This window comes from Pristis pectinata, chromosome 4 (genome assembly GCF_009764475.1).
Source record: "Pristis pectinata isolate sPriPec2 chromosome 4, sPriPec2.1.pri, whole genome shotgun sequence".
Lineage (NCBI taxonomy): Eukaryota > Metazoa > Chordata > Chondrichthyes > Rhinopristiformes > Pristidae > Pristis > Pristis pectinata.
In genome coordinates this window covers 27,714,111-27,858,289 of record NC_067408.1, presented here as the reverse complement: position 1 = coordinate 27,858,289, position 144,179 = coordinate 27,714,111, and the positions used below count along the sequence as shown (strand labels likewise).

Here is a 144,179-nt window from a genome sequence, read left to right as displayed (position 1 = left end):
TGTTTCTGTCATAGGTTCTACAACATCAGAAAATGCTGCTGGGTTTGTAGCACCTATTTTAGAAATTACTAAAACCTATTCTCATACTTGCAGTTAAAACTCCTCTCTTTGAGAAAGCTATATGATAATTTTTTTAAAACCCTCCCACAGTGGCTCAATGTCTACTCCTTTTTCTTGTGTGATGTGCTTTGAGACATTTTTCTATTAAGTCAATTGTTTGTTTCTCCATCTGTAGTGCAGTCCTGCTGAATTGCCAATAGCAATGTATCATGCAAGTGCAATTTATTGTGATAGCTGCAGTAGAAATATTCATTGGTGGAAAAGCTCATTTATTCATTTAATAATTGTCTTGAACAATTCATCTGTGAAAATTGTTAGCTGGCATGAATGAAAGATAGAATTCAATAATACGTATTTAAACATCTTTTATAACTGTATAATTACAGAAGAGCACTTATAGAATGAGAACCTAGGATAGTTCTCCTAGAGAGAGGGAATATTGTCTGAAATTTTTTTTTGCAGTAATTTAATCTATTGGTTTCAGGCTACTCCACTAGCTTCTGAGTTCTGAGTTATAATTACTAAACAGGAGACACTTCAGTTTCTCCTAAGAACATGAGAACTATGCCTGCCAAATATAACATATTTTTATTTCAAGCATTATTATTTTTCTGATGCCAAGCCTGTTGATATGAGGATGATATGAGGCTTCCCAGATCTATGGTCTAATGGTTGAACCACCTATTTCCTCTCATATTGGGTGACCTGGAAGTTAGTGTAGCGGAATCAATTTCCTGTAGCTGCTAGCAACCTGTTGGTTTAATTAAAATGCTGTACATGTAATTAGACAATGTAGGCTAAGATTTATTGCATTTGCATTAGTGTACCAAATTTGAAGAAAGGTCTTTTGTCAAGACACAGAAAAAATTAAATTATTGCTTCTTTTGCTGTGGTATGTATCATTAATGCTCATAAAATATTTGAAGACTGATGAAACGTGGCGTTAATACTGTTAAACTAACAGTTTTGAAAGGAGCTGGTTTTGATGAGGCCAACGTGGTAAGGTTATTTAATTTCCCTTTGTGGCATCGAAATAAATTAACACGTAAATATTTATTTGATATTTTAAATCTAATTCTGTGTTTGTAGCCTATAAGGTATGCACCATAATGTATTTTTCTTCTCTGCATGTCTGGAAACCTGCTCAAAACATGCAGGAGTTTCTTCACAATATGAATAAAATATATTGAAATGTGCCTGATAAAGCTATAAAGTAACCTGGCTTAGAAAAAGAAGAAAGGAAGGAAGAAAGAATAAGACTGAAAGGAGGAGGAAAAGCAGGACAGTGGGAAGGGATGAGAGGGAGGCAGGAAGGAAAAGAGATAAAAGTGCAAAGTGGGGGGTCAACAATGGTAGTCATTTAAGGAGCTACTTCATAGATCTTAGCTAAGTTATATTTTAGTGAGGAAGAAAGGCTCTATCAGAATATCGCAGACATGTGGCTAATTAGAGAGGTTAAGGATGGCAGATGGAAAGAAAAAGTGTACAAAGTTGCAAAGAATTATGGTAACCCAGAGAACTAGGAAGTTTTTAAAAACCAGCAAAAGATGATTAAAAAATTAGAGGAAGAAGATGGAGTATGAAAATAAGCAAATCATATAAAACAGACGGTACGAGCTTTTACAGTCATTTAAAAAGAGAAAATGCTGGGGAAAATACTGGGGAATCCATAAATTAAGGGAGTAATAGCAGGGTATTTAGAAAATAAAAGACAATCAAGTAAAGTCAACAAGGTTTTATGAAAGGGAAATCTTGTTTGACAAATTTTCTGCTGTCCTTTGAGGAAATAACAAACACCATGGACCAAGGATAATTAGTTGATGTTGTGCATTTGGTTTTCCAGCAACCATTTCTTCAGGCACCACATAAAAAGTTACTGCACAACAGCATATGAAGTTGAGTGTAATATATTGGCATGAGCAGGGGACTGGCTAATTAACAGAAAATGGAGAGTGAGTTTAAATGGGTCATTTTCAGTTTGGCAAACAGTTAATAGCAGGATGCCTCGGAGATCAGTGCTGGGATTGAACTAGATACAATCTATATTGATGGCTTAGAAGAAGGGGCTGAGTCAACAGCAGCCAAATTTGCTGGGCACAAAGATTAGTGGGTTAGTAAGTTGTGCGGAGGACACAAAGAGATTGCAAAGGGAGAAAGATTGTTTAAGTAAGAGGGCAAGAAGTTGGCAGATGGAGTATAATGTGGGAAAATGTGAGGTTATGCAATTTGGAAGGAAGAATGAAAAAGCAAGTTTATCAGTTAATTTTAGAGTGCAAGTGAAAAAAAAATATTTTGGGGACAAAGTGATCTGGGGTCCAAGTACATGAAACACAAGAAGTCAGCATGCAGGTACAGCAACTAATTAGGAAGGCTAATAGAATGTTGGCCCTTATTGCAAAGGATATGGAGGATAAAAGTAGGGAATCTTTGATGCAGCTTTATAGGGTGCTAGTGAAAAGCCACCTGCCTCAAACTATATCATGTTTAAACTTGGAAAAAATTAGAAGTGGTACTGTTGATCCTTCGCTTAAATTTGAGGAAGTTTGGAGTCCATTTATTCGATATTTTAACATGATATAGATCCCCTTGTAATAACCTTTCAACTTAGAGAAATGAAGTTGACGACATAATATTGCTCTGTTTCTACTGAGAAATTTTAGTCCAGTTTTTTTTTCCTCTTTTTTTTTGAAATTTATTTTTTTCTCTTTATAGCTTAGTTTGGTTTGATATATTGTTTATAATTTTTCTTATTGTTTTGGGGATTTTTTTCTTTCTTTTATATTTTATAATAAATCTTTTTCTTTCCTTTCTTTTATATTATATTCATTCACTAAGAGATCGTTGGATCTACAGATTTTTTTATACTTTATTGTTCTTTATGATTATCTACACCGTGATTGTTCTCCTGATCTCTTTGTATTACATGTACAAAAATTGACATTATATATTAATCTGTATTAATTTGTAAACTAATAAAAAAATTGAAAAAAAAAGAAAAGCCACCTGGAGTACTGCATATACTTTTGGTCTCTACATTTAAGGAAGAATGTGTTTGCATTGGAGATGGAGTAGAGAAGATTCACCAGGTTGGTTCCTGGGATGAAGCGGTAGACGATGAAGAAAGGTTGAACAGGTTTGGGATTATACTCATTTGAGTTTTGAAGAATGAAAGATGATTCTGAGAACAATGAAGCGATTTAGTGTAGATGCTGAGAGGATGTTTCCCCTAGTGGGGGTATCTAGAACCAGAGGGCATAGCTTCAGAATAAGAGGTTGCCTGCTTCAGGTAGAGATGAGGAATTTCTTCTCTCAGATGGTTGTGAATCTTTCAAATTCTCTATCCCAGAGAGCTGTGGAGGCAGAGTCACAGAATGTATTCAAGGCAGAGACTGACAAGCACTTAAACTACAGGGGAGTCAAAGGGTATGGGGAAAGAGTGGAAAAGTGGTGTTGAAGCCAAGATTGGATCAGCCATGATCTTACAGAATGGCAACTGGGCTCGATGGACTTCAGGTCCTGTATGGAAGTGAGAATAGGAGGGAAGAAAATGAACTAACAGGATTAATAACCATGCTCTGACCATTTATAGATCCTGATCATTTTGATGTTCTGATTCTCTGAATTATTGCACAGCTGGAATTTTCAAACTAAATGGGAGAAGTTTTGTAATAGTTATTAGTATAGCATTCTTTTAAATATCCAGAAAATAGCAGAACCCAAAGCTTTTTGTAAACAGTGATTTAATTGTCACTATGAAATTATCATCCTCATAATCATCATACAGCTTAATCCAGCTTTCCGAGGTGTAGATGAAAGAGTACATTATTCTTCAATTGAAATTAATGATGTTACATTCCTCTGGGCCTACTGACTTTTGTATTTGAATTCCTGGAAGGCAAATTCATAAGATTACCTCTTTAATGTTGTGCACCAGAGTGACTTCAAGCCATCTGTACATGCTGATGCAACTAAGTGTAATTTTGCCTCCAAATGTATTTCATTAAATTTGCCAGTTCAAGTCTAAGGACTCAGGAATAGTGGGCTTAAAAATTAGCTGGAATGCCAATAACATTTCTTAATTTAAAACCTCTGCAAAATTAAATGACATTTTAAATTCAGCAGTAGGGAGGATATCAGTCCTGGAAAATGGAATGTTTTCCACTTCTGGCATCCAGCATTGGTAACAAACACTACTAATTCAGATATAGCTGGTTCAGATGAAGAATGCCGCTTCCTCTAGTTCAACAATGTGTAGATTTTGCATGCAAATTTAACTTAGAAACACATGCGTGGAAATAAAGCAATAGCTTCCAAAGCCAGAAGCAGGGTTCATGGTGCATCATTAGCTGTACCATTGATTGCAATGCAGCAGTGCAACAACTTTTTGCTGTCTACTCATTCCAAGATGGTAAAGTCCAACCAACACTAACAATACTATTCATTGTCTGGCTGCATCAGAGGCTAGCTCCAGTTAAAACTAACTACCTCTCTTTAAGGGGAGGTGCACCACGGCTAAAATGGGGCAAGCAGTTGTGAAACAAACGAATTTTAAATGCAGAATGTTGAAGAATGGAACAAAATTAGAGATTATAGGCCCTATGGTTTTCAGCTGCTGCTGTGAAGATGTAAGATGAGAGATGTCCTCCATCCACAGGGGAATAGGACACCCTCCAGGCATTACTTTAGGTGGCATTGGGAGCAGATGACTCAGAATGAAGTGTTACAAGAGGTTTATTGACATCACATCAATTGTTGAGGACAATGATTGTATCTTCAAATGCAATATGCTATCAATTTAACAATCAGTCTCAGATACCTATCGAAGTACCACAACCATTATTCGCCTTTCAGCATATCTGGCTGCTGTCTGTAAGGAGTTTGTACATTTTCCCTGTGCTGTATGGGTTTCCTCTGGGGGCTCTGGTTTCCTCCCACATTCCAAAGATGTACGGGTTAGGAGCTGTGGGCATGCTATGTTGGTGCCCGAAGCGTGGCAACACTTGCGGGCTGCCCCCAGAACATTCTACGTAAAAGATGCATTTCACTGTGTGTTTTGATGTACACGTGACTGATGAAGATATCTACTTATCATTCATATGCTTCACCTAACCTCACACAATTAGCACTGCTGCAATTGTCACTCTCACATGAGAGTACCTTGCACAGATGGTCAGCTATTCATCCACGACGGCCGTATCACCCTGGCAGACTGCATAATGTTCACTGGAAATCTTTCTCCTCTCTTTCAGGGCAAGGTGGTACTCAAATAGAGGCAGCAAGGGCTAACAGGAGGGTAACAGGTACCCTGCATTTTCTATTCTGCACAAAGAACACAATAATTGCTATGGGAAATGCTGAGGAGCCATCCCAAGAGAGTAGAATAGTTGCATGCAGCAAGCAGGCAGGATTATTCTGTCCATCCCTGTCAGTTGAAGCGGGATGGATTATCTATTTAGCATTTCTGGCTGAACATAGTTACGAATGCTTTATGCTTATCTTTGGCACTGACATGCTGAACCCTGTTGTTTAGGATGTGGATATTCTTGGGACCCTGTCCTCCCGTTAATTGTTTAATTGTCTATCATTATGCATGACTGGAAGTGGTAGGACAGCAGGGCTTTGATCGGAACCATTCATTGTGAGATCGCTCAGTTCTGTCTATTGCATTCTATTAGTGCATTCAATTTGAGATCAGATCTCTGGTATGAAAGGCTGGGGAGGGAAGTTGTGGGGGTTGATTGTCAGGTGAAGGAGTGTAATGAAAGATGTGATGGCAACTCCCAGTAAGTTTGTTATTTCAGTATTTGACTATGCACGTGCAAATATCCGAGATGTATGAGCATTTAATTGAGTGCCTACCAGGCCATTATTTTTGGGTGGCAACCAGGAAACCCTGTAATGAGTGAGGATTATCCTTGTTACAGGCCCAAAAAGCCCACAGGAGTGATTGGATATTTATCCTCATTCCTGATGTAAATTATTCCTGCACTTGATGTATGTTGGGCTTAAAGAAATCCAACCTTTTTTTATGCGGGCGGGGTTCAGGTCCATTCCGACATCTGCACTCCACTGACTTGTGTCTGAGAAGAAACAGGAAGAAAAATGAACGTAGTGTTATGCAAAAATAATCTGTGTTTTTAAAATATGCAACCATTACAGTTGCAGAGTAAGTGACTAGACTCAGAAGTTTTAGTAGAGGACTAAAAGAATCTGTTCTCGAAATATTTCAAATGTAAGTTTATGATTATTACCTGGTTGCCAAATATTTCTTGCAAAAGCAGTTCAGGAAAAAAGGAAGGAAAAAACATACATATTTACTTACAATATCAGAAGCCCAGGCATAGGTAGGATGTTTGAGAGAACCAAGTGAAAAGATGTCGGGGTGTTGGTAAAAATGCTTAGAAATGAACTTTTGCCATTAGTTTTGTGGTTGACCTATTTTAAGATTATATTGCAAATCCATTAAAACAAAAATTTACCGAGAGGTAAGAAAGAGGATGATTATTAAAGACTGGGGCATTAGTTATTTCCAACCCAGAAATCTAATTAAATGGACTAGCCTTTTCTAAATGAAGAATATGCATCTGGTGTAAGCAGTAATATCCTGATGATATTGAGTACATAGCTCTTCCTATTAACTATTTCTACAGAGAATTGCAATCACCGGTTTATCAGGCTAAAATGCATTGAAATTCAAAGCACATAGACTCAATTTATATCAATAGGATGCAGAAATTTCCCCATTGATATACTGAGTGGCAGGTGCACAACTGCTGAATATAGGTAACAACGCATTAAGAAGAGTAAGGGATACTTTCCTCTTTCTTAAACAAGAGAATAATTGAGGATTATCTGCTGTTCCTGGGACTCCAACATGGAAAGTATTTTTAAAGTAGTACCTACATACAAGTGCAGGAAAATGTAAAATCAGCTGGTAATCCACAGAAATAAGAATGAGAGAAGAATAGTCTCAGATCTCATTAATAGGCAAATGAAATTTTAAAGCAAATGTGGAGCCATTTCTGGAGTATTTTGGTTTGTTTAACAGAATATGGAGCCATTAAAACAAAGGTAATTGATTATGACCTTGATCTTGTTAATATTATGCTTGCCAATTTTCTAAAAATTTATCTGGTTGCCTGAGGTGCAGTAACCAAATGGGTGCTTCATGAATGCACACAAATCAGGGTTTTAGATTATAATTCAGATCCTGATGTGTTTTTAATTGGATGGATCAGAATTCCCACCAAGTGGACAATCTGTTGAGTAAAACCTTATGGGATTGGCTTTGGGCAATGAATGACTCACTGAAAGTATTTAAAGGGACACTCAGCTGCAGCAATTCAGATCCGAGATGATTGTTCTCTCCCAAATCAATTCACATCAGTTTTCTCCTTAAAAACCGGTCTCTTTCACCATGATTTTGGGTAACACCTTTTGTTGAGGAATCGGACTGGTATTACATTAATTTAATCCAAATTTATTAACATTAATATGAATGATGGATTCCTTTCTCCAAGATGTTCCTTTTCACATCTGTGCAGACTAAACATTTTGAAATATTGGTTTAGATATGGTGATGAGAATAAATGGGAGATTACCAATGTCCACCATTACTGTGCAGTACAACAGGAAAAATAAATTCTGGTATCTGCAAAAATCCAGATAAACATGGAAATCTGAAAGTCGGTGTGAGGTGCCCTGTTCGTCACTGGATGAGTCCCAATAGCCCTCACAAATAGACATATCATTGAAATTATTGCGGTACTGTGAATTTGAGGTTATCATGGATTCGTACAGAATGGAAACAGGCCATTCTTCCCATCTTATCCACACTAGCTATATTAATCCCATCTGCCAGCACTTGGGCCTTTCCTGCCTTGGTGAGTCAGGTGCTCGTCTAGACACTTATTAAAGTCAGCAGCTCTGCTTTCACCACTCCCTCAGGCAGTGTATTCCAGGTACTCACCAACCTCTCAATTAAAAAGGTTCCCCTCAGTTTCCCTCAATCTCTTGTCCCTTACCCTAAATCTACGTCCTCTAATTTTATCTACCTCTGATGGGAAGACTGCCAGAAACTTTTCTCCATGTCTGTACCTCAATCATCTCCCCTCCTAACTTCCTCCACTCCAGACCCAGCCTCTCCAGTCTCTTCTCAAAACTGAAACACTCCATCCCAGGCAACTTCCTGGTGAATCTCCTCTGCACCCTCTCCAACACTATCGCATATTTTCTTTGGTGTGGTGACCAGGACTATCTGCAGTACTCCGGCTCAAATCTGACCAATGTTTTCTAAAGTTGGAGTATAGCCTTCCTGCTCTTGTTTTCAATGAAGGCCAGTATCCCATATGCCCTTTTAACCTTGTTACCTACCTGTGTTCTTGCCTATTAATTCCTCACTAAAATGACAGAAAATGTTAGTATTAGGAAGTAAGTGAATTTTCAGCAGTTAAATGTGATAATTTCCTATCTGGTCCTGAAAATGTAATTTAAAAATGTGGATTTTTCTGCATTCAAAATTCAGTATATTTGACATTTAAATGATTATTGCTTAGTTATTGATCCCCATCTGGTATCTCTAAATGTAGCACGCATGAAACTGAATTCTGGAAATGCTGTTATACATGTTGCTGCATACCCAGCAGACTGATCAGCGAAGAATTTCTTGGCTTTGTTTTTGTTTCTCATTCCCTCTCTTGTTCTCTCCCTTTCTCAAAAGGTAATTTGCAGCCCTTTTCCCATTAGTACACATTAAACTAAGTAATTTCAGAAATCCTGCTCACCAGCTGAAACTAACCTAGCCTAATTCATGTCATGTCTGGATCATTGAATTGAACCATGGCTGGATGCCATTGTGCAGCTTGGGCAGGACTGTTGCAAGCAATGGTGGCCTAGGCATGGAAATGAGTATAACACTTTGCTGACAAAGTCGTCATGATGTACTGGCTGTGGGATGAAGCATCAGTGGAAGAAAGTACTTTATCAGTTGAGCTGCCCTGAAGACTTAGTCCCAGTGTAGGGAAAAGGTTGAATGATCCTGGTATGGGCAGAAACTGTATGAGTACTGCATTGGGAATTCAGCTTGCTTCCATCTAAGCTCAGACTGATGCCTTCATTGGCCACTGTTGGTTTTGATTGAACAGAATGTAAGGATTGCTGATGTCCAGCAGCATAGTCACAGTATGAACTTGCTGTCAGGATAACTTTCATCATACCACAGTACCCTCATTGTTCTATCAGCCAACTAGCTCAGACTAGGGCAGGCACGGTAGTGTAGCGGTTGGCATAACGCTATTACGGCGCCAGCAACCTGGGTTCAATTCTGGCTGCTGTCCGTAAGGAGTTTGTACGTTCTCCCTGTGACTGTGTGGGTTTGCTCCAGGTGCTTCAGTTTCTTCCCACATTCCAAAGATGTACAGGTTAGGAAGTTGTGGGCATGTTATATTGGCGCTGGAAATGTGGCAACACTTGCGGGCTGCCCCAGAACACTCTACGCAAAAAGATGCATTTCACTGTGTATTTTGATGTACATGTGACTAATAAAGATATCTTATCTTATAATGGCCTCATGGTAGTTTAAGGTGGCCCACCTGATACAGAGCTGCATGTGGCCACTTACATGGCTATATGCAACCTCCTCCAACACATGAGCAACCATCCACCAGCTTGACTGCAGTCACTAGAGAACTGTGTTGAAATATATGGGTGGGCAAGGTCACACAGAAGACTGATACTTGGGGAAACCCCACTGGTGGCTTATCCACAATTCTATGGTAATGGGCTTGACTGCATATAAACAATTGTTTGGTATGTTAATTTACTTGGTTCTGTCTTCATGATTTGTTAGAACATAGAACATAGAAAAACTACAGCACAATTCAGGCCCTTCAGCCTACAAAGCTGTACTGAACATGTCCCTACCTTAGAAATTACTAGGCTTACCCATAGCCCTCTATTTTACTCAGCTCCATGTACCAATCCAACAGTCTCTTGAAAGACCCTATCGTATCCGCCTCCACCACCATTTCCGGCAGCCCATTCCACACACTCACCACTCTCTGAGTAAAAAACTTACCCCTGACACCTCCTCTATATCTACTCCCCAGCACCTTAAACCTATGTCCTCTTGTGGCCACCAATTCAGCCCTGGGGAAAAGCCTCTGACTATCTACCCTATCAATACCTCTCATCATCTTATACACCTCAATCAGGTACCCCCTCATCCTCCGTCTCTCCAAGGAGAAAAGGCCGTGTTCCCTCAACCTGCTTTCATAAGGCATGTTCCGCATTCCAGGCAGCATCCTTGTAAATCTCCTCTGCACCCTCTCTATGTCTTCCACATCTTTCCTGTAGTGAGGCGACAATACTCCAAGTGGGGTCTGACCAGGGACTGATACAGCTGCAACAATACCTCACGGCTTCTAAACTCAATTCCCCGATTGATGAAGGACAACACACCATACGCCCTCCCAACCACAGAGTCAACCTGCGCAGCCGCTTTGAGCATCCTATGGACTTGGACCCCAAGATCCCTCTGATGCTCCACACTGCCAAGAGTCCTACCATTAATACTATTTTCCGCCAACATATTTGACCTACCAAAATGAACCACTTCGCACTTATCTGGTTTGAACTGCATCCACTACTTCTCAGCCCAACTCTGCATCCTATCTATGTCCCTGTGTAACCTCTGACAGCTCTCCAACCTATCCACAACACCCCCAACCTTCGTGTCATCCGCAAACTTACTAACCCACCCCTCGACTTCCTCATACAGGTCGTTTATAAAAATCACAAAGAGTAAGGGTCCCAGTACAAATCCCTGAGGTACACCACTGGTCACCGACCTCCACTCAGAATACGACCCTCCAACAACCACTCTTTGCCTTCTGTAGGCCAGCCAGTTATGGATCCACACTGCAATGTCCCCATGGATCCCATGTCTCCTCATCTTCTCCATAAGCCTCGCATGGGGTACCTTATCAAACGCCTTGCTGAAATCCATATACACTACACAACAAGAACAAGAGACCTTCAAAGAACCAATAACAGAGATGGAATCTGGTATTATTATCAGGATTCAGATTTCTCTTCTCATTCTCACTCGTGGTTGAAGGGTGTTGCTGGAACAATAGCATTTATTATTTATCCCTAATTGGCAGTAGGAATGATGAGGAGTTACATTCCTCTCCCTGCAATCAGTGTGAAGGAAGTTTAATGTTGCTGTCATAAGGACAGCTCCAATATAGTGATTGTTGAAGAATTCAGGAAAGGTGCTAGAGTACCCAAGGAATAATTGCCCTTCTCTTGCTTGATGTTATAGGTAAAGGCATTTCATTGTGATGGGGAGGAAGTTCTGACAATTTTCTGCCTTCCATTTTGTACATGATGCACATTGCAAGCATGGCACCATTGTGGATCAAAATTTCAATGTGGTTAATCAGGTTGCAATTCAGTGGGTTACTCCTACAGCCACCCTAATTAAATGCCTAGATGAGACCAGTTTCAGGTTAATGATATTGTCCAGTGTATTTCTGGTGGGGAATGACCAATGGTAATGCTGTTGAATGTGAAGGAGAAATGCTGGTAATTCCAATTGATGGAAGTGGTCATTGCCAAACTCAAAGTAGGTACTTGGAGCAAAACAACACCAGACACTGGGAATCCATAACAAGAGATGCCGGAAGCACTAGGTAGCATCCGTGGAGAGAGAAAATTGTCAATGATCCTTCAGAACCAGTGAAAAATAAACTATTAAAGCACAATGCTTACTTGCCATTTCCTCTTCTTTTTTCATTGTAGCTTTCCGGGGCTGTTTCCTTCCTGTTGCTCCTGTTCCTTCTGCTTTTGCTGCTGTCCACAGGATTCGGGTCCACAGGATTCTTGAGCGGGAGGGAGAGCAGCCAGAAGTTGTGGTCCATGTTGGCACCAACGACATAGGTAGGAAGGGGGATGAGGTCCTGAAGAGTGAGTTCAGGGAGCTAGGCAGAAAATTGAGGAACAGGACCTCAAGGGTAGCAATCTCGGGATTGCTGCCAGTGCCACACGATAGTGAAGGCAGGAACAGGAGGAGGTGGCAGATAAATGCGTGGCTGAGAAGCTGGTGCAGGAGGGAGGGTTTTAGATTTCTGGATCATTGGGATCTCTTCTCGGGAAGGTGGGACCTGTACAGAGAGGACAGGTTACACCCGAACCAGAATGGGGCCAATATCCTTGCGGCGAGATTTGCTAGGGTGGTTCGGGAGGGTTTAAACTAGTTTGTGAGGGGGAAGGGAACCGGAGGAGTAGGTCAGAGGAAGAAGGGGATGGGGAAAAGTTAGATCAAACAGGTAGAGAGGCTTTGGGGAAGGAGAAGCAGAATACAGGCTATAAAAGTAGTAAGGTAGATGGACTGAAGTGTGTTTACTTAAATGCAAGAAGTGTCAGGAATAAGGGGGATGAACTGAGGGCTTGGATAAGTATGGGGGACTATGATATCGTGGCTATTACTGAGACGTGGCTGACGTCAGGAGAGGAGTGGATATTGAATATTCCTGGTTTTCGGTGTTTTAAGAGGGATGGGGGGGGGGAGAAGAGGAGGAGGGGTGGCGATACTGGTCAGGGACACTGTTACTGCTGTGGAAAAGATGGATGTTGTAGAAGGATCATCTCTAGAGTCCGTATGGGTGGAATTAAGGAACAAGAAAGGAGCAGTTACTCTACTAGGAGTATTCTATAGGCCCCCCGGTAGCAGTAGAGATATAGAGGAGCAGATTGGCAGGCAGTGTTTGGAGAGAAGCAAAAATAACAGGGTTGTTGGAACCTGCTTAGTGCCAAAGGTTTAGATGGAACGGAATTTGTTAAATGTGTCCAGGAGGGATTCCTGAGGCAGTATGTTGACAGGCCGACTAGAGGGAATGCCATGTTAGATCTAGTTTTTTGGATTGGTGGGTGAGCATTTGGGGGACAGTGACCATTGCTCCATAACCTTTAAAATTGTCATGGACAGGGACAGGTGCAGAGAGGACAAGAGGATTTTTAATTGGGGAAGGGCGAACTATAAGGCTATAAGGAGAGAACTTGGGAGTGTAAATTGGGATGTCCTTTTTGAAGGAAAATGTACCATGGAGATGTGGTCGATGTTCAGGGATCTTATGCAGGATGTTAGGGATAAATATGTCCCGGTGAGGCAGAGAAGGAATGGCAGGGTGAAGGAACCGTGGGTGACGAGAGAGGTGGAATGACTTGTTAGGGAGAAGAAGGTAGCGTACATGAGGTATAAGCAGCAAGGTTCAGACAGGGCCCGTGAGGAATATAGGGTAACGAGGAAGGAACTTAAGAAAGGGCTGAGGAGAGCTAGAAGGGGACATGAAAAGGTGTTGGCTAGTAGGGTTAAGGAAAATCCCAAGGCCTTTTTCAAGTACGTGAAGGGTAGGATGATGGCTAGGGTCCGATTAAAGACAAAGGTGGGAGAATTTGCCTGGAGGCGGCGGAAGTGGGAGAAGTTCTGAATGAGTACTTCTCTTCGGTATTCACCAGGGAGAGGGGTCTTGATGACACGGAAGGGAGTGCTGGTAGGGGTAATGTTCTTGAGGTTGTAGATATCAAGAGAGAGGATGTGTTGAAGTTGTTAAATAATATTAAGACAGATAAATCTCTGGGGCCTGATGGGATTTTCCCCAGGCTGCTTCGAGAGGCTAGGGAGGAGATTGTTGAACCGCTGGTAAGGATCTTTGAGTCCTCGTTGTCCACAGGGATGGTGCCAGAGGGTTGGAGGGTTGCGAATGTTGTCCCCTTGTTCAAAAAAGGTAATAGGGATAGGCCAGGGAATTATAGACCGGTGAGTCTCATGTCTGTGGTGGGTAAGCTGTTAGAAAGGATTCTAAGGGATAGGATTTATGAAGACCTAGAGAATCAGAGTCTGATCAGGGACAGCCAGCATGGCTTTGTGAAGGGCAGATCATATCTCACAAGCCTGATAGAGTTCTTTGAGGAGGTGACCAGGAAGATTGATGAGGGCAGTGTGGTGGATGTGGTTTACATGGATTTTAGTAAGGCGTTTGATAAGGTTCCTCATGGTCGGCTTCTTCAGAAGGTCAGAGGCCAAGGGATCCAAGGAAGCTTGGCTGTGTGGATTAGGAATTGGTTTGCATGTAGAAAGCAGAGGGTTGTGGTGGAAGGAGTGCCCTCGGATTGGAGGGATGTGACTAGTGGTGTCCCGCAGGGATCGGTTCTGGGACCTCTATTTTTTGTGATATTTATAGATGACTTAGATGAGGGGGTGGAGGGCTGGGTTAGTAAGTTTGTGGACGACACTAAGATAGGCAGTGTTGTGGATAGTGTGGAGGGCTGTCGGAGCTTACAGAGGGATATTGATAGGATGCAGAGCTGGGCTGACAAGTGGCAGATGGAGTTCAATCTGGAGAAGCGTGAGGTGGTACACTTTGGAAGGACAAACTCCAGGGCAGAGCACTGAGTGAATGGCAAGGTACTTGGCAGTGTGGAGGAGCAGGGGGATCTGGGGGTTCATATTCACAGTTCACTGAATGTTGCCTCACAGGTGGAAAGAGCAGTTAAGAAGGCAAATGGGATGTTGGCTTTCATAAGTCGCGGGATTGAGTTTAAGAGCCGCGGTGATGATGCAGCTTTACAAAACTCTAGTTAGGCCACACTTAGAGTACTGTGTTCAGTTCTGGTCGCCTCATTATAGGAAGGATGTGGAGGCGTTGGAGAGGGTGCAGAGGAGATTTACCAGGATGCTGCCTGGATTAGAGAGTATTGAATATGAGGAGAGGCTTAAGGTGCTAGGGCTTTATTCACTGGAAAGGAGGAGGATGAGAGGAGACATGATAGAGGTATATAAAATATTGAGAGGAATAGATAGACAGTCAGCGCCTCCTTCCCAGGGCACCAATGCTCAAGGCGAGAGGGCATGGCTTTAAGGTTATGGGTGGGAGGTTCAGGGGAGATGTCAGGGGGAGGTTTTTCACCCAGAGAGTGGTTGGTGCATGGAATGCACTGCCTGGGGTGGTGGTGGAGGCAGCTACATTGAACAGGTTCAAGAGTTTGTTGGATAGGCATATGGAGGAGTGTGAGATGGGGGGATATGCGGGAGGAAGGGGTTAGGTAGTGTGAGGGTGGTTTGATGGACGGCACAACATGGTGGGCCGAAGGTCCTGTTTTGTGCTGTATGGTTCTATGGTTCTATGGTACAGTGGGCTTTGGTTGTGCCAGATTTTGTAGTAGGCAGCAGAGGAAGACTAAAGTTGAGACCCTTGTGTGTGGCTCTTGGATTCCTCTGCAGTGGGTGCTGTACTGAGTTAGATAGCAGGCAAAGAAAATCTCCACTTTAAACCCGCAAAAAAAAAACTTATTAGGCAGCTATCAGCAAAGTGAGTGGTGAGCACTGTTTCTTTGCTACATTCAATCTCCATGAGATGATAATCATGTGCTGCACCTAATGTGTGGGTGAGCAATATGAACAACTCAATATTTTGTGACAGCTTACCTAAGTGATATCACTCTCAACTCTCGGCCCTTCACATCTTGCTCCAGGACTTGGTGCACATAATTTAGTTTCAGTGCAGTACTAAGGGAGTACTGCATTGTTGGAGGCACTCATCTAGAAGTTCTATTTTACAGTGCAACGCACACAAAATGGGGGAGGAACTAAACAGGTCAGGAGAGAAATAAACAGTCAACGTTTCGGGTCGAGACCCTTCATCAGGACTGGAAAGGAAGAGGGCAGAAGCCTGAATAAGTAGGTCGGGGGAAGGGGAGGAGTACATGCAGGCAGGTGAAAGGTGAGTACAAGTGAGGGGGGAAGGTAGGGGAGGGAGAGGGGAGAAGTAAGTAAGAAGCTGAGTGGTGATAGGTAGAAGAGGAAAAGGGCTGAAGAAGAATGAATCAGTAGGAGAGGGCAGTGGACCATGGCATAAAGGGAAGGAGGTGGGGAATAGATAGGCAGGTCATGAGGGCAGGGGAAGGGATGGGCAGGTCATGAGGGTGGGGAAGGGGAAGGGGGCCACAGGAATGAGTGAAGACAAAGGAGAAAGGAAAAAAAGGGGGTGGCGGGGGGGTTACCAGAACTTAGAGAAATTGATGTTGAGGCCGTCAGGTTGGAGATTACTAAGGTGAAATATGAGGTATCGTTCCTTCAACCTGCGTCTGGCCTCAACGTGGCAGTAGAGGAGGTCATGGATAGACATGTCAGTATGGGAGTGGGATGTGGAATTGAAGTGGGTCGCCACTGGGAGATCCTTGCTTTTGTGGCGGACGGAGCGAAGGTGCTTGACGAAGCGATCACTCGATCTGTATCGGGTCTCACCAATGTAGAGGAGGCTGCACCAGGAGATGTATTAGGATTTTAACAGAAAAGTGATCTCTGAATAAGATAATTTACCTACCACCAGCCAACATCACACCCTCGAGCTTCCAATTACAATACCCTCTTTAAATGTCCTGACCCCACCCTCGTCGTCCCGATTTTCTTCTCTCCAGTTCTCACCACTATGACTTTCTGCTGATGACCTACTTGTGCTTTCACTTGTTCCACAATGGTAGACCCAGGATGGCAGAGGCTTATGGGCACATTAAATGAGAAAGCTTGTTCTACTGTTCTTGATGTCCTAGCCATAATGTGCAATAGTTTTTTTGCAATGGGAGTTCTTGCATAAAACATGCACCAGACCACTGTGGGTTTCAAGTTTAACATGTCTTTCCTGGCTCAGAAGAAAAAGGCTGTTGTCTTTTGGATTTGACACGAATCCATTGTGCTATCCATAAAGTCTACTCCATGAGAAGGTGTAGTATCTTGGTGAAATAGTAACAGAAAAGACTGAAGTAATATCTGGACAGTCAAAAAGTATGTGTAGGGAGCAAAACGGAGTTTAAGTTTCAGGTCAATGACCCAGATCAGAACTCCTGCTTCAGATTCACTTCTGTTTTTCAGCATCCGCAGTACTTTTTAAAAAAATTTCCTGCTAACAAGCATCATTTAATCAATGTGACCAAAGCAAAATAATTGGATGTTGTCTTGTGTTTTTTTTCCCTCTGGCACCTTGCAGTGTGCAAATTGGCTACAACATTTCCCCCACATTACAACAGTGATTGGCCTTCAGAAGTAACTAAATGGCTTGAAAGAATTTTGGAATGCTGAATTTTTGACACATGGAGCATGAAATGGAACAAGTAGACAAATCTCTCTTCCATGCAAGTGAATCCAGGTATCAAATAATTACCAATTTAAGAGCTGGGTGACCTAAATTCAACTGGATTTATATACTGATTTTTATTTTACTTGTTAAGCTAAACATTAACAATTACATATGGCATTTCGTATATTTTTACTGCCACAAATAAAAACAGAAAAAGATGGTACAAATCTGAAATCCAATTATAAACTGGGAAGTAGAGACTGATTTAGAGGGGATTAGTTAGTGACAATTATCCTCTTTCATGTGGTAGCACAGTATTTTATCAATGCAGAATGTATAGATAGTGGAAAATTGGAGGACATCAAGAGGACAATAACATAGAAACAGGTAGGGAAACTGAATATATGAAGAACAGAACAGTCATAAAGTATGGATAATTGTTCTATTGGCACAGACTGTAGGAAAGCAGAGTTGCCAGAGACATAAAGTTTTCTTGGTAATGAATAGGACGTGAGGTTTGAAGCTTAGCTTCAGGTCTAACAGCTTTAGCATGTACATTCACACTTAAAGGTGTCAATAGACTTGATAATGAGAAACCTAGTCTCTCTGTTAGAATAGGTACAACTAGTGTACACATTTTATAAAAACACTATTCACAGCTTTCAACAAAAATGAATGAATTTCTTAAAAAAGGATTAATCTTTTAAGTGACATGACTTTGAGCTAATCCCAGAATTGATTTTTTTTAAACCATCTTTGACTTTCATGGTTTGATATACAATGAATGATATCTGAGCCTGCAACTTCTCAAAAGATCTTTAATAGTTATTTCAACTCTTATCCAGGTTCATATCTTCCCTATTAGAAGAAGTTAAACAATCTGGAGCAAATATGTTTGTGATTTATGACAAAATAAAATGTACACCCATAATAAATCCAGAAGGACAAGATATGAGAGAACTGAAACAAAACTTCTCAGGAGATATAATGAAATGCTGAAAGTGTTTTGTTTCAGGAGTTAAAAGTTGTCCCATTCCTAAATTGGAAATATGTCAGAACTCCACTACAAATATTCCTGCTGAGAAAAATAGAAATTGTAATCTATTAACTTGACTTCAGGGCAATTCTTTCAGCTTCATGGCAAGGTGAAAGATGGCTCAGCTTCAATTCTATTTTAGTGAAAGAGATGAGAATATAAATTAAAGTCAATGCAAAATATATGCAGAAAACCAAGTATATACTCGAATTGGAGTCAATACGGTGTATATTGAAAAGATTGATTCCTGGGATGTAAATGTCGTCCTATGAAGAGCAATTGAGTTGTTTCTTTTTCCATCTTTTTTCAAATAATTTGGCTAATGCATTAGAGTGAGAGTTATAATATTGAGCAATACAAGATTCTAAGAGGAATCTTGCTGATGTGAGGCTGTATCCCCAATCTGGAAAATCTAGATCTAGGAGCTTATTTCAAGATTTCAGAGTGTTGTGATTCTTTGGAATTCTCTGCTTCAGAGGTCTGTGGATAACAAGTGGGCGAAGGTGTTTGAGGCAGAGATCAGTGGGTTTTTGGATATTAAGAGAATTGGAAGTAATGGATATCGTGTGGGAAAGTGGTCTTGGGACACGAGGTCAACTTAAGGAATGGCAGAGCAAATTTATGGGGGGCATATGACCCATTCTTGTTCTATTTCTCATGTTTTTTTAACAATCTGAGAATGCATCTCTTTCAACCACAGGCCAGTCAGTTTAACTTCAGTGGTGGGAAAGCTTATAGAAACATTGCTCCAATATTGTATTAATAGTCACCTGGAGAAAAATGGTTTAATTTTGCCAAGGCCGGTTGGAGTTATTCCAGGCAAATTGTGTATAACCAGCTTGATAGAGTTTCCTGATAAGGTAATAGATGCCTTTAGATAAGGGTAGCGCAGTCGATGTGGTGTATATAGATTTCCAGAAGGCTTTTGATAAGGTACAGTACAACCAGCTTATCAGCAGAGCTGAAGCACATAACATAAAAGGCATATTGATAGCATGGGTACAAAGCTGGATAAGTAACAAACAACAGAATGTCATGATGAATGGTTGTTTTTCAGACTGAGGAAGATGAATAGTTACCAACACACAAAAAGCACTGGAGGAACTCAACAGGTCAGGTGGTATCTATGGAGGGAAATCTGGACTGATGAAGGGTCTCGACCCAAAATTTCAACTATCCATTTCCCTCTGTGGATGCCGCCTGACCTGCTGAGTTCTTCCAGTGCTTTTTGTGTGTTGCTGCAGATTCCGGCATCTGCAGTCTCTTGTGTCTCTAAAGATGAATAGTAGTTTCCCCCAAGAATCAGCTTGGGAACCCTTGCTTTGTTTGATCTTTATTAATGATCAGAATTTATGGTGCATGCCACAATTTGTAAATTTGCAGATAACACAAAAATTAAGTATTGTGAACCACAAAGAGGATAGTGCCAGATTGCAGCAGTACATAAACTGGTTGTTGGAATGGGCAGGTACATGGCAAATGAAGTTTAATGCAGAAGACTATGAGGTGATGCATTTTGGTCAGAACCATGAGTAGAGACAAAGTAGAAAGGAATGTCAGGGTAGAGGGATCTGAGAATATGTGTGCACAAATTATTAAAAGTAGCAGGACAGGTTGAGAACAGAGCCATGCATAATTTTGGGCATTGTCAATTGAGATATAAAGTAAAAAATGGAAGTTATGCTGAACCTTTATTAAACGCTGGTTTGGCTTCAACAAGTGTAACATGTTCAATTCTGGTCAACACATTTTAGGAAGGATGTGAAGGCATTAGAGAGAGCTCAGAAAAGACTTAAGATGATGTTTTCTGGGTTACAAGAATAGATTAGAGAGACTGGGATTGTTTTCTTTGAAGGCTGCTGAAAGATGTAGACAGAATAGATTGCGGTGGTCTAGTCCCTGTGGTGGAGGAGGTGAGGACTGGAGGTCACAGGAATAAAATAAAGTAGTTCAAGTTTATTTTCATGGGGATATATAGCCAGTGTATGATTGTCATGAAAATTAGCTTTTTGCAGCGGCAGCAGCACAGTACATTACAAATGTGACAAACATAAACTTAAGAGTCGAAGATAATTAAGAGGAAAAACTTTTTTATGCAGCATGGGGTTGGAATCTGGAATGTACTGCCTACAGATATGATGGAAGCAGGTTCCATTATGGCCTTCAGGAGGGAATTGGATAAATATGTGGTGACGAATCACAGTGCTATGGAGAAAAGGCTGATGGGTGGAACTGGGGAGTTACTCTGGTAGAGAACTGGCACAGACATGACGGGTCAAATGGCCTCCTGAGCTGTAACCATTCTATGATATGATTCTATGTCTACTGAATGATAAAGCTTTCCAGATGGATTTGCGATGATCAATAATTGTTTCACTGGGTGATTAGTTAACCAGCAAAAACTTGAATACTTATTTTTTAAAAAAATTGCACATTGAATTAGCTGCCTTTTTCTTTTAAAGAAAATCATAATTGCTTCAGGCGATTTTGAATCGTCTAAGACACATCTGAGCTCCACAGGTTTTCATCCAGCTGTTGTGTTTTTTTAATTTGCTGATCAGACAGTTCTTGCTGAAGGAACTTCCAAGTGAAGGGAGCAAGAATATGAACTAAAGTCGATACTAAATATATGAAAATGCTCCCCTGTTCCTGGAATATGTGACTGATAAAATGGAATTAATCATTAAGTTGCCTCTTTCCACTTTGGAGCTTAGCAATAGAACAATAACTTTGGTGAAGAAATTGTTTTTTTTAGCCCACATGCTTCAAGTACACATTGGCAGCAGGAAGACGAGGTGCACTCAAATTTGGATCTAGGGCTTCACTTAGAGTCAATTCTGCTTATTTTGGTTTACAGGAGAGGCAGTAACATTTTTTCTTTTATTTCTTTGGCAATTCCTAACAGACCCTTCAATGACATTTGCATGGGTTACCACAGAACTGCTCAGAGCATGCTTAGCAGAAGCTTCACTTACTTTTCCAAACAGATCCTGAAACAGACATTTCAGAATTAGTGGCCCAATGCCGATTTCAAGTAACTCACATTAAAGATTGATGAGCCAATTCACTGGCTTGGATTAGTTCAGGAATCTTTTTGAGAAATTAGTATATTTTGTATACATTTAGCAACTGTAAAAGATGCAAAGTGTATACCAATCTCTGCCCCATAGTCTTGGTATTCATTCTAATGTTGCATTGCCTACTTTTGTACCAAAATTGCAATATCTTTACTCCTAATTATAAGCAGTTTTAACAAAGATCCATTTGTGGTATCACGAGCCAGAAGCTTAGCTGCATGCAAATGATAGCTGATTTTTAAATTCTCAGAAGAAATATGTTACAGGTTGCAAAATGACTCTAATAGTTGTGCACCATAGACATGTCCAGAAATTAATAGGCAATTCATATTCAATTTGGATCTGAACAGAAGATTATTTATGTGAAATTGCAACTCTTCATTTCTCGTATGTCAGATTTCTTGCCAGATGTGAGCATGCTGATTTTAAAAAGTACAACCCAGCTTACCACTACAGTGTCACTTAGAACAATGCAATCAGCCACAACTGTGGCAAGAATGTTCAGTGGTCATGCTGATTCACTGGCCAGTCCTTGAAAATAACATGTTATGACATTACCAAACCACTTTCATAAATCACAATTCTCAAAATAACATTTCAAGGATCTTCAGTTTTCTTTCTGCTCAACCCCAGATCCTGGATCCAATCTCTGCAATGCTTCCGATGTCTGAATGTGCACAAAACCCAAAGTTTAAAGTTCCTCAGTGTGATATCAACAAAGATTCATCCTACTCTGATATTGCCACATTAGCACTCATTTTAGGTAAATACAGTCTTACTACTCTAGACTGGGTCAGAGAAAAGATAAAATTCTGTTTTACCTTTCAACATTAAGATCGGGAAAATTGTTTTGTTTTGGAGGGGTTTGCGTATGCCATAACACAAAATCATAGCAAACAATGTATTAGAAAAGAATTGGAATTGGGGCAAGAATTCTGGACTGAATTAGAGCTGAGGATCACCTCAATGAAGGCCTTTCATCAAGACTCTTCATTGGAACTGGTTTCTGACCCAGGATCTTTGACCTTAAACATCAACTCTGTTTCTCTTCCACCAAATGCAGCCCAACCTGACTATTTCCAGCACTTTATGTTTTTATTTTAGATTTCCAGCATCCGTTGTTTTTTGATCTTTGACCACCTTAATGAGGTGTGCAAGAACTTAGCAATGGATGCACTTCAACTTTGAATTGTCGTGCATTGTTTGTAATGAATTAGAGCCAATTGCTGTGCTCTGTGATACATGGTGGCCTTCTTTAATTTACAATAGCATTACCAGTGTCAAGTTGTGCATCATTATCCCCTTTTAACTCCAAGGTTTGTATTTACATCCATGGAGCAGCTTCAGAATTCCCAGTGGCCTCTAAAACATGTGAACTAACATGATTATTTTCTATCAATGTTCAGTGGTATAGTATTACAGTGATAGAGTCATCCAGCACAGAAACGGGCCCTTTGGCCCATCATATCCATGCTGACCTTTTTGCCCACCTGCATAGTAGCTTCCTCAGATGAGTATTTCATGGATTGCCATGACTCCAAGCAGCTACTCACAACATGGCTGGTCCTCTCCTAAAAGTTGTGACCCTGTCGTATCTCTCTGGAAAATGTACAGACTTTTCAACTGTTTTCATGAATTAATCAGTCTTTTGAAATTGCTGTAAAAAAAAAGGCTGTGTCACTGAGGGAGCACAATCCCAGCTTTACGGATTCTCATCTTAATATCTGAGTTGTTGAGTGGTTGAGCTGAAATGGATGAAGCATCTTCTCTCTGGGCGTACTCAAGAGACGATGGCAGCTAAAAGCTGCTGAGGTACATTGCTGGTGTAGATAGTTCTCTTGTATACCAATCCTCTGAGTTCAGCTTGAACCGATCCGGATGGGGTAAAAGTAGCCAATACTCAAAGAGCCACATAATCACTAGAGTTTAGCAACACTATGACCACTTTGATCATTTTGCACTAAAATGGGCTTGTCTGTTTTTGTTCTAATTGTGTTCTTTCTTGTAAAAACTTGTGTCTAATTTATGTTTGTTTTTCTTGAGAATGCTACTTTTCTGATGCTATGCTTGTGATGCTGCTGCAAGTAAGTTTTTCATTGCACCTGTGCATACATGTACTTGTGCATACGACAAACTCAACTTTGACTTTGAACCCAGAACTCATTCTTTAAAAAGTTCATTAAAACTAAGTAAACACTACAACTAATACAATATGACCTGCTTCATAATACTAAATAAAATATTACAAGGAACTAGAAAAGAATTGTATAAAATATTACAAAATACATAATCACTATATTCTAGTGATCTTACATTTAACCATTAACTGTACTTTCAACTCGCATGTGTTTTTTCTCTAGCTCTGACTTTAGAAAGAACTCATCCCAGCGACCACTCAAGCAAGTTTGTTTCCATCTGTGCGGGTGATCACAGATCCCTTGCAATTGCTTGAGATTTGCCCACATTCAATTCTACTAGATAGAAACCCTGTGGAGAAACCAGATAAGTAAACCATACTTGGGTTAGTCTTGTTTGTGTTTTTGTAAGAATAACCCTTCTTGCAGATTCTTCAGCTCACAGTCAGTTTCCTTAGAAAGAGTATAATTGTTCTTCATGGCATGCTACAGTGGAAATTTTGATCAATCTTTAGTCAGTGATGGCTCAAAGCTGGTTTACCAGGAGCTGAGCACGTTTCTTGATGCAGGTTTGGCATTTGGGAAGAAACAACTGAATGATCTAAAAGATATGTCAAAGTTAGTGCTCTTACACTTAGAACTGCACCTCTTGTCTACAGCCTTTGGTGCTCAGCCTTGCTGCTCAGCTTGCACACGGGGCACTTGTTCGATTATTCAGACCCTGTTATATGTTCAGCCTTGATCCTTTACAGCAGCTTGCACAGCTGGAAGTACACATCACATCACACATGGTCACAAAAAATAAAACAATGGCACTCAGCATATTACTTTCCCCCTTTTCAGGGTAAGGATGGTCTAACCTCTTCAATAAAGTGATGATGGAGGTTTTGGAAAGATGGAGAACTGCATGTTGCAATAGTCATTGCACAACCTTTGTCATTAGTTGTCGCATGCGTTGATTGCACTGAAAGATCCCTCTGGCTATGTCGAGAAATTGTCATGAGCACAGCTGCTGCTGTGTAACTATCTCAGCGGTGTCTTTCATTAAATGGTAACCACCAGAGCTAACCCGCTGCTTCATGCAGGGAATCCTTTCCATGGTAATATTATCAGCATATCTTCCCTGGTAATTTGTCACTTTGTCCCTTTAGCTCTGCATAGGCACCTGAGGAATACTCCTGTCCCCTAGCAGAAGTTGAATGTCACAGTTTCCCTGAACTTAACCTTGGACCATTGCTGACAGCAGCAGCTGTTCTAGACCACAACTCACAGTAATGACCTCACTGGTCCATAAATGGAGGTCCTTTATCATGGAGGAGGATTTCATCTACTCAGTAGACAGCAGCTGGTAATGCCAGTCCACATACAGCGGGACTTGCCAACAACTGATAGTGATGATAGGAGGCAAGTTCCCATCATGCCACACTGATGTGTGGCAATGCCCATCTCTAATGAGAGAAATGTTGAATATATCCCTTGGGCTGTGGCATTGCTGTTAGCCACTCCATTAACAGCATCTCAGGGATCAATACTGACCAATGAGTGATCTGGACCAACCACTTAATTACTGTGGTTACTAGAGCACTACCAAAGCTACACATTCTGCCATGAGCTCAACTCCAGCCCTTGCAAAGAGTTTGCAGCATCCATTAGAAAGCACGAAATTGGGTTGCAAAAAAAAATCTTCACTTGCAGCTCCAAAGTTAGTGGCAAAACTTTTAAACCATTCAGTTTAAAGCAGCCCACAGTATTGTCATCTCATCCAACTATTCTGAACATTGCCTGCAATGTGTGCCCTATACGAAACTGATGGCAAGAAACAGTCAAAACTTTCTTGTCAGCACAAGGAAATCTCAACCTGTGCAGCGGAGGCCAGGCTCTGCTGGAACGCCGGCTGCAACGGTTGTCAAATCTCAGTTACTGTCTCCTTTGGAAATTTTTAGCTTCTTGATACATTACTTTGTGGATGTGGAGCTAGGAATATTGCTCCTTGAAGACATTTGTGGAGCAGATCCTCCTGGCCAGACCTCTCCACCCCTCCCCCTTTGGCATGGAAGCCTTGGCTTTGGATCTCAGCCCCTGTTCTGGGAGTTGGCCCAGTAAGACTGATGGAATAACCTCTGTTCAACCAACGAAATCGCAGCCTTCACCTCGTGGAGTGGAGAAAAGTATCAGTGAACCTGGCAGCTCAAAAGTGTACCTCTGTAAAATACAATGTTTTTTTTCAGGTTCAACCTTCAACAAACCTGAATGTTATTACAGATCCCTTTAAATACCACAAAGGCTTCTGACAGCTTTCCTGTCCCTATGCCGTTAATTGTGTCAATGCAGCCTAATTGGACAGGGCCAGAATCAAAAGGGCAAAATGTTAGGATTGACATTATCATTGTCTATTTAGCATTCTTCCACGCAGTTCGATCTTGCAATATGGCAGTTAAGCTCAATCAAAATGGTACATACATCGGAAATCCTAGCAGAGAAAAATATATACTTGCCAACTGAATTTAATTTAAGGAGTTGTCCCTTTAGAAATAAATTACTGACTTTTTTTTTGTTGAGATGCAAAAGTTAATGAGTAAATTAAGCATCTAATTTTCAAAGTGATTATGCTCACCTCTGATGCAGCAGTTGTGCACACCAAAGGAGCAAGAATCTCATAGATCTTGGAACTCTGTTCACCTCTCTTGATTCTGAGGTTTTCTACTCAGTGAAGTAATGATGTTTGTGGAAGGGGAGCAGATGGTAGCACTTCATCAAAGTTGAAACATGTGCTGGTGTAAATGAACCTTCCAATCAACACTGCACTGCTTTCAAATCTGCTTCCTGCTCCCTGTTTTGCCTCCTGGAATGTTACACTCTTGCCAAGAACAACTTCATGCAGAGATATCCTCTTAAAGAAAATACACAGAATTATTTCATTTTGGTTTTTTTAAGTTTTGCTCTGTGGCCTTTCCAAGATAAATGTATTGGCTTCCTCATTTAACTATCCTTCCTTCTATCTCAGTGCTTTATCTCCTTGAACCTTTCTTCAGTTCGGAAGATGTTATCAAAGGCAGATGATAAATGTGATAGAGGAGGGCTATGTTGCTTTTGGCAAGGAATTGTAATCCTGGTGGGTAATAATTATTGTCATAAAGTTACTTCTGTCTCTTTCAGAATTTTTTTCAACACTGTTTGACATTATTTCATGTTTTGACAGAATGGTGTGAAAAGGGTTATTGTGCTTTTAATGAGAGAACTGATGTAAGTCATTTATAATTCATCTTGAATGTTTGCAGGACTTTTATTTGTGTAAAGCATATTTATGATGTCCAGAAAAGAAGTCAAAAATAGATCAAGCCTGTTTCTTCTTGAGCAAGGATGACTTGATTCCATTCTGTTTGTGTGGGTGTTGAGGTGACTAATGAGGGCAGTGTGGGAACTGCAGAGTCTTCCACAGATAGAGCAGCAGGTCAGGTGGGTAGTTTGTGAGGTGATTCACTCCTTTTGTCAATTATGCAGGTCCTCTGTGTTTTCTTGATCAATGTATTCGAGGTTCTCAATACCATCCCCAGTGGAGCTTCTCTACTATGGTGGTCTTAGGCCCAGGAGTCAGTAGGGATTTTGCATTTCTTCAAGGAGGCTTTGAGCACATCCTTGAATATTTTCTCTGCCTGCCTGGTAATTTCTTCCCATGGCAGAGCTCAGAATAGAGTATCTGTTTTGGGTGTCTGGTGTTGGCATGCAAGTGATGTGGCATGCCTAAAGATAGCCAGCTGAGTGTAACTAAAACCACGGTACCTGGGCTGGTGTACCTGAGAGGACCCTGATGTAGGTTCCCTTTCCAGTGAATCTGGAGACACTGTTGGTGGTGTTCTTCCTGTGCCTTGAGATGCCTGCTGTAGATAGTCCAGGTCTCAGAAGCATGTCAGAGGGTGCCCATGGTTGCCCAGTAGATCATGACTTTTGTGCCAGATCTAAGGTCTTGATCTTTAAATATGCTTTTCCTCTGAGAGGTGGCTGCTGAGATATGGGAAATGTGGACCACTTCCCAAGGTGTGAAACTTTGTTATTGGAGGGCAGTGTGGTGGAGCAGGGCTATGTTGTTCAGAGCCTTTGTCTTGAGGATGTTGAGAGCAAGGCCCAAACTCTCATATGACTCAGTGAAAGCACCAACAAATGTGTTGTAGCAAGAAGATCAATATTGATGCTCTCAGACAAGTAACAAAGGCAGCTCTTCTCAGACAGCACATCGCAGACAACCTGCCAACTCCTAGCCTACAGGATCCATAATGTGTCCACAGATTATGTACTGTCCTGAAGTTTTCATAATTGGCACTTTTGAAGAGGTTCTTAGCTACTCTGACAAGAAGAATCAGGACTGATTTGGAGATCAAGCAGCTAATTACCCACAAACACAACAGATCATGCAACATGTCATGAATAGACTTAACTAAATATAAAATGTGTTAAATAATTAATTGGCAAAGGAACAAGGTGAAACAATCCTAATTTTTTGGATGAGCCAGCCCATTGCAGTCACCAAACTATGCAAGATAGCTGAATAAAATGAATATAATTTACGATGACAGAGAAGAACAGATTATCAAGGCAAGGAAAGTCCTGACTAGCTCAGGGAAAGAATCATAGTGGAAGCATCCAGTAAATTTATTAAATCTTTTCTAGTTTTATTTTAATTTGAAATATATCTACAGATATTATGAACTGCAGTTCAAACAATATTTTGTGCAAAATCATGTCGTGTCGCTTTAAAAAAATTGTTTCTTAAAAATATTAGCCAAGAAATTTTGGCCTAGAGAGGGAGCTAATGGGTCTGGTGGACAGCAAGACATTTGAAGAGACAAGTACAGAGGACTGTATGTATAAAAATAATTGCTAGAGGTTCAGGGGAAGGGAGCAAATTGTGACTTAGTGATAAGGTGTTACGGACTCAGTGAAAGTCCCTTTAAGATAGAGAGTGTGTGTGTATGTGTGTGTGGGGCGTGCTTACGTCAATAGAAGATAAAGGACGTAATGACGTTGTTGAAGAAGTTAGAAGAAGAAGAAGGAGAGAGAGAGAGAGAAGGGAGAGAGACACCAGCCTGCTAGTTTTCTCTATCGATGGATGAGAAACAATAACTGTGTCTGCCACTGAAGTCCATGTATGGAAGTTGGAAGTAATCCGGTGGAGTTCACTTTGTTGCTGACCTGTAGAAGGAAACAGGTATTTGTGTGTGGACGACCACGATTCGGATGCTTTTCGGGGTGAGAGAGTCACTACCGAGTAAACACTGAAGTGTCACTGGGGTTCCATCGTGGAACATTTGGATTTCGTATTTACTCTCCCTATGTTCTCTACATCTACGTCTTATCTTCTGACAACGGTGGTTGTTGAAGAAGCCCTTGCTCATGTTTCACCTTATGGCTTGCGGAACTGAACTTTAAGAACCATTCCGGAACTGGGAGTTTTGGACTTTGCCACACACACACACACGAAGAGTTTAGTTTTGGGGTTAACGTTCGAGGTTTAACATTTTTGAATTCTAACATACTAACATTTTTACTTTTATTTTACGTATTATCATAAGTAGTAATTAATAAAATAGTTTTTAACACTGAATTATGCTCAGTGTGTTTCTTTTGTTGCTGGTTCGTGACATAAGGCCACAGTAATCCTGTGACATTTTGGCCAGGGAAGATATGAAAAACATAGCAGGGTTTTTGTGGGGGATGAAAGAGCTGCCATATATAAACCAAGTTTTGTGAAAGCAATGAAATGAGTACAAGTATCCACAAAAAACTAAAGCAAAGCAAGCACCTTGTTCACATCCTAATCAGCACCATCCTGTTTACCCTGTGCTCAATGTTCTTCAATCTCACCCAGGCCACACTGCCTCGAATTTATTATGTCACTATTGCCATAGAGTCATAGAATCATACATCATAGAAACAGGCCCTTCAGCCCATCATGCCCATACCGACCATTGAATACCCATCTTTACTAAACCCATTTACCATCAATTTGTCTGTAGCCTTATGTGCCTTGGCACTTCAAGTGCTTATTCAGATAGCTTTTAAATTTTGTGAGAACACCTTCTGAGGCAATGCATTCTAGACTGTAATCACCTTCTGGGTGAAATTTTTTCTCCTGAGATTCTTCCTAAACTTCTCATTCAAAAAATTAGGATTGTTTCACCTTAAACCTATGCCTTCTTGTTTAGACATCTCTGTGACAGGAAAAAATTCTCATTATCCACCCTATCTATACCTCACATGATTTTGTATACCTTTATCAGGTCCCCCCCTTAGCCTCCACTTCTCGAAGGAAAACAATTCAAGTTTCAGCCTCTCCTCATGACTGAACTGTTCCATCCCAGGAAACATCCTGGTAAATCTCCTTTGCACCTCAGTGCAATCACATCCTTCCTATAGTGTGACAACCCAATACTCCATCTTGTGTTCAAATTCCTCCATTAATTTGTCCCTCTCTGTCTTGGTAATCTTGTCCAATCTTATCAAATCTCTAAGAATGGCATTCTCCTCAAATTCTGACACTTGGGTACAGCCCTGACTTCCTTCATTCCATACTCTGTCTTCACCTCCTTCTGCCTTCACCTGTATCCTGGCTTAAAGTATTTCATAAAACCTATCTCCTTGTCTTAGCTTTTGGTCACCTGTCCTAATGTCCTTGATTATTCATTTGAGGCAACTTGTGATATTTAACTACATTAAAGACACTGCAATTGACAACAGATTAAGTAAAAGAACTATGTCTTTTTTGTTTTATTAATTAGTTTTCATAATTTGCCAAAATTTCTGTCTGTTTTACAATAGCAAAAGCAATGCATCAATCATCTGGTGAAGTAGATTTTAAAACAACAAAAAAGATGATAAAGTTGATAATACCATTTTATTCTTTAAATGTTACTTTTCAGACACTTGGATATTATTGCAAAAAGTGATTTCCATAAACTAAATTTGTGTTCATTTGTTGAAACATTTGGAGCCATTCCAAAGTTTTTATTTCTTTCTGAGCTAGCTCAGAAAATACTTAGGATACACATGGCTTAAATTGTATTCCACATCTATGGTATTTTTTGGGAAGAAATTACTAGAGCATCATAATGGGGAAGATGTGTCATTTTTGGACAGACATGGAAGAAATGAAAATAACTTTGTAAATGACACATAATGGTGGAAAATTTATAAACCTATCATAGTGTACAGTTTGTGCATTGAAGACAGCTGCTTTTGTTCCTTCAGCTTTGCTGTGGAAGTTGATAGCAGCCTCTCACAAAACCACATAATTAATATCACCAACAGATTTCACTTAAATGTCTATCTGTCAATTACAATATTGCTGCAAAGTGAGATTAAAAACAATCTACTTCCTGCAGCACCTTTCTATTATTATACTGCCAGAGAGTGGGTGGATTGCTTTAATATTCATGAAACTGATCTGAAATCCAATGCCATGTGATGTCTGCTGAACTTGTTAGAGAAATCATTGAGTCATAAAATAGGAATTAGTGGTAATGTGACATTCATTCAAGATCATGCAGCTTAGTTTGTTTATCTAATAAAATGCAAGAACATGATGAACATTTTCTTCCTTTTGTTAGCAGGTTGCTGTAACTCTTGATAGCTAGCAGTGAGTGATCCATTACAATATGAGAATCAACCAGACATTATAAAACATAACTTATCTTTTTCTTTTGGTAAATATTATCAGTTTGATAATAAGGACTTTTTCTCTCAATGTTACCTTGAATATTCAGTTAACAACCAGGAATAAAATCACTGCCAGCGAGGCAACTTCCAAAGTTTAAAAAAAATCCATAAGTTTGGAATAAAAATCAATGGACTCGTAAGGCAGAGTAAGACCAAGTCAAAGATGGAATTAGGAGAAGTTGAGAGAGTGCACCAGGATCGAAAGAACTTTCATCAAGGATCCAGAGAAGTTGATGCCTGTACATTGACTTAGAGTCATAGTGTCATACAATCAGGAAAAAGGCCCCTCAGCCCAACTTGTCCATGCCAACTGTGTTGCCCAGTGAGTTAGTCCCATCTGCCTGTGTTTGGCCCATAGCTCTCTAAACTTCTTCTATCCATTTACTTATCTAGATGGCTTTTAAATGTTGCTAATGTGCCAGCCTCAACCTCTATTTCTGGCAGCTCATTCCAAATACACACCACCCTTTGAATGAAGAAGCTGCCCCTGATGTCTCTTTTAAATCTCTCACCTCTGATCTTAAACCTATGCCCTCTTGTTTTTAGCATCTCCTCCCTGGGGACAAAGACTATGTGCTTTCACCTTGTCAATGCTCCTCATGATCTTGTATACCTCTATCAGGTCACCCCTCAATCTCCTACCTTCCAGAGAATAAAGTCCTAGTCTATGAAACCTCTCCTTATAACTCAGGCCCTTAGTCCAGGCAACATCCTAATAAATCTTTTCTGCACTCTCTTTAGTTTAATAACATCTTTCCTGTTATAGTGTGACCAGAACTGTACACAATATTCCACAAGTGGCCTCATCAATGTCTTAAATAACTGCAATATAACTTCCCCACCACTATACTCAATACTCTGACTGTTGAAGGCCAGTGTGCCAAATGTGTTCTTCACCACCCTATTTACCTGTGACACCGCTTTCAGCGATCTATGTACTTGCACTCCTAGATTCCCCTGTTCCATGATGTTCCCCATGGCCCTAAAATACTCTGTATAAGTCCTACCCTGGTTTGATATCGCAAAATACAATACCTCATATTTATCTGGATTGAAAGCCATTTGCTAATTCTCAGCCCACATGCCTAGCTGTCAAGGCCTCCCTGAAATTTTTCATAACCTTCTAGACTGTTTTCAGTACCACCTATTGTAGTATCATTTTAATGATGTATTGGGTCAGTAAAGAACCTTAGAGGTACTGTTCCCAGCATTGAAAGAGAGAAACCAGCTACTAATGTAAATAAGGAATCTTTAATTTGCCCTGTTCCAACAGCAGGGACATTCTGCTTTTCCTATTGGAATTAGTTTATTATTGCCACCTGTACTGAGGTACAGTGAAAAACTTGTCTTGCCTATTGTTCATTCAGATCAATTCATTACACAGTGCATCGAGGTAGTACAAGGTAAAACAATATGGAATGTAGAATACAGTGTCACAGCTACAGAGAAAATGCAGTACAGGTAGACAATCAGGTGTAAAGTCATAACGAGGTAGATTATGAGGTCAAGAGTCCATTTTATCGTACTAGTGAACGGTTCAATAATCTTACAACAGCGCTATAGAAACTGTCCTTGAGCCTAATGGTACGTGCTTTCAGGCTTTTGTAGCTTCTGCCCAGTGGGAGAGGGGAGAAGAGAGAATGTCTGAGCTGGGTGAGGTCTTTGATTATGCTGGCTGCTTTACCGAGGCAATGAGAAGTATAGACAGAGTCTATGGAGGATAGGCTGGTTTCCATGATGTGCTGAGCTGTGTCCACAACTCTCTGCAGTTTCTTGAGGTCCCTGACAGAACAGTTGCCAAACCAAGCTGTGATGCATCCAGATAGGATGTTTTCTATGGTGCATTGATTTAAAAAAAATTGACTGTCAAAGGGGATGTGCCAAATTTCTTTCCCCTTCTGAGGAAGTAGAGGTGCTGGTGAGTTTTCTTGGCCCTGGCATCTACATGATTGAGCGAGGACAGGCTATTGGTGCTGTTCATTCCAAGGAATTTGGAGCTCTCAATTCTCTCAACCTCAGTATCGTTGATGTAGACAGGAGCACGTGCATCACCCCCCCTCCTGAAGTTGATGACCAGTTCTTTTGTTTTGCTGATGTTGAGGGAAAGGTTGTTGTCATGACACCATGTCTTTGGGCTCTCTATTTCCTTCCTGTACTCCAACTCATCTGCAAACTTGTAGATGGAGTTAGAACAGTTTCTGGCCACGCAGTCATGAGTGTTTAGGGAGTAGAGCAGGGAGCTGAGGATGCAGCCTTGTCGGGCACCAGTGTTGAGAATAATCATGCCGGAAGTGTTGCTGCCTCTCCTTACTGATTGCGGTCTGTTGGTCAGCAAGTCAAAGATCCAGTTGCAAAGGGAGGTGTTGAGTCCCAGGTCTTGGAGTTCAGTGATGAGTTTGCTTGGAATTATAGTATTGAAGGTGGAGCTGTAGTCCATAAACAATAGTCTAACATAGGTGTCTTTACTGTCCAGATGCCCCAGAGATGAGTGTAGGGCCAGGGAGATGGCATCCACCGTCGACCCGTTTTGGTAGTAGGCAAATTGCAGTGGGTCAAAGTTTTCTGGGAGGCTGGAGTTAATGTGTGCCATGACCAGTCTCTCAAAGCACTTCATGGTGGCAGACGTCAGAGCCACCAGGCGGTAATCATTAAGGCACGTTACCTAGTTTTTCTTCAATATTGGGATGATAGTGGTCTTCTTAAAGCAGATGGGAATGCATCTGAAATGACTTTTCAATTCATGAGAGGGTGGGACAGTCACACATTCATCTGTATCCTAGTGAATGTATAATCCCATTCCGACCCTTGCATCGTCTTCAGGTTAGTCCATCACATCCCTCCTTGCAACTACTTACTTAGCTATCATGCTCATTCCTTACCTTCTGTGCACAAATTAACATTCCACCTATTCCTTCACCAGTCTCATGCCTCCCCCTGATATTCACCATCACCAAATGCACTCCATCCACTAGCTAAGCACATTTCAATGTAGATGTTCGTAAGCTTGCACTTTCTCATTTTCAAGAAGAGGACAGAATAGGATGGGAATACCTAGAGTGGATGTCCACTGATCCCACTGTAATACCTGCACAGGAGCAAGAGTTTAAGATCAGTGGTGATTCAACCGTCAGAGAAGGGTGGTGCTTGGTGGTGTAATAAATATTAGTTACCCACATACCATACAACACTCTGTCCTGTTGATTTGATTTCAGCAGGGGGTGAAATATGATCATCTTCATCATGATAAGTTACAACATATCAATCCTGCCAATGCTAATTCATGCTCTTTCTTTCCAGGACACTCAGACATAGTCATCCAGAGACCATGAACTTTGGAGTGACTGAATCCTCAGAGTAACTGACTTGTTCTGAGGTGGAAGTATATCAGTATGTATCGGTAGTTATTCACATTTCATTGAATCCGGTAGTACAGATAGTTGAGTGCCTACTTGATCAATAATATTAAAGTCATAGTGTTATGGAGCTATACAGCATAGGAACAGGCCCTTCAGCCATTATGTTGCGCTGAGCATCAAGAACCTGTCTATACTAATCCCATTTTCCAGTACTGGGCCTGTAGCCTTATATGCCATGGTATTTCAGGTACTCATCCACATACCTTCTGAACAGTTTGAAAGCACCAGCCTCTACTACCTCCTCAGGCAGCACATTCCAGACTTCAACCGCTCTGTGTGGAAAAAATTCTTCTCAAATCCTATCTAAATCTCTCACCCGTGATCTTAAATCCATGCCCTCTGGTTATTGACACTTATTTCTATCTGTCCTATCGACTGTATGTCTCCCATAATTTTGTGTACCTTAATCAGGTCCCCCCTCAATTTTCTCCACTCCAAGGAAAACAAACCCAGCCTATTCAGTCTAACATAACTGAAATGCTCCATCCAGGTAACGTCCTGGTGAATCTCTTCTGCACCCTCTCCACTGCAATCACATCCTTCCTATAATGTGGCAACCAGAGCTGCACACAGTACACTGTCTGTGGTTGAACTAATGTTTTATATAGTTGTACCATGACCTCTCTGCTCTTACGCCTTCTTAACCACTTTTTCTACCTGTATTGCTACTTTCAGGGATCTTTGGACATGTACAACAAGGTCCTTCAGTTCCTCCAGCTGAAGGGTCTCAACCTGAAACATCGACTGTTCATTTCACTCCACAGGTGCTGCCTGACCCGCTGAGTTCTTCCAGTATCTTGTTTATTGTTCCTTCTATTCTTCAGTACTTTCTAGGTTCCTACCACTCAGTGTATACGTCCTGGCATTGTTAGTCCTTCCAAATGCGTTACCTCACATTTTCAGGTTTAATTTCCAACTGCCATTTCTCTGCCCATTTTACCAACTGACCAATAATGTCCTGTAGCTGAAGATGACCCTTCTCACTATCAACAATGCCACCAATCTTTGTGTCATCTGTTTTTTATGATTTCCTTACCACTAATATTAGACTAGCTGGCCTATAATACCTGGTTTATCACTTCTGCCTTTTACTTGAATAAAGATACCACATTCACTGTCGCCCAGTCATCTGTCGCCCAGTCATCTGTCACCTCTTCTGGGCCAGAGAAGATTTGAAAATTTCTGTCAGAGCCCCAGCAACCTTGCCTCCTAGAGCAATTAGACCCTGGAAATGTATCCACCTTTAAGCCAGCTGAGACATCTAAGACATCTGATACTTCCTCCAATGGTAATTTACTCTAGAGTTTCACAGTCTCCCTCTTTGAATTCTCCAACTAAAATGTCCTTTTATTTAGTAAATACAAATGAGAAGTACTCATATAAGAACTTGCCTAGGTCCTATGGCTCAACGCACAGATTGCCACCTCAGTTCCTAATGGGCCCTACTCTGTCCCAGGTTACCATCAAGCCCTTAACATACTTGTAAATTGCCTTAGGGTTTCCTTTAACCTTGCTTGCCAGTGCTATTTCAAACTACTTCTTTGCCCTCCTAATTACTTTTTTAAAGAACACACCATCTGCTTTCTATACTCTACTTAAGCTTTGTTGGCACAGAGTAGGAGGTCACAAATGGACAGGTTAGAGTGGGACAGCTAAATGGAAGCTCAGATCACCCATGTGGACTAAATGGAGCTACTCCCCAAAGTGGCCAAGCAATCTGTGCTCAGTATCTCTGATGTAGAGGAAACCGATGTAAGGACTGGTTGGATCTCAAGATGATGGGAAGGGATGAGATAAAAGAGCAAATGTTGCATTTCCTGGGAGAATGGAAAAGAGATCTTACAGGAGGTAGCATGGGAGGAAGTATAGTCGAGGTTGCTGTGGGCTAGTAATGAATGTCTGTCACTAGACCATCCCCTGAGATGGCGACAGAGAGATCATGAAAGATGAAGGATGAATCAAAGGTAGCCTTTGAAGGTGAGAGCAGAGTAGAAGTTGGAACAAAGATTTAAAAAAAATTGAGTTCTGTACTTCCTCAGAACATCTGGTGAAGGGTCTTTGAGTTAAAGCATTAACTCTACTTCTCTTTCAGCAGATGCTGCCTTACCTCCTGTGGGCTTCCAGCATTTTCTGTTTTTATTTCAGATGAATGGATGTGTTGCGGAAGGCAACAAGACTGGGACTTTGTTCAAGGAAGAAGTTGAGGGCCCTCCTCTTATTCTGGTGTAGAATGAAGGAGTAGAGGGATTGTACATCCATGGTAGAGATGAGCCGATTGGGTCCATGAACTTCAAAGCTGTTGGAAGTGGCAGAGGACTCAGAGGTGACACAGATGTAAGTAGAAGAGATTAGAGCGGGGGGAAGGGATGGACATAGTAGGAAGAAATAAGCTCAGTGGGGCAAGAGAAGGATGAAACTATGGGTCTGCTCAGACAATCCTGATGGAGCAACAAACAATCTGCTAGAGCAGAGGTTTTCAACCTGTGGTCTGCGGACCCCTGGGGGTCTGCGACGGGTTTGCCAGGGGATCCGCGAGCAAGCCAAGAAAAAAATGGAAAAGTGACCTGTTACAAGACGTAGCTTACTTGCTTGCTCCAGTTTTCCCACTATTCAGAAAATCGGCCATATTTATTCTATCTGTTATAGGCGACAATCTTAGAGACTTAGACAGCGTTCCCTTCTAGTAAGCTGCCACTTAATATTCAATTTGTGTAGTCAGAGTAGTCAGTAGTGTTCACTACTCATTACTATTCTGTTGTGCACTGTAGTGTTAGCGAGACTGAGTGACATTGTTGGTGTGCCTTAATAATATTGCTTACTTACCATGCATTTACGCCACAGTGACGTCACTGTTAAACGAAAATTGCGCAAGCGTGTAAATTTTAGATTAGTTTTGATAATTTTGTTTATCGGTAATAGTAATTAAACTGTCCAGCGTGTATTGCTGAGTATGGAGAAATTTCTGAAGAGAAAAGCTGACCAGAAACCGGAAGATTCTGATGACGAAGGGGATAATGGTGACCGAAAGAGAAAACAACGCAAGTACGATCCAGAATACATTTCATATGGCTTCATCGCAGTGGGGACAAATGCAGACCAACCTCTCTGTGTTGTGTGTTTGCAAACACTGTCCAATTATGCAATGAAACCAGCGAAATTGAAGTGCCATTTAACAACAGTGCATCCAGATATTGCCAGTAAGCCGAAGGAATATTTTGAGCGGCAAAAGGAGCTGTACCTCAAGCAGAAAGGCAAAATGACAGCCTGCGCTACTGTAAATGAGAAGGCTCTTCGCACATCATATTTGGTAGCATTACGAATAGCACGTTCCAGAAAGCCTCACACAGTTGGAGGAGAGCTTATATTGCCTGCAGCAGTAGATATGTGCGAAGTTGTACTGGGAAAAGAATCTAGTCAAAAACTGAAAGCCATTCCACTGTCTGATAACACAGTAAGCAGAAGAATTGGTGATATGGTGGAAGATATACAGAGCCAGCTGATAGCATGTCTTCAGCAAGTTAGATTTGCGATTCAGCTCGATGAAAGTACTGATGTTGCCAGTGCTGCGCAGTTGTTGGTTTATGTTCGAGATTGCTGGGAAGGAGAGGCTTTGGAAGACTTTTTGTTTTGCAAGGCGGTCCCAGGACGTACAGCCAGTGAAGAACTTTTCCGTGTGCTTGACACTTTTTTTGTACAATCGGCATTGGCGTGGACACAGTGTATTGGAGTATGCACAGATGGTGCTGCCGCAATGATGGGACGGAAGTCGGGTCTAGTCGCACGAGTGCAAGAAGCAGCTCCACATGTAGCAGCAACCCACTGCATGATTGACCGTGAGGCTTTGGCTACAAAGGATATGGATGAAAATCTTGCAGCTGTGTTTTCCACGTGCATTAAAATCATTAACTTTATCAAAGTCAGGCCGCTCAACCATCGTTTGTTTGAAAACATATGCCGTGAAGTGGAAGCCGAGCATAAGCATTTGTTGCTACGTACAGAAGTCAGATGGCTGTCACGAGGCCACATTGTGCAGTGTGTATATGAATTACGAGATGAACCGCTCATTTTTCTAAATGAGCATAACGGATCATTGGCACAGTTCTTGACAGATGAGACGTGGGCTGCCAGATTAGCTTATCTTGCAGATATTTTCAACATTTTGAACAGCTTAAATCTATCATTGCAAGGACCTGGCTCAAATGTTCTGAAAACGCATGACAAAATCAATGCCTTCCAGAAAAAACTCCGTATCTGGAGGGGAAGATGCGAGCAAGGCGTCTATGATATGTTTCTGTTGCTGGCTGACTTTCTGACAGTGAATGAGACTAAGACAGAGGCCATTGCAAGCACCATTTTGAACCATATTCAACAGCTGCCACATTATTTCCACGAGTATTTCGGCGACGATGACACGAGCATGTTTGATTGGATTCGAAATCTGTTTGAATGCATGCTTAATGATTTAACTGGACGCAAACAAGAAGAATTGGCTGAACTGTTATCTGACAGGACTTTGCGCTTGCAGTTCAACCAAGTGTCACTGTTGTCGTTCTGGATAGCATGTTCCCAGGAGTATCCACCCTTGTCCGGCAAAGCTGTCAATGTTCTGTTACCATTTGCAACCACTTACTTGTGTGAAATAGCATTTTCTGCAGTCACTGCCATCAAAACCAAATACAGATCAAGACTGAATATTGAGGATGACATATATGTGTATGTTTGTCGCACATACCACCACATTTGGACAAACTCTGCAGTGCAAAACAGGCACAAACTTCACATTGAACTGAACACTGAAAGACACTGCTGGTAATTATCGGTGATTGAAATAGTCACTATTTCAATAGGGCCTGTGTGCAGTAATTTAATTGTTGTATGCATGAATTATCGATTGTTTGATTTTGTGGGCTTTGGGGGTCTGCCATCTAACAAGGACATGTACTGGGGGTCCGCAGCATGAAAAAGGTTGAAAACCACTGTGCTAGAGGAACTCTGAGTTGAGCAACATCTGCAGGAGGACAGGAATCATCGATGTTTTGGGTCAAGACTCTACATCAGTCCCGACCAGAATGTTTGTTATTCCAGAATCTGCAGTCTCTTGTGTCTCCATTGTACTATTCCATGATGCTGACTTTGAAGAAGATTCCCTCCTCTTTATGACCAGCTCTAATGCAGTGTTTTGAGCTGAAACATCGACAGCGCCTTTCCTCCCACAGATGCTGTTTGACCCACTAAGTTCCTCCAGCAGACTGTTTATTGCTCATATTCCAGCATCTCAAGGAAATGAGGTCCTTGGCTGCTGGGGATACTAAGGCCTGATGTTCAGTGGTGGGATCATGAACCAGAGGGAGGTGTGAGCATGTGCCTCTGCTAATTAGGGATCAGTTTGCCAAATCAGAAGAGCATTACCCTTGTTGGTGGGTTTGAAGACAATATGAGGATTTGATCTTAATGAGCAGAATGCTGCAAGTTCAGAAGGGGGAAGGCTAGAGTTAGTAAGAGGATTGGAAAAGTTGAGTAAACCAACATTGTGATGTAGTTTAGCAATGAATTGGTCTAGAGAGGGCAAGAGGCTTGGGGGGGGGGGGGGCGTTGCAGTCTGGGCTGAAGATTCCTGGTTTATCTTTAAATCTCAGGTACTCAATTATTTAGATAGAATTTGCTCTTCTGTTTAACCTCACATGAATTTCTCCTGAAGTGTTGGTTCAAGAAAGTGCCAAAACTGCAATGTTATAGTGACTTTAACGCCACTATATTATTGTGAATAGTCTCGCCTGACCTTCTTTCAGTAATTTGAATTAACAAGATCTCCAGTGGTACTGGTTTAGTTAGTGATTCTGCAGTTATTCTATCACCTTTCATCTTGTATGGTGCTAGCAGGACTAAAGTGGTAGGCAGATATATTCAAGCCTACCCTGAGAGTAAGTAAACACAGAAAATGTTGGAAACACTCAATAGATGAAGTAGCATCAGAACAGTTATGATGAGGAGTCCTCTATCTGAAACATTAACTCTATTTCTCTTGCCACAGACACCGCCTGTCCTGCTGAGTGTTTCTGGCTTTTTCTGTTTTTAACTTCTGTTTCTGGCATCTACAGCTTTTATTGGTTTTCATTCTCTGACAGTAAGCTTGCTTTCTTATGTTCTCATATTTTGACAGCCACCATTTAGCCCATGGCTTCAATTTCAATCATATCGTTTGTCCTGAAAAGCTTCTCTATCCACTTTGCATCAGACCCCCCATACATTATCACACGCCCCAGGGCTTTTCATGTTGTAGGATTAGGGTTAAGGTGTTATTGTGCACTCTTCCTGCTACAACTGTTACAAGGCTTAACTTGACGATTCCAAAACACTACTTGAATTCTCCTGTGCTTGAGTCTAAATTTAAGTCCTGCAACTTCTAGTCTACATGTTGAAGTAATAATGAATCACCATACCACATGCATATAGCCTTCATGATCGCTTTGACCAGCTTCAATTCTTTCTTAATCTTTCCTTGTCTCCAGAATATTGTTTGTACCCTTATGGGGTTTATAGAGAAGTGAGATGCAGAATAATATGTTAAAAACGTCAAAGTCTGGTTTATTCAATGTTCTCCTTATTCAGCCCAAATGTGCTCAGTGATGCACACGCAGTGATGTCACGTTCATATGCATGTACCACAGCCGGCACAGGCACCACCTGTTGAACCAGCAGAAACTGAAGATGATGATATCACATCACTCCATTTGATGCTGCCAGTCACCAGCTCAAAATAAAGCATTCCTTAGGTAGTAGAGAATTTGAAAACAAGATTAGTATTTTAAAACTGAGTCATTGCTGAATCTGGACCCATATAGCCAGAGGGATGGTGAGTGAATAGGAATTTATGTGGCAGAAGAGTTTGAACGTGTTCACGTTGCAGCTCTGCTCTGAGATGTACAGAAAAAAGCACCCATCTTCTCACCCTCAAATCAGCAACACTATTTATTTCATTTAAGGACATTTCTTCAATTGTGCCTCTGTGATTACCCCTTACACTGCCATGTAACACACCCTCTAAAACCCCATGATATCTCTGAGCTAGAACTTGAGGGAATAGTATGGATAATAATGTGGAATCTAGAGTGTTAGCAAGGTCAGAGAGCTGGACCAAGGTTCTCCATCTTGTTCTGAATGAGTAATTAAATGAATAAGAGAGAAAGAGAGCTTTGGAAGGGTTGTTAAGAAACAGAGTTCTTATTCTGACATGATACAAATTAGAATTTGATGGCTTGTTGATAGGGTTGAGTTTCTTGTTCTATTGAGTTCCAACAGTTAAGGATCAAAGAGATCAGAATGCTTTGACACACCCTAAATAATGTAATTACCTAAACTAAAACATTTTTTTTTCAGACAAACATGTCTTACAACTTCAATCTTGGAAAACAATTCTGAATCAAGCTTGAATCTGAAAAAGCTGTTTTGTCTGCAACGTCTTATCAAATGCAGGCTGCAGTTCCTAAAGTATCTTAAAGCTTCCATTTTTCTTTTTCTTTCCTTTATTCATCACTGGGCAGAATTGATTGTTTTTATTTTTAGGTTTTTTTTGTTTTCATTTCACTTGGTCCAGCAGAACAGCTGTCTTTACCTGTTCTCTTCTTCCATTCTGCTTGCCTCTTACTGTCACAAGAATGACTGTGTTGTTGAGTAAGGCACATCACTCCACTATAGCGCTTTCCTCAGGCAGCTTGAGCATTAACCAGCCTATGATTTTTTTAAATCTTGGCCGCACTAACAGTGTGGCTCTGAAGTTTTTGATCAATTGATGTTTATAAATGACTACTGTGTGGCTTTTGTTTTGACAATAATCTTGCAAGCTAGGATTTGGAAGGAAGCTCATGGACTTACAATATTGACTCTGCTTCAGTCTTCACAGATGCTGTCTGACCAGTTGTGTATTTTCCAATTTGTTTTGTTTTAAGTTGCAGTTTTATTTTGATTGCCATTCGTGGACATCAGTTTCTGTCATTTGCTATTCATAATTTTAAGCCATTTTACTAAGTATTCTTCCTGCTAGTCTAGGATTTCAAATCCATTCCATTCTTCATCTCACAGTCCCCAGACACACAATGTGGAGAGAAAAGACAACATCACCAACTTGCGACTGGAATCCTGCCTTTTTATTTCTTCAGCTTGGACTCCTGTTGCTAATATACTAGGAACTAAAACACTTCAGCCTCATTAAGAGCCGAAGGTCTGGTTCCTTCACTGGCTGTTATGAATTCCGTTTGTTCTGGAAAAGGACCATGGTTTGCATGAGAATGTCATAGAGACAATTTCAAAAGAAATCCGAAAGGCAAATGGGATATTGGGCTTTCCATGAGTCTCTTTCAGAAGAAAACATCAGTACAAATTGGGGTTGGGGGGCAGCTTCAGATGCTTATTAGTCAGACTCATTCTGCATTATGCATACAGTTCATCATAGGGCCCCTCAGGAAGGATAGATTGGATGGGTGCATATTCCCACCCTCCCACACCCCCCCCCCCGCCCCCCACAAATGATACCAAGCCTTTAAATTGTTAAGATATGACAGGTTGTGTAAGAATGTATTCTGTTACTGTCATCTTGGAAGTTTGAAGAGTATATGACTGAGGTAGTGACAATTATTCAAAGATTTGATAGACTTGGTAAAAAGCAAAACCTGGATCAAATTCACAAGGGCAGGGAGGGAAGCAAAATCATCTTGCTGCAGAAGATTACATGTTAACCCAGTGCTCTTACCTACAGCAAAAATTTTTAATAATATCATAAACTTGTATAAGGTATGCTTTCTCTTTGAATTTCATAGCAAAAGGAACCAAAACAAACACATCTAGTTCAAGTAGTCCTGTATTACACATTAACTGTAAATGTTTCTTTTGAACAATGTTCAGTTGTGCAATTTACTTTTCAATTTGCCCTTTTATTTTCTCCCCTTCCAGTCATGAAGCTTTGAGTCATGCTGGAGTAAACTTCCATGGGTATTAAACACAGGTGATTTTATAATCTAAATAGGGATTTTTTCCATGTAAATTCAAGACGTAGACTTGCCAACTTATTTCACTTTAAAATATCACTTCAATGTGCTTATCATTGAGTAGCAATCAGTGAGAAGTCCTTGCCCTGATTTCCATGATATTCATCAAGGACAATTGTGATTCCTTACTGCAGCTTGCCTTGATTTTCTTCCAGGCTCAGTTTTTTTGAAAAGAAGTTTGGAAGTGCTTATATTCCAATTATTGTCCCCTTCAAAATGAAACATTTTGAAATGAAAAGAATTAACACATTCATTCATTAAAAAAGGCAACTACAGCATGAAACAGTAAACTAACCACACATTTGGTATATCTGCAAGATCTACCGAACTGTGTTTTGAAAACTGTGAAATCCTATCCGAAGATTAATGTCTTTTTATCTCCACTAAATATTAAATTTTTCCACTGGGATCAAGCAGCTCACATAATGTTCACCATAGGCAATGTCATCCCCTTTCACTCTATCACTGCATAGATTAGCACTGCAACAGAGATGAAGACAGCTGCAGCTCATCCAGGAAGGAACTGGATTGATCTCCTCAGTAGGATCTTTAAAGCTTGGCACAGCATGTACAAGATTCTATTGACAAAAATAGCCCTAGAGAGGGAAAAAAAGGTCAAATAAGATAACTTTTTAGGATCAAAATGATCTGTTTCAGGAAAAAAAATGTGCATATTTAAAGACATCGGCTCAAATTAGTTTCTTGGCATTCCTATGTATGAATACGTTTATTTAAATTCAAAGTTGCATTGAAGTAAAGACAAAGCAGGAAGAAAAGGAAAGGAAGAATATATCAACTTATTTTTATGTACTTTATATTTTCATTATCGGAAGAGTCATTTGCCCAAATTGGCAGCTGCATCTCTTATAATGATCACAATTCAAAAGTACTTTGTTGGCTGTGCTTGAGGTCACACTGAGGCCATGAAGGAGCTCTAGAAACTGAGGATTTTTTATACAAGGAAAGAAATAATTCTGCATTTTAATGTTCTTTTTTATTGGAGAAGAATGTTTTCAAATTATTTCTTAGTTTAATAAGGAGTTTTCCAAAGACCTTGCATTCAATTGAGATTGGAAATAGTTAAGAAATTTGCTACTTTTTTTTGATGGGAGTTCTTAACATCTCTGGTCTCTTGTCCAGGACAATCCTGGATGTTTTTTGCTTCACATGATTGAATAGAATGCTGGGTGCAGAATAAAATAAAACACTGGCATTTTACTGGAAGGTGGTTCTTGGTATCAAATTGTGCACCAAAGTGTGATATTTCATCAGTTAGGTTGACATACATAAGGTTTTATATTGGAGAATTATCTTAGGATTAGTAAGCACTGCAAAGAATCTACCCCTTTGGTTTGTATCTGGGAGTGAGGTCTGCTGGGCTTTGGGCATTTGATAAAGTGAGTGTGGAGTGAGTGTCCAGTGTCTGTCACTGAAGGGCCTTGGGAAGATTATATTGTAGTCCAGTAGGCTTCACCAACTGTATTGTCCCTAACATTCCATTGCAAGGCTGCCCAATTTCAGATAGTATAATGGAATGGAATCCAGTTTCAAGAGTTGTCATAAAAACACATACTCCTACTTATTCCTAATAACTTTATTGTTTGAAACTTCATCCTGCAACATCAAGAGTTTAAATTCCAAGCTTTGTGCATCACTGTTATTATTCAAGTGTTTCTTCCTGGTAACCCTTGTGTTCCCTAACTAACCTTTGGGTTTTAACTAAAATTCCTTCATTGTTATGATGGGATTACATGCTTCCAACCTACTCTTTGCTGATCCTGAAGTTTTCAAGGTAGCAAGGAGCTTCATTTACATGGAGCAGCTGGGCAGCTATACCTCCAACTCTGGGAAAGGACTCGTGTGTTTATAATGGAGTCTGGAGACAGAGCTCCAGACATGGGGGCAGGAGTCACAAAATGGCTGGTAGTAGGGAAGGCAGCTGATTGGTATTTAGGATCCAGTGATTATTTCTACTTTGGTTCATGGCTAAAGTGAAATAAAAATTATATCTATCATTGGTGGAAGTAGTATTTAGAGTGAAGTAGGTTCTGTGGTATAATTAATACTTTTTAATTTGTAGGAAGTAAAGAGAGTATTCTGAGAACATGTCATGGCAGGACAGCTTGATCGTATGGAATGTTTCTCCTGCACATTATGGGAAGTCCCCAGGGCAAACACATATATGGGAAGAGCCTCCAGATGCAGCTATTGGAAATCTGCATTACAGAGCTGGAGCTGTGGCTGGAGTCATTATGGAGCATCTGTGAGTCTGAGATTTTCTTTGATAGCATTTTTAGAGGGTGGTCACACCCCAGGCTAAGGCTGCACAGGCAGAAAATAAATGGGTGTCTGCCAGGCAAATTAGAAGAAAGTAGGAGTCCCCTGGGGTCATCTGAATCTCCAACTGGTATACTGTTGATGGAGGTGGCTTCTCAGGGGAATGCAGCAAGAGCCAAGTCCATGCAACCATCAGTGGCTCGGCTGCACAATGGAGGAAGAAGAAGGTTAGGACAGTTATAGTGTAGAGGATTCAAATTGTAAAGAGATTACACATAGGAGATATTGATAGGTTAAGTGTGTAGGCTATCAGTTGACCAATGAGTATAATGTGGGGAAAATGTAAAGTTGCTCACTTTGGAGGGAAGAATGATCAAGTGGATTATTATTTAAATGGAGAAAGACTGCAGAAAGCTACAGCATGAAGGAATTTGGGGTTCCTTGTACTTGAAACACAGAAATCTGACATATAGATGAAGCAGGTAATCAGGAAGGCTAATGGAATCCTAGCTTTTATTTCCGGAGTGTTGGAGTATAAATGTTTCTCTACAACTGTACGAAGCATTGGTGCAGTTACACCTGGACACCATGAATACTTATTTATTGGGAGTTCTTCACAGAAAGTTGACTAGGGGAAGCCCAGGTATGGAGGGATTGTCATGAAAAAAAATGAACAGATTGGGTCTGTAGTCACTGGAGTTTAGAAGAATGAGAGCATCCTGGACCTGAAGCGTTAACTATTTTTCTTTTCACAGATGCTGCCTGAAGTACTGAGTAGTTCCAGCATTTTCTGTGTGAAAAAATTCTCATCTCAGTGCTAAATGGCCAACTCCTTACATTAAGACTATGACTCCTGCTTCTAGACTCCTTAGCCTGGGGAAGCATCCTCTTCTATCCACCCTGTCAAGCACTGTAAGATTTTTGTGGATTTCAACAAGATCTCCTCTCATTCTTCTAAACTCTAAAGATTACAGTTACAGTTTTATTCATTTTCTCCTCCTACAACATGTTTGTCACCTCTGAAACAAGTTTAGTGAAGCTTCCCTGAATTTCTTCTGTGACAAGTGTATTCTATTTTAGATTAGGAGACCACAACTGTACACCATACTCCAGGTGAAGTCTTGCTGAGGCTCTATATAATTGCAGTAACTGAGACCAAAGCACCTCAAATGGTTTCAGGCCTACGTAAGCAATTTTATAGGATTAAGATGAAGGTCAGTGAACTATTGTGAACTGCAATGTGTGTTGCGATCACAAATATGCCTGTTACAAAACAGTCCATTTGATGTCAGACTGTAGATTTTTCTGGGTTACTTAACTATCTCCAAATACGTTACATCATTAACAACATACACTTGTGCACACTGAACCTGGATTCATTACTTTGGGTAGAGTTTAATTAATTACTAAATAAAATGCAATAAAAAGTAAAATAAAACAGGCTACTGGGATGGTGTGTGAATATGAGCTCTTTATTGAACAGAGCTCAAGTGGCTTCCTATGTTGATTTGCATTGAATCTTCTTATGTCCACTGGGAAAACACTTGTATTACAAACACAAGTGGCTGTTAGTCAACAAAGCACTCACCCTGGCAAAGGACCTTTAAAAAAAACCCACATGCACCAATCAGAAATCCAGCTGCAAATTACTGGAACACACTCCAAACTAATCACTCCCCTATCTCAACATGTTTCATCTCCTGGCTGAATGTAGACATCATCAACTGATTGGAGTAATTAGGTCCAGGCTTTGATCTTCCAGAGAAGCCCTAGGCAAACCTCAACTGCTTGAGGATAGGGCAGGGATAATGTGGCCATCTACTCCACAAATGGAACATGAGGCACAGCCCAAAATGAGAATGTGATCACCCAATAAGCCATCATCCTAATACTGTGAAATTGGTTTCTGGTGGCATTGTGACCATTTACTTTGGCTCACCTGAAGCCATTGAATGGACTGTTAACCTTGAAGTAGAACAATATCTGCTTCCCCAGTCATAGGAATATACATACGGCATACATGTTATTTGTCACTTTTGTACTTTGTCAGTCATGTCTTTAACTTGTATGTCAGCATGACCAAAACAATCACTTTTTTTGCAAGCAGTAAGACATTAGATTTTTATTAGTTGTACAAAGTTATAACCAAGAAAATAAATGAGCTGGTAGTTTTCTGTGAATCACAGTTATAGATATGACCATTTAATGTTTAACCAGAAGAAGTCTGAACAAACAAAAAAGCTGCTAAGATCTAACTGTTTAATTTATTTTCCTTTAGAAAAGAACTTTATGGAACTTACCAGGCTTCTCTGTGAATTTTATTTTCTTCAATGCTATTCTTTTTGAGACAAAGTAGAAGCAATCTTGTGTAAACATATTTTTCATTTTTATTTGGAAATTGCTTTCACTGTCATTGAAAATTTGCTAAGGCTTTGAAATAAAATTGTGAGGTATTGGAGCAAAGAAGGATTTTACTTGCAATTACAACCAATTACATGTTAAAATATACAGAATTAGAGAAGGTGTCATAATGACAATAAACCTGAGTGGCATATTTTCCATAAAATATAATTTATAGTCCTAAGCTTCTTCAACATTGCTAATTGTACTTTTGTGTACTGCAGTAAAAATAATGAAATTTTGGGTACATCTGCAATTTATATTCTGATAGACATTGAATCATTTTGTAGCCAGTCCAATATTTTTGTCTTTGTTTGTCATAGCTCTATAATCAGAACAGCATTAAAAGTAGTCAATATTTTGGGAACGACTATAATTTTCCTTTTTATATTTCATATTACTTTTCAATGTACAAGGACGCCATTTGGTCCATTGAATCTCTGCCAGCTCTCAGAGCAATCTCTTCTGATCATTTCCCCCACTTCTTTCTCTGCAATGCAGTCTCTTTCAGATGCAGATCAATTCCATCCTGATTCTTCCACTACCCACCTTCTTGGGGGTAATTTATAGCAACAAATCAGCCTTCAGGACACAGAATTACCTGGGGAAAGTACATGTGGTCACAGGGAGCATATGCAATCTCCACACTTACTTTTCGAGGTTGATGTGTGCAGGGTTGGGAAGGAGGCAGATCCTAGTTTGATAATTGGTTGTTATCAGTGAGAACTGTAATCTAATCAGTGCTGTGAATGGATATCAAAAGTAGAAAGAAAACCTATCCCTTTTACAGAAATGTATACAGATTACACAACAGACATGGTATGCTTAGGCAAACAGGCATATATTGTTGCTTACCTTCCACATGAAAAATAAGTTCTATTCATACTTACCCATGCTCTTCTCAAACCTCTTCAGACTCTTTTCTTTTATCCACTTATTTAATTTATGATATTGACATAATTACTCTGGAAATAAATTCCATATCCTCACAGTTCTTTGTGGGCCAACGTTTCCCCTGCTCTCTGTATTGGATTTCTTACATTGTGTAAATTTGAGGTCTTATTATTGTATCCAAGGTACTTGCCATTAACCCTGTAACAACTGGAATCTACCTGCTTCCAGCCAGAATTTTCAACATTTCTTTTAGTCATCACCACTAATCCATGCTCGAATGAAATAAGGGCTATTTAGTTCCTCCTTTGCAGCTGACAACAATGAAACTGATTGAAGGAAGCATCTAAACTAACCCTTTATAGAGAAATCGTAAGTGCTGGATCTCCATAATTTCTCTTCTGAGTTGTAGAAATATTAATGTATTTAAAAAAAATCTATCTATCTATCTATCTATCTATCTATCTATCTATCTATCTATCTATCTATCTATCTATCTATACATATATTTAGTAATTTAATTTCATTCCTCATGATAGAATTTTCTCCTCTTTGGTATTGTTATGAACCAGCAACAAAAGAAACACACCGAGTCATGTATAAGTGTTAAAAACTATTTTATTAATAACTACTTAAGAAAAATAAAAGTAAAAATGTAAGAATGTTAGAAGTAAAAATGTTAGATCTTAAACATTAACCCCAAAAACTAAACTCGAAGTGTGTGTGTGGCAAATTCCCAAACTCCAAGTCCAGGAATAGTTCTCAAAGTTAAGTTTAGCAAGCCGTAGGGTGAAACGTGAGCAAAGGCTTCTTCAACAACCACCGTTGACTGAAGACAAAACGTAGAGAGAAAATTGAGAATAATTACGAAATCCAAATGTTCCACTTTGGAACTCACACGACACCTCAGTGTCTACTCAGCAGTGACTACCCCACCGCTTTGTTCCGAAGCATCTGTCACCTCGAAAGGCACTCGAATCATGGTCATCCACACAAATACCTGTTTCCCACTACAGGTTAACGACAAAGTGGACTCCACTACTTTGTTCCGAAGTATCTGCCACCCCGAAAGGCATCCAAGATGTGACTGTCCACAGAAATACCTGTTTCCTTCTGCAGCTTAATGACAAAGTGGACTCCACTGGATTATTCCAAAAAAATCCATATGTGGATTGTAGTGATAGACACAGTTATTGTTTTTCATCCATCGATAGAGATGAGCAGGCTGGTCTCTCTCTCTCTCTCTCTCTCTCTCTCTCTCATCTCCTCTGACTGGCTGCTCTACCAACGTCGTTATGTCCTTATCTTCTGTTGACGTCATCATCACACACACACACACACACACACACACACACACACACACACACACACACACACACACACACACACACACACACACACACACACTACTCTATCTTAAAGGGACATTCACCAAGAGTAACCTAGTCTGTAACAGTATTGGTTTATTATTGTCACTTGTACCGAGGTACAGTGAAAACCTTGTCTTACAAACCGATCATACAGGTCAATTCTTTACACAGTGCAGTTACATTGGGTTAGTACAGAGTGCATTGAGGTAGTACAGGTAAAAACAATAACAGTACAGGGTAAAGTGTCACAGCTACATATATTGTTGAAAATTCCCGACCTTTAATGATGTAATTTATAAAGATACTCCCTAATGATATCATAGAATCATGCAAACAAGCCCCTTCAGGCCACTTCATCCATGCCGACCATGATGCCTTTCTATGCTAATACCATTTACCCACATTAAGCCCATCTGTCTCTGCTCCTTTCCTATCCAAGTACCTGTCTAAACACCTTGTAAACATTGTAATGTATCTGCCTTCACCACCTCCTCTGGCAGCAGGTTATATTCACTGCCCTCTGTGTGAAAACTTGCCTTTTAAATTCCCCCCCCCCCCCTCACTTTCAACCTGTTGCCTCTAGTTCTAGACTCCCCTGCCCTGGGGAAAAATTCTGATAATCTATCCTATCTATGTCCCTCATAATTTTGTAAAGCTCTATAAGGTCACCCCTCAGCCTCCTTTCTTCCAGTGAGAACAAACTCAGTGTAACCAATCTCTCCACAGCCTTCCATTCCAGGCAACATTCCAGTAAATCTCTTCTGCACTCTCTCTATTGTTGTCACATCCTTCCTGTAGACCAGAACTATACATAATATTCTAAGTGTGGTCTAACCAATGTCTTGCACCACAGCAACATGATGTCCCAACCCTTAAACTCAGTAAAGACTTGAATTTATTTAGTGCATTTCCTGGATATCTCAGGATATCCCAAGTACTGTACAGGCAATCAAGTAGTCTCTTGAAATGTAGTCAGTTTGAAACCAGTGTGAAAATCTGGTTTTAATGATACTGGCTGAAGGATCAGTAGTTGGCTTGGACACCAAGAACTCCTGTGCTGTTCCTCAAAATAGCGTAATGGAATCTTCTTCCTGTAATTGAGAGATCAGTTGGTTCATCTAAAAGTTGGTATCTCTGATAGTGCAGCTCTCCCTCTGTATTCCATTTAGATGCCACCCTAAATTTTGTGCTCAACATGAACACACAAACACCTAACTCACAGCTGAGAACACCATGGCTGACTGAAATGTACTTTGATACTTTTACAGTCATGGCAGGTTTAAATTATTGAAGATTTCAGCAGAAAAATACATTGTTTAAAGGATTACTGAAGAAACAGTTATTAAACAATTATGTTTTGATATAGACGTTTGTATGTGAGAAGAAAATTAAGGAGGTAATTTTAAGTTCAATCAAATCATAAGTGAGATTTAATAATAAGATCAAATTTTTGATGAACGTGCACTCCGATTATCGTTTAAAAAATTTTACTTTGGAAACATTCAACACTTAAGTATTTTATACTTGATATTAAATGACTTTATTTATATAATTTTAGTATTATTGAGCTACTTCTTAGAGCATGTAAAAATATGAAGCTGTTCATTGCTATTATTTTTCTTTAAATAAAATATATTTAGACTGCGAATTTTGATTTCTATGCAGATACACAACAGTGAATGTTTATACTTTTTAAAGACTGAAGTGATCTTCCCATCCAAAACATTTTGTACTGTCAACCTGTGGAACATCCCTATTTTTATTGTACGTTTGATACAGGCTTTTCTCAATAAGTCAAACTGAAATTGAAAATGATCACATACCGACCTGGCCAGTAATGACAAAGTCATTGAAAATAAAAGAAAAAGACTGAATATGCTGGAAATCTAAAATGAAACCAGAAAATGTTGGAAACACTCAGCAAGTCAAGCATTTTCTGTGGAAAGAGTAAGAGTTGATGTTTCAAGTAGAAGATTTTTTGTGAAAGAGAGAAAACAAGTTGGTTTTAAGTTGCAGGGAAGGAAAGGGATGAATAAGAATATCTTTGAAAGGGTGAGGCTAGAGTTGATGTGGGGATTTTCACCTTCTCTGCCACTTAAAACTAACTCTTTCCAAGTTCAGATGAAGGGTTGACCTGAAACGTTATTTCTCTTTTTTTTCCCCACAGAAGTTGTTTGACCTGCTGAACTTTTCCAGCATTTCTGTTTTCACTAAAATGTCCTAAACTGAAATGAATGACTCAAGAATGGCCATGAGCAACTAAAGGGTGAAGATGTTTGTTAGCTCAGAGTGTTATCTGCATGCTATCACTAATCAAGTTTTCAGACTAGAAAATAATTAGCAACTTCAACTTCAGACTATGTTCTAAAGTATGTTTTCTGTCCACTATTTTAGTTCCTTCCTAACTTTTGTCCCATTTCTTTTTCCTTCATGCTGCTTGGCAATTGAAACTTGCAAAAGAACATGAGATAGTACAAAATAACAAGAGAAATGGCTCCTCGGGTCTAATCTGCCACTCAGTAACAACGTGGTTCAACTTGTATCTTGCACACTTTCCCTCTGCATCCATACATCCATTGGTTCCTTTAGCACCACTCCCCCCCAAAAATTCTATCATTCTAGATCTTGCTCATATTTATTAGCTGAGCACTTCTACTGGAATAATGGTTTCCAAAGATTTACAACCCATTAAGGGAAGAGATTTCTCAAATGGCTCACAAAAGTTAACCCCTCATCTTCAGCTGGGGGAAAAAGTCTCTCAACATCTACCCTATCAAGACGCCACCTGCAGATATCCCTCAAGTTACACACAATCCTAACTTGGAAGTATATATCTGTTCCATCTGGTTCTAAATCCTGGACTCCCTACCCATCAGAGTCAAAGGAACATCTTCATCAAAATGCAAGCCTTGCTAGCACCGTACCCTGAGCATAAATGAGAAAAAAACCAGCCTTCTAAGCATTTATACTTATCAATCATTCTTCTGATTGACAGAAGATATAATTCCATTCTATTCTATCTTTGAATGTGATCACCAGAATGCAACCTTGAAGAATGTGACCATCTGTGGGAAGTCTATAACCAATCCCTCAATAATGGAATCATAATTCCCAGTGGTGAATCCAGTATGAATCTTGTTCACTGTCAATTTCAGGAGCGTTCTAAGTGTTTTTCAGTAGGAACCAAGAAGTGTAAAGTTCTTGAACTTGGCACCATTTCTTAGTTGCAAATAATTTTTATTTTCGGATGAGTCGTGACACATTCAATGTTGTAGTTGCATTTGCAAATATATTGAATAACCTGTGACTCTGCATAGAGTTATAACCATTACCAATATTATATAGTCATGCGCTATGAATTGCTCTTGCTAGAATTCTAGTCATTTACACCTGTTACAATTATTATGGTGTGAAAAAAGTTGCTTTTGAGTTGTTTTTCAGGTTAATTGTTTCTCAGCTTTAATATCTAATCCATTGGTTATTGTTTTTATTGGTTGTGATATAGGCTACTCTTATATCAGAAAGACCTTTAACCCTTTTTCCTCATTCGTTGCAGACAAAAATAATGCTTTGCGACACACATTGTTTTCTTGATGAAGCTCATCCATATCCTAAAGCATTGTGGGAACAAGTAAATTAACTGTTTTATTATTTCTAAAACAGTAAGTCTACAAAGAGTATGTAAAAAGAAAACAATACCCATATTTACATAAGAATGAACCAAGTTCCATCCCTGTTCATAAATATAGCCATCAATAGAATATCTTGCAATGGAATTGGAAGAATAGAATATTTCTGTCCGTCTTCATTTTAGATTCTGCAATGTTTTAATCTCACTGGAGAAGTTTCTGTTATATTACAAGTATAATGGCAATTGAATGTTAAAATAGAACTCACTGGGTCTTAAGCTGATATAATGTTGATAATAGTTTTCCTGGCAGGTCTGGAATACTGTAGAGATGGAAATAAATAGACTTGGTTACAAGTTGCAAATGGGCTTTGAAACTCTAACACAGTGACCAGGTCATGGTGCCAATATGGGAACTGCAGACTCTTCTACAGATAGGGAGGAGGAACATCAGATGAGTAGTTCTCCTTCTGCCACTTACTGAGGCTGCCACCAGAGACAGACAGGCCCTATGGCTGCTGAATATCTCTTCAATGTTGGGTGTTCCTTCCCTCTAGAATTAAAATTACCATTGAGCCCTTGTAACTCTTCAGTCCTCTCAACTCCCCAGGACCGACTTATTTCCCAATACCTTGCACCTATTTTCCATTTTTAACCTTTACAAAAAAACTATTGATTATTCTTGATGGATTGAAGTTACAATCAATTCCTGCTCTGACTCTTCCGCCCTTCTATTTTCAGCCATATCTTGACTCATTTTCCATTTTGTCAGTTATACCACCAGAAAGCTGGACAGAATCTTACCATCTAAAAAGACGGCATTCTGCCATCACGTCTGTGCTAATTATATGAAAAAGAAATTCAGCAAGTTGTATTCATCAGTCCTTTCCTCATACTCATTAAATTTTTATTTTTCAATTACTTATCCATTTCAACCACTATTTCAAATATGCTGCTATATGTCCTAATGGCCCTATGTGTATGGTTATTCTCCTAACTGCTCCTTTCACTATTTTAGTAATTATTTCATATTTATGTCCTCTGCATACTGATGCATATACATACTCTGAATACAGATGTTTTTCTGATTGACAAAATGCCTCACAATTTTGAGCACCTGTTGTAGAACTCTTTTAAACAATATTTGCTCTATGAAAAAAGACACAGTATTTCTTCAGTGTTTTCTTATATGCAGAGCCTTGCATTTCAGAAATCATATTAGTTGCCCTCTACTTGTCTTCATAACCTTAACACAATCTCTCTAAGAAACAGCTACAGAGTTAGCAAAGATCATGAAAGGTTTAATATCTTGATTTACAATTCTATACCTTAATTTAAAGAAAAGATTCCAGGTGCATTTACATGTATTTTTTGAATTTTCTCCCCTGTTTAAAGGTAGGCATATTTGTACAAATCTGTTTCTTTAAAGCATAAATGATCGCTTTATCCCCTTCATCAATTGTTTCTCCTTCTCTTTATTATTCTCTTCCACCTTCAACTCACTCTTATCTTCACCATTGCTTTTGTAGAAATATTTCTCATGTGCTTCATTAGTATCAATCTTTATATCCTTGTTCTCAGTAAATCCTCCCATGATAAGGTGATTCTTTAAACAGAAGTTAAACATTTTGAAGTGTTTTGAGTTGTATTCCAAATGGAATATTAAATTAGCCTGCTGCCACCCCAATGTTTTGTTCCTTTTCATCCTATTCAATCTAATGATGCCACAGCCAGTCATCTTGAAATCACTATTAATATTCTGTGTGCATTCCTTTATTCATATTAAATGTACATCCTCCACTAAACAACTGACCTTTTTGATGTCCATGAATCATTTGTCAACACACACAATTTAGTGTCATCTGCAAAATAAGAAAAGTTGCTTTTAATTCATTTATCTAAGTCACTTTGAATCCATACCCAAGGACTGAAACCTTTGTGAACATTTCTGTAGTCATTCCTACAAATGAAATAACAATTACTCGCTCTTCTATCTTTGAATTGAATTCCTTTTCTAATTAAATGGAATGCTAATAAGAAGATTATCATGGGACTAGCTCTGCCCTTAGTTAATTCCTTACCCTTTCTTGCCAATTTCTGTTCATGTCATTGGCCTTTATTGCAGATCAAGTTCACATCTAAAAAGGAGAAATAAATTGACGATAACAACAAAATAATATGAGGTCTGGCAGCCAACTTTTCCCTTTGCAAGTATATTGCAATATTTCATAAAATTCTTTGCACTTATCTTAAAGTCATTAAAACATGTCAGTAAAATGGCAACACTCTGCTTTGTTTCTTATTTATTTCACATAAAACCCAGATGTTCAAAGGTGCTCATCTGCTCTCAACATCTGATTTGGCAAGTGGGGTACAGGTTCTCATCAGTAGTTGGAAACACAGCATCCGTACCATGTTGGGTCATAGTGCCAGAATCTTATAAGCTTCACTAAGATTCATCCTTCTAAACTCCAATCAGTACAAACCCAACCTTCATCCCAGGAATCAACCAGGAAAACCTCTGTCCTGTTTCCAATGCAAGCACATCCTCCCTCAAGTATGAAGACCAAAACTGTATGCAGAACTCTGGATAAGTCGGTGTCAGTTATTGCATTTGGTGCTCCTGGTGTGGCCTCCTCTACGTCGGTGAGACCCTTCGCAGATTGGGGGATCACTTCGAAGAGCACCTTTGCTCCTTCTGCAATACCAGCCGGGATCTCCTGGAGGCCAGCCGTTTTAATTCCACTTCCCATTCCCACACCACCATTTCTGCCCACAGCCTCCTCTACTGCCAAGTTGAGTCTAGACCAGATTCAAAGAACAGCACCTTGTATTCTGCCTTTGTCAGCATGAACATCGATTTCCCTAACTTCTGGTAACCATTCTTTTTATTTTGCATATTCCACCAGCCCCCATCACTCCATCTCTTTCCCCTCCCCTGCCTTCTCCATCTGCCCATCACCCACACATTCCTCCCATTGGTTCCCCTCCTCACCTCCTTCCGTTTATTCCATGTTCCACTGTCCTCTCCTATAAGATTCCATCTCCTTCAGCCCTGTGTTACCTCCACCTGTCACCTCCCGGCTTTTTGCATCATTCCCACCTTCCCCCACCCCCTCACCTGCCTATCAGCCCCCTCACCTGGATCCACCTGGATCACCTGCCAGGTCTTGCTCCACCCCTACTCCCACCTTTTTATACTGGCTAGATCCCCTCTTTCTTTCCAGTACTGATGAAGGGTCTTGACCTGAAAAGTTGACTGTCCATTTTCCTCCATAGATGCTGCATGACATGCTGAGTTCTTCCAGATCCTTTGTGTGGTGCTCCAGATTTCCAGCATCTGCAGTCTCTTCTGTCTCTAGATAGATCTACGTGTGAAGTCCACAAACAATATTTAAATTACTCTGATTCCAGTGTCAGAGGTGGTCCATTAGGATGGGCAGAACTCCAAGGTCCCTGGGAATTTTATTGAAGATTCCACCAAGGTGAAAAATCATTGCCAAATTGCAAAAATTAATCTATTTACCTTATAATATATAGAATAAATTTGCTTCCATAGTCATTACTGGAATGGAATTCTATGTCCAAAGGAAGTCTTTTCATCAAACACTTCTGCATATCTCAATATATTTGATGATGATTTTAATAGCCATAGGGCCAGAAGTTCTGTAATCTTTATGTAGGTTTAATTCCACCAATAGGATCCAATATTTTGGATTATTATTTGCAATAATCAGAATTAGATCTCATTGTAGCTTTGGCTCTGAAGGCATATATTTCCTCAAAGGAACTGGAATTATTAAATTCTTGAAGGCCCACCAGAAATTTATAATATTCAGAGAAATTCTCCTCTCCTAAGATGACGATAATGAAGGACTAGGTTCCATTGGCTTCTGAAACTTGGGCAATTTTCATTTCTGAATTAGTGTGGCAAATGTCACCTTGGTTGTGACTTACCAAGTGAGCATATTTCATGGATTAAAAATGAAAAAATGAAGCACTTAAATCACTATATCATTGACTTGATTCATAAATTTTATGGCTTGTGGATGTATGTCTTCAGGGTACCTTTAGGAAAAAAAATAGAAATCTTTGATTTTGTGAATTAGCTCATCAGATTTGAAAGCAACTTAAAAGTTTGTTGTTATCTACCAATATCAAGTTGGGAATAATTTGATTTTATTGTGTGAGATATTTCCAAATGTTACCACATTGAAAAATTAAAATTTACCCTTTCAATTTGCAGTATATATTGTGAATTTAATTAAAACATTTTTCACATTCTCACCTTGTAAATGTGTTTTAATATGAGAGCTGGAACTCTTTCTACTGTTAAATTTAGTTTGTACAGTTCTTCAGTTGGATGAAAGTAAAATATTTAAAAAATATCTGTTCAAGACACAGTATCTATTGTGCAAAATACTACTGCTAAGCAGCATTAATTTTCTGTAGCAGATGTCATATTGAATCCAAATAAGATCAATTTAGATGAAATAGAATTTTATTTAAATTTTGAATGTTGTTTAAATTCCAACATGTATTTGCATGGCATCTGTAACATCCTATGGTACGTAATTTCAGACAAAACAATCCACAAAACAATCACAAAAGCCACAAAATCAACTCAGTATGGAGAACACTGCATTGATAGAGGTCACCAATCAATTCCTGAAAACTTGGAAAAGGAGAGATAGCAGCGTTTTCCAAAAAATCTTTTGAAGTAGCAATTGCATCAGAGTGGGATGTCTAAGTATTATGCCTCTATTCAAAGAAGAAAAGAAAAGGTTCAATAAGTGTAGTCCAAAAGCAAAATATGTAGATACTGGAAATACTCAACAAGTCAGACCAAATCTGTGGAGGGAAAAACGAGAGTTAATGCTTCAACTTAATGAACTTTCATCAGAGCTGTTGTATTTCACTATAGGCATTGACTTTGCATTATGAACATTTATCTGGTTCTGAGTTTCAATGTTTATCCCATTTACATTTATTGTAAAATCTCCATCATCTCTACTGATGATTTAAATATTTCTTTTCCATCGAGCTTGTTTTTAATGGATTCCATCTGTAATTCCGATGAAGACTTTTTTGAGGAAACTTGTGACTTGGATAGTCCAGCTTCAGTGAAAGTTTCAGCATACTCACAATGCTGCCATATTGTTAGCTGAGTTTTACTCAGACTTTATTTTTCCTTTGTTATCTGTCTTCCTATGCTTCCTTCTGTTTCAGAATAACACTTACAGTATTACATTATGTTAAATTCTTTGTAGGCAATACTAAAGATTTACTGTTTATTTCACAAAATGGACAGAAATGAACACAAATGGACACATAAGTATTACTATTGAATCATGACTAAGCATGGCCTTCACTGTTGAGGTATTCTCCATTCTGTATCTTTTCCAGATGTTTTCCCAGATTCTTTTAATGCTCAAGTTCACATATAACTGTTGGGCAATTTCGATCCTTGATTTCCTAAAGGCCCTGAAGTTTGAGAATTGACTCCCCTAGATAATTATTAACAGGGCATCCATTTTGTCTGGTCTCCATGCAACCCCTCAACTTTCTTTTACTGGATGTACAAATAGCAAGATTGGCTGTTGACTTCAAAACAAATTTTCAGTGCTTATGTTTTTTACGTATTTCTTTATTTCATCCCACACATAGTTCCAATAAAAATTATTTCTGTCCGCACTAGGTAAGTACAAAGGTTTATCATGCTCACATTGGATATGACTGGCAGTACTGGCCCATAAACCTACAACAACAGCAATGTGCAGGAAGCATCTATAAGAAACAGCTCCAAACACTCTTTCTAATACTTGTTGTCAAATGGAAATTGGAAATACAAACATGTAAGAGATCACAAATATTTGTAATACTTTAAGATCTTCTCTCTTTCTGTCAACTTTTCTCATCTCTCAATTATCCTAATCCTTTATTGTCACAGTGCCAGTTACATAAAAACAAATCATATTACCTAAATATGATCTGGATTTTCAACTTGTCTGACAGTAAATTTATCATTTTCTCTGAAAAAAGCAACAGAACATGGTTTAGGTTTTCCCTTATACTGATAGAGAGGAGTTTGATCTGTCCTCAGGAGGTGATTGGTGAAAGATAGATGGAGTTTAGCATGTCAAAATTGTTGTTGGAACATTCCTTCTCCTCTCAACCTCAAAAATAAGTTAAAACTTACTTGCTGGGCAATTCTTCAGCTGCACATCAGATATTACTTGCCAGGGATTTTACAGGAACTTCTGCTGCACATGTCCTGAAATAACATTTGAGATTTTTGGATGTCATAAGGTCCAGGGTGCACATTTCAAGTGTCTGTTTCTTGATGCCCGCTAAGAGGTGCTTGGGAAGATGGGGACAACCCCACCCTCTGTTGTAGTGGGCCTGTAACTCATTGCCAATACTTAAAGGCCATACCCTTTCATGTCACTGAATGACTGGCTTCAAAATCTCTATTGCCCCCTGTTTATGTCCTTTATGAGTACATATTTGTTTGGTTTGACAACATGAATTAGTTTTCAAAAGCCACAATAAGCTGACAATACAATTCGTTGCTTAATTATAATTGAGAAGAGGGAATAAAAGTCTCATTTCTCTATTCTTGACATTTGATAAAGGTCAAAAATATTTCTATTGGTATTATTCTAATATCCTGTTGATATACACCAACAATGCACAGTGGGCAGCATAATGATGCAGTTGATAGAGCTGCTGCCTCAGAGCTCCAGCAATCTGAGTTCAATCCTGATCATGGGGTCTGTTTGTGTGGTATTTGTATGTTCTACTGTGACAGCATGGGTGTCCCCTGGTTTCGTAGAACTGTACAGTACAGGAACAGACCCTTCGGCCCACAATGTTGTCCAGAACTAATTAAATTAGTAATCAAATGCCCAGCTAAACTAATCCCTTCTGCCGACACAATGTCCGTATCCCTCCACTTCCTGCACATTCATGTGCCTATCTAAGAACCTCTTGAATGCCTCTTATCATATTTCTCTCCACCACCACCACTGGCAGAGCATTCCAGGCATCCACCACTCTCCATGTAAAATAAAAACTTGCCCCGCACATCTCCTTTGAACTTACCACCTCTCACCTTAAATGCATGCCCCCTGGTATTAGACATTTCAACCCTGGGAAAAAAGATACCAGCTGTCTACTCTACCTGTGTCTCTCATAATCTTATCAGATCTCCCCTCAGCCTCCACTGCTCCAGGGCAAACAACCCAAGTTTGTCCAACCTATCCTCTCAGCACATGCCCTCTAATCCAGGCAGCATCCTGGTAAACCTCTTCTGCACCCTCTCCAAAGCCTCCACATCCTTCCTGTAATGGGGTGACAAGAAATGAATGCAATACTCCAGATGTGGCCAAACTGGAGTTTTATAAAGCTGCAACATAACTTCACAATTCTTGAACTCAATGCCTCGACTAATAAAGGTAAGCATGTCATATGCCGCCTTTCCCACCATATCAGTCTGTGTGGTCACTTCCAGAGAGCTATGGACTTGGATCCCAAGACCCCCCTGCACATCAACACTATCAAGGGGCTTGCCATTAGCAGTGTACTGTCCCTTTACATTTGATCTCTAAAGTGCAACACTTCACATTTGACTGGGTTAAACTCCATCTGCCATTTCTCCGCCCATATCTGCAACTGATCTATATCCTTTGGCAATCTTCTACGCTATTCACAACACCACCAATCTTTGTATTGTCTGCAAACCTACTAACTCACCCATCTACATTTTCATCCAGCTCATTTATAGATATCACAAACAGCAGAGGTCCCAGTATGGATCCCTGTAGAACACCACTAGTCACAGACGTCCAACTAGAATAAGTCCCCTTGACCACCACCCTATTTTCTACGGTCAAGCCAATTCTGAATCCAAATGGCCAATTCACCATAGATCCCATGCATCTTAATCTTTTGGGAGAGCCTCCCATGAGGGACCTTGTCAAACACCTTAGTAAAATCCAGATCCACAGTTCTACCTTCATCAATTACCCTCATCACCTCCTCGAAAAACTCAGTCAAGTTAGTAAGACACAACTTGCCCTGCACAGGGCCATGCTGACCACCCCTAATTAGGCAATGGTTTTCCAAATGCTCATAAATCCTTTCCCTAAGAATCCTCTCCAGTAACTTCCCTACCATTGATGTGAGACTCACCGGACTATAGTTTCCAGGATTATCCTTGTTTCCCTTCTTGAATAATGGAACAAAATTAGCTGTTCGCCAGTCATCCAGGACCTTGCCTGTGGCTAGAGAGGACACAAAGATATTAGTCAAGGCCCCAGTAATCTCATCTCTTGCCTCTCTTAATAACCTGGGCTATCAGGCCCTGGGGACATCCTCATTAATGTTCTTTAAGAAACTCAACACTACCTCCTTTTTTATCTCAAAATGCCCTGGCATAATAGTACACTCCACACTGATGTCCCTATCCTCCATGTCCTTCTCCTTGGTGAATACTGATGCAAAGTACTCATTTAGGACCTCTCCCACATCTTCCTCCCATATCCCAAAGACTTGAGAATTTTCAGGTTAACTGGCCACTGTAAATTGCCTTTAATGAACAGGTAAGTGGTAGAATCTGGCCAGAGTTAAACATGGGCAGCATAATGTGCAATTAGTGTTGGATTAATGTAAACAGCTTGGTGCAGACTTGGTGAGTCGAAGAGCCTGTTTCCATGCTGGATGACTCCATGACATGCCAACTGCCCTGTTTTCTGCACTGAAATAAACAAACCTGAAACAATGGAGTCACAAAATGAAAAGGCTCTACTGAATGACAGGAAGTACTATATTGAAATCTGCTGTATAGTGTTAAAAAAGGAAGGTGTGAGTCCAATTTTAATCTGGAACACTGAACAGGCAGATAGCAGCTTGACTGATTTCACCACAAGCCAGACAATGCAAATGAGAGATCAGAAACATCTTAGTCAATCAGGCACTTGACTGTGATCAGCGAGTTTCCATGGCTGAAGAATACTGACTGGCAGTTTGCCATCTGGGAGAGTTGACATGCAAATCTGATGACTCCTCCACAAAGAAGAAAGCATGTAATACTGAGGAGGTGTTTCTGGACTGAGTCATTTAAATTGGGTGTGATATTGCAGAGTAATGTTGCTGGTAACAAGTGAAAAATATTTATGGGCCAGGAGGTTCCTTCTGAAATGACAAAATAATTCTGTAATGGGCAATATGGTGGTACAGTGGCTGGCATGGGGATGCAACAGTTAGTGCTACAAACCACATGGGTTCAGTCCTGATCTTGTCTGTACGGAGTTTGTTCTCCTCTTAATCATATGGGTTTCCACAAGTTTCTCTGCCTTCCTCCCAAGAAGTGCTGGTTGGTTAATTGATTATTGTAAGTTATCACCTAATCAGGTGAGTGGCAAAAAGAATCAAAGCAGAATTGTAGGCATGTAAGAATTCATAAGTTGCAGGGGTACAGGGACATAAGGAGAGGGAGAATGGGCTGATGGGTTAGTTTCTTTGGGATCTGGCATGCACCTGATGGGTTGAACGACCCCTTGTGTTGTAATAAGTAAGGGCATGAGAACATTCCCTGAAGGATCAGTGTTAGGGTACATGAGTTCAGATGAACAGTCATTGACCTGTAACTTAAACTACTATTTTTCTCTGCACTTACTCCCTGACCACCTTAGTGTTTCTCTGTTTTCCATTCTGAGCTCCAGGACCTGCAATATTTTGCTCTTGTACTGTTACTGATGTGGATGTGCTGCATCCAATATGAACATATTGGGTTTGCACAGTTCACACTCTGCCCATTGGAATCTGGAAAATAAGTTGAGGTCCTATAATAGATACAAGACTTCCAAGTTAAATTTTGTAATAATGATCAATAAATTTCACTAATTTCTATGTGTGTTCGAAAATCAAAAATCAAGTTTAGACTTCGGATAGAATAGGATTGTTGAAAGTATTAGATAGTTTGTAGACAAATATTTTTCAAGTACAAGTTTATGTGGAAAATGTTTGAAATTAGAGAAGGGAACCTTGGTCCTCAAACCAGAAAATTTGCCACAACTGTCTTTTAGAAAATAGCCTCTATTTTCATCTAATCGAACATGGTGTAATAGCCTATTGAAGTCTTGGTGCTTTTCCAGTTATATGAACTGAAGGCTGGTATCTATGAAGAGCAATTGTTTCTCTAATACAACAGCAGAAGGAAACCGATTATGTACCTATGATATATTGTTTTTATCAATTATATCCTAAACACTCATACAAATTATTGTTATTGATATGTTAATAGAGTTCTACTCTCAATTTGATTTCCAGAGGCCAAATATACTGCCCTCTGAATCCTGACTATTTGGAGAAGCTTTCTAAATATTTAGTATCAATTTAAGTGAGGCAGTGAAGATAAGAAACGTGAAGATTAGTTTTCTTTTGTTTTCTATAATTAACAAAGTGTAGCGACTCACCGTCCGAGCAAGCGAACCGGCTGGGTGGTTGGATTGCGCGTTGTTGGAGCGGCGAGGCCCAAGATGGCGGTGGGCCTTCGTCTTCCCCAAACGAAAGGGAGAACCTGCGCGTGGGAAAGGTTTGATGACGTGGTGTATACGTCATTGCCGTTTTGAGTGGGCGGGAACTGAGTCTCTTAAAAGGCCCGCACAAGGCGGGAAAATAAACAGTTCTTGTTCTGAAACCCTTCGACTAGTGTCTTGTTTCACATCACGGTAGCAGCCGCTACAAAAGGATTAATAAAATGTGCTTTTCAGAGGAAAAAAACTTACAGTTTTTCATTATGCAAAAAAAAATTGAACATTATCATTTTTGGGAAATAATCAGTCATTTAAATATTTCAGAACATAGAACACAGAACAGAATAGCACAGTAACAGGACCTTTGGCCAACATGTCTGTGCTGACCATAATGCCAACTTAAACTGCACATCTACCTGCATGTTGTCCATATCCCTCAATTCCCTGCCTGTTCATGTGTCTATCTAAATGACTCATAAATGTTGCTATCATACTTGCTACCACCATTTACCCTGGTGGTGCATTCAGGACACCTACCACTCTCTGTGTGGAAAAAACCTTGCCACATAAATCTCCTCTTAACTCTTCCCTTTCTCACCTGAAAGTATTTGACATTTCCATCCTGGGAGGAGGATTCTGACTATCTACCTTGATTATGCCTCTCATAATTTTATATACTTCAATCAGATTGCTCCTAAGCTATCATTTCATGTAAATTCCCAAAAGTGACACATTTAACATAATCTAATTTTCAACATCATTGATCTTAAACCAATGAAATAACAACTGGATTGGTTTTGACCTTAGATTATGCATTTCCTTATTATTTAAAATAAATTAAAATTAAAATTTGTGAGAGAAGGAACTTTATTTTCTGAAAAGCTATAAATTCATTTTGAATTATTCAATGTAATTTTCTATCTATCATCTTGACCAGATAGCTGATTGCCAGATCAAACAGTGAACCAGCAGCAGGAGACACCTTAACCTGAGGGATAAGATATAGATTAAAAACAGGAAAAAAAGCTTGAAAGCCTGATGTTTCATAGGCGAGAGGAGAGTTTAAAACAGGCCTGTGCTGACTTCGCATGTCCTGAAGCTGTGCCTATGAAGGAGAGGCTTCAAAATTCTGCCACAAATGAAGCCTAAGGCATCATGTAGGGTGGAAAAGGGCCTTTCTCCATGACTTGCTGTCATTGTGAGAGTGAAAATCATGGAGGAAGTGAACGTGTGGAGGGTCACAGTGGGAAGAACTCAGACAGAGGGTTGAGTGTATCTCCTAGGGACTGAAATGGCCTTGCTGCACAACAGCTAATTCCTTGGATAGGCCTCTTGCAAGTTAATTTGTGATGCATTTGTGTGGATTGCCTTGCTTGCATAGTTTTGGCTACCAACTGTAGGAGTGGCAGCTGAACATTTTGTAGGTGTTGCCATCCAAAGAGAGGTCAGAATTTTGTGCTCATTCCAGTCTTACAATAGTACCAAGCATTGTATCCATTTGCCAGCTCTGTGGGAGTTCTGACCTAATTGTCCAAATGGCATCAATGATGCTCAATCAGATATTTCACTGCAACTCAGCCCAAATCTTTGCAGCGAGATCTTGAAGACTCAGCTCAATCCAACACTTCAAACCTCTATGTTAAGAGGCTGAGCATTCATGGTGGCTTCTGTCATGGGACCCTCCATTGCACATGCCCATTAAATTGCTCTGTGCTTCAGGACAGGCTGCCATGCTGTTGTGGCATATTTCACAGTTCTGTATGATAGGATCATAGACTATTCCACTCAACTCATCAGTTTAAACTGGTAAAAGGTATGGAAAACACTACTCTATTTAAGTTTCTGGACAGAATGGTGGAGGCAAAATCCAACAATAACTGGAGAAAGAATATGTAGCAATGGTAGAGTGTTTGGTTATTTTGAATGGTGAATTAAATTAGGCCTCAAAGTTCTTCTTTTGTGTGTCCATCCAATTCTGACCTCTTGAGCAGTGCAAAGTTAATTCCTGAGGATTGAGGATGAATTGCTTCCACTCCAGCCTTGTGGGTTCTGAAATGACTCACGAGGAAACACAAGAGACTGCAGATCCTGGAGTTTCTCATGAGCAAAAAAAAACAAGCTGTTGGAGGAACTCAGTGGGTCAGGCAGAATCTGTGGAGGAAATTGGACAGTTGAGACCCAACATCTGGATGGATTATCTGATGATGTAGGCCAAGAAATGGCAGATGAAATTTAACTTGGACATTACATTTGTACATTACACTTGGTCATTGTGTTACATTTCGGTAAATTAAACCGGGGCAGGATTTGCACAGTAAATGGTAGGACCTTGGAGAGTGTTATAGAACAGAGGCCTAGGGGTAAAGGTACATAGTTCCCTGAAGGTAGAGAGACAGGTGATGAAGAAGGCATTTGGCACACTTGCCTTCATCTGCAGTTCTGGTCACCCAGCTGTAGGAAAAATGTCAGTAAGCTGCAAAGGGTTCAGAAAAGATTCATGAGGATGTTACTGGGACTGGAGGGCTTGAGTTATAAGAAGAGGCTGGATAGGCTGGGATTTTTTTGCCCGGAGTGTAGGAGGCTGAGAGGTGACCTAATAGAGGTATATGAAATCACGAGGGGCATAGATAATGTTGATGGTCTTTTTCCCAGGGTAGGAGTGCCTAAAACTAGAAGAGGGGGAAGATTTAAAAGGGACCTGAGGGGCAACTTTGGCAAACAGAAGGTGGTGGGTATATGGAATGACCTGCCAGAGGAAGCTATAGAGGTGGGTACAATTACAGTGTTTAAAAGACATTTAGGTGGGTATATGGATAGGAAAGATTATATGGGCCAAACACAGGCAAATGGGACTAGCTCAGGTAGACATCTTGGTGTGCATGGACAAGTTGGGCCAAAGGGCCTTTTTCCCTGCTGTATAACTCTATGACTCTATTCGGGGCAAGTTAGTCAAGGACCAATGTTTTATAGACATTAAGTGAAAAGCCTACTGTCTCGTAGGTTTACATTAACAAGCCAATATTGACAGGGTTTGGCTTCCATTCATGAATATGTGCAAATATTAAAGACTGAAATTGGAGTGACCGTGGTTCTGAAGTGGAGGTGATGTAGTTTTCCATTTATCCTATTGGTTAGCTCCACTCCAGCAGGAAACTTGTTGGAAGTGAAGTAGCGCATTCCAGCAAGAAAGACTGAGAATGTGATTGATACCCAACTGCAGTAGGATTGGCTCTGTTGTAGATCCAGTGATTAAGATCTCTGGTGGCATGGAGTGCATACCATGATACAGCAGTCATAGGATGGAGACGAATTCGTGAGGGTAGCCAACTTTGAAAAGGATATTCCACAGGCCCTTTTCAATCAACTGAGTCAAAGGCTTTTGTGAGGCCAATAAAGGCCTTTCCTAGTGGTTGATGCTCCTCCCCGGGTTACGTCTGGAGCAGTTTGATGTTTCTGGGCCTGTACTCGATGGAGTTCAGAAGGATGGGGGGGGGGGGAATAATCTCATTGACCCCTGCTGGAGACTGAAAGGCCTGCATAGAGTGGAGTGGAGAGGATGTTTCCATTAGTAGGAGAGTCTAGGATCCAAGGTCACAGCCTCAGAATAAAGGGATATCTCCTTTTAAATCTGGAGGAATTTCTTCAGCCAAAGGGTGGTGAATCTGTGGGATTCTTTGCTTCAGAGGGCTGTGGAGGCCAAGTCATTGGGCGTATTTAAGGCAGAGATTGATTGGTCAGGGGGTTAAGGGTTAAGGGGAGGAAGCAGGAGAACGGGGTTGGAAAAAAAATCAGCCACAATTGAATGGTGAAGCAGGCTCAGTAGGCCGAATGGCCTAATTCTGCTCCTATATCTTATGGTCTTATGAAGAGCTTGTCCAACCTTCTTCCAGGTGGATAGGATCCACACTGTAACCCAGAAAGCAAATCTTTGGCAGTTGAGGAGAGGCCTAGTGAAGCCTTTCACAATCAGATTGGTCTCATTTCTTGCAGAAACTCACAATTATGGCTTATCCTGCTCTTCCTAGATGTGGGAAATGCGGGTGAAAATTTATGTCTTAAATTCCTTTCCACCAACTTCGGCAGGGATACCGTTTATTCTTGGGCCTTTGTAGTTTGTCAAGTGACATGTGTCAACTGAATATCGCTCTGCGATCACAGCCTGAGAACACAGATCCTCTGACATTGAATCACCACACCCAGTGAAGCAAGACCTTTGGGAAAGAGCCAGTTCAAAGCACAAGGAGATGGTTAAACCTTCTGCGAAGACAAATGCAAGATTGACTGCTGCACTGGTAAATTCTTATGGGGCTTGGCACCTCGTTTTCTTTAATAACACCCCCATAAGACGCTTTGAAACATCTTTGCCACATTGAAGACGCTATAAAAACGTAGTTGCTATTTTACATCAGCTGATTGGCGGAAGTGAACCCTCTATCGGACGTTCGAACAACTGCACTACTGTAAAGTTTACGAAAATGAAGTCAAACCAGGACATGACAGCTTTGGTAAAATAAGCCCTTTCGATTTAATTTCTGCGATTTTGTAACTGAAAGTAATTATGGTAACTACATAAATGCAGCTTTATATACACAATGTTTTATATCACTATTTATTCCGTTGAAAACGTTTGACGCTTGTTTATTTGCAATCCATGGGTTGTCAAATTTGAAACAAATTACAACTCCCAAAGAAGGAACTGTCAGTGTTATCTCCGGGGCAGCTAGGCCGCCGGCATCCCAGAAATTCCCACCGGTTTTCGCCTGGAGCTGACCTGGCACCGTTCAATAAGCACAGAGCTCCACACGGACCAAGAGCACAGCATCCGATTGTACTTTATATGAAAGTTTAGGGGCATTGCCGCCGTGGATTGAAGTTTGAAATCCAGAAGCAGCGATCGGATCAGTTGTTTCTGGTACGAAACTCTTCCGGAGACCGGACTTGGGGGACCAGCAGCTATTGGAGACACTGGAGTGTGAGAATCTGAGGTTAAACCCTGCCGTCGGTTCGAGTCTGAACCCGAAACGTGCAGGTTGAATGTGACAGGCACAGCCCGTCTCCGATCCCAACACGCCGCCTGTCTCCGCCTGGAGCTCACTGACACTCGGAACCCCCTCACACCAGCAGCGCTGGGGGCCTGTCCTCAACAACCTTGGAAGGGAGCGCACCGCCACTCCTTTTCGGGAGAATCTGTAACACTGGATATTAAACTATGTAACCAGATAACAAGAATTTAAATCCTAAAAGAAAGGAGACTGCTACATCGCCGCAACAATGTTTCTGATTTGACGCGTCTCCCCCTCCCTCCGAGGACGATGGTAGCAGTCGAGCGGAAGTCCCCGAATCAGTCAGTCGCTGCGAGGAGCTACAGGAAGAAAGTTGGACACATTATTGCTGAGTGAAAAGTCTCTTGTTCAATCAGGCATTGGGAGATGAGGCGTAGGCAAAAGAGGCTTCTTCAGGCGGCCGGCTTGATCATCCTCACTGTGGTGTTCGTGCCAAACATTGGGCTTTGGTCTCTTTATAAAGGGAAGCAGCTAGTGAGCCCAGCTGAAGCGGTACAGGTAACACATTGCATTTACGGCTGACTTCTGCTACCTGCTTTGCTGACCTGTTATTGATCGGGGTCGTGGACTGACTTACCTTTATGAGTGGAGGCACTGCTATATGTGAACTTTATTTTTTTTATTTTGCAGCGTTTAACTGTTTCACTATTAATTAACTGGCTCCCAAATATATTTATTTTGCAACAAGACACGAAATAAAGTTATGGTTTTGTCGTCAGTGTTTTTGAACTCGGCAATTTAGGTTATCGGTAAAAGACAGCGCAGAAGTACTTCAAGATGCTTAAAAATGCTTAAAGTTTTGATCTTGAATCCAGAGGGTGCTGTCAGCTGGCTCTCCCGTTCCTTGATCGTTGATGCTGTTATGTGGATGTTTCATTTCGTCGAGGAGAAAACATTTTGTACGTGTATGATTCACTTCCCGGTTGCTTTAGATGGTAGGGCAGTGGCTTGTGCAGTGTTTGAATATTACGTGAATATAAGGGTGCTGATGTTCTTGTGGACACTTTAAAAACTTGATAGACTTTCATGGGAATTATACTCAATGGGATGTCAAACTGAAGTGGTGTGGGACTTCTCCCCTTCCTGGTACGTTTCTCTTGTCTTGTTCTGGAGTGAAATTTGCTTCTTTCTAATGAGAATTGTAACGTTGACGATATCTGAGAACATTTCTTCTGTTCGCCCTGTAAGCTCAGGTTATTTACCGTGTGTTCCTTCTCATCTTATGGTATCACAAACACTATGCCAACAAATCTCTATATTAAGGTGAAACGCTTTCTCTTGCCTGAATAATTTTATCATGTCTGAGAGACAGGCAAGAGATGAGATTGATTTAAAACAACATAAAATCGTTTCAAATGCTTGTTCTGTAAAGGAGGATCAATCTTGGTTTAATTGAGTAGTTTACCAAACCTTGGTACTAGTCAATTAACAGCATTTGAACTGTGAAATAGCTGTAAGCTTAATTAAATTTTATTTAATAACTAAAGGTATCATGTGGAGCACAAACAATCTATTTATGTAGTGCTTTTAATGTAGTAAAATGGTGAAGCAAACAAAAACCAAGTCACTTATAAGGAGATTACAGGGCAGGTGACCAGAAGCTTGGTCAAGGAAGTAAACTTTGAAGGAATGTCTTAACCAAGCAAGTGTAGTAAAGAAGCAGATAACTTTCCAAAGACAATTCAAGGATATGAGTGTGACCACCAAAAATGCTGTCACCAGTGATGGAGTAATTTTGAAATTGGATGATGAAGGAGCAGTTGCAAGAATGTGTACATCTCCGTTGCAGGGGTAGAGGAAATATAAATTTGGGGAAAAGCAAGACTGTGAAAGGATGTGGAAATGTTTTAAAATGAAGGCTAAGGAGCCAATATCGATCAAAGAACATAAAGCAGATGGATGAAGAGGATGTGGTAAGAATTAGAGCACAGTTGGGAGAGACATCGGTGGCAGGGACATGATGTTGACAATCATCAAAATAGTGGTATCATTAAGCTCATTTAAGAAAATAATATATATTAATGTTCTCTAATAATGTGCCAATGTAATTTTAAATTAACATCTTTATTCTTAATGACTGATGCTTCCACTTGACCACTTCAAGTGGCAGTTTTGACCCTTCTCCAAAATGTCCCTTTTGTGGTAAACCAGGATTGAAGAATTGAATCTGTGGTTCTATGGATCAGACTGGGTTTAAAGTTCAAGTAAATGTTGTGTGAAAATGTCACAATTTTACCAGTTATGGTGCATTGAAACTTTAATGAAAAGCTGGAGCTTATGAATAGCTGTTTGAGAATTTCACAACTGATCCAATTTATTTTAGTGAGTCAAATAAATTAATTTCCAATCCATGGATTGGGGAAGGACTACAGAATTAAGATGTTCGGAACAAGTGGAACAGACCTTTTTATGTAAATGAAAAACCCACTTAAATTTGTCGTAGTTCTATATTAAAGGGAGATGGGAATAAAAGTGAAAGTATGGTGAGTGAGGATCAAGGTAAAGCTAGTGAGAGTGGCAATGAAGATGGAGAAAACTTTTAGTTGTCAGTACTAAAAATGTTTCTTCATCTAATTGCCATCAGCTGGACTCTGTTAATGTGCTGTAATGTAATTGAATCACAATGGGAAATGGACTTCTATCAATATTATATATTACCTTTTTATTCATCGTTTTACATTTTACCTGTGCTGCCACTTATTTTAATTTACTATTACAAGTTCTTATAAAAAAAAGCAATGTGAAGCCTTGGCAATAGTGTAAGATTCCCACCCAAAGTACATATGCAATTTGCCATCTACTAAGGGACACAATCACAGCATGGAGTAATCGTCAATATTTGGTGAATAAATATAGTCAATCATTAATTAACTCCTTGTTTGCTTTTCTTTCCCAATTTCATTTGCCATTAGTTAAATATAGAATACAGATTTTGATTCCAATGCAGGTAAAAGGAATTGAAAACTGTGAGCCAAAGTAATCTGGTCTTTGAAGTTCACTTAATATATATTGCGTGTTGATGTTTCATGATCGAACTTTCAATTTTTAATGTTTCCTTTGTGTTATTTGTGACACTGTTGTCTCGTTAGTGTATTTATCTTAATCAAAATTCTGGGCTCTATTAGGTTAAGATAATGAAAACATTTGTTGAACTTTCTTTGTGCCTCCCCACCATATCGCTGCCAGATTCTGTGGCACAGGTCTCCTTTACCATTAAGGTATAAATACCATTTTAAAAACGCAGAGCAGAGATGTCAGGGAAAGGAGCTATTTTATAATTTGGTATTCTTCAGTCTCCAGCATCTTTTATGGAATTCCATATAATTTTTGGATAGAAAAAATAGTGTAGGGCCAAAGGACACAGGCAAATTTAAGAAAATATCAACAAATGCTTCTTTTCATAGAGGAACAGACGTAATTTAAAAAACTTCAGGTAACTTGCGTTCTCCTTGTATCAGAACTGGCTACTTCTGCTGTAAATGAAAATTAAAGCTTCAGATGCTGGAAAATCTCAGCAAGTCAGGTGGCATCTGTGGAAAGAGAAATGATCGACATTTCATATCTGGGACATCTCAAAAGAACTAAGAAAGAGATAAACAAAGTGTAGGTAGCAGAGAAGATGGAAGGAGGGCAATCGATGGAACAGAAGGAATTTCTCTGATAGGGTGAAATTATGGCAATGAAGGGGCAGTTAAGCTCTTTTTTTGTCTGAGTAATGATGGATGATTAACTTCTGCTCTGGCTCATCCATCTGTAATATTAGCTCAATATTTCGCTCTCTACCAGCACAGCCTAATCTGTTGGGCATTTCCTATATCTCTGTGTCTCTCTCTGTCTTTGGATTTCTAGCATCTGCGGATCTTTTTGACTTTCATTGGCTGTAATTAGTTGCCAGCAAGAATAATTATGGTCAGGACTCGCAATTAATTTAATAAATAGCTGTGTATGGTTGAGTTGGAAAGATGAAATAAAAATCATTGAGTTGCCCTTAATCTGAACCCACGTGATTTCTTAATTGTGTCTCAGTTGTTGACTTTATTTTATAATTCTGGTGGAGCTGCTTATTTATAAACAATTATTGATATTTGCTTTACTTGTGGATAATTGTAGCTAACTCAATCAGATTGGTAGTGGAATCTGAACCCATTCTGATTAGTATGGTGCACTGGATGATTTTGCAGCATACCACTGACAAAACCCATTCCATACTTCTGTGTCTCAGTCTGGTTACTAAAATCTTCAAAGTAACTGATATGATTTTCATATCCTGGGAAAATCATTATACATATATCTGCAACAATCTTTCATCCTTCTGTGGCATTGATGAGGATCTGAGAGAAATTGAAAATTAAGATTTATCGGCGACTTACTGCAATGCATTGTACAGAATTCTTTTGTTAGATTAAAATATTATTAGAACCATTTTTATACCATCAGGGATCTAGATGTTGCTTTACAACCTACTTAGTGGGATGAAAACAGAATTATGGAATATTCTAACCCTGTTTGTGAAAGCTGCTTAAAGAGGTTTACAGAACAACACTGTCTTGTTTGCCCTTATAATGCTGCACTGAAACTGATGATGTCCATTTCAGTGCAACGTTCTCTATTAGAGTCATTGAGTCATATACCACGGAAACTGGCCCTTTCTCAGCCCACTGTCTCAGCTGGCCCCATGCTGACCAAGGTGCCCACCTAAACTAATCCTGTGTTTGGCCCCTATCCCTCTAAACCTCTCCTATCTACCTACAACCAAAGGTCTTGTAAATGTCATTATTGTACCTGCCTCAACTACTTTATCTGGCACCTATTTCCATATAGACACCACCCTCTGCATGAAGTTGCCCATCAGGTCCCTTTTAAATCTCTCCCCTCTCACCTTAAACCTATGCCCTCTAGTGTTTGGTTCCCTTTCCCTAGGAAAAAGACTGTGTGCATTCACCCTATCTATGCCTCTCATGATTTTATACACCTCTAGGAGGTCACCCGTAAGTTTCCTATGCTCTAAGGAATAAAGTTAGCCTGCCCAACCTCTCCCTATAGCTCAGGCCCTTGAGTCATGACAATATTTTCGTAAATCTTCTTTGCACTCTTCATTTAAATCTTCCATCTTTATGACATCCTTCCTATAACATCGTGGCCAAAACTGTACACAATAATCCAAGTGTAGCCTCAATCAATGTTTTGTACAACCGTAACATAACACCCCAACTCTTGTACTCAGTGCCCTGACTGATGAAGGCCAGCATGCCATATGCTGCCTTTACCACCCGTCTGCCTGTGACACTACTTTCAGGGAACCATGTACTTCTACTCCTAGCAACACGCAAAAAGCTGGAGGAACTCATTGGGTCAGGTAGCATCTATGGAGGGAAATGGACAATCGATGTTTTGGATCAAGATCCTTCATCAGGCTGATGAAGGGTCTTGACCTGAAACATTGACTGCCCATTTCCCTCCATAGATGCTGCTTGATCTGTTAAGTTCTTCCAGCTTTTTGCGTGTTGCTCCATTTTCCAGCATCTGTGGTCTCTTCCGTCTCCACTTGTACTCCTAGGTTCCTCTATTCCACAACACTTCCTAGGGCTCTACCATTCACTCTATAAGCACTACCCTGGTTAGATTTCCCAAAATGCAGCATGTGGCACTTATCTGGATTGAATGCCATTTCTCAGCCCACTTTCCAGCTGATCAAGATATAATTTTTGATAACCTTCTTCACCGTCTACAATACCACCTATTTCGGTATCATCTGCCTACTTACTAACCAAGCCTTGTACATTCTCATCCAAATTGTTTATATAAATAAAGAACAACAGGGGTATTGATCCCTGTAGCTTAGCACTAGTCACAGGCCTCCAGTCTGAGAAATAACCTTCCACCATCACCCTCTTCCTCTTGAACTACTAGAGGTTCTTTCGGGTATCATGTCTAAAACTGTCCTCTAAAGGGACATTTAACAATATAAGCAACACTTCCAGTTACAGGAAAGTATTGCGAGGGAATGAATGGATGGTACCATGATGGGAAGAAGGATAGTGGGATAGAGCTCCCAAGGATCAGAGAGACAAGCACAGACTGGTGAAGAACAGTGTGTGTAGATGATATGTTCTTTGTGTAAGGGGACCTTGGAGACCCTCCAGGGCTACAATGGCTGTCACTAGGAAGACCTCTGATGATGCTAATTGCCTAAGCACTTTTATTTAATCTATTTTAGCAGCTCTGTCATAACATATCCCACTGCTGAAAAATTTGGAACCACTGTAATCCATTTCACGAAAAGGGCACTTGTGTCATTATTGAAGGGAAAATTAGATACTTGTACTTAATCTCTATAACACTTAATAGTGGATGAGGGGACTTCTTTTCCCTTTTCTCTAAAAAAAAATTGTAGTTTTGTTTTAGTTGCTTATAAACTACTGCCCACAGAACAATTGTATCCACTTAAAATATTCCAAGTGAATTAGGAAATACTACTTTATGCCTTAGATAGTTAATGATTGTTCATAATCTGGAGTGCAGGAGAATGAGGGGAGATCTTATAGAGGTATACAACATTATGAGGGGTATAGATAGGGTGAATGCTTGCAGGCTTTTCTCCCTAAGGTTGGGTGAGACTCGAACTAGAGGACATTGGTTTAGGGTGAAAGGTGAAATATATAAGGGGAATCTGAGGGAAACTTCTTCACTCAGAGGGTGGTGTGAGTGTGGAACAAGTTGCCAGCAGAAGTTGTAACATTTAAGAGAAGCTTGGATAGGTACGTGGATGGGAGGGGATTGGGGGGATTTGGTCCAGGTGCAGGTAGATTGGACCAGGTGGAAGATCAGGTCGGCATGGACTAGATGGGCCGAAGGGCCTGTTTCTGCTCTAGTACTCTATGACTCATTATATAATTAACTTCAAACATTGGGTTAAACATTTGAATGTATTTCATTTCCTGTTTTAACTGCTAGTGCAACAATTTTTATAAACCCAATGATGTCTCCAATCAGCAGCTGCACCTTAGAAATTAGGCGCATGTATTTTGTTCTCAATCCTGCTAGTGATATTGTCTTGTGGTTATTATTCCCCCTGGTGGTAACTTTGTGTTTTGTGTAGTTCTTTTGTCGTGTTAGAATTTCATGCCAATTCTTATCCCTGCTCAGTATGCATTATTGCATTGTATTTATTATAAGCTGAAGATATTTTACATTAAAATATAAATACATCAAAGTAAATATCAAATCCATTGGATTTTAACATGTTAAACAATTTCAAAATTACCAGCCTCACCAATTATGGTACTTTTTATAATTCATTTTTTGGGATTGCTGGCAAGGCCAGTATTTAACACACATCCCTAGTTGCCCTTGTGAAGATGGTGGTGAGCTGCATCCTTGAACTCCTGTCGTCTTTCTCGTGAAATCACAATTGCAGTGCATTTGGGCATGGAGTTACAGAATTTAGGACCAACAATATATTTCCATGATAGGATTGTGCACAACTCGGAGGAGAACCTGCAAATTTTGTTCTTCTTGGTGGTAGAAATCATGGGAGGTGCTGAAGATCGCCAAGCTGAGTGGTACATGCTTCATTTTGTTTTGGAGCTGCACTCATCCCTGCAAGTGGACTGTATTCCAGCACACTCCAGATTCATGCCTTGTGAACTAGGACATTAGGAAATGAAATACACAATGCAGGAGACCCAGCTCTTAAACTGTATCCACTTCATTTGAGTTGAATTTTTAATCATTGTTAATCGTTGTTGACTTGGTGATTCTATTGAACATCAAGAGTTGGTGGTTAGACTTTCGTGTTGGAGATGGTTATTGCCTTGGACTTTTATGGCACGAGTGTTACTTGCCCTTATCTATTAGTTTGCCAGTGATGATCAGTGTCAAGGTCTAAAAGCACTTTCAAGGAATCACGTACAGACATGGAGATCCACTCAGTTTCTGTATATTCTTTAGAACTGTCATTTTAATCCATATTGCCTCTTCTTCTTTCTGCAATATTTACTATTTAATAGTTCTGTGTTAAATTTCATCTGCCAATTAACTGGCAATTTAAACAGCCCAGCTATGTCTTCTCACACTCTTTTCATATCCTGCTTACTTTTACCACACTTCCATGCTTAATGTGGCCCATAAATTAGCAAATTTTACCTTGCCAAATCCATATCCAATTATTAATAAATGTCAAAATAGCAGTGGTCTAGGGAGGAAAGGAAGAACATAGCAATCTCCAACCCACCTCCTCACATAAAATACAAATTGGATCTTGTGACTTGTTTCCACTTACTGGCTTTTTGATTCTTCGTAACTTCTTAATCAATCTCTTTCCCCATCCCACCAACCCCCCAATCTATTATCCCTCCTGTATTCCCTTTTATTGAGATTCTGGCAGCATCCTCTTCCTTGGCAGAGGATAATTCATTATTATTCCAGCTCTGCCTTCTGCCTCTATGTATAGGTCACCATCTTTATCTTTATCCTTATCCTTATCTCTATCAGCCTCGCCCTTCCTCTTGCTATTCACATGCTATTTATACACCTATGGTATTTCCATGCCAATGGGTAAGAGCTCACTAGAGTAATAACTTTTTTAAGGTGCTGATGAACTCATTTCTTCCCTATCAAAACAATTTGTCTGTGAAAATCAAGGACATGGACTGAATATTGTGGTCATTTTATGGTAAACAGAGAGGAAATGTGTCCAGCTTCCTGAATTAGGGGATTGGGAATGTTTGCCCTATTGAGAAGAAGGTATGAACAGTTTGCTTTTCTTAAGAAAACAAAACATTGAATAGCCTGGTGTGTTGGATTTAGTGTTTACCTCTTTTTAGAGAGAACTACCTACATGGGGGGGGGGGGGGGGGGGGGGGGGGGGGGGGGGGGGGTTTAAAACTAACCAAAATGCTCAGAGCAGCAAAACCCAGAACTTGCCCCAGTGATCAAATGAAGGTGTTTGTTTTCATCTGCACAGGTGAAAAATCTTGTCCAGTTTCTTGCAAGTTGCAAAATATTTGCTCCCCAAATGCTTGTTTCTCTCATACAAAAATCACAACTGTGACAACTGATTGTAGCAGCAAGAGAGAGGTATTTACCTCATTTGTGTTCAATTAAACCCACAATTGTTTATGATTTGTTTGATTTAATTTGCCTTTGTTAACAGTTTGCACTGGATTAGTTTTATTTGTGTCCCTGGATGAACAACTCCTTTTTCAGATTTTTATAATATTATGGTTTGTTTTAAAAGAATGTTTAAAATATCCCGTTGTTCCTCATGGCATGCTACAATAGAAATTTTGGTCAATATATAATCTATATTGTTTTGGTTAGCATGGGGTATGATAATGGAACAGTGGTTAAATAACTGGACTAGTAATCCAGAGGCTGGACTAACCTGGGTACAAATCCCACCATGGCGTTTCAGTTCATTAATCTTTTGTAATGCTTACCACAAAACTATTGGACTATTGTTAAAAACCCACTTTGTGCACTGTGGTCCCTTGGGGGGGAAATCTACGATCTGTATTGATGTAGTCCCAGACCCACCTACCTGGTTCACTCTTAAATGGCTCAGCGAGCCACTCAGTTTTCGGACAATAGGGATGGGCAATAAACGCTGGCCTTGCCAGTGACGTAAGATCATAAAACTGGAATCATAAAAAAAGATTGAATAAATAAAAAGAATTAAGTGGATTCTTTGTGTAGATTTGGCTACAAATGAATGGAATAGTGAACTTATTGGGTGCTGTACCTTCAAAGAATGCTCATGTTTCAAGGTAATTTTGTTTCTTTCACTTTTATTTAACTTAATTTCATACAATATCCACTCTGCCACAACAAATTGTGGGAGGCCTCCAATTAATTTTAATCCATCACTGAATGTTCTCAACCTGTACTTGAAACATTTGCTCTTTAAGAGTTGTCCATTGTTTTGTTGCAGTTTCACTGAACTGTATTTGATTCCACTCGATCCTGACCAGGTCCCTTATCCTTTTGAAGTTAATCCTTCTGTAATTTATTAATTTATTAATTTTACATGGATTTTTCCTCCCCCCCCCCCCACCATTTTTAATCAAATCTTTATGATCGGATGAACACTGCTTCCATTCTGGAATATAGAACAGTACAATGCAGTACAGGCCCTTCGGCCCACAATATTGTACCACCCTATATAAACACCTACTCCCTGATCAATCTAACTCTTCCCTCTTGCGCAGCCGATAGCTCCATTTTTCTTACATCCATGTGCCTATCTAAGAGTCTTTTTAAATTTCCACATTACTCTTTTGGCCCACCTCATTTTTCAGAACCAGATCCAGCGTGCCTCCTTCTTTGTTGGGTTAAAAACATATCGATCAAGAAGTTCTCCCTAAAAACATTTTGGAAAGTCCTCTCCTCCTTTGCCCTTTTACATGAACATTATTTCAATCAACATGCAAACAATTGAATTCATGCAATATCATCACACTGCAGTTCTTCCACATTTTGTGTCTTTCTCTGTAGACTTTTTCCTCTATCTCCCTCTCACTATTTGGTAGCATATGAAATTCCCTCAGTAAAGTGATAGCTCCGTCTTTGGTGTTTGACTATGAGCAAATGGATTTGTACTTCTCAAGGATATCCTATCCCTTCAGCACTGCAGTATTTCTCTTAATCAGTACTGTCATCCCATCTTTCTCCCCCTTCCCTATCTTTTCTGAACACCTTGTTTCATGGGATATTATGTGATTATTCCTCCTCCCTTCTGAGCTTTGTTTCAGTTATCACAATTGCATCACATTTCCGGATGGCAATTTGAATTTCTAGCTGCCTGACCTTATCCACAACACTTTTTGCATTTATGTACCTGCATTATGAATCATATTTGCATTGCTTGTAGTCATTCTTGGACTATTTCCATCTTTTAACACTCTCATTCCTTGGCACCTTTATTCCTCCTCCCGATTACTGCTGGTAATCATCTCCAACTCCAATCCCGCCAACTCTTGACACTCAGCAGCCAGCCCACCCACCCCCCACCACCCCTGCCCCTGCCCACATCCACACACCACAATCTATCAGCAACTCAGATGGGGAAAATCCAATGGTGTAAACTCCATGCAGTTACATGATCTATACCCAATCCTATATTGGCCAAGGCTGCAACATCAAAGCATCCTGCAGTTTCCCACCCTCACCTTTTTCCAGTCTAATTATTAGAGGCATTTCTAGCTATTAGTGTTTCTGCGCAACAAGTTCTCTATCATTTTTGAGCTAGAATTGCTTGATTCCGGTTTCTGAAGTTTCAATACTTTATCCTCACTTTCAGTGCATCAAGGGAATATTTTGTCATGATGTGAAGAATAGATAAATAAAGAAATTGCAATTCTATAATAAATTGATAGATCATAGATTTTCTAAAATGACAGTGAAGACAAATATATGAAAAATGTATTTTCCAGATTAAGAGCATGCTACAGTCCAAGGTTTGGAATTGCATTGACACCTAGAGGTGAACAAAAGCTTAATGGTTTCATCAAGGTTCTAGAAGAACCAGCAAGACAGTGAGTTTACAGGGAGAATGAGTGAAGTGAATGCATAGAAGGACTGATGGACAGGACAAGAGGTTATGGACATAGCATTGGCTTGAACTCTGAGACTATTTTATTATGAAGACAAGAGTTGTACATTAAGTGTATTGAGGGTAGTGTAGATCATCAATGCTGTAAGTAATGGTCTAGTGGAATTACTGGATGGGCTGCAGGTAACGGAAGGTATAGCATTCTTAAAAGTATATGTACAAGTAGTTTAAAAATCTGGAGAAAGGATACTGGAATGAAAGAGGTGAGAATAGAATTGATGGTTTGCATTGAATCCAGTAGAAAAGGACAAGTAGTCTTTTTGCCTTTTTATTATGCTGTCTCTGAGGTGAATATCAACACTTCATGGTCACTTTAAGGTAGGAAGACATTCACCTTATAATTTTAGTACTTCTACTGTTTTTAGCTTGACTATATAATATGGTATGAGTTGTAAAACTATATATATTATATGGCAGATATAATTTTAATTCCAGTAATATACTGGTGTGATGATTTTTGACTGATCTCTAGTCTTTCTCTTGTTTTTTTTTAAAGTAGTTAAATATTACATTTGATTTTTGTAGCATAACTGAAACATTGACTTGGTATCTTGATGGAGCTATCTACTCAGAAATCATTTCCAATTCCCCCTTGATACTTTTCCTGGCTTCACATATCTTAATGCACAATGTTTGTTTTGATATGACAACTAAATGTAACTATTTAGGCTGAATTTCTCAGTGACTATTACAAAATTACATTTTGTGTTAAAGTAACTTCCAATTTTATAAATTTGTCTCTATGTACATCCCATATTAACAAACCATGCATACTGTTTACTCAGATGGTTATAAACCCTTATTTAATTGGTTTTGCATTTCATTTCAATATATCTAATTACCTTTTGCAAGCTCTGAAGGAATTTTTTTCTAACATATACAGCGTTGCACAGTAACATTCGATTTGATGTTCACTTAATACCTGGTGAATTCTTGCATTGAAAGGAAACAGGGTGTAATGATATTTGATGGAAGTGTTTAAATATCACTAATGAAATGGAAGTGTCTAAAATAAACATCACTGGAGGGTGAGAATAAAGAAATGCTGTTCCAGTGGTTGAGGGCAGAGATTTAAAGTGAGTAGCAGAAGTACCAGAGGTGATATGAAGAAAGTGGTCTTTAATATGATGATAAACTATAAACTCCACTATCTAACAGAGTGGAGGAAATAAATTAAAAAAGGAAATGGCTAAATATTTGAAATGAAAAAAGTGTATAGGCCACTAGTTATAAATGGGGCAATGGGAATACTTGAAAAACTCTGTGAGCTATTGCAGCTGAGGTACTAATTGGCTGCTACCTGTGCTGAATCATTCTCTAATATTATCAAAACAACAAGCCTGTCATGCTTCTTCATCGAAACTCTCCATCAGGGTGTCATTCATGTTTAGTTGTAGTAGTACGTTTAACAAAGGTCTTTGATCTAAACTACTTTGAGTCCATGCTTCATGAGTTTTATTCAATGAGACATGTTAAATATTTCTTGAGCTTCTGATACTTCATGCTCTAGACCAACTTTAATATTTCTGTATTTTGGCTAGATTTGTTTTAATTAATTGGAAGTTATCCTTAATAAGGACATTTTTAATATAATCTACATTTAATTTTTGATGTATGTATGGTATGTTATTGTGAAAGAGCAGAATGACATGGTTCAATGTTTTAACTTGTGCTTTTTTAAAAAAAAAGGCTAATATTGGTGTGACCTTCAGAGAGGACGTTTACGAGTCAGTACCAATTATTACCCAATTTCTATTGCACTTTCCATGGAAATTATGCTGGTCTTTCCCTTTTACTTTTGTAACACTTCATTCAAAAACTAATTTCTTATGTTTTTGATCAATATGTTCCATACTTCACAAGAGTTAAATCCATCTAAGTTGCACCAACAGCTCAATGCAGTATAAAGAGAGTACTGTATTATCGGTGCAGTCATTTATTTATTAGATTGTACAGTCTGAATGTTCAGTTGAAACTAAAAGATTCCAGCTACTTTTTCATTGAAATGTTGTTCTTCTGATGTCCTGGACAACATGCAGCCCACAACTGAAACATACAAACTGTTCATTCATCTCATTGCTGGTTGACATCTTGCTATGTGTAAATTGGCATGCTACTTTTGGCAGTGCTGATGTCATGAAAGGTACCTGCTTTTTCTTCCTTGTGATGTGCCTCATTAAATCTGATCAAAGCATGATTTAACACATTTTTTACAGAAAGTCTGGGCGAGGACAGCGTATTTTCTTCCCTGAACAAGATTTTTTGAAAATGATAATCTGGTGGTTTCATAGGCACTTGGTGATATTACCTCTTATAATCCAGTTTATTTAATAATTTGGATTTGGTTTCCCTAGCTGCCATGGTGAGATATGAACTAGTATCTCTGGTCCAAGCCTCTGGTTGCTGGTGCAATAACTTAACCACCATGTTAGCCATTGTTTTTTGCATTGGTAATTTGTATATTAATGGAGGCTTTGTAAATTTAAATCTTCAGGATTTAATTGGATCGTTGATGGCAACTTTTGGATTTCCAAGTTAAACCCCATAAACGGGATTTGGTGTCTGTTTCAATGTAACACAGTTAGCTTTGCTTTCAATATAACTGCAAAGTCAGGTTTAATGACCATTCCTCCTAGATTCATGACTCTTCAATATCAGAGCTATCAGAAGAATATTCATGCTCTTTGATGTACCTTAATATTGAATAATTTGGTTTTTTTTGGGAAGAAATGAAAACAGCAATTTTATCCATTGGCAATGCAACAGTAAAGCAATATAGGAGCAGAATTAGGCCATTTGAATGCTCTACCATTCAATTTAATTTAATGTAGTATGGAAATATGCTATGAAACCACTACTTCACATTTTTGCATGTTCAAATAATGTACTTTTCAAACTATATCTGTGCTTTTCTATTTTTGATTTAATTATCAATAGTGATATTTTTCCCAATTCATGTTGCTTGACCAACTAGTTGCAATTTGTTAACATAGTTAAAAACAACAAATATTTACAATCTAGGAAAAAAAGGAAAGCTACAGACCTGATGCATCATTAGTGTGTTCATCCTGCCACAGTTCATTAAACTATGTGCCTCATGCCAGAATTGGTTAGATTTGTTATGGTTTTTTTCCATATCTGTGGCGTTTCCAACCATAAATTGCTAACTGAGTACACTTGCACATGCCACTTGAATACATCTATCAATATTGTATTGCCTTGACACTAACTCTTTTCTTTTACATTTAAAAAGGGTTTACCAATCAAACCAAGACAAAATGCCATTTTCACTGGAAAAATGTTAAGGAAGAAAGATTGGCATGACAATGAAGCAATCCAAGCAGATGCAGCAAGATCTGGTATGTATTTCCTCTGAAGAAAACTAATTGACCATGCTAGAACAGTTACATTTAATAAATGTATTCTCATGGCATTGTTCACAGCAACTGGGAAAAGGTTGTTGGGAATCAAGGAAGGAGCAATTGCAGAGTTAAAAGGGGCTAAGAGTTGAAGAAAATAGAATTTGGGGTTAAGGAGCAAGGGATGAAAGGAAATGAAGAGTAATGTGATGGCAGAAAAGGAGTCGGTCTAGAATTAAAATGTGACATGGATTTGGAGATTAAAGAATGGATGGAGAGGAGAGTCATCTAAAGAGGAGGCTGGGAATTGAGACGGAACTGGATTTATCATGATTGACTGCTCAAGGTTTATTTTTTCGTCAATATTGGAAATAGAAAGAACAATAACAAGTTGTCTAAAGGAAACAATGCTGGAAAATATGGAGATGCAACAGGAAGTCTGAAGAATATCCTAAACTAGGGCTAAAATCAGGTTTGGGGATTAAGACTAACAGCTGAAAAATCTCAACGTGACTACATGATTTGTTATAAAACAGAAAGCTAAACATAAAAGACTGCATTTGCTCTAAGGGAAAGTTGAAAGATCCAGATGCAGATAATATATTAAAACTAGTCATGATAAGTTCAAATAATGTTTCCAAGCTTTGAGAAACTACACAAAAGTTTTAAATAAAACATTCACAGTAACCAATCTACTTGTAAGTTGACTACTAACCTATTCAATACTGAAAACTAACATGCTTGATGTCTTCTTTTATCAAATCACGACAACTCACTGTTGGTAGGTGAAAAGGAAACCTCCATATAAACCTTGATTTGAAATATTTGTGTTGAAATATTAAAATTTTGAAAAGAATTTAAATTCTTAAGAATATGAGCACATGTGCTATTTTTAACTTACTTAAAAATAAACTGTTGTTGCCTGTGATTGGTTAATGAATATAACTGCCTGTGTGTGTTTTTTAAACTTTCAAACAAATATTAAAAAAAAAGGAAATAGAAAGCTAGTCCCAGTAATAGTGATGAAACTACTTGTTGGTGTAAAAATGAATATGGTTCACTATTGCCCCTCAGAGAATGAAGTATATCCCGCCTATATCTGTCTCCAGAATTACCAACACTTTTAACTGGCTCCTCAGTTCAGAGGTAATTAGGTGCTATCAATGTCTACATCCCAGGAAAAAATAAATTGTCACTGACAAGATGGTTAGTGGGTTCTATAGGAATGTGCTTTACAGCATCACCTGCTGGCCATTGCCTGTAGTACTAAACTTGTCAGCAGCAACTAGGTATTTGTTTCAATTGTAAATGTTTACCTTGTTTATTTCAATATTAAATATTGGTAAAGCTCATAACTTCTGAATAATGGTTATATGATTATTGTCCACTCATCTCAACATTGAATTTTAAAGACTATGTCCTTGCCTTGGGACCCTTGCTTTTTTGCACAGGGGTTGCAGGATGGCTACAAAGTGTAAAAACAGAACACACACTTAAGAATGACCTTAAAGATTTTGTTGTTTCCTGAAACTTCCCTCCAGATGGTGAAAGAATATATGATGAAAATACAAACTATGATGGAGGGGTAAAGCTCTTGTGGACCCTCCTGAAAAGGCAAAACAAAGATTTAAAGTTTAGTCTGTGACTGTGTTAGTCTGTCAACTACATATTATATTAATAGGCACTTAGATGATGGGACAGAAAGCCACAACGATGAGCAACATTTGATGAAGTATTGCATCAAAGGTCAATGCAGAAAATAAAAGCTCGTGATAAAAGAGGTAATATTTAGGCATGGATAGAAAATTTGGTGGCTAACAGGAAACAAAATAGACTTAAATGGGTTAACACACAAAAAGCTGGAGGAACTCAGCAGGTCAGGCAGCATCTATGGAGAGAAATGGACAGTGGACATTTTGGGTCGAGACCCTTCATTAAGACTGGAAAAAAAGAGGGGAGATAGCCAGTACAAAAAGGTGGTGGGGGGGGGGGGGGGAGAAGGGGTGGAGTAAGAGCTGGCTAATGATAGGTGGATCCAGGTGAAGGGTGTAATAGGCAGGTGAGGGAGGGGGGAGAGTAGGAATGATGTAAGAATGATAAATGGATGGTGTGCTGCAGGTATTGGTTCTGGGGCCACAAATATTAACCATGAATTATTTGGATGAAGGTACTGAAAGCATGATTGTTAACATTTGATATCACAAAAATAGGATGCAAAGCAAGTTGTGAGGAGGTCATAAGGAGGCTTCACAGTGATTTGGGTGGATTAATGAGTGTGCAGAGATCTGGTAAATGGAGTGTAATGTGGGAAATGTGAGAGGTGCTAGAGTACTGAGATGCAGAGGGATCTGGGTGTCCTCGTGCATGATACACAGAAGGCTAGAATGCAGGTTCAGTTGGCAAGTAATTAAGAAATCAAACCAAATGTTATCATTTATTATAGGCGAATTGTATACAAAAGTAGCGAGCTTATGCTTCAGTTATATAGACCATTAGTAAGACCACAAATGGAGTATTCTATACAGTACTATCTCCTTATCTAAGGGTGGTTGCTAATGCATTGGAAGGAGTTTAGAGGAGGTTTACAAGACTAATACCTAGAATGTGTGAATTGTCATATGAGGAAATGTTAGACAGGCTAGGCTTCTATCTGCTAGAGTTTGAAGAATAAGAGAGGATTTGAATGAAGCATGAGGGGTTTTGACAGGGTAGATGTGGAAAGGGTGATTCCTTTATGAGAAAATCTAAATTGTGAGGTTACAGATTTGAAAATGCCCATTTAAGACAGATGTGGTGAAATTTTTTTCTGATGGTCATGAGACTTTGGAATTTCCTTTAAGAGCAGTGGAAGAAGAGTCTTTCATTATTGGGGGGTGAATGGGGAGAAGAAGGGCTCTAAATAGGATATTAGATCTCCCTAACATATTAAGTGAGCAAATTCCCTTCCTCAACTGATATGATGACCAATATTTGAGATGTTTGTGCTTCACTAAGGAGGTCATCGTTAAAAGCTGCCAGCTGCTGGAGTCACAAATCCAACCTTAGTCAATGACCATGATGCTGTGTTGTGGACTTTGAAACTTCTGTTGGATGTTTTAACATCTCTGCTTGCTCTACAGTACTATTTAAGGATTCCCTTTGTAAACACAGATTCCTTCATCTCGTGCCAGACAAAAATGATCAGAGTAAGCACTGGCATACACAAAGATTGCAGGCTTTTCCCATACCCCAGGTAGCCATTGAATGTGCACTGCACCTTGAACCCATGTACCTAACCACTTCCTCAGCATGCAGTTGGTGTGTGACTCTTGACCCTAGGCATTGCATTATATAAGCCAATACCCAATATACTGGCAGCAGTTACAGAACATTCATTCTCACTACCATCTGTATTTCAACCATCAATGCAAACTGAGATGTCATTACTGGATGAAACTGCTTGTGACCCCAGTGTGAGTGGCTGGTATCAAGAACCAGGCTGCCTGAAGAAAGTTGACAGCGGTTCTTTGGCATGTGGAAACATTGTCATTGCCAGGACTACTCCAGAGGAGCCCTTCAGTACTCAGTAGAGTGCGTTGTAAGGTTTATCATAGAATACTACTTCCTATACAATCTTACTGTTGTGAATAATTTCAAAAGTAAAGCTACTCAGAAAGACCTCTTAGGTCTGAACTATATGTGCACAACTAATTGAAGACTGTTAACAGTTGCCTCAATCACAATTTCCCAAGCTGATAATCAAAGGTTTAGAATCTTGAGGATACACCATTTCAGATTGCTTCTGAGGAATTTTAAATTTAATTAAATCTGAAATGAAAACGCTAATGTTGATTATGGTGACCACAACCAATGCAAAATTCCATCTGCTTTTATCATGTCCATCAGGTAAAGAAATCTGCAGCCTTTACCTGGTTTGGCTTATGAGTGATTTGAGCCCCGTCAATATGATTAACTTTTAAGAGTTGCAAGCTAGCTTTAAGTAGTGCAAACTATGCTTCTGTTGGTCACCTGATGTGCGTTGCTAATAAATGATCCAGGAAATGCTAGCTGCAAGTATTAATTGTACAAAGCACGCCAGGAGAAATAAGTGTACTTCCTGTGTGCAGTAGTAAATTGTGCATTAATATTCTTGCATCCTTTACTGCAGCTAATTTAACTCTCTTGATCCAATTATATGATTATCCCTAGTTGCTTCATTGACATATTGAGTCAGAAAACTGTCAACATTTGAGACAACAGATACTTTAGTGAGATAACTTATACAGCAGAAGCTATCTGGAAGGTACATGCAAATTGTTGCAACTTGGGATTGCACCTTAACACCTTGTTATTTCTATACTCTACATAGTGTCTCTGAAATGAACAACTATCTATTATTACAAACGGTCAATAATTCAACAGCTAAATGCATAGGTACCAATAACAAGGGAGAGACATCTTGTCAATATAAGGAAAATGCCCTGTAAATTTCCTGAATATTAGCAAAATATATTCCACTTTGAAGTGTATAAAGTGGTTATAGAATGGAGTTATAAAATATACTAGAAAAACAAAGGACTGCAGATGCTGGAATCTAGATGAAAAACACTATGATGCTGGAGGAACTCAGCAGGCCATTGGCAGCATCTGTGGAGAAAAGCAGGCGGTCGACATTTCAGGTCAGGACCCTTCCTCCGGCCTGCTGAGTTCCTCCAGCATCGTAGTATAGAATGTACTTTTTGGCTATGTCTATGAAAGCCTGTGAGAACAAGGCATTTTTAATAAACTGCAAGAAATACAATGCCATGTTTAAAGCTTGGAGATAACAATGTTTAGAGAAAAGTTTTCAACTTTTTAACTGACAATCCAACAATAGTTCTTTGATCAACTGGAGAGGGCAAGGAAATAAGTTGCTATGTGAAATTTCCCAGTCCTGAGTTGACCAGCTTTGGGAGTTACTGGTAAGGATTTACTTGGCTTTGGCCAGCAGTTTAGACAAGAATTGCATTGAGAAGCTCCTTGCAGGTCAGTCCTTTCCTGATAATTGTCAAAGTCTAGTTTATTGTCGTATGCACAGGTGCAATGAAAACCTTACTTGCAGCAGCATCACAGGCACATAACATAATATCAGCAGCATTCACAAGAAAAAACAAAAATTAAACATAAATTATACACAATTTTTACAAGAAAAGACACAATTGGAGCAAAAAAACTGTCCATTTTAGTGCAAGGTGATCAGAGTGGTCATAGCATTGCTAAACTGTAGTGGTGATTAGGGTTGTGCTGGTTGGTTCAAGAGCTGTATGGTTGAAGGGAAGTAGCTGTTCTTGAACCTGGTGATGTGGGACTTCAGGCTTCTGTACCTCCTGCCCGTCCTAACAGCTTAAGTACAGGATATGCTGGAGGCAGGATACTGGCATATCTGACCTCCTGCTAGATTGCTGGACTCTGCTCTGTCCCTGAACTCAGTACTCAAATGTCCCAAGCTGAGTGGCCAGATGCACTTCATATCTGGCCCCTCAATCTTATGGTAACAATGACTGGCATATCTAATTCAGCTGCCAATGTGGATGGAAAAGGCAAGTTTATGATTTGCTGTAAATATAATTAATTTATCCTACATCCGCTAAATGTGTTTTTATTCTTTAAATCTATTTCAGTTGTTTAAATATCTCTATTTGTCAGAGATGCTGTTTTAAAAAAAAACTGTGTAATGGCTTGCTGCCAAAAGGCTATTGTGATGATCTGGAGGAGATCCTTAGATTCTTTTGCCTGAGGCCTAATTGCTATTCATTGACAGCTTAACCTTGCAGATTGGCTGCTGCACTAAGACCTTGAGCTCAATAGACCCATAGGATCTCAAAGGATTAGTCTGACTGTCAGGATCATGTGGCATGAGCAGTGACCAACATGAGGTGTGGGCTTGGTCAAACGTTCCAATCCAATAAATGATTGGTATCAGAATATCCACTTTGACACTTGTTCCACATATTGACTTGGTGACGGAGGAGGAGATTTTGGTGTGCAGGAAACAGAATTGGGATTGAGTATTCTCTGATGGGATATGAAAGCAGTCTTCCCCACGCGTTAATTTTTCACCATTTAGTGAACTGCATGAAGAAATAGTAGTGTGATACTATTTCTTAGTAGTAAGCCTAATGGGTTGTATAAATGTTACTAAGAAGTTCTAAATGCATAAATAAAACTAATATCTGTTTAATTAACTGCTTTATAATATGCATTAGGCATGCTAAGAAAACAATTTTAATCAACAGCCCTGTTATGGCAATTTGCCCAGCCAGAACCAAATACGTGACACCCGCACGATAGCAACTAAAATGATTCTGGATAAATCAATATTTCCTTTGGCAGACTACTGGAGCAAGAGTAAATACAGTGCTGACTGCATCCTGTTGTAGAAAAATAATGATAAAACATAGTGAATACTGAAACTACATATTAGAAAAATCAATGAAATACGCGGTTGCTTTAATTGTGCATTTTTAATCAGTTGTACCACCTTTAGTACATTTATATTTGAATCATAGAACAGTACAGCACAATACAGGCCCTTCGGCCCACAATGTTGTGCCGACCTTTAAACCTCACCTAAGACTATCTAACCCCTTCCTCCCACATATCCCTCTATTTTAAATTCCTCCATATACCTATCTAGTAATCTCTTGAATTTGACCAATGTACCTGCCTCCCCCACCATCCCAGGCAGCGCATTCCATGCCCCAACCACTCTCTGGGTAAAATAACCTTCCTCTGATATCTTTCTTGAACTTCCCACCCATTACGTTAAAGCCATGTCCTCTCGTATTGAGCATTGGTGCCCTGGGAAAGAGGCATGGCTGTCTACTCTATCTATTCCTCTTAATATTTTGTACACCTCTATCATGTCTCCTCTCATCCTCCTCATCTCCAATGAGTAAAGCCCTAGCTCCCTTAATCTCTCCTCATAATGCATACTCTCCAATCCAGGCAGCATCCTGGTAAATCTCCTCTGCACCCATTCCAATGCTTCCACATCCTTCCTATAATGAGGCGACCAGAACTGGACACAGTAATCTAAGTGTGGTCTAACCAGAGTTTTGTAGAGCTGCATCATTACCTCGTGGCTCTTAAACTCGATCCCTCGACTTATGAAAGCTAACACCCCATAAGCTTTCTTAACTACCCTATCCACCTGTGAGGCAACTTTCAGGGATTTGTGGATATGGACCCCCAGATCCCTCTGCTCCTCCACATGACCCAGAATCCTGCCATTAAATTTGTACTCCGTCTTGGAGTTTGTCCTTCCAAAGTGTACGACCTCACACTTCTCCGGATTGAACTCCATCTGCCACTTCTCAGCCCAGCTCTGCATCCTATCAATGTCCCTCTGCAATCTTCAACAATCCTCTACACTATCCACAACACCACCAACCTTTGTGTCATCTGCAAACTTGCCAACCCACCCTTCTACCCCCTCATCTAAGTCATTAATAAAAATCACGAAAAGCAGAGGTCCTAGAACCGATCCTTATGGGACACGGCTAGTCACAGCCCTCCAATCTGAATGCACTCCCTCCACCACAACCCTCTGCTTTCTGCAGGCAAGCCAATTCTGAATCCACACAGCCAAGCTTCCCTGGATCCTATGCCCTCTGACCTTCTGAAGAAGCCTACCATGTGGAACCTTGTCAAATGCCTTACTAAAATCCATGTAGACCGTATCTACTGCACTACCCTCATCAATCTGTCTAGTCACCTCCTCAAAGAACACTATCAGGCTTGTGAGACATGATCTGCCCTTCATTGTTCCCAGTTTCTCAGAAGTATTTCAAAAACTCTGTAATCACTGAATTCTTTAATAGCAGGCATCCACTGGCAGACAGATAGAGGGTGAGAGAGACCCTTCAGCCCACGATGTTGTGCCAAACCAATTAAACTAGTAACTAAACTCCATTCTCTGCACATTCATGTGCCTATCTAAGAGCCTCTTAGAGACATCAATCATATTTGCCTCCACCACCACCCCGGCAGTGCATTCCAGTCATCCACCACTCCCGATGTAAAAAAAAATTATCCTGCACACCTCCTCTGAACTTGCCTCCCTCATCTTAAATGCATGACCACCAGTATTAGACATTAGAATCAAAGGGAAGATTAAAGCCTTAAATTGTTTGTAGCGGAGTACAGAGTTTTGAGGAAAAAAATCAGGAAGAAGTGATGATCTTTAGTGTTAAAATGAGGCAATGAAACAAATCTCATTTGAAGTATTTAAAATATTAAGTGAAATAGAAAGATTTGTCTTGAGCATTAAATCACATCTGCAGGATGGGGAAACATGGGTTAAAAAAACTTTAAAAGCATGTCAAAGAGAGCAAGTTTTTTTTTGAATGCATGGTGTGATTAACACTGCTTCCCAGCTAGTGTGATAGATGAAAAATGTGTGCATTCATTTTAGAGGAGTTTGCTGTTGGTTTTGTATTTTTGTGAAAGATGAGACATGGTGGATTTCATTGGGGAAAATGAGCTGAATGGCAAGTTTCAACTGAATTTGCATTTTAATCCTGTGAATGTTTTATTTCGGGAACTGAGGAGCACTCTTCCAAAAACAGATTATCAAATTATCAGTCTGATTTAGGCCAATTTTTGTAAAATTGTAAACTACTTTTATTTTGGCGTGCATTTCTCTTTGAATATAGCCATGGTCTTGAGGGAAATCTGGATTGCTCCACCTTTACCTGTATCATCTTGGCAACTCCCTGCATTTGCAGTTCATATATTATGTTGCACAAATTTTAGGTTTTTTTTATTCCAGCAGAGTATTTCTAAGCAGAAAAATTCTAAGACCTTGGCAAATTTTTAACTCCTGTATCTTCTACACTAAGATTGGAATATCTCTATTGTAGCGGTTGCTACCGCGGAATAAAACAAGACTCTACTCGGAGGATTGCCAAACAGGACTGGTTTATTTTCCCGCCTTGCGCGGGCCCTTTAAGGGAGAATGTTCCCGCCCAAACCAACCGGCAATGACGTAAGTCCTACGTCATCAGGACTTTCCCGTGCGCGGGTTCTCCCCGTCACTCGGAAAGATGAGGCCCGCCGCCATCTTGGGCCTCGTCGCTCCGACGCCACGCGACCCGACTGCTGAGCCGGTTCGCCCGACTAGACGGTGAGTCGCCACACAACCCCCCCCAGAACCGGCAATACAGTCCCCAAGGTCCGTGGGCTGTGCCAGCTGCCGCTTAGGGGGGGCGGCCTCTGCGTCGCGGCGTGGCAACCTCGACAGGCTGTTGCAGATCCAAATGGGCCGGTTTGAGGCGGTCCGCCGTGAAAACCTGTTCCCTGCCTCCAATGTCCAAAATAAAAGTGGATCCGTTATTCCGTATGACTCGGAACGGTCCCTCATATGGTCGTTGCAATGGCGCCCGAGGTGTGCCCCTGCGAACGAAAACAAACTTACAGTCCCGTAGTTCCTTGGGCTGGCAGGATGGGGCTTGACCGTGCCGTGAGGTGGGAATCGGGGCCAAGGCGCCAAGCTTCTCGCGCAGTCTTTGTAGGACTGCTGGGGGTTGTTCCCCTTGGTCCCAAAGGGCAGGTATGAAATCCCCGGGGACAACTAGTGGCGCCCCGTATACAAGCTCAGCTGACGAAGTGTGGAGGTCTTCTTTGGGGGCAGTGCGTATGCCGAGCAGGACCCAAGGCAGCTCGTCGACCTAGTTAGGACCCTTCAGGTGGGCCATCAAGGCCGATTTCAGATGGCGGTGAAAACGTTCCACCAACCCGTTTGATTGAGGATGGTAGGCCGTGGTGGTGTGCAGCTGCGTCCCTAGCAGGTTCGCTAATGCAGCCCAGAGACTGGAAGTGAATTGGGTGCCTCTGTCTGAAGTGATGTGTGCCGCAACGCCAAAACGTGAGACCCAAGTTGTGAGCAGCGCCCGGGCGCAGGAATCAGTTGTGATGTCAGTCAGGGGGGTTGCCTCAGGCCACATCGTGAACCGGTCCACGATGGTAAGGAGGTACCGGGCTCCTCTTGAAACCGGCAGAGGGCCCACGAGGTCGACGTGTATGTGGTCGAACCTCCTACGGGTAGGCTCGAACTGCTGTGGTGGGACCTTGGTGTGTCACTGGATTTTTGACGTCTGGCAGTGCGGACAAATCCTGGCCCACTCACTGACCTGTTTGCACAGGCCATGCCAGACAAACTTGCTGGCGACCAGTCGGACAGTAGATCTGATGGACGAGTGCGCCAACCCATGTACCGAGTCAAAAACGCGTCTCCGCCAGGCTGCAGGGACTATAGGGCGGGGCTGACCAGTCGCAACGTCACAAAGTAGGGTCCACTGACCTGGACCAACCAAGAAATCTCGGAGCTGCAGACCCGAGACTGCGGTTCTGTAGCTGGGCAGTTCGTCGTCGGCTTGCTGTGCGTCAGCTAGGGCCGTGTAGTCGACACCCAAGGATAGGTTGTGGATGGTTGGTCTGGAAAGTGCATCAGCAACGACATTATCCTTTCCAGAGACATGTTGGATGTCAGTTGTGAACTCGGAAATGTAGGATAAATGTCTCTGCTGACGAGCTGACCAGGGATCGGAGACTTTGGAGAAGGCAAAGGACAGAGGCTTATGATCGGTGAAAGCGGTGAAAGGCCTGCCTTCTAGAAAGTATCGGAAATGCCGGACCGCCAGATACAGCGCTAGAAGTTCCCGATCAAAAGCGCTGTACTTCAGTTCGGGCGGTCTAAGGTGCTTGCTGAAAAATGCCAAGGGCTGCCAGCGGCCTTCGAGTAGCTGTTCCAGTACCCCACCCACCGCGGTGTTGGACGCGTCTACCGTGAGGGCAGTCGGGACGTCAGTCCTGGGGTGTACCAGCATTGTGGCGTCTGCCAGGGCATCTTTGGCCTTAACGAAAGCAGCCGCAGCCTCGTCAGTCCAGGTGATGTCCTTGCCCTTACCAGCCAGCAGCGAGAACAGAGGGCGCATGATATGGGCTGCTGCAGGGATGAAACGATGGTAAAAGTTGACCATCCCAAGGAATTCCTGTAGGCCTTTGACTGTGTCGGGGCGGGCAAAATGGCGGATAGCATCCACCTTGGCGGGTAGGGGTGTTGCCCCGTCGCTGGTGATTTTGTGGCTGAGGAAATCGATAGAGTCAAGTCCGAATTGGCACTTGGACGGGTTGATCGTGAGGCCGAAATCGCGGAGGCGGGAATACAGCTGGCGGAGGTGGGAAGGGTGTTGCTGGCGGTTACGGCTGGCGATCAGTATGTCGTCCAAGTAAATGAGCACGAAGTCCAGGTCTCGGCCTACCGCGTCCATCAGCCGCTGGAAGGTCTGCGCGGCGTTCTTAAGGCCGAACGGCATCCGAAGGAATTCAAACAGGCCGAATGGGGTGATAATCGCAGTTTTGGGGACGTCATCCGGATGGACCGGGATTTGGTGGTATCCCCTAACGAGGTCCACTTTGGAAAAGATGCGGGCCCCGTGTTAGTTCGCTGTGAAGTCCTGAATGTGAGGGATGGGATAGCGGTCCGGGGTGGTGGCGTCATTCAGCCTGCGGTAGTCGCCGCAGGGCCTCCACCCTCCGGTGGCTTTGGGGACCATGTGCAGGGGGGAGGCCCAGGGGCTGTCTGACCTGCGAACAATCCCCAGCTCCTCCATGTGACGGAACTCTTCCTTTGCCAGGCGGAGCTTGTCTGGAGGTAATCGTCGTGCTCGGGCATGAAGGGGTGGCCCTGTGGTAATGATGTGGTGTCCTACCCCGTGTGTGGGCCTAGAATTTGTAAACGAAGGTGCCAAAATCGATGGGAATTCGGCTAGGAGCTTGGCGAAATCGTCGCCAGAAAGGGAAATGGAGTCCAGGCGCAGGGCTGGTGGGCTGATTTCTCCCAGGGGATAGGTCCAGAGAGTGCTAGAGTGGACTAACCGCTTCCTTCGCAGGTCGACTAACAGGTTGTGGGCCCGAAGGCAATCGGCTCCTAGGAGTGGTTGGGCGACGGTGGCAAGGGTAAAGGTCCAGGTAAAACGGCTGCCGCCAAAGTGTAATTGAAGCGTATGGGTGCCGAAAGACCGTATCGTTGTACCGTTGGCGGCATTGAGTAGAGGACCTGGTGGCCTGTCACGAGTGTCACGGCCTGTCGGGGGCAAAATACTGACCTCCGCTCCAGTATCAACGAGGAAACGCCGTCCAGATTTCTTGTCCTGAACGAATAGGAGGCTCTGTCGGCGGCCAGCCGCCGTAGTCATCAGCGGCGGCTGGCCCTGGCGTTTCCAAGAAACTTGCAGGGTGGGCGGCATCGACGGGCCTCCGCACCCCACCTCTGATGGTAGAAGCACAGCTGGTCACCCGTGTCGTCGTCTGCATTCCTGGGGCGTGGCTGCTCAGTTGCTGGGGCCGGGCGAGGCGGGCGTTGGGCTCGCGGCCTGGTGATTTGACTGACCGACGAACCGCTCTCGCGCTTGGCCCTCCACAGGACATCTGCCCGGGCGGCCACCTCACGGGGGTTGCTGAAGTCGGCGTCAGCTAACAACAAGTGGATGTCATCGGGGAGCTGTTCGAGGAAGGCCTGTTCGAACATCAGGCATGGCTTTTGTCCCTCGGCCAATGCCAGCATCTCATTCATTAGGGCGGATGGGGATCTGTCCCCCAGGCCATCCAGATGAAGCAGGCGGGCGGCGCGCTCACGACGGGAGAGGCCGAAGGTCCGGATCAAAAGGTCTTTGAAAGCCGGGTACTTATCTCCCTCCGGAGGCGACTGGATGAAGTCTCCAACCTGGGCGGCTGTCTCCTGGTCCAGAGAGCTAACCACATGGTAGTACTTCGTGGAGTCGGAGGTGATCTGCCGAAGGTGGAATTGCGCTTCGGCCTGGTCAAACCAGACGCTGGGCCGAAGTGTCCAAAAGGTGGGCAGCTTGAGGGCCACTGCGTTGGCTGCTGCGCTGTCGTCCATTTCGCGGGTCCAAAAGCCGTTTGGACCGTCGGGGTCACCAATGTAGCGGTTGCTACCGCGGAATAAAACAAGACTCTACTCGGAGGATTGCCAAACAGAACTGGTTTATTTTCCCGCCTTGCGCGGGCCCTTTAAGGGAGAATGTTCCTGCCCAAAACAACCAGCAATGACGTAAGTCCTACGTCATCAGGACTTGCCCGCGCGCGGGTTCTCCCCGTCGCTCGGAAAGACGAGGCCCGCCGCCATCTTGGGCCTCGTCGCTCCGACGCCGCGCGACCCGACTGCCGAGCCGGTTCGCCCGACTAGACGGTGAGTCGCCACACTATGGTAATTCCAAAGATTTTTTATTCAGTTGATACTTTGGTAATGAGTCTAGTCTTATGAACAAGTGATTTTAAAAAGTGAAATATGAGTAAGCTATGCGATCAAACTGTCTTGGTGCAATTGCAGATTTTAAAATTAAATTTCTGAACTTCAGGCACCAACTCCTGGTGAGGATGTTTTTCTTTTCTCCTAGAATTTGTTGTGTTTTACTCAGGTTTTAAACATATACTGAAAACGTGAAAACACTAGCAAAAAATGTGCATTAGTTCTACATTTACCCCTTTAAAAACTTGTTTCTTAGATAATTAGTGGGGTAGGTTTTCCATTCAACTGCTGACCTTATTCTTCTTGGTGGGAGAGAATGTAGATTTGGGAGGTGCTGTTGGACTGCCCAAGATAAGTAATGGCAGTGCACATGGGGATGTGTTCTCCTGTTCCAGTTGGTGAAAGGCTGGAGCTCATTTCCTTAAAGTTGTGTGTGGTCTATTTATCAATGTCACCCTGTTGTGACCAAATGAACATTTAAAAAAAAAGTAATTAGGCCAGTTATGAGGTGGATCATGAGCAATTTTTGGTGTGTGGCAGTCCTTGCCTAAATCATAGACTATGCTTATTAAATGGAAGCTTTAGTTCAAGCAATTTTAAATATTGAATCATGGACTTGTACAGCACAGAAATGGGCCCTTCGGCCCACCATTGTCCTTGCTGATCTTTTTTCCCATTTATACTGATCCCATTTGTCCACATTAGCACTATCCTTCTATGCCTTACTTTTTTAAGTGTCTGAATAAATGCCTCTTAAATGTAGTAATTGTATCTGACTCCATCACTGCTGTCTGACAGCACATTCCAGATATCAGCTATTCTGTGTAAAAAGAAATTTACCCTCAGAGACCCTTTAAAATTCTTTCCTCTTGCCTGAAATCTGTGCCTTCTTGCTTTTTATACTCTTACAATGAGAAAAAGATTTTGACTATCTACTCTATCTGTGCTTCTCATGATATATACTTTCGGCTCACCATTCAGCCTCCTTCGTTCCAGGCTACTGTCTTGCTCCTAATATACATAGAATGATATTGAATTCTCCTTAATCTTATCCTCCATTTGTTCTTTAATTTAACATTTCAAACTACCTATGGTGAAACAATGTGACTTCGTGAACTACATGCTTTGATACTGTAGATATTGTTTATCTTTGTCCAGTGATGCCTAGGTACATCAACATGAGAGATAACTAACCATTGCAAGGAAGCTTAAACATGGATTAATTTATCAGTAAATTTGATAGAATTTGAGATTACAGACGACACCCATGTTTACAGGGAGAGGGGTTATAGTCCTAGAAAACAGCTGATATCACAGTTTTCCATAATCTAAAGCCGCGTCATCTGTACATGTGTCAAAAAATGAGAGTTGAAAAAATTGTGCTTATTTATTTTACTTTTTTTCACATAAATTTCATAACAGCAGATTTTTTGGAAGTGATTTGTGAATTCTGAAAGGGTGAATTTCCTTAACTTTAACAATTACTGTAGCTTGGGTAGAATATGATCTTTAGTATTTTTCCTTTTGCTTTATCCTACTAGGATTTGGAGAACAAGGGGAACCTGTCCCAATGTCTGATGAAGATCGAACTGATGAAGCATATAGTGAAAATGGTTTCAATATCTACGTGAGTAATAAAATCTCTCTGAATCGGAGCCTCCCAGACATTCGCCATCCAAAGTAAGTAATCTAACTGTAAGATTGAAGTCGGCTGGTGAATTGACCCACTGTTATTTGTAATTTCACAAGCTCATCTTTTTGCTCAGATCTTTATACTGTTGTCCCGTTACAACCCCTGCCACTTGCACTTCCCCTACCTGACATGGGCAGTTGCCAATGTCCCACAATAGAGCTAATCACTATTACTTCATTGGAAATAACTTATAAGGTGCTCCTTCACCTCTTGGATAAATGCTTTTGATGATCTGGCTGCAAGATATGGTCAATATTATGCCAATTTATAGAAGCTTATTTTTACTCGTGTTTCTCTTTCAAGCTCACTTGAACATCAATGAACCAGCAAAATCAGGAATCTGTGGCGACTCACCGTCTAGTCGGGCGAACCGGCTTGGCAGTTGGGTCGCGCGGCGTCGGAGCGACGAGGCCCAAGATGGCGGCGGGCCTCGTCTTTCCGAGCGACGGGGAGAACCCGCGCACGGGAAAGTCCTGATGACGTAGGACTTACATCATTGCCGGTTGTTTTGGGCGGGAACTTTCTCCCCTAAAGGGCCCGCGCAAGGCGGGAAAATAAACCAGTTCTGTTTGGCAATCCTCCGAGTAAAGTCTTGTTTTATTCCGCGGTAGCAACCGCTACAAAACGTAAATTTTATATGGCATTTAAGAAAATAATATTGATATTTTTAATAACATGGTTCAGTTTTATTAAAACAACTAAAATGGATTTATCACAAAAATAAGCGTTTTTTGATCAGTGTATAGTTCACTGTGCAATCCAGTTTTAAATAATGAAAAAAACCACAAAAGTAAGATAAGTTATTGATCAACACAATTGCTGTACAGTGGTCAGTGTTTTAATAAATGAAAAACTATATTTTTTCCCCATTAAAAACCCATCATTTTTAAGAGCCGGAATAAGATGCAATTAGTGGAAACTTGCCATGATGATTGATTCTCTCTGAGGGTGTGACCAATTTAATGGAGTGAGGCAGACTTCCAGTGTGTTTTGTTTTTAAATAGCACAAAAGGTCATGGAAAATTAATTTGTCAGGATGTAATTAGTATTAAGATTCCTCAGTCATTGTGCTAATTTGGCCATTTTTTGGATAATTTGTGCTGGAAGAACATTACAGTGTAGTAGAAGCTGCTGATCATTATTGCAAGCTGTTCAAAAATACTTAACCTGCACTTTGCTGATTTAAAGACATAAAGTCAAAGCAGTTTCAAAAACTTGTTCACACCTTGTTAATCACTTGATTGCACTTAACTATTTAAAAGGCTCTGATGATTTCAAGCAAATTATGTCCTCAAGTCTTTATAAGCTACTCACACCTCATTTAATAGCAATTACCTTAATAACATGCTCTTTGCAGTTATGGACAATTAAGTGAAGTGTTTGAGAGAAGTGAGAAAGCGATGTTTCGGTTGTACAGAACTCTTCTGTTATGACACCCAGCCTCAGCCAAATTACTGTAATTTGGGCATTTCACATGGTTTAGTATCACAGAAGCATGGAATATTGATCCAAAGATTGACCAAGAGTGTATAATCATAAATTATGTTTAATTGGTACTTGAATATTTTAAAACATTCCAAGGTTTTTCATGAGCAAAATTTAAAATTTCATGTTAGCTTAATTTTTTTTCTGTCCATCTTTTACCTTTCAATCTCTTTTTCCCTCTTTTTCATTTGCTTTTCATACATGATTAAAGTCGAGTTTCTGCTTCCCATCTGGTGGGAGCATGAACAGATTGAGCATAGTTCTTGACAGATGGAATCTTCTCCAGGGATCATACAGCCTCAAAGCATCCGACCAATGAGTATGTAAGAAGAAACAAGCCATCACCTGCCTTAGACAGTGTCTCAGTGAGAATTCCTGAACGTAAATGTTTGATGACTGAAGAAGCTTGCTGGATTTTGCCCCACTCATTGATGCCGCTGATTCCCTTCTGATGGCCAAATACAGGATCAGAGCAAGCCTCCACTTAAAGGCCTGAGAACACTTGGCAGGCATCCCTCAGCATTTTGTTTGTTCCTTGCAGCTTAGCACAAAATATGGGTCATTAGGTTTTAAGGACCATCTTCAAGGAAGAGGGAGGAGCATAGCCACCAATGATGAACAGCTAAAATTTGGGAGAGCATAAGAGATCAGATTTTAAAGAGCAGAATGATATTTGAGAATTGGCATATTGTACTCCATCTGCCAAGTTGTTGCCCACCTTGTCTATATCCTCTGGAATCTTCTTTGCAGACATGCACCATTTGCCTTCCCACTTAATTTTGTGTCACCAGCAAAGTTGGAATTATTATTATTATTGGTCGCTTTAGCTAAATATCAAGGTAGATTGTGAATATTTGAGAACAAAACACCAATCATGTGCTACCCCACTAGTTACAGTTTGCCCACCTGAGGAACGGTTTCTTCCTATTCTTTCTTTTCTAACTGTTAACCAGCTCTCAACCTATACAGGTATATCACTTCTATCCTAACTGCTCTAACCTAATTCAGAAACTTCATACGTGGGACCTTATTGAAAGCTAACTGAAAATGCAAATACACCCCATCCACTAGTTCCCCCTCACCTACTCCACTAGATACCCCCACAAAGAACTCCATTAAGTTAGTCATACATGATTTAGCTTTTTTTTAATCCATGCTGTCTTTGTTTAATCATTATTATTTTCAAAGTATGAGCTTCAGTCATTTTTGGATGGATGTCTTATGGTTATGGGATTGTCTTCTGAAGAGACATGTTACAGTGATTTACAGAGTGTGAATGCAAGGAAGTTCTGTTACAACTTTTCATAAATCACTGATTAAGTCTCAGTTATGGAACTGATGTATTTGTAAGAATGAAAAGTTAAGTGACAGTGGTGTTAAAGATGTCTTTATCATAGTGTGATAAAATGGCAGGCTTGCATTTGTATAGCACCTTTTGATAGCCTCTATCCATTACTATGACACTTATCACAAATGAATTACTTCTGAAGTATAGTCACTTGTTGTACTGTAATGAAAGCAAATAACTTGAACACAACATGCTCCTACAACCAGCAACGTGATGATGACAAGATATTTGATTTTTAATGATGTTGATTGAAAGATAAGTAAGAATGGTGAAGTTCTTTTTCCAAGATAGTTCCATGTGATCTTTCACATCCACTGGACATGCAAGATGGAGTCTTGTTGAAAATTGCATCTTCAGCAGTGCAGCACTTTCTTTATGTTGTACTGAAGTGTCAGCATAGATTTTGTCTCAAATCTCTGATGTGGTATTTGATTTGTATTCAAGAATCCAACCAACTGAGCTTCAGCTGACATATAATGTATTTATACTGTTGAATATACTCATTATTTCTAATGCATTGTGCTAGTTAGCAACCATGGCCAACTGTAGGTTTAAACAACATTAGAAACAATTCTATGTAGTAAAAGTGAAGGAACGGTATATAATGCTCATGTGTTGCTTTGTCAATCCCTGATTTAGTTTTGACTTTGCTACTGATTTTTTAAATCAACTAGTTTTATTAACAGAGAGATTGAGCAGGTTGGGCCTATAAATATTGGAGATCAGAAGAATGAGAGGCAATCTCATTCCTGACAAGATAGAGGATGTTTACCTTCCTAAGGGAATCTAGGAAGCATTGTTTCAGAATAAGGGATCACCAATTTGAGATTGAGTTGAGGAATTTCTGTAGTTTGTGAACCTTTGGAATTCTCTACCACAGAGAGCTGTGGAAGCAGAGTCATTGACTGCTTTCAAGGTCGAGGTGGACAGATTTTTGGTCTATGGGGAGTCGATGATTATTGGGATTGGACGGGAAAGTGGAGGTCAGGTCAACAATGATCTCATTGAACAGTGGAACAGACGGGAAGGGCTGTTTGGCATACTACTACTCCAGTTCCTTCTGTTCTTTGTCACTCTGATTAGAGCAATCTTTGGTCTGGCTGTCTGACTGCTGTAGGACGTTGGGCATTTGCTGACAAGGGACCAAACATGATATTGGTTATTAAGATTTTCTTTCCTCCAGTTACGTATATGAGTTTCTCCCTTCGCTTAAATTTGAGGAAGTTTGGAGTCCATTTATTCAATATTTTCACATGATATAGATCCCCTTGTAATAACCTTTCAACTTAGAGGAACGGAGTTGACGACATAATATTGCTCTGTTTCTACTGAGAAATTTTAGTCCAGTTTTTTTTCTGTTTGTTTTTTTTTGAATTTTTTTTTTGTTTCGCTTAGTTTGGTTTGATATATTTATAATTTTTTTATTGTTTTGGGGATTTTTTTCTTTCTTTTTATTTATATAATAAATCTTTTTCTTTCCTTTCTTTTATTAAGAGATCGTTGGATCTACAGATTTTTTATACTTTATTGTTCTTTATGATTATCCATGCCATGATTGTTCTCCTGATCTCTTTGTATTACATGTACAAACATTGATGTTATGTATTAATCTGTATTAATTTGAAAACTAATAAAAAGATAGAGAAAGAAAGAGTTTCTCATACTGGGCCACTTGTAGGTGCCCAGTTCACGTGGACTAGATAGAATTTTTTTTTCACCATCATCTCTGTGCCATGCACCAATAGGAAATCAAGTTTGACTGTCCAAGATTGGTCCAAGTGGTTATAACAGTGACCCAATAGGCTAGTGTGGGCAAGTAGGATCCATGTTGATCTTGTGGATGTCATACAGCAGTAGGGATTGATGAAATGTTTATTGATAAATGTGTGAAGAAAGCTACTAGTTTTATTTTTGATAAAACTGCACATCAAAAGTTATGAATTTAGGGAAAAATAAGTTTTAAAACTAGCCTGTATTTCCAAACAATGATTTTTTTTTGGGTTTCAAAGTGGTAGTTTTGAAAATATTTTATTAATGGGTTGTTGGTGTCACTGGTCTGGTAAAATCACCATTTCCTTGCTCATTCTAAACTGCTTTTGAGATAATTGTGATGAGCCATCTTGAATGACTGCAGTTTGTGTGGCGAAGTTACCCTCTTGGCGGCATAAGATAGAATTTCCTGGATTTTGCTCACTAACAATGATGGAACAGCAGTACTTTTCAAATTGGCATCATGTGTGAATTTGAGGAGATCTTGGAGCTGGTGGTGTTTCTGTGAGTCTGCTCTCATTGAGCTGAGTGGCGAGGTTGCACAATAATCATTAATTGTGCCTTTTTGATTAACAGCTGCAAGAAGAAATTGTATCTGGAGAAACTTCCAAATACCAGTGTCATTATACCATTCCACAATGAAGGCTGGTCCTCGCTCCTTCGAACTGTGCACAGTGTCCTTAATCGCTCACCACCAGAGCTTGTTGCAGAAATCATACTTGTAGATGACTTCAGTGATAGAGGTAAAAAAACTTTTATTTAAATCATCATTAAGGACAGATTGTAACTTTTTAATTGTGTTTTGTGAAACAAACTAAAGCTTGTCATTTTGACTTCATAAATATTCTCCCTCCCACCACAATCATTTCTCCTCAGTCTCCAAGGTGGTATTTGAACCCTTTTTATAGTGAACCAATACATAACTAAAAGTAGCTCAGCATAAATATAGCTGGTTCCTGTTCTGTATTGTAAATAATGAAAATGTAATTGAATAATATTAGGAGCTGCTACAGCTTTGCTGTTTTTTGTTATAGGACCTGCTTGGCTCAGACTGTTTTGGTGGCAGTTTTCTGTAATCCTTCCTGAGTATTACAATTATCAAAACTCTAAGGAACAGATGTTAACTGAGGCTAATATTTTGGCAAGTTAAATCTACTGAGAATTTTTTTTACAATAAACTTTAACATGATAAATGCCAGTGTATATTTAAAAGCTATAAAACAAAATTGTTCCTGTTACATGTAGACTAACTCTTTTTTCTTGGTCATTCACGATACTATGTGTTTAATTACAATTCTCTTTAGCTTCACAGATGAAAAGATTAATCATGACCTTATCATCATTCTTCAAGAACATGAATGGTGATAATAAAATTTACTTTTGGGTATGATAATATAAAAGATGGATCAGTGAGTTTGAGTCAGTTTTGAAAATTTATTATTGTACAGCCTTTTGCTAATGTAGTATGCATGATATATTGCATGAACCAGATATCCCAAGAACATCTCCAAGATTAATGATGGCAGAGTAAGCATATTGGTGCTGAAATTAAGGTTAAAGCATTTGAAAACCACCCTTAACCAGACATGTTGGATGGATGATCCATCTCAGGTTTCTCCTTGGGTCCCTGCTAGTAAACAAATTAGTCATAAGCCAATTCTATTCATTCATTATATACGGGAAAAAATAGCTGAGACCAACCACTGTATACTGCAGAAGCTATGAGATCAGACCACTTCCCAGCTGCAATGCTGAAGATTTGGGCTCCAGAACTAATGGTATCTCTTGCTCAACTCATTTGGTACAGTTACAACACTGGCATCTGTTGACAATGTGGGACATTGTCTAGGTGCATCATCTCCACAAGAATCATGATAAGCCTGATTAGGCTATTTAGTGTTATAATATTCAACTCCCAAGTAAGAGTAAAGTGGCATTGGGTATTGTTAACAGTTCAGTTAAGGGGAACTTAACAAAAATGTGCTCACAGGTACTTATTTCAGGTTTTGTCAGGACCACTCGCACTTGTTTTAAACATGAGGAAAAGGACTGAATTCTAGAGCAAGATGGGATTCACTACCCTTGACATAAAGGCAGGATTTAACCAACTGTGGTATCAGTGAGCCCTGGTGAAACCAAATAAAGGAGAAAATACTACATTGACTTTGAATATACCTCACTCAAGAAGTGGTTGAAGTTGTTAAGATCAGTCATGTAAGCCAATGGGGTCTTGTTATGGGAGTTCCTTGGGGCAGTGTACCCTGACCAACCACCTTCTGTTGCTTCATTAATGACATTGTTTCCACCATAAGATAAACAAGGTTCTTTGCTGATCACATGATGTTTCATTCCCCTAATAATTCCATGAAAAATGAAGCAGATGATGCTTGTATGCAGCAAGATGAAGGCAATGTTCAGCTGTGAGAAAGTAATGTTTGCACCACACAAATCCATCTTCAACAGGAGAAAGTCTGACCATCTACTTTTGACATTTAATAGCATTACCAACATTGAGTCCACTTCCATTGATTACCTGGAGCTCATCATTGGCTAGATGATAACTGGGTCAGCACAGTGACTACTGGTGCAGGTCAGAGACTGCATATCCTGTAGTGAGTGACTTGCCTTATGATACCTCAGAGCCTTTCCACAATACACAAGGTGCATGTTATCCGGGACAAAGCAGCTCACATGATTGGTGTCCCATCCAGTCTCTTAAACATCCTTTTCGTCTACCATCACTGTTCAGTGGCTGAAGTGTATGACATCTACAAAATGCATTTTACTTATTCACCTTGGATAGTCCGACAGTACCTGCAAACCCACGGTGTTTACCCTAAGATGGTCAAGTGCAGCAGGAGCATGGGAACACGTCCACTTTTGAATTCTCTTCCAAGTCACACACCAATATGACTTGGAACTCTGTCACCATTCTTTCATCATTATTGGATTCAAATCATGAAACACCCCCTGCAACAGCACAAAGGGAATGCAGTAATTCAAAGAAACCACTCTCTTCGAGAGCTATTAAGGATGGCCAATAAATTCTGTCCACTACTGTGGCTCTCTCAATGAATTAAAATAACGTGTGTAGTTTATTTTGTGGTGCTTTTTGCCCCTGTAATCTCAACCATTTAGAAAAGAACTGCAATAGTTTGCACACCAGCCCATCTTGGATTTCATTAAAGAACAAGGTATGAGGCTGTATATTCTGAGCATGCAAGCCTAGGTGTTACTAGCTTCTTGAATATTGTGATCTCTGTTTTGTGTTTGTTTTCTTTCCTTTTTCCTCCTTGATCTCTTTTGATATAGAAATTAAAATAAAAGAGGAAATAAAGGCTGATAATAAACACCAGGATAATCAAAATGAATAAAGAAAGAATGGATGTGAATTATACATTTAAATAAATGGTTAAGAGAGTGTTTGAGATTGGATTGGCAAGTAACATGAAAAGTAAGTTGAGTCTCCTATAAGTATATGGTGAATGGCTCTTTGAAGGAAGGTGAGGCCAATTAATGCTCAAAAATTCATATGTAGCCTGATGGTATGGCTGAGGTAGTAAATGAGTACTTCACATCACCCTTCAGTAAAGCTGAGGGTGATGCCAATATCACAAAGGAATAGGTGATAGAAAGGAAGTTGAAAGGAATGAAAATAGATGATGAGGAGGTATTTCATAGGTTGGCAGTTCTCAAAGTGGAAATGTCACCCAGTCTGTACAAATTACAGCTGAGGGAAGTAAGGATGGGGAAAGCAAAGGCTCTGGCCACAAGTCTTCAATATCTTCTTGGAAGTGTGCATAGTTCTGTGGGACTGGAGGATTGCAAATATTAGGTCCCAGTTCCAAAAATGGGGAGAGGAATATACCTGGCAGCCTCAGACCATTCAGCCTAATGTTGGTGTTTGGAAACCTTAAAAATATGAATCTGGAACAAAATTAATTATTATTTGGAAAATGTATGTTAATAAATGACTGCCAGCATTTGTTAAAAGCATATTTTCATTTATCTGATGAATTGACAAGAGAGGGTTAATGGTCATTGAGGTGATGCCATATATATGGACTTTCAAAAGCTGTTCAACCAATATGACATAATTAACCAGTTTTATTTTTTTAAAAATTGAACCTAAATTAAAGGGGAAGTGGCTAAAGGGATATGGAATTGAGTAAGGAACTCGCAGCAAAGAATTGCGTTCCTTCACTGTCACTGGGGGAAAAAAATTCATGGAACTTCCTCCCTAACAGCATTGTGGGTATACCCATACCTCCAAGGACTGCAGCAGTTCCAGAAGGAAACTAACCACCACCTTCTCAAGGGCAATTATGGATGGGCAATTAAATGCTGGCTCAGCCTGCGAACCCCACCTACCTTGAATGAATAAAACAAGTGTCACTTGGGAGTTGGTATTGATACTCCTTTTGGTATATGTTAATGACCTGGACATACTGGGCATCACTGCAAAGTGTGAAGATGTAAGCAATGTGGAGAATGGTGACAGATCTGAGTGGCTAAATGGAGATTAGAGAAATGGTAGATGCATGGCAAACAAAATTTGACACAAAAATAGGAGGTTATACATTTGGATATGAAGAATGAAGAAAGCCAATATAAATAAAATGTTGGTAGTTAAGAAGGTTATCTTTAGGGAAAAATATTGCATGTAAAAATACGGAGAACTAGTGTTGATCATTAACAAATCTCAATTTAGGACTGAGCTGGATTATTGTATCCAAATCAGGGAACCACCCTTCAGGAATCATATTGGGCCTTGGAGGGAGTGCAGAGGAAAATTACTATAAAACTGAGTCTCCCATTACTTGGAGAGACAAGAAGTTCTTGGAACAGGGAGTGATGGGAGAGAGATTTATGGGTGTGTTGAAAATCAGAGGCAGTAGTTTCTAGAAGAAGGAAAATTGGTAATCAGAGGCTATAATGTGATTGGCAAAAGAACGAAAGGTGAGATGAAGAGAGAACTTCTTAATCAGCAAGTTAGGTAGCATAGCGGTTAGTGTAATGCTATTACAGCGCCCGCGACCCAGGTTCAATTCCAGCCGCTGTCTTAAGGAGTTTGTACGTTCTCCCCATGTCTCCATGGGTTTCCTCTGGGTGCTCCAGTTTCCTCCCACATTCCAGAGATGTATGGGGTTAGGAAGTTGTGGGCATGCTATGTTGGCACTGGAAGCGTGGCGATACTTGTGGGCTGCCCCCAGAACACTGTATGCAAAAAGATGCATTTCACTGTGTTTCGATGTACTTGTGACTAGTAAAGATCTTATCTTAATATAATCTGGACTACACTGCCTAAAATGGTGATGGAAGAATGTTCAATAATAACTTTTCAAAGAATTGTGGAATAACACTTGAAGAGGGAACATTTGCAGGGCTACAGGGGAAAACATCTAAGTGGATAGCTCTTTGAAAGAGGCAATACAGCCGTAATGGGCTGAATAAACTTTGTGTTGTATGATCCTTGGGATATTTTTGTTCATGTATTCTTTTGTTGGATCAGTGATTTCCTAGGTTGCTGTTTTGATGTTTTTCTTTCCAAGATTTTTTTGGTATTCATTTACTTTTAGATGCCATTTGATTTTAACTCTCATCATCATACATCTCTGAAGGCTATTTGTGCCAGAAATCTTATGATTAATTCTCTTCTTGCCTTGTCTTTCAAGCAGACAATCTGTAAATAAGTCTAGAGTTGAATATTTGGCCTTTATTTTGAAAGTGCCAGTGTAAGGAAAATATGTGTAATGTCTGGAAATGTCTAAAATGGCTCTATAGTATTTTTGTTTTCTAATACACCATTTTTGTTAAGATGCTGGAAATTTGAAATAAAAGCAGAACCTAAGTATACTCTGAAAGGCCAATTCTGCTTTTCTCTTCACAGACACTGCCTGACCTGCAAAGTATTTCCAGCATTTTCTTTTTTAAGTTAAATATGTATCTTAACTTGGAAAACCTGTCTTGTTTGTTTCTCAGTATTTCCAAATTGTTTTATATGTACTGTAGCAATGGGCTATGCACTGAGCTAGGAATAATGACACGTAGTCGGTAGGTTGAACTCAAGACTGGTTTATTCGAATCTTGCTGCGCTGGCTTTTAGGCAGTTAAGTTCCTGTGCTCAACGTGCGGCGATGACGTCAGAGGTGCGCCAACCGAACCTCTTCCCGCGTGCAGGCTTTCTCCCCTCACTGTTGAAGAAGGCCCAGCGCCATTTTGTGGCTGGCCTGTCTGCCGACGTGTGCGCCGACTTCGGAGCCGGTTCGCTTGCGTCGAAGGTGGGTCACCACATAACCCCCCCCCCCCCCCCCCCCCCCCCAGAATCGGTGATAAACCCCCAAAGTCCACAGCCTGGATCTGTCACTGTTTGGGCAGTCTGCCTCTGTGCCATGGAGCCTGAACCTCGACTGGCTGTGCCAAGTCCACATGGGCCAGTTTGAGCCGGTCCACCGTGAAAACCTCCTCTTTCCCCCCAATGTCTAGAACGTACGTGGACCCATTGTTCTTGAGTGCCTTGAACAGCCCCTCGTATGGCCACTGTAGCGGTGTCTAGTGTGCGCCCCTCTGTACAAGTGCAAACTTAGTCTTGCAGGTCTTTGGGTATGCAGGTGGGGATCTGTCCATGCCGTGAAGTCGGTACGGGGGCCAGGTTGCCGAGCCTCTTGCGTAGTCTGTCCAGGACTACCGTGGGTTCTTCCTCTTGCCCCCTTGGGGTTGGTAGGAACTCTCCTGGGATGACCAGAGGTGCGCCGTACACCAGCTCGGCTGACAAGGTGTGCAGGTCCTCTTTGGGTGCTGTGCGGATTCCGAGCAGGACCCGGGGAGCTTGTCCACCCAGTTAGGCCCTTTCAGGTGGGCCATGAGAGCCGATGGTGGAAACGTTCCACTAGTCCATTCGACTGTGGGTGGTAGGCAGTAGTGTGGTGTAACCATGCTCCCAACAGGCTGGCCGCGGCCGACCACAGTCTGGAGGTGAACTGGGCGCCTCTGTCGGAGGAAATGTGGGCCAGTACCCCGAAGCGTGCTACCCAGGTTGCGATCAGCGCTCGGGCGCAGGAATCAGCAGAGTTGTCAGCGGGGCTGCCTCTGGCCATCTCATGAACCGGTCTACCATAGTTAGGAGGTACCACGCCCCCCTCAGCACTGGCAAGGGCCCCACGATATCCACATGAATGTGGTTGAACCTCCAGTGGGTTCGACCTGCTGCGGCGGGGCTTTGGTATGCCACTGCACCTTGGCTGCTTGACACTGCACGCACGTTTTGGCCCATTCACTGACCTGTCTGCCAAGGCCGTGCCACATGAACCTGTTGGAGACCATCCGGATGGTTGTCCTGATGGATGGGTGCGCCAAACTGTGTATGGAGTTGAAAACTTGCTGCCGGGACAATGGGGCGAGGTTGGCCGGTAGCCATGTCACACAGGAGGGTCCTCCCACCTGGGCCTACTAGGAAGTCCTGCAGCTGCAGACCTGATACTGCGGTCCTGTAGCTGGGCAGCTTGTTGTCTGCCTGCTGCGCCTCCTTAGCATTACATAGTCCACCCCTTGGGACAGGGCCTGGATAGCTGGTCTGGAGAGTGCGTCCGCCACGACTTTGTCCTTTCCCGAGACATGCTGGATGACCATCGTGTACTCGGAGATGTAGGACAGATGTCGCTGCTGGTGGGCCGACCAGGGATCGGACACCTTCGTGAACGCAAAGGTCAATGGTTTGTGGTCCGTGAACACGGTGAACAGCCTACCCTATAAGAAATACCTGAAATGTCAGATGGCCAGATATAGTGCTAACAGCTCCCGGTCAAAAACACTGTACTTGAGTTCGGGTTGCTGCAGGTGCCTGCTGAAGAACGCCAGGGGTTGCCAGCGCCCCTCGATGAGTTGCTCCAGCACCCCACTGACTGCCGTGTTGGATGCGTCCACTGTGAGGGTGGTTGGAATGTCCGTTCTGGGGTGCACCAGCATCACGGCGTCTTCCAAGGTTTCCTTGGCTTTGACGAAAGCGGCCGCAGCATCTTCGTCCCAAGTAATGTCCTTGCCTTTACCCAACATCAGGGTGAACAAAGGGTGCATGACGTGGGCTGCTGAGGGGAGGAAACGGTGGTGGAAGTTGACCATACCCACGAACTCCTGCAAGCCTTTGACTGTGTTGGGCTGGGCGAAGTGGCGGATTGTGTCTACCTTGGCGGACAGGGGCGTTGCCCTGTCTTTGGTAATCCTGTGGCCCAGGAAGTCGATGGTGTTCAGTCTGAACTGGCATTTGGCCAGGTTGATCGTGAGGCCAAAATCACTCAGATGGGAGTAGAGCTGGCAGAGGTGAGACAGATGCTCCTGACGATTTCTGCTGACTATGAGGATGTTGTCCAAGTAGATGAATGCAAAGTCCAGATCGCGTCCCACCACATCCATTAGCCGCTGGAACGTCTGTGTGGCATTCTTCAGGCCGAACGGCATTCGGAGGAACTCGAACAGGCCGAATGGGGTAATGAGTGCTGTCTTGGGGATGTCTTCAGGGTGTACCGGGATTTGATGGTATCCCTGGACGAGGTTCACCTTGGAAAAGACGCTTGCCCCGTGCAGGTTTGCTGCAAAGTTGTGTATGTGTGGCATGGGGTAGCGGTCTGGGGTTGTAGCCTCGTTCATTTGACGGTAGTCGCCGCATGGTCTCCAACCCCTGGCTGCCTTGGGCACTATGTGTAGGGGGGAAGCCCATGGGCTGTCTGACCTCCGTATGATCCCCAATTCCTCCATCCTCTTGAACTCCTCCTTCGCCAGGCGGAGCTTGTCCGGGGGAAGCTGTCGTGTGCTGGCGTGGAGGGGTGGTCCCTTGGTTGGAATGTGGTGCTGTACTCCGTGTCTGGGTATGGCTGCTGTGAACTGCGGTGCCAGAACCGATGGGAAGTCCACCAGGATTCTGGTGAATTTGTTGTCCGACAGCCTGATGGAGTCCAGGTGTGGGGCTGGCAACTTGGCTTCGCCCAAAGAGAACGTCTGTAATGTCCTGGCATGGACCAGCCTTCTCCCGTGCAAGTCGACCAGTAGGCTGTGAGCTCGCAAGAAGTCTGCCCCCAGGAGTGGTTGGGCCACGGCGGCCAGTGTGAAGTCCCATGTGAACCGGCCGGCGCCAAACTGCAGCTGCACTGTGTGGGTGCCGTAGGTGCGTATCGTGCTGCCATTTGTGGCCCTCAGGGTGGGTCCTGGCTCCCTGTTGCGGGTGTCGTACCCCGTTGGGGGTAAGACGCTGATTTCCGCTCTGGTGTTGACCAAGAAGCGGCGTCCCGACTGTTTGTCCCAGACGTACGTGGCTCTCCTGGTGGCCAGCCGCCATAACCATTAGCAGCGGCGGCTGTCCTTGGCGTTTCCCAAGAACTCACAGGGCGGGCGACACCGGTGGGCTTCTGCACCCCACCGCTGGTGGTAGAAACACCACTGTACAGTGGCCTCCTCACTCCTGCCTCTGGGTTGTGTGTGCTCCGTTGCCGGGCCTGGTCTGTCCTGGCGTTGGGCACGTGGATTGGTAATCTGGCCGACGGACGCCCTGCTTTCCTCCTTGGCCTTCCACAGCACGTCTGCCTAGGCCGCTACCTTCTGGGGGTCACTGAAATCTGCATCGGCCAGTAGCAGATGTATGTCCTCGGGCAGTTGCTCTAGGAACACCTGCTCGAACATGAGGCAGGGCTTGTGTCCATCAGCCAGGGCCAGCATTTCATTCATTAATACTGATGGCGGCTGGTCCCCCAAACCATTCAGGTGCAGCAAGTGGGCACCGCGTTCCCATCGTGAGAGGCCGAAGGTCCGTATGAGCAGCGCTTTGAATGCTGCATACTTGCCTTCCTCCGGGGGCGACTGTATGAAATCCTCAACCTGGGCGGCTGTCTCCTGGTCAAGGGAGCTCACCACATAATAGTAACACATGGGATCAGAAGATATCTGCCGAATCTGGAACTGGTCCTCTGCTTGGTCAAACCACAGGCATGGTCGCAGCGTCCAGAAGGGTGGCAGTTTCAGCAAAACTGCATGAACGGATGAAGAGTCGATCATCTTCGGTCCAAATCCCATTTAGACCGTCAGGGTCACCAATGTAGCGATGGGCTACGCACTGAGCTAGGAATAATGACACGTAGTCGGTGGATTGAACTTGAGACTGGTCTATTCGGATCTTGGTGTGCTGGCTTTTAAGCAATTAAGTTCCCGCGCTTGACGCGTGGCGATGACGTCAGAGGTACGCCAACCGAACCTCTTCCTGCATGCAGGCTTTCTCCCCTCGCTGTTGAAGAAGAAGGCCTAGTGCCATTTTGTGGCTGACCTGTCTGCTGACGTGCGTGCCGACTTCAGAGTTGGTTCGCTTGCGTTGCAGGTGGGTCGCCACAGTACATTAATTTTTAGTTCTACGTTAACATTTAGTTTATAATGTTCTAAAACTGCAAAGATCAAGTGTAAAAGTTAATGGAAACTGCAGAAATAGTTTAAGTTGTGCTGCTGCAGGATAGATATAGAATGAACTTCATAAAATGCGACACTGTTTTACATGCAATGTATATATTTTAAGACCTAAATTTCTTTATGTTACACTGTCAACATTACGTTGTTACTTTTTACCTAACTGAAAATCAAAAGACTACAGAAGCTGGAATTCTGAAATGGAAACAGAAATTGCTGGGAACACTCAGCAGGCTAGGCAAGTTGGTTTTAATTTGTAAAGAAGGTGGAGGACAGATGGATTACACAGTTGGAATATCTCTGAGAGGGTGAAGCCAGGTTTGCTGCGGTGATATGCTACTTCTGAAGCCTTCTGGTTGTAGATTAATAAGGGCTGTTAGAGAGAAAACAACCTCACTGCAAAACTAGTCAGTTTACTCACTTCCTCTGTTTGTATCAGAATTGTTGTAAGGTTATCCATGTGTAATAATAATTCAGTTTTTTCTCTCTGTGGATATTGCCTGATCTGCTGGGAACTTCTAGCATTTTCCTTTTGGTTCCTGTTCTCTACAATGACTCATAGCTATTATATGTCCCTTTGTTTTCTCTCTCTCTAATTTCCCTCAATAATCTATCAACCAGATGGCTTCATGGAGTGTATCATCATGGCAATGCTGTCCACACCATATTAGAGATATTCCTGCTGACCTCTCCCCACTTTAAAATTAACTTGTATTCTCATATTTCCAGTCCAACCTGAAACATTATTTTTATTTTCCTTTTTTATAATCTGACCTGCTGTGGAGGGGATGTTTCCCCTTGTAGGTGAATCGAGAACTTGGGGTCACTATTTAAAAATATGGGGTTGCTCATTTTATGCAGAAATGAGACAATTTTTCCTCTGAGGATCCTGAGTCTTTGGGACTCTTCCTCAAATGATGGTGATAACAGTGTCCTTGAACATTTTTAAGGCAAAGGTGGAGAGGGAGAGAGAGGGAGAGAGAGATTGATTCTCGATAAACAAGGGGTGAAAAGTTACCTGGGGGTAGGCAGCAACGTGTTAAGGTTAGGGTCACATGAACCATGACTTTATTGAATGGCATAGCAGACTCGAGGAGCTAAGTGACCGATTCCTGATCCTAATTCATATATGTAAAGAAAAATAAATGTTCCATTTAAGATTCTATAGCCTGTCCTTAACCATGTCTATAAGAAATTACAGGCTGTTGTATGTGTATTTTGTTTAAATTTCAGATTAACTATGAACCAACTATGGTCTGGATTCTAGACAAATATTTTGAGACAATCTTCTATTAGATATTAGGAACATCATACAATGAAATTTCTACAAAGAATGACAGAGCTTCTGTTAATTTCTTTTGAAAGATTACCTTGCTATGTTACAGTATTGGTCCAAGAAGCAACATGTTTAATTTAATTAATCCTTTTACCCTCAGTGATATTCTGCAATGGGATTTCAACTGTGTAGCATTACAATGAGGAAGAACACCATTTAAACTATGGCTTATGTAACACTTGACCTAAGGAAATTAAGCATTAAATAAAAACATTAAAATTTTCACAGATTTTTATGGATACATACACATAAATGGGAGCTAGTTGTGACTGTCTGGGGTTTTGGGCATCTTTCACATTGCAGTCTGTTATGGTTGTCATATTTGTAGTTGCTCAATAAGCTGAATGATTTCAACTTTTGCTGTTGCAGTCAGGCTTAAAGATGGTAGGAAGCTTTGTGCAATCATGCTCAAGGAGAAATTTGCTATTGTGATCAATGAAAATGGGTAAACTTTGACATTGCAAGCTCTGGGTTTACCACGTCCACTGTGAACACCATGGTGAAGGACAAAGAATGGATTAAAGAACACGTGAAAGGCTCGGAACTGATGAAATCCACTCAATTATGAAACAACTACCTGGAATGTTTTTGGAACGATTTATTAACACTGTGGATAGAGGATCAAAATCAACGTGGTGTGGTGCTTAGCCTCATGGTGATCTAGGAAAAGGCTAAAAGTATTTACTAAGGCTTGAAAGCTAAGAAGGGGGAAACAGAGGAGTCTTTGTCGTGAGCCAAGAGTGGTTTTATTTGTTTGAGACTTGTGTAAAATTGCGTAATGTGAAAATGAGTGGTGAGGCTGCTTGGGTGACTTTGGAGGCAGGTGATCAATTTTCAAAAGTGTTGGCTGAAATCATCTGTGAATCATAGTCATACAGCATAGATTCAGGCCCTTCGACCCACCATGCCTATCTATACCAATCTCACATGACTGCATTAATTACGCCTCCCTCTATGCCCTGCTCATTTGTACCTATACAGATGCCTCTTAAATGTTGTTACTGCTCCTGCCTCCACCAACTCCTTTGGCACCTCATTCCAGAAACAAAACTACTCTGTGTGGAAAAATTTACCCTTTAGATCCCCTTTAAACCTCTTCCCTCTTACCTTAAACCTGTGCCTTCTAGTTTTAGATACTCCTACCACAGGGAAACAGACACTGGCTATCTACCCTATTTATGCCTCCCATAATTTTATATACTTCGATTATGCCATCTCCTTTGTCTCCATCACTCCAGAGAAAACAGAACCAGTCTATCCAATCTCTCCTGAAAACTTAAGCCCTCCAATCCAGGCAACATCCTTGTGAATCTTTTCTGCACCCATTCTAGATTAGTTACACCCTCCCTATAGTGTGGCAACCAGAACTACATCCAATTTTTCAAGTGCAGCCTAACCAACACTTTGAACAACTGTAACATAACATCCCAACTCTAACATATTGGGTGAAGATGGGTTAACTGGGCTAATTTTTACTTGGTTGAATTGATGAGCCATTAGGCATTTTGAAATCTAAAGAAAATAGATGTACAGATTTAAGCTTCAGCACACAAATAATATTTGGAGAATCAGTCCCCTTTTCCTCCTCTTGATATATGAAGAAGGTGCATCTACAATCTTTAAAGTATTTCTTTGTACTGATAATCCCATTAAAAGTATACAGCAGTAGTTGGGTCATTACCTCAAAGACCCATCTTGCTGTTTACTTACAATAAAGTCGTGTTCTATTTTCAAGAGATAAGAAAACTCTCCTACAAAAAGCGAAGTTCTGGAGTCTTCATTCATTTATCACCATAGATAATATTGGATTTAACTTAAATTGCATCTTGAATCCTGAAAGGGTTCCTAAAAGAGTTTGTGTTAAGTGGATCTTTTGCTTTCCAACAGATTTGAATGTTGGAGCAATAAAATTAAGTAGGATGGTGCATCTTATGCTGCACTTGCAGTGTGGAAAATGTTTTGTGAGCCAATAAAAGGCATGTATAAACTAGTCATTTTTTCTCTTGCTGTACATCCTAACTTCTCTTTTTTATCTGCTTATCCTTTCCCATCCTGTGAGAGACACTGCATGAAAGAACAAGACATTATTTATTGAATAATATTGTGTGGCATTAATATTTCTTTAATAATGTTTGTAAAAATAAATCTGAAAATTGGAAATGCATGTGTTTATCCTTACACTTTGCAGATACCAATGATATGCCATGTTTTGAAGCACTTTTATTGTAGACCATTTGAAGATTTTTAGATTATGTGATAGTTATTTAATTTTTCTTTATGATTCTTAGTGGATCTAATGGTGTTCTCCTATGCTGCACAAGTTTTATGCAAGGCTTCCATATTTCTCTTTTGGGGCAATGCTTTTTTTGTGAATGCATGTGTGATAAAATTGTAGATGTTATGTGTGATAAAATTGGCTTTGAACCTTCAAATGCACTAAAATCTAGGATGCTGGCTGGAATAGAGGGCATGTGCTATCAGGAGAGGCTGGACAAACTTGGGTTTTTTTTTCTGGAGCAGCAGAGACTGAGAGGTGATCTGTTGGAAGTGTATAAAATTATGAGGGGCGTAGCTAGGGTAGAAAAGCAATATCTTTTTCCCATTTATTGAGCAATCCAATACAAGAGGACATGCATTTAAGGTGAGAGGGGGTGGGTTCAGAACAGACATGAGGGGTATGTTTTTTTACTGAGAGAGAGGTGGATGCCTGGAATGCATTGCCTGATAGGGTGGTGGAGGCAAATTCATTGGGGGCATTTAAGAAGGTCTTGGATGGGCACATGAATGAGAGGGAAATGGAGGGATATGGGCATTCTGTAGGTAGGAGGGATTAGCTATGTCGGCACAACATTGTGGGCTGAAGAGACCTGTTCTGTGCTGTACTTTTCTCTGTTAATAACTTTCCTGTGCTACCTCTGGCATTGCAATGGATCAAGGGTGTAAAGTGTTGGGAAAAGAACAGGTGTACTAGGATGTAGGTCTTGAGTCATTGGGAAAGAGATTTGGTGGAAGGGCCATTGAAGGTCAAACATGCAGTCAAGTTGTGTGACTGAAAAACAAGCAATATTCTAGGAGACTCTTCCTGTCAGAATATTGACTGTCTTTGACTCCCCAGCTACAAACCAGTAATGGCTGGCCTCCCCTTTAACCATTGTAAATGACCTTCCTTCCATCATAATATCAGAAGTGGTAATGCGCATTAATTTTACTATGTTTAATTCCATTCATAATTCTCAACAAATAAAGCAACCAATGCCTACATGCAGCAAAACCTTGACAACGTTCAGGTGTGGGTTGATGCGGCAAGTATCTACTACGTTTCAGGTCTACTTCTCTTTCAGTGACCTGCACTATTTGCAGGGTTCAAATGCTTGAGAGCAAGTGAAATCAAAATGTTCTTTGATGTCACAGTGATCATGACAGACTTTTGAATCTATGTGATTTGTGCCCTTTTATGAGCAAATTGAGAAGTGGTTCAACTTACAATTTTATCATTAGATAGAAGCAGATTTTGCACCGATACCTGAACTTATCTGGGTATCCCTGCAGCCGTCCCAGTTTCAGACACCGCTTAGGTTGGTACATCCCACCCTCCCCTTCCCCCAGTCCTTGCCAATTGTGGTTGCCCCTGTGCGACTCTGGTTAAGGATTCATGATATCCAACAGGATAGCAAGATCTGCTGTAGAGGCTGGGAAATCTGCCTGCTGGACCTGCTCTAGTGTAAAATCATCCCAGGCAAGTAGGCTCCTGGGAGAAAGGTAAGTAGTGATGTTGTTGTTTATTTAAGTTAGTTTCAATGACTTAAATTGATTTTTAGTATGTAGACATGCTTTTTTGATTCTTAAATGTAAGTATAGTTTTTTTGGATTCCAAATAGTATTGAGTGTGAACATCTTTGATATTCAGTAAGCCTGATCGCCCTGACACTTTTGAGTGAGGAAATGGGTCCTGTCCAGTTGTCAATGTCGTTCTGTGAATCCAGCCCACTGTCTGTGCTGAGGCAGCACTCGTGTTGGACCAAGCCAAATGCTCAGAACCAGGCTCCTAGAGGAAGACTGGGGCCACATTGGAATGAATTAAAATGTTTGTGGGCAACTGAAGATCTCCTGTAATGTAATTTGCAAAATTCAATAAGAAGGATTTGGTATATGAGATCAAAGAAAAAAACTTATCGGGAGACTTTTTATTCTTTGAGAAGTGGTTGTAATTGGCAGTGCCACGTTGTCCATCTCTAACTGCTCATGAACTGAGGAAGCAATTAAGAATCAATGATAGTAGGGACTGGAACTCCAAGAAGGGCAGGCTGGTAAGGATGACACATTTCTTTCCCTGAAACCAGATGGATTTTTATGATAATCTGGGGGTTTTACGATTATTGAGACTGGTCTTTCTGTTTAAATTCCATTTTCTAAAAATTTCATTGATATTGTAGCATCGGCTGGATTTGAAGCTGCATCTCTGGATCAATGGTCCAGATTCCCAGATGGTATTCCTGTGACCCATCCACAAGGATGCTGCACTACAAATTAACTACCAGGCAACTAAAAGTTAATAAGCTACCATAACCCCTTTAATAACTGACATACTTTCCCAGGTTTTAATATCACCACTGTTGATGTCAACAATTAATTGAAACCAAGGAAAGAAAAGAGTGTTAATTTCTTTATTCTATAATACACACTGAGGAAAATCAACTGTAAAATATGATCTTAAAAACATTTTTGTATGTTGACAATTTTGAAAACAGCATTTTGGCATTAACACTGGATTCCATATTTGTTCAATGTAAATTAGAGGTTCATGATTTAAAGTGAGGTGATGCAACTTCAGAGATAGTTTGATAACATCGCATATTTCTGGCTAGGAATCAGTTTACAAAGTTAAATTACATTGGTCTTCTATATGTACTCCTTCCACCTATAAATTCCAGTTTTAATGGCAGCACAGTGGTACAGTGATTCACACTGCTGCCTTGCAGCTTTAGAGACCAGGGTTCAATCCCAATCTTGCTTGCTGTCTGTGTGGAGTTTGCTTGTTCCCTCAATGAGTGTGTCCCATTTTCCTTCCACATTGCCAAAGACTTGCTGGGTGGTAGATGAAATGGCTATTCTAAATTGCTCCTAGTGTAGGTAGGTGGCAGGAGAATTGGTGGGGCAGGGGGAGAGAGGTAAAGTGTGATTGGTGTAAATGGATAATTGCTGGCCGATGTGGACATGCTTGGCTGACTCTAAATCAAACACTTGTCTTTGAGCATAACTAATTTGACATTTAAGCTTGTATTGTAAATTGGGAGAGATTGTGATGATGTTAAAAGTTAATGGAATTATTAACTCTATCCTTTTGTAGAGAGTTCATTAATTTTAACATAACCATTGAAAAATTAACTACATTTTTAGTTCCAAATTTTCTAAAATAATGCTCTGCAATCTTTAATTTATATCAAGGAAATCAAACAGTTTGTCATCATCCAGGGTTTGATTCAATGGTGCTTGGGCAGGGATTTACAAGTTTGTTAGGCCAGATCTTCCAAAGGCCACTAGCATTTACCACTGTAACTGCCAGCACTTATGGGTCTGCCTTTTGTTGGTAAATGGCTGAAGGCACGTGTTTGTATGTTTTCCAGTCACCTTCTCATCAATTCAGCAGGGAACTCTGCTGCGGCATTGGACTCCCAGTAAACTTCTGTGTCACAGTGGACTTAAGCAACCCTTTCGTCAACAAATGATCCTCATCACCAGCAACCTCAACAGGATTGAGCTGAGTTGTTCAGCTGGGGTAATGCCACCTGTCAGGAAATTGTGCTTGGAAGCTCAAGAGAAAACACAACGATGTTTTCCCAATGGCATGTGCCCAATGAGCCCGGGCAGTTTGCTGGTCACTGGCAAATCTGTCCCAATGTTACTGCAGCAATTAAGTGCTCTTCTAGGGTAGAAATAAACAGTTATTAAACATGGGTGAGGTGAATTCAGAATTTGGGTACATTCTGGATTTTGTCATAGAATGGTATATCTGGGGAAAAAAAAATAGAAAATGTTCCGCTGAATCTGCCCAGTTTGACTTTGCTTCAGTATCCTCCGATAACTTTGAAGGAATAGACCCAATTTCCTCCACACTTATTGCATTTTATTTTTCAAACAGAACATTTGAAAAAGCGGCTGGAGGAATATATGGCACAGTTTCCAAAGGTCAGGATTATGCGAACTAGGAAGCGAGAGGGTTTAATTCGAACACGACTACTGGGAGCCTCAGTGGCAACTGCAGATGTCTTAACTTTCTTGGATTCTCACTGTGAAGCCAATGTGAATTGGCTGCCCCCATTGCTCGGTAAGAAACTTGGATATTTTGAGTAGATAATGCAGGAAGATTGGGATTTGATGGAGATCTAGTATTCACTAGTTGGAGCTCTAAGTTGTGTCTAGTTTGTACATCTTTGAAGAAAAAGCTTTTGTATAGTATGTGTGATGTCGCTTTAGTTTTTTTTAAAAAAAGCAACTGGGATCAGTGCATTAACAAAATATCACTGTTTTTAAAAAAGGAAGGTCAATAATCATGCAGGGATGGAATAGAAAAGCTAGAAATCTGTCATTTCAAATTGCTGGCAACTTTTAATTTAGTTTTATGTCTACTTTTTCATTGATATTCTGCTGGAGAATAGAAAAGTAAACTGGTGAAATCACATCTCGATTATTGATCCTTGTCACATAAGTGTCATGTTTGAACAGTGTGATGTGTTTGTTGAAGTTCATCACATGGCCAATCCACACTGTTCATACTTACACAGAATGTTGGTTTACCATTTTTCACTTTGCTTTGTTGACTTCTTTTGACCATGCATATAATAATCTTGTTTTTCATTAAATACTCATGTTTATTCAGTGATTTTCTTTTAAAATAAGTTGTAATCTAAAATCTATTCTCTTCAATCTTTCAGATAGAATTGCTCAAAACCGCAAAACAATTGTGTGTCCTATGATCGACGTTATTAACAATGACCATTTTGGATATAATACTCAGGCTGGTGATGCCATGAGAGGAGCATTTGACTGGGAAATGTATTATAAACGTATCCCAATTCCTCCAGAACTACGCAAACCTGATCCAAGTGACCCCTTTGAGTAAGTTTGAGACATTAATCATCCACAAAGATAGGGAGCTTTTACTATTTAAATGAAGAAGAATTTTTGAGATCCTCTTACCTAGTTTTATTTTTAATTAAAATTTAGCTTTTTTTTCTTGCACACTGTGGTGAAATGCCACTTCATTTTAAAATAATAATTGCAAAGTTAAGCAAACTATTGTTCTTATTTTAATAATTATGCTTTCCATGAGTACTTATGTGTGCTCTGCTGTCTCCTATTATGGGCTTCCACTAAAGAATTTAACTTCTTCCAGCTAAATGCCACCAGCCTTTATTCCATCAGCCTCCATCTACCATCTAAAGTCCGACAGTGTGAAGCATAGGTATCCTTAATCAGCCCTGAGTTTGATGGTTTTTGTTAAACTAAAATTATTTTCTTCCATTTCACCTCTTTCTGTTGTCATCCGTGGTGGCCAGAGATTTAATATACTGGTGGGTTATAAACCTATTGTAAAAAAAAAATCCACGTACGCCTCACCAGTGATGCTCTGTTACCAATGTAGCCACTTCAGATCTCTTTGCTTCCTTATTTGTTCAAAAGTATCAATCCATTATTTTCTTTCAGCTGGCAGGTCTCCATTAAATGTCTCAGCTGGTTTCCCATTTCAGCTGACCTCAGCTCAATTGGCTTCAGTTGGCTAGTGGACGCACAGTATGACAGTGCTGAAATGAACGTGCATTTTCAGTTACCTAGAAAAGCATCATGGTGTCTGTATACCTTGTGTAAGGCAATGCAGTAGATGGCCATGGTGCTCCAATCATGTTGTTCCACTGTGGCCCCCAACTGGCTGGCAGGTCAGCATTGCTGTACGTCAGAACTTCTGACTGTAAATAACCCAGACCTGCAGAGAAGTGTGTGTCACCTTCAGATTGGAAGTGATGCTCTCTTTGTTCCTCATAACTACTGAGAAGATTTTCTTTCCCATCCTGCGTTTGGTCAGATTAATATAACAATATGCCAACTGTGTGTTTGCTTCTCCAGCAGCTTTTTCACATGTGCTTCCCAATCAGAGTCCTATGGGAGATCATGGATGTATGTTATCCCTGTCACAAACACCCCTCTGACAACCCCCACACCAGGTTGCCTATGCCTCCTGCCTGACTGCAACCTACTGGTGCCAAGTATCTTTCACTGTGCCAGACAGCCCTCTATCCTACCAATGTTCATCCTTTGTAGATTAAGTATCTAAGATGCTGTAATGCAGAGTCAAGCGCAATGATACATTATGCTCATTTTCATCTTTGTCCTCTTACCCTTCATGACTTCCTACTCCTGCTTCACCAACTCCAGTGACTGTGGTTGTGGGTAGGTAACGGGGGAGGAAAGAAACAGGAATGAGAGCCTCGCCTCATTCACTACAAAGGCAGACTACAGGAGGTGCAAACATAAGCTGCAACCAAGCTGTATTTGCAGGAATAGAACAGTATTTCTTGCTGATTAAGATGCTGAAGTTTGATCCATATAAAGGGCATGGATTTATGAGGTTGATACACCTTTAAATTGCAAAGCAAGCAGGGTTTTTGGAGCTTCAGTGGTCCCTCTCTAGTCTGGTATGAAAAGGGGCCTCTCCTATCCTGGTGATCTTTCTTTGGTTATTGTGCACTTTGTAGCACAGCTTTTTATTGTCATTTTAGGCAATGTCTAGTTATAGCTTGTGACTGTGTGCCTTAGGTGTGTGAGAGTGAGTGAATGTACGTGTGTGTGATTCAGCAGCAGTATAAATGACTAGTATTTAATAGTAAGTACAGTAGAACTTGCCATGATGTATCTTGCGAGTTCAAGGTAGTTCTTCCATTGTCTTGGATGTTACCTTTTGGAGCATAGGACGTGAGCCTCCAGTCTCTTCTTATTAGCTGCCCTATTGAGCTTCCTGAGCATTCACCATATCCTGTTGACACTAACGTTACCTTCTTTCTCCATTTTCAAGTCTTGTATGTGCTTGTTCAACAGCTGTGTGTTTTATCTTGAAGCTCCCTTTGCAGTTTCTGTTCCTGCCCATCTCCCTGTATGGTTTCAAAAACTTTTCAATTTTTCCTTTATTCTCCTTCTTAGTTTCTAAATTCTTCTATCTCAGAGGGAAGTGAATTTTTGGAAGTCTGTACCCAAGAGGGCTATGGAGGCTTAGTTGCTGAGTACATTTAAGACAGAGATAGATTGGTCTTGCAGATATTAAGCAAAGCAGGGGATATTGAGTTAGTATAGGAATTTGACACTGAGGTAAAAGATCAGCCGTGACCTCATTGAATGGTGGAGTGAACAGGAGGAATGAATGGCTTATTCATGTTTCCATTTCTTATGTTCTCTTCTCTTCATATGTATTCTTGTCTGAAAATATATTGCAACACTTCTATTTTCATATCTTCTATAGCAATGATCTAAATTAAATGCATAAAATCTATTTTTAATCTTTCCAGATCACCTGTCATGGCTGGTGGGTTGTTTGCTGTTGACAGAAAATGGTTCTGGGAACTGGGTGGATATGACTCGGGTTTGGATATTTGGGGTGGAGAACAGTATGAAATATCATTCAAGGTAAGCCGTGTACAGTACACCATGAATGCATTTATAAATGAATACTTGACTATAAAGCAGTTCTATTCAACTGAAATTCTCTCTTAGCATGACCAAATCTCAATCTCGCAGTCCAAAAAGATTTAAGAGTTATGTTATTGTAAGTCAAAATCTTACATAACTTTTCCCCAAGTATTTTCTGTATTGAACTACAATGTTTAATAGTTTTATTCCTGTACTCATTTATTTTCATCTTTCATTTAAATTATTCAAGTTGTACATTACACTCTACTGAAATTTGGATTATTGAAATATCCAACAACTGTACATTATGAATTACCATGAACGACAAATAGAATCATGGAATGATTACAGTGTAGGAAGAAGCCATTCAGTCCATTGCTTCCAAGTTGTGTCTCTTCCAGAGCAACGTGCTGGTTCCACCCTGGCTCCTTCTCCATAGACTTGGAGAAGGACATGTTTATCTAACTCCCTCTTGAAGACCACACTGGAACCTGCCTCAATTATGTTTGCAACTTCCAAACATGTGCACCATAAAGAAAGCACTTTATCATAGCTCTACTAGTTCTCTTCTCTTTTACATTTATACCACTGACTTCTAGTCTTTGACCCCCTCCACCAAGGAGAACAGCCTCCCACTATCCACTCTGTACCAACCCCTTATCGTTTTATATTCTTTGATCAAATCTGTCCTCTGCTTTCTCTTCTACAAAGAAAACAGATACAGTATCTCCAATCTATTCTTGTAACCATAATTCCTCAACCCAGGAACCATTCTTGTCAATTTCTTCTGGAGCCTGTCGTGTGCTACTGTATCCTTCCTATGATGAGGTGATCAGAAATAAACACAAAAATCCAGCTGTGGCCAGACCAGTGTTTTATAAAGGTTCAGAATGACTTACCTATCTTTATATTTAATGCTTCTAATGGTAAAGCCCAGAATTGTGTATTTTTTCTCAACCTGGCCTAGCACCTCTGCTCCTGCACCCTTTTTGGAACAGGTTTATATATTGCCTCTCTTCATTCTTCCTACTAAACTGCACCATCTCACATTTCTGCACTTTAATCTGTCACATGTCAGCCCATTCTACCAAATTATTTGTATCTTGCTGCAATTTATTGCTATTTCTCTTTGCAATTCATAGTACTGCCACATTCTGTGTCATCGGCAAATTTTAGAAATTGTGGCTTGCATCCCCAAATCTATGTCCCTAACACCAGTCACTGGGGAACATCACCATTCACCTTTGTTCATTCCACGAAACAACCATTCACTTTGTGGCCTGTTGCTTAGCCAACTTCTTATCCATGGTATCCGCATCCCTTTGATAACTTGGGTTCTTTTCTGTAGAATAGCTGGTGCTGTCTTTAAAATTACCTATGGATCTGATAAGGTGGATATGATGAGGATATTTCCCTCATTTTAGGAGTCCAAATTGAGGGATTGCCAAAAAATTGGGTATTTTTGCAGAAAGTTTTTAAAACATGGAATTTGCCAACATATGGAGTATATAAGAGAGAGTACCTGAGAAAGAGAGAGAAGTAGTTGTATATGTTAAATTACTTGCTTCTGGGGTGTGGGCACTCTTGGCATTTATTGCTCATCCCTAATTGCCACAGATTTGAAGATTAAATTGGGAATCAGCTATCTTGTCTGGAATTGCACATAGGCCAAAGTAGGTAAGAACAGCAGGTTTCCCTCCCAGAAGGACATTTAGTAAACCAGATGGATTTCTGCAGCAATCCAGTGGTTTCATGGAAGTTATTATTGATACTAGCTTTTAATTCTAGATTCATTTAATTATTGCCCCGGTCAGATTTGAAGTTGTGTCTCTGGATTAAAGGTCAAATCCTCTGGATTCAAGGCCAGTAACTTAACCATTTTGCAACTAAATCCCAATAGTTAGAATAATGCATGGCATAGATAGGGTAGATTGCAAGAATCTATTGCCCATGGTGGGGGTTGTCCAGAAGAAGAAGGTATAAGTTTAAGATGAGTAGGAGGAGGTTGAGAAGGGATCAGAGGGGAAAGTTTTATTTTTACACAGAGTGGTTGATATCTGGAACAAGCTGCCAGAGCAGGAGGCTGGTACAAGCACAACACCGAGACAGGCACTTGAATAGCCATGGCATAGAAGGCTACAGACCCAATGCAAGCAAATGGGATTAGTATAGAAAGGTACAACAGTCAGCATGGATGTGGTGGGCCGAAATACCCATTTCTGTGCTGTATGACTTTGACTCTGTGATACACATGGAACTTAAAGACCTGCTGGATGGTGACCTGTTTTTGTGCTGTAACATTTATGTAACCTGATAACTCATTGAAATGGATGGTTATAAAAGAGCTACAAAGAGTTTTACAAGATTGGAAGTGGGGGCCTTCTGCTTAGGTTATTGTTAAATTTGCCAAAATCCCTCTGGCAGTGGATCAGTTAAACTGTTGATTTTGATGTCCTGGTGTTCCTTTTATAATTGTTTTCCCTGTGAATTAATAGCTGAGTGAGGCAATGAAGCTATATAATGTGCATGTTGATAAGTGTGTCATTCATCTTTTTATAATTGCACATAACTCATTGACCAGGACGAATCAAGGGCAACCTTGGAAGCACCGCAGATTTAGTTATCACATTCCGTATGTTTCCTATTCTCCTTGGCAGTCTTCCCATCTGTTTCTGAGCATATGCAACAACTGCCTCTGGAATCTTCAAGGTTTTCAAACTACTGACCTATGTGTAACTCGAGACATTACCAACGTGGTTGGGTCCTGACTAATCCCCCTCGGCCTTTCATTTCTGCCGTCCTTTTCCCTCCCCCAAACACTACTACATTACAGTATGTTCCCTGACCTATTGTCTTTAGACTTTTCCCTGGCAGTAGCAAGTCTATACAATGCACATATTCAATTTTTAATCCTTATGTGTTCTCTTCTATTCTTCCTGATGCTTTACATCATCTCCTACATCCTTTCTGAATCCTCCTCCTCCTCTTCCTCCACTCATCTTTTCTTTAACGAACAATTGCTTTAAAAGAAAATGTCAGAATATATAACTTATGTATGGGAATTAAGTTAATTCTGTAGGTCCAAATCCAGTTGACCCTTGCCTTTCAGTATAACATCATCTATCATCATATTTTGCCTTCATCCATCCAGTATGTGGATGGTCCTGGGTGATGGGGGGAAGAAAAAGAATTCCTTGAGTTTTTCTAGTTGAATTGGTCAGTGAGATTATGTTTGAAGTGCTGAAGGTTTGCATTATGCATATAGGTGTCATCTTGGCAAATTTTTTAATTTACACATTTTAATCTTTTTTGGATGGGGTTTTAGGTGTGGATGTGCGGTGGACGGATGGAAGATGTTCCTTGCTCCAGGGTAGGACATATCTACAGAAAGTATGTCCCCTACACCTTTCCAGGTGGAGGTGGCTTGCCTAGAGTAAGTGATTTCTATTCACATTACATAATTTTTGATTTTTAACATGCCTGATATTCTTTCCTAAAGAGGGCCCTTTATGTGAGATGGTTTGAAAACATGCACATTTGATTACTTTGGTTAGCTTGCCTAATATTTTGGAAGAAGATAGAAATGTGGTGCAAAGTAAAAGGTAATTTCCTCGTGTCAGGAGGTTCAAATAATTAAAGATTGAAGATAATTAAAGATAAACTATCTTTTATCTGGATGAAGGCTCTCGAACCAAAACATCGACTGTCCATTTCCCACCACAGTTGCTGCCTGACCTGCTGAGTTCCTCCAGCAGTTCATTTTTTTTTCTTTCCAGATTCTAGCATCTGTAGTCTCTAGTGTCCAAACTGTTTTATTTTCAGTAAAGTATTGCTGAATATTGGCATGAAGACTAACTAGACCTAGCATAATGGAAAGGTGGGGAAGAGTGTATGTGTGTAGAGAGAATAGGATGAAAGATGGGTGAAGTCAGTGATCTTAGCAAGAGGATTTTAGATTTGAAATTTGAGGGCTTGCTATTAATTAACAAAACTCAAAGGCATTGGTTTAAGAGAAAATTTAGCAAAAGTTCTTAAAAGGACATTCTTTTATATGAAAGGTGGTAAGAATGTGGAATTTATTTTCCATAAACAATAGCAGAACCTGTTTTATTTTTTTTAAATACTACATAGATCCTTGCATGAGATTATGGCATAGGAAATAGGCCAAGAGTGGATATACAGCCCCTTGAGTCTATTTTGTCATGACTGATCTGGTCTGTACTTTAATTTCCTGCCTGATCCCCATTGCCATTGATTCCTCTGTAGTCTAAATTTGAATCTTAACCTTGAATATCCAGCCTTGAGGATTTTCAACTGTTCATGAAATTTAAGTAGGAGACTGAAATCAACTTGTTAAAATGAGAGGAAAACTTAATGGGTTTAATCTCCACTTCAATGTTGAAACAAAATGATCTTATGATATGAGCATATCACATCAGGAATGTGGGGGGAAATGGGATTTAAGGAGAGAAAGACTGATGATATGCCAGTTTGTTTTACTCGCATCAAAAAAGACATTGATTTCCTCACTCTTTTGTTGACGTTATACAATTCACGATCAGTTTTATTCCCTTGTCCAAATTTTTCATTATGTTACCTTTTAATTTGCAGTGAATTTACAAGTTGGAACACATTAAAACAATAAACTGCACATTGTTTTGCTATCAAAACAAAAGATGGGCATAAACTGCAGTCTCCTACTATTTGTCCTGAAAACAAACTACTAACTTAACAGATTGCTTCTGATTTTTGGCTGTACTTCTTCAAAAACTATAGACAATTTTTGTGTTTTTTCTTATTGTCAACTAGTTCAGTAAGATCCCATTGAATCAATAAGGAAGGGTCTTGCTTGGCATCAGTACCTTTTGGTCTTGACCTGCATATCACTGCATTACACTAAAGAGGTGTAATAAAATAAGGCATGCAAAGCCCTGGAAACTGGTCACCAGCAAGTTTTAAATAGGACTTCTTTTCCTAGTGCACTTGTGTGAGTTTGGGGTGCAAAGGAAGTATGGTTAAACATTGACTTCAGGAAAGGGGGTGGTGTACATGCACCTGTCTACTTCAATGGTGCTGAGGTCAATGGGAAGCCACAGCCAAGAAAGCTCACCAGCGCCTCTACTTCCTCAGGAGGCTAAAGAAATTTGGTTTGTTCCCTTTGACTCTCACCAACTTTTACAGATGCACCATAGAAAGCATCCTATCTGGATGTATCACGGCTTGGTACAGCAACTGCTCTGCCCTGGACCGCAAGAAACTGCAGAGAGTTGTGGACACAGCCCGGCGCATTACGGACACCAGCCTTCCCTCTTTACCTCTCGCTGTCTTGGTGAAGCAGCCAGCATAATCAAAGAACCCCCCCACCCGGGATATTCTCTCTTCTCTCATCTTCCATCGGTAGAAGATACAGGAACCTGAAGGCACATACCACCAGACTTAAGGACAGCTTCTATCCTACTGTGATAAGACTATTGAACAGTTCCCTTATACAATGAGATGGACTATGACCTCACGATCTACCTTGTTGTGACCTCGCACCTTATTGCACTGCACTTTCTCTGTAGCTGTGACGCTTTACTCTGTACTGTTATTGTTTTTACCTGTACTATATCAATGAACTCTGTACTGACTCAATGTAACTGCACTGTGTAATGAATTGACCTGTATGATCGGTTTGTAAGACAAGCTTTTCACTGTACCTCGGTACAAGTAACAATAATAAACCAATACCAATACCAATCCTGTAACTGGGATTATTTGCTATGGACCATTCATCTGAATTTCACCATGGCACCTGAGAAATTTAAATTCAATTGATTAAATAAATTTGGAGTAAATCATGAAGCTATTAGATTATCACTAAAAACCCATCAGATTTACTAATAACCATCTGAGAAGGAATTTTGCCTTCTTAGCTGGTATGGCTTTGTGTGATTTCTGGTTGATTCTTAACTGCCTTCTGAAAGGGTCCAGTATTCCATTTATTTTTAAAGGGGCAGTTACCAATGGTCAGAAATTGCTGAGCATTCCAGTAATATTAACATGATGTGAATGATTTAAATACGAAGTCCTGTTCTTGATGTTAACTGTAAAATCCAGCTGCCGATAGAATTATAGGTCCAGTGAAAATGTGAGTTGTGTGAAGTATTGAGTACATGTCCTATTTGATTCCATCTCTGTCCTATTTAATTGAGAGAATTAAAGAATTAATTTGACTGTGTACAAGGCATTTTCAGTACATAATGTAATCCAGTATGATTATGTAAATTGGATCCAAAATTGGCTTGGCAATAGGAGACAGAGGCCTGTGACTAGTGTTGTTCTATCTGGTGCTAGGAACTTTACTGTTTGTAATCTTCTGTAATGAATGATTTAGATGTGGATGTAGGAGGCATGATCAATGAGTTTGCAGGTGACAGGAAGATTGGTGGAGTTGTTGAGAGTGTGGAGGGTAGTCTTAGAGTACGGGGTGACATCAATGTGTTGGTGAAATGGGCTGAGAAATGGCAAATGAAGTTTAATCCTGATAAATGTGAGGTGATGTATTTTGGGAGTATTAATATAACTTTATAAAACATTGGTCAGACCTTACTCAAGCCAAATTCGCTGATTAATTTTAAAAGTTATGTGGCCTACTCCTGATTCAAATGTTCATTGGATTTTCTAAGTTGCCAATAAAATGAGGCAAATATAAGAACTTTTGGGACTTGAGCCATATTGCTTATAGATAAGTAACAGGAGAAACAAATTTACCATTACTCCTTGAATTGCCAATTCAAAGAAATGAAAACTTTTGTAACTTGAAATTCAGGATGTTCACAGGCTGATGCAGCACTTTCATGAAAGGAAACTACTGCAGGTGCTGGAAATACTGAGGTATCACAGAAAATGTTCAGCAGGTCAGGCAGTATCTCTGAAGAAAGACATTCTTATGAAAGCCACAGACATGAAACATTAACTGTCTTCCTCTCTTTACAGATGCTGCCTGATCTGCTGAATGTTTACAGCTCTGTTTTGTTTCAGAATCTACACAATTTTTTTTCCAAATAGACATTTTGTTAAATATGCAAATAATGGATCTTTTCACAAATGCTGTGTTTGGGTTACAGAATTTGAAGAGAGTTGCTGAAGTTTGGATGGATGAATATGCTGAGTACCTCTATCAGCGAAGACCAGAATTCAGACACGTATCTGCTGGTGATATGAATCTACAGAAAGAACTGCGGAATTCCCTTAATTGCAAAAGCTTTAAGTGGTTCATGACTGAAGTGGCATGGGATTTGCCAAAATACTATCCACCAATAGAACCTCCGGCCAGTGCCTGGGGAGAGGTGAGTTAGCTGAAAATTGACTATATATATATATATATATATATATATATATATATATATATATATATATATATATATATATATCTATCTATCTACCTATCTACAGTTACCTAACTGAGAGTGTTGGCAAGTGTGTTCAAGTATTTGAAATTCCACATGGCAACTTCAACTGGACCTAGTATTCCAATAAGTGTAAACCTTAAAAGTATAACCTCAGCTTGCATTCTATAGTAGAAACTTTTAACCTGAACTGAGGATAAGGTCAGCAACAACAGATCAGTATAGCATACTCATAAGTGAACTGAACATGTACAGCTGATGGGAATTCAAACCTTAGTGAGGAAAGCCACTATAAAACTGATTATGTGGTGGACAGTGACATTTCAGGCAATAAATGTTAATAGAGTTTTTTTTTGTTTTCCTAGGGTGAGGAGTATTTAAAGAAGGGTTGATGAGTTAAGAGGGGAAAGGCCATGAACCAGTAGAAAGGTGTTACTTGTCAGATCGAATTATTTCATCAACAGATGAGAATGGAGCTTAAAACAAGGAATATAAAGGTACAGTTACAAACAAAATTCTAGGAAAGATGGTAATTTTTCTGGTGGTTCAACTACCTTGCAGCATGGAAGGAGTTAAACCTATTAAACATTGAAAATGGTTAATCAGAAAAAAATAAGAAATTTTAACAATCTTAAAGGGGCAAAATAAAAAAATAATGGTTAGTGAACAATCCAGACTTTAATCATGTTAATAGTTAGAAACATTGGAATGAGAGTTGGCCATAAACAAGTTGTTAACAATATATTCTACATAATCTGCTTGAAGAACTGTGATGGTGAAATGTCCCTTTGTCTTTACATTGATTTCACTATTTGTAAGCAACAATTGGAAGGAGGTATGCTATGCTATATCACAGGACATGTAAATCACCATTATGACAATCCCAGTCCCCCTTTAAAAAGCTCAGAGACCAGAAAAAAATACAATTTTAAAACAATTTCTGCTGCAATTGAAATCTTATTTTGTAAGCATTAAAACGGTAAATTTTGTAATTCACATGAACCATATTTTTCTTCAGATTCGTAATGTTGGTACTGGTCTATGTGTGGATAGTAAACATGGGTCTTCTGGCTCACAGCTGAAACTCGATGTATGTATCAAAGATGGTGAAGATGAACCTTGGTCTCATGAACAGGCAAGTATCTCAACTACATATAACTTGAAGACTAGGTGAAAATAACAATGCTGTTGATTCATTCTCTCTTTTTCAACTCCCTTTACTGCTACTTGGCAAATCCTTCAATATTTTGTTTCCTATTATTTGTCTTTCCATTGCAGCTTCATTCTCATTCTGTAGATGAGATTGAACTGCAGGATGATATTGTGCGTGACAGGAGCCACAAAGATTTGCAGGCTGCATTTGTAATGACACTTGTGTGGAAAATGTGGCCCTTCTTGTCTCTTTTCTACTACTAATTAAATCTGCCCTGCCTTTTGCATGTGGTACCTTCCCATTACTCATTTTCTTTCACAGGGATTGTAAGTTTAAGCTTTGTACAGCAGAAATAATTTGTCATTTTTGGGTGTTCATGTTACTAATTTAATAACCATTTCTGAATACTGTATCAGATATTCACATTGGGTTGGCGAGAAGATATTCGTCCTGGAGATTTCTTGCATGTTAGAAAATATTGTTTTGACGCAATTTCACAAAACAGCCAAGTAACACTTTTTGACTGTCATGGAATGAGAGGAAACCAACTGTGGAAGTATAAAAAGGTGAGAGATATAATTTACTATATAGAAGGGTCAAAGAGTAAAATAATGTTTATGAGGAAAGAGAATTAAGAGTGTCTTTCCTGGTACATCTTACTTTTGGACCCTCTTCTTATAAGTTGATTGACACTTCGAGTTACGGTTTATCATTCAGCTCTATTATGTTAAGAATAATTAAGTTTAGTGTAAATAAGTTAGAAATTAAGCTAAAAATCAAAAATCTCACTGAAGTATTTCAGATGATCATCTCTAGCAAAGGGTATACCCATCAAACCTCAATTCAGTACTACAATTCAGTACTATAATTCCAAGCAAACTCATCTCCAAACCCCTAGACCTGGGACTCAATACCTCCCTTTGCAACTGGATCCTTGACCAACAGACCACAATCAGTAAGGATAGGCAGCAACACCTCTGCCACGCTTATCCTCAACATTGGTGCCCCACAAGGCTGTGTTCTCGGCCCTCTACTCTATTCCCTATGCACTCATGACTGCGTGGCCAGATTCTGCTCTAACTCCATCTACAAGTTTGCAGATGACACCACTGTAGTGGGCTGAGTCTCAAATAACGATGTGTTGGAGTAGAGGAAGGAGATAGAGAGCCTAGTGGCAGGGTGTCATGACAACAACTTTTCCCGCAGTGTCAGCAAAACAAAAGAGCTCGTCATTGACTTCAGGAAGGGGGCAGTACACATGCTCCAGTCTGCATCAACGGTACTGAGGTCAAGAGGGTTGAAAGCTTCAAGTTCCTAGGAGTGAACATCACCAATAGCCTGTCCTGGTTCAACTATGTAGAAGCCACAGCCAAGAAAGTGCATCAGTGCCTCGACTGCCTCAGGAGGCTAAAGAAATTTGGCATGTCCTCTTTGACCCTCACCAATTTTTATCAATGCACCATAGAAAGCATCCTTTCCAGATGCATCACGGCTTGGTATGTCAACTGCTCTGCCCGAGACAGCAAGAAACTGCAGAGAGTTGTGGACGCAGCTCAGAACATCACGGATAGTAGTCTCCCCTCCATGGCCTCTGTCTATAATTCTCACTGCCTCAGTAAAGCGGCCAACATAGTCAAAGAACCCATCCGCCCTGAGCATTCTCTATTCTCCCTCCTCCCATTGGGCAGAAGATATAAAAGCCTGAAAGCATGTACCACCAGGCTCAAGGGCAGCGTCTATCCTGCTGTTCCCTAGTACAATAAGATGAACTCTTGACCTCACATTCTACCTCATTATGGCCTTGCACCTTATTGATTGCCTGCCTGCACCGCACTTTCTCTGTACTACCTCAATGCACAGTCGTAATGAAACTATCTGTATGGATGGCATACAAAAAACAACCTTTCCACTGTACCTTGGTATGTGACAATAATAAACCAATTTACCATTTTACTATACTTACGGGTTCTGTGCCTGATTAACTCCAAAATTCTTTTAAAAGACAGCATCTGAAAATATGTAATATATTTGAGGGCAAGACTGGTCAGGACTGTAGGTGTTAATTGATGAGACATTTGAAAAAATGTTACAAAAGGTTGTTACACAATAGGAGAGCTCAGAGGATTTGGGGATAATATGTATCAAAATGGATCGAGTATCATCTTCAGACAAGCTAAAAATAAATAGTACACTTTTTGGATTACAGGGTGTAATAAATGGATTGCTGCCAGGATCAATTCTTGACTCTCATCTGATTCAATAACTTAGATTTAGGTACCAATATAATGTAACCAAGTTTGGAATCATCTGTGAGGGTCTTAACATTCCAGGTCCCAAGTGTTATACTGTGAAGTGGAAGTTGCCTGTTCATATCTGCACACAGTGGAGCAGGAGGATTCAGGATGGCACTGAGAACCTCAGACATGTAACAGGAACACATAGAGACCCTGAATAAACAGAAGGAGCATCCACCTTATGAACTACCCACCCACAGGCCTTGTCAGTGACTACCTCTGACGTAATCTGAAATATTGGATCTACAGTATATGATTAGTTTCCAATTTTGTTAGCTAAAACCTAATAGGTAGGAAAAGTGTATAATTATGGTTGATTAAAAATAAATTAGATAAGAAATACTTCTAAAATAAATTCCTTTCCTTGTAAATGAGTTATTAGCAATGGTGGCCTGGAATTTACTAACACCTTTCTCTTTTCAGGATCTGAGAGGCCAATCTTGCTGGCCCAGGTGATCTTGCAACTGAGCAAGGCCCCGAACAACACTATGGTTTAAAGCATCTTCATGGAATGATCTGAGTGAACCCTAACAAGCCCAGCCCCCAAAATTGCTTAATCTGTAGAAGTCTTTGACAGCAGCCAACTACCCCCACGGATTGCTTGCTGTTTAACTCCTGCACTGTTTCTGAATTTTAAAATAACGATTTTAAAAAAACTTCACAAAGGTTCTAAATACAGACACAAATACTTAAAAATGACAATTTAGCTTCCTCCCCCCTTCCACCCCCATTCTTCCCACAGTCCCACAATCCCTAATCAAATAGTCTAATATGACACAGGATCCAAAAATAATTTCACCATTCCAAATGCCAGAGAATTTCAGCAATATCTTGCTCTGGGTGGAGCATTGGAATGAAGCTGAGAAATGGCTTGTAAACCTGGGCCACTAAATACAGAACTCACATGAAAAGCAAAACCTTTCTCCTTTGGTGTTCCATTGTCTGAGTTACACTTGAGTCATTCAAAAACTGTTACAATGCCAAACACTGGATTAAAGGACTCTCTACACTATTTTGAATGGCCGTGTATTAAGTGTATCACTTACTGATTCTTGATTGTCAATTTCCATTCTGATTTGTGACACTGTAGTTGATTGTTTCTAAAGCACCACATTCTCCCAATGACAACAGTTCCAAAGACTTTACATTTTTAGTATGTAATTTTATAGACTGAGCACGAAGGTTTAACCTACCAGGAATGGCAGAATTGACTTTAAGAATTGTCTTATTTATAAATCAGATGATATTAACATTAAAATCAGGAGCAGAATCAGGCCACTTTGCCCGAGCATGTTTCATCACCTAATAGATTATAGCTGACCTGACTGTAACCTCAAATCCACATTCCAGCTTATCCATGGGAACCTTTCATCCCTTACTTGTCAAGTATCTATCTATCTCTGCCCTAAAAATCTTTAATGACTCTTCTTACACCACCCTTTGAAGAAAGTTCCAAGAACCCCAGGGAAAAAATATTGACTCATCAAATAGGTCATTTTCCAACATAGACAAATCCTGTATCAAACAGTATTCTGAGGAATTTCATTTAGTCTTTTCTCCATCCTTTGCTGATCATTGATTCCTGATTGGTAAATTGCATTATTATGTTTTAAGGACATTCAGAACTTAAGAAATAGGAGCCAACATAGATGCATTGAGCATGCTCCAACATTCAGTAAGATCTTAGCTGAGGAATTTCAACTTTAGTTTCTCTATCCCAATATTACCATCTTAAATAGACTTATTGACCATGCATTCAGAGTACTGGGAGGGGGGAGGTAGAAGATCCCAAAAGTTCATACACTGAGTGAAATTTCTCCTCATCTGTCCTAATTGGCCAGTCCCCTTAATTCTACAGTCTCAAAATAATCTTAAACATTTCATAAGCTTGCCTCTCATCTCAGCAATGAGTCTCTTGAAGCTAAATTACATCCTCCCCAAGGCAAGAATATGCTTCCTTGGCAAGTCAACTTAAAATGAGTACAGTACCCTACTGCGCTCTCACTAGAATACTGTATAACTGCAGTATGGCTTCCTTGCCCTTTTATTCCCATCCTGTTGCAATTAAGGCTAATATATCATTTGGATCCTTAATTACTTGCTGTATGCACGTCTATTTTCTGTGAGTGTTTAAAGAGTAGCAAATCTCCATGGATATGTTCACAGAAATTTCAGTTTATGGAAAATATTCTGCTTTTTTATTTTCCTACCAAAATGAATAATTTCATGTTCCTCATTTTGTAATGCATCTCCAACAATCACTTTGGTCTTGATTCCTTTGCAGCTCCGTTCCATCCTCTTGACAACTTATCTTCCAATATAACTTTATATCATCAAACTTGGGTCATTTTAGGCAGATCCTCTGGATCAAGGATGACTTACTTCCACCATTGTTTTGTAGGTTTTGAGATATCTAATGAGGATAATGTGGGGACCCATGGCTTGATTTTCATTCAGCTGTTCATTAGTCACTGGTTATCTGCTTTAAGCAAAGATAAAACAATCTTTGTTTATAGATGCTAATTTGAAGTTGATCATGAAATAATATCGTAGTGCTGAAGTGCAGGTACCACCTAGCTGGTATACATAGCTTTGGATTTTACAGGGCTGATGTACATTCAGTTGTAGGGAACTGCCCAGTGATTAATTTTTCACTGCATGCTGTTTCATAATCCAGATACTAAGAATCCATAATGTAAAGATATTTGCTTGCAAACCCATAACTTAACACTAAGTGGTGCAATTTGCCGATGGCACAGAATCAGTTACAATTTTGTGTGTAGGAGGCTACCAGCCCTGAATTTGCTTATTCACTAAAATTTTTTAGAAATGAATTGGATAGCTGACTCTTAAGTCTTTCATGTTTAAACTTGTATTATGACTGAACTTCTGTCTCAGAAAAATCTCTTCCTTGCTATCTTGCACTGCATCAAAGAGACACTCACATCTTTTCAATTGAATGCTACTTGGTTGAGACAGTTCAAATTCATTTCCCACAGACTATAATTTACCACGGAGAGAAAGTTTAGATTTTTTCTGTTAATATTTAGATTAAGGTTTAGCTTAGAAAATGTTCAGAGAAATAGCAGGCATCTCCACGCGAGCCAATTTTCCAAAACAAAATTCAGTTCACGCACCACGAGTAAAATATGTAATAAACCTACAAAATAGATCAGAGATGGCTTATTACAGCAATATTAACCTTAAATAGAAAAATATGGGACATGACGACTACATTCATTCTTTGACTTAAAGCAAAATCACATTTCTATTTTGCCCTCTCTTCCCTTTAGTTTTAGTGGTCCAGATTTCCCTGAGAAATGCTGGGAGGCACACTTATCTTTCAGGAACTGTGGTACTCCAAAACAACCATCCATAAATGCAGATGTCCTAAGCTACCTGCCAAGTTCTAGCTGATGTCATAGAGCCTAGCAGTAGGGCACCCACTTTTCTGCTATTTCCTAACAGTTTTCTGAGGAAATCAGCCTGCTAAGTATTTCCATATTTAAAAAAAAGAATCAAAAAAGTGACATTGTCCCCAAATTTAACCAGCCAGTGTTTTTTTTTCAGTGATTTTTAAACTCCAATTATTTACATATTCTAATTTAAAGTCTGCTTTTGTGGTACCCCTTTTCAGATGTACCAATTAATGTGCATCAAGAATATATCTAGAAATATTTTTGAAGCAATTTTGAAATAAATGATTTTAAAATTGGCTCATTCACAGAAGATAATGGCCTGGCTTGCTGCCTGGAAGTATCAGCTATGGTCTCCATGTATCTGTAGTCTGGAAGCAGACGAACTACATTTGTGTCCTGAAGTGAACCAGATGAGTGGTGTGGTTCATTCGGGAAGGTCTCCCTGAAATGTAACCAAAAGCTTTGAGAAATGGCAAAAGCCTGCTTTCCTCACTACTTGCTAGATATCAAAGTCTTAGAATAATTGAATAGTTCTTAATTTAAGTGGAATATTTAAAAAAAAGCTTAAGCCAATTTTTTGAAATTTAAGAACAACCCCTTTGCTTGCTTCTCTCTGCACAGTTGAAAATCAATGACTAGGATTCTGTGCCAACTCGAACTGACAAGATTCAAGAGAGAGTTCCTAGCCCACTGGGGAATCTCTACAGAATGGAATTCTGCTGCAGGACTTCCTATGGAGTTTAGCATTGGAGAGATTTGATAGTTCAAACTTTTGAATCTGCCAGTATGTTTTGACAACACATGACTGAAGTTCAGATTGACCAAAAAGAGAACACCAAAAACCAGACCTTTGTATTTTGTGATAGGCAAAGGAGTGAGCAGAAAATCAAGGGAAAAAACACTTTTCAAAAAGTACATTAAGTGGCTATTTCACTCAGAGCAAAAACTCTTTTGGTTTTTCAATGCAGTATCAGAATTTTGATATATATCTTTTTCTGCCCATCTCACTACAATCTCCCTCCAGAAGACAGTTTAGTGAACTGTTTAATTGTTAAGACAAATTTGTACTCAATGATATCCATAATATCAAAACATGTTTATATTCCAGTTGGGATGAATGAATACTATCTAGGAACCAGAGCACTAGGCTAGCTCTGGATTTTATTCTTTCATAGTTTGCAGAAGTTAAAAAAAAATGGTTAAGCAGATTGGCAAGAGCAAATTGTATAGGTATGTAATAGCTTTAATGTTGCTGGTACAGAAATAATTTATTGTTATCTTTTGTTTTAATCTGTTTCCTAGGGCAAGATTTTGTACCATCCAGTCAGTAATAGCTGTATGGACTGCAGTGCAAAAGACAAAAACATTTTTATGAACATCTGTAATCCTTCGTCTCCCACACAACAATGGATATTTGAAAATATAAATGCGACAGTCTTGGAAAAAATGAACATCAAAGATTTGTAATGATTTTTATTTAAAACACTATATACGTCATTCATTTTTTATTAAGGATATTTTTAAGGGGTTTTTATAGTTAAATCTTTTTTTATAATAATGGCTTTTTGGAAGGTTTAATCTCAGGAAAGAATAAGTAGAGGCAGGTATTTATTAATGGTGATATCAGACACACTTGCTGTGGATGAGTGCTTGTATGATGAAATATCAAAACTTGAGACAATTTCTAGTGCCTTGCAAGTGAAAAGCAGAGCATGTACTTTTGACAGTGGTTCAGATCACACTCTCGCAATTAGCTGCCTCATTATTTAGTGATTTATTTTTTCAATTGAGTAAAGCAAGTTATAATTTTGCAAAATTAGTGCAAGCAGTTACATAAATTAATTGACATTTTATCATTTAAAAGAAACCTTTGGTGTGGAAACTAATTAAAATTGATTGCAAATGTTTTCTAAACAGATGAAAAAGCTATTTAATTTTACCAGTACAATGTGGTATGCTGTGATTTCAAAAATCAGTTGATAATATACCATTATTAGTTTATCCACAACTTAATTTATTTACTCTAATTCGAGATACTTTTGGAAGAGCACTATTGACATTAATTGGAATGATATAAAATGTCCTATGGTGCCTACTTGATTATATATTTTCTGGTAGCGGGGCTTCAAATCAAATCCATAATATTGGTATCTACATGTAATTAATATAATATTGGGGTTTGAAGTTTGCTTAATTCCTTTTCCTTTGCACTTTAAAATGTTTTTTTTTATGTTACCAACCTTAAAGGTAGAAATTACAATAATTAAAGGTACGTAAGAATCTTTTTTCAATGCCAGTGACAAAATTTCATTAATCCCAGAGAGATATTGCATAGCTGTCTTGTTTAGCTGTCACTGGACAAAATTTAAGCACAACTTTGCATTCTTTTCAAGATAATACTGATTAGCAATGGAGAACCTTTTAAGCTTATGCAGAAGATGATTGCTAACTACCATTCAAGGTCAGGTGTGTCATAGGATGTCAGGGGAAGTGCTATAGGAATAACATAGCCTATGAATGGACCTATATTTTCTATTGTTAATCATTTTAGGGAAAATATTTCTATTGAGAGCATAATTATGATTGAATTCATAACTCCTTATAAAATTTTTATGGGTTTCTCCAAAGAAGAAATACTCTTTTCATAAGTAAGTGGAAATTAAAAAAAGATACTGCAGATGCTGGAAATCTAAAACAAAAAACAAAATGCTGGAAGTACTCAGCAGGTCAGGCCACATCTGAAGGAAGAGAAACAGAGTCAACATTTCGGGTCGGAGACCCTTTGTCAGAACTGATGAAGTAGTGACGAAGGGTCTCTTACCTGAAATTTTGACTCTATTTCTCTTTCCACAGATGCAGCCTAACCTGCTGGGCACTTCCAACATTTTTTGTTTCTGCTTTACTCTTTTCATACATGGAAACATTATGCACTAGATGGTATTTAATAGAAAAGAAACAGACAATTTGATCCTATTTACCTGTGCCCATACTTCAACAGATGAACCTCCTCCCATCATATTTCTCATTGCCATAACAAGATGGCTTTTTATTTAATTCTCCCACACATTCATATTCAGAAATGTAGCAATGTTTTCCTACCCTTGATATAGGTAGCACTTTTTTTTATGATTTGTGCACTGGCTGTTGTGTTTATTGTCAAGTCCAGCATTTATTATTTGCCCCCAATTGCAACTGAGGTGATGAACCACAGCCTTTAATTGCTTAAGTATTTAGTGAAGCTCCTCTCACATTGCTGTTAGTTAAGGATTTTTGACTCCTAAACTCTCTTTATTATTCTAAACTCCTTTTATGGCACCTAATTTTGGAGTTCCCTACCAGCAGAATCTGTTTTTTTCAACAGTTGATTCTGGCATAGGGGTACGTGTCTAAAAGTTAATTGGTAAGCAATCATGCTCTAATCTTGGCTTTTATAAATATTACTGGTTTGTATATTGTTCATAAATATAGTTTTACGTAAGCAGAATGTGAATATAAGCTTTTAGTCCAATGTGGGGTGGAATGCTTTACTGAGAAATCCAGAATTCGGTCATTTCATGTATCAGATACACATGTAAAATTCCTGTTATGTACATATAGAGACCCACAATCTTGTATAGTTATTAAGAGAATATGTAAATATGGCCGTTTTACCTCAATGTATATTTGAAACGTACTGTTCATAAGGGCACCCATAATACATTGCGTCAGCTACAGAAATATGTTCTGCAGAAGTAACTTGTTCAAACAAGTTTTTTTTTAGTTCAACAGAAACACCTATTCTTGACTTGGGTGTTTGCTGGTTCTAAAACAGGTTATCTAAAATTATTTTTAAAATACTTGTCCATTTTGTCATTTTGTTTTTGCTTTGTAATCATCTAGGGAAGGTGACACAGTTTGTAGCATTAAATGAAATGTGATGACTTACTTCAGTTTGGCTATTTGCTTTACTCAAAGAGAATACATGCATATTAAGTAATGTCGTGATGATATTGTATCACACAGGATCTATTTACATTGTTAATTTGGTTTTGGACATACTGAGAATTATGCACACTTTGTTCAGAATAATTTGATACATTGCTTGGATTTGACTCAGCCAGGGAAATATCACACTTAGAGCCTGGGGGCTGTTGACCA

At 40.2% G+C, this 144,179-nt stretch overlaps 1 protein-coding gene across 1 annotated transcript; it reads left to right on the top strand.

The window, feature by feature from the left end:
* The first annotated feature begins 69,200 nt into the window (after positions 1-69,200).
* Positions 69,201-143,966, top strand: LOC127569832 (polypeptide N-acetylgalactosaminyltransferase 10-like). The gene is made up of 12 exons (XM_052014780.1): positions 69,201-70,275; positions 84,642-84,747; positions 99,580-99,718; positions 104,911-105,077; positions 122,250-122,435; positions 123,043-123,226; positions 125,665-125,782; positions 129,111-129,218; positions 132,895-133,116; positions 134,195-134,311; positions 134,746-134,895; positions 141,345-143,966. The coding sequence occupies exons 1-12, from the start codon at positions 70,144-70,146 to the stop codon at positions 141,507-141,509; spliced, it is 1,794 nt and encodes a 597-aa protein (XP_051870740.1). The 5' UTR covers positions 69,201-70,143; the 3' UTR covers positions 141,510-143,966.
* The last annotated feature ends 213 nt before the right edge of the window (positions 143,967-144,179 follow it).

Bases quoted from the DNA above. Each gene is read 5' to 3' on its own strand.
- LOC127569832 (XM_052014780.1), top strand. From the start codon at position 70,144: ATGAGGCGTAGGCAAAAGAGGCTTCTTCAGGCGGCCGGCTTGATCATC. The intron at 105,078-122,249 runs GTAAAAAAACTT...TTTTTCAAACAG, and splicing joins AGATGACTTCAGTGATAGAG to AACATTTGAAAAAGCGGCTG. The intron at 133,117-134,194 runs GTGAGTTAGCTG...ATTTTTCTTCAG, and splicing joins CGGCCAGTGCCTGGGGAGAG to ATTCGTAATGTTGGTACTGG.